This window comes from Nematolebias whitei, chromosome 14 (genome assembly GCF_014905685.2).
Source record: "Nematolebias whitei isolate Nwh7 chromosome 14, NemWhi1, whole genome shotgun sequence".
Classification (NCBI taxonomy): Eukaryota; Metazoa; Chordata; class Actinopteri; order Cyprinodontiformes; family Rivulidae; genus Nematolebias; species Nematolebias whitei.
In genome coordinates this window covers 9,400,544-9,513,177 of record NC_056511.1, presented here as the reverse complement: position 1 = coordinate 9,513,177, position 112,634 = coordinate 9,400,544, and the positions used below count along the sequence as shown (strand labels likewise).

General features: G+C 38.1%; 7 protein-coding genes across 10 annotated transcripts in view; 4 read left to right on the top strand and 3 right to left on the bottom strand.

The window, feature by feature from the left end:
• Positions 1–6,601, top strand: part of pitx1 (paired-like homeodomain 1) — a 9,177-nt gene extending 2,576 nt beyond the window's left edge. The window contains exons 1-4 of one of the 3 annotated variants that reach the window (XM_037687281.1): positions 2,740–2,926; positions 3,018–3,167; positions 3,865–4,067; positions 5,972–6,601. In XM_037687281.1, coding sequence (XP_037543209.1) covers positions 3,023–3,167; positions 3,865–4,067; positions 5,972–6,520 — 897 coding nt within the window. In that variant the 5' untranslated portion in view covers positions 2,740–2,926; positions 3,018–3,022 and the 3' untranslated portion in view covers positions 6,521–6,601. Of the gene's footprint in view, positions 1–2,739; positions 2,927–3,017; positions 3,168–3,864; positions 4,068–5,971 lie in introns of those variants that run through there. The other 2 variants (XM_037687280.1, XM_037687282.1) reach the window with 2 other exon arrangements.
• A 15,847-nt stretch (positions 6,602–22,448) lies between these two features.
• LOC119419910 (pterin-4-alpha-carbinolamine dehydratase 2) lies at positions 22,449–46,593 on the bottom strand. Its single transcript, XM_037687279.1, has 4 exons — positions 46,373–46,593; positions 44,526–44,657; positions 25,678–25,758; positions 22,449–22,629 (listed from the first exon to the last, which is right to left on the bottom strand). Exons 1-4 carry the CDS (start codon positions 46,463–46,465, stop codon positions 22,534–22,536), a joined length of 402 nt encoding a protein of 133 aa, XP_037543207.1. The 5' UTR covers positions 46,466–46,593; the 3' UTR covers positions 22,449–22,533.
• A 680-nt stretch (positions 46,594–47,273) lies between these two features.
• On the bottom strand, positions 47,274–51,800 carry txndc15 (thioredoxin domain containing 15). Its single transcript, XM_037687278.1, has 6 exons — positions 51,588–51,800; positions 50,563–50,867; positions 50,220–50,363; positions 48,945–49,108; positions 48,579–48,709; positions 47,274–47,512 (listed from the first exon to the last, which is right to left on the bottom strand). Exons 1-6 carry the CDS (start codon positions 51,679–51,681, stop codon positions 47,316–47,318), a joined length of 1,035 nt encoding a protein of 344 aa, XP_037543206.1. The 5' UTR covers positions 51,682–51,800; the 3' UTR covers positions 47,274–47,315.
• A 6,497-nt stretch (positions 51,801–58,297) lies between these two features.
• On the top strand, positions 58,298–60,788 carry LOC119419908 (zinc finger protein 664). Its single transcript, XM_037687277.1, has 2 exons — positions 58,298–58,642; positions 59,365–60,788. Coding segments are annotated over exons 1-2 (1,281 nt in total). The 5' UTR covers positions 58,298–58,641; the 3' UTR covers positions 60,645–60,788.
• A 3,393-nt stretch (positions 60,789–64,181) lies between these two features.
• On the top strand, positions 64,182–67,480 carry LOC119420822 (zinc finger protein OZF). Its single transcript, XM_037688249.1, has 3 exons — positions 64,182–64,417; positions 65,462–66,936; positions 67,475–67,480. Coding segments are annotated over exons 1-3 (1,482 nt in total). The 5' UTR covers positions 64,182–64,416.
• Positions 67,481–68,554: 1,074 nt separating this feature from the next.
• On the bottom strand, positions 68,555–77,684 carry zw10 (zw10 kinetochore protein). Its single transcript, XM_037687276.1, has 16 exons — positions 77,488–77,684; positions 75,899–76,033; positions 75,718–75,819; positions 75,568–75,645; positions 74,862–75,021; positions 74,584–74,736; positions 74,172–74,369; positions 73,946–74,082; positions 73,690–73,872; positions 71,577–71,803; positions 71,427–71,498; positions 71,167–71,333; positions 70,856–70,986; positions 69,267–69,398; positions 68,859–69,061; positions 68,555–68,688 (listed from the first exon to the last, which is right to left on the bottom strand). Exons 1-16 carry the CDS (start codon positions 77,590–77,592, stop codon positions 68,568–68,570), a joined length of 2,304 nt encoding a protein of 767 aa, XP_037543204.1. The 5' UTR covers positions 77,593–77,684; the 3' UTR covers positions 68,555–68,567.
• Positions 77,685–78,287: 603 nt separating this feature from the next.
• mks1 (MKS transition zone complex subunit 1) lies at positions 78,288–85,873 on the top strand. 2 transcript variants are annotated; one of them, XM_037687274.1, is made up of 18 exons: positions 78,288–78,364; positions 78,456–78,580; positions 78,677–78,729; positions 78,856–79,023; positions 79,788–79,882; positions 80,093–80,218; positions 80,475–80,579; positions 80,910–81,018; positions 81,144–81,200; positions 81,434–81,476; positions 81,564–81,626; positions 81,712–81,782; positions 81,875–81,944; positions 82,032–82,139; positions 82,241–82,374; positions 82,657–82,739; positions 84,749–84,846; positions 85,732–85,873. In XM_037687274.1, the coding sequence occupies exons 1-18, from the start codon at positions 78,288–78,290 to the stop codon at positions 85,830–85,832; spliced, it is 1,686 nt and encodes a 561-aa protein (XP_037543202.1). In that variant the 3' UTR covers positions 85,833–85,873. The 2 variants fall into 2 exon arrangements, with proteins under 2 accessions (XP_037543202.1, XP_037543203.1); XM_037687275.1 differs by having other exon boundaries at positions 79,785–79,882.
• Positions 85,874–112,634: the final 26,761 nt, after the last annotated feature.

Genomic DNA, 112,634 nt, shown 5'->3' with positions numbered 1-112,634 from the left:
TCTTATGTCAGAAGTCACACTTGTACAAAGGCTGAAAAAGCCAGAGACTGGCGCCGAGATCCAGACGCTCCGAGTGGATCAGAAAGTCTGCAGGTCAGCTGATCTCAGGTTGCAGAGAAGACTAAAACTATAAATCTGAAACTAACAAAAAGGAAAACAGACCAGGTGAGATCTTTTATATTTGCTCCTGAATCTGCTTGTTATTTTTAAATTAAAAAAAAAAAAAATTCTGAGCGCATTTTTTCCTCACGAGATCAAGAATGTTTGAGAAAGTTGTGCTTGTTTATTCTTTAATGCAATAAGCTCTTAGCTCAAATAAAAACCAGATCAGTTAAATGTTTCCAGTCACGCCAAACAGACTCGCGCACATCAGTAGCTGGTGCGTGCGCGTCTCCAGAACAGAGCCAAGCAGTTCTGAGCGCGGCTCCTATTGGCTCGAGTTGAATCAAATTCCTCCCTGATCGCACAAAATGAGTCAGGTTTGCTTATGCGGCCTCTCGGCTGACGTCAAACTCGCACACTGGACCGCGCGTTTTCACCAAACAAGTGCGCTGCGACCTGAGAGGAGCTTCGAAAACGGGCTGATTTCTTCTGCAGCTGTTGCGTGTCGCGAAACAGAACATCTGGATGAAGCTGTTCTGCGCACGAGTAGTGTTCTGAACAGTGGAGGCCAAAGAACTGCACAGTGCGTGCGCGTCTGGACGACAGATTATCTGCATGTTTTTCGACGAGTTTAAACGAATTTGTGCACTAAAAAAAAAAAAAAAAAAGTCAAAGACCTGAAGGTTTAAAACTGCAGCCTTGTTGCGCCATTTGGTTCAGAAACACCGAGTTCACCAACACCGAGGAAATATGATCACAAACTGTAACAGAACAAAAACTGGCAGCTTCACCATGAGTCAAACTCTTATTCCTAATTTCTAATTTCCACTATTCCAAGCTCAAATCCTGCACAGCCTTGATGCGCTTTCAGGAAGTCATAGGCGCAATAGAGGCGCATCAGGCCACCCTGCAGTGCGCGCATCAGCGCCAACACAACGGACTGAGGTTACACGTGTCAACATTAGTAGCCTCATTTAAATGTGACCAAGAGGACGTGCAGCGTTTCCATTACGCCAAGACTCAGAGCCGGAGTGCGTAAAGCTGGAGCGCAAATGTCTGATTATTTGGACAAACAGCGCCAACCGACCCGCAGCTGTCAAATATGAATATTCTCTGATTTATTTAGAAGCTGCGGTGTTGGTCACAGTCCAGGCACAAAAAATACAACATCCTGCGGAGGAATGTGAGCCGTGATGTGCCATTTATTAGTTCTGATTGCGCCTTTGTGCCAAGGATTCAACGCGCCTGTCAGTGCGCAGCGCTCATCAGTCATGGCCACAATGAAGTCATCTAGAGAGAGAACAGTAACAGGGCAGGCCGGTGGTGGATGGCAAATGTTTATTCAGCTCGGTGCATATCCGACATACATTGTGAGTGTGTGTGAGAGTGTGTGTATGTGTGTGTGGCAGCAGCCAGCTGCCGGATGGGTTTCCAGCGTGCCCGCATAAAGAGCCCGTTTTATCCAAAAGGCTCCACGTTGCGCGCTCCCCTATGAGCAGGAATTTGGTTCAGGAGTGTTCAACTCATTTACAAAGAGGGCAACATTTAAAACGCGTGGGTCATTTGATATAAAATATAAAATATATTTATCCAAGAATTATTGAATTTAGAACAAACAGCCGATTAAAACGTCAAAATGTTCTTACTCCTGTTTTTTTCTTTTTCATTTATTATTTGCAGTTTGGGACAATCCATTAAGTCAATTAAAATGTATCTCAAACTAACTGAAATAGACACACACAAATTTAACTATACCTTAACATGGATCCGTGTTGCTCGTCTAATGTCCAACATCTTTTTCTTGCTTCCAGTTCATCAGCAAGAGTTCGGGTTTTCTTTGCTGCTTTTTCCAAGTCTGAAAACAATGACAAGAAATTTCTAACCTAAATATCTTGGTTTCAAAGTTGGCTAATTGCCACAAGCTCATTGCTCTTGCAAAGTCATGAAGACACAGACCCAAAAAAAAAAAAAGATTTGACACAATAGTGCAGTTGATGTGCAGATTATGGTCTTTATGGCGCTCCACAATGGAGCTTGATCCTCAGTTTTTATTCTTGACAGTTATCTCACTTGTTCTTTCGCTTTTCTTTTGCATTCAGGAGCATTCTTATATTTCCACCTAAACGGCTTTTCTGAACTTCTACATTTTCAGCTTTGTGTACACTGAGTGTGCATGCATGGGTCCACGTTTGAGAATAGCACAAACTCTAGTGTAAACATTGTCAAACTACTTGGTAGTTCAGGACAAAATGCTTCATTTTGTAATTTGAAATGAGACAATAAGGACGCTATTTGTCAGATGGGCAGAATATTTAAATTATGATCAGGGACCAACCAAACTGCAGCAGGGGCCGTGGCAGAGCCGCGGGTCTTCAGTTTGTCGGCTAATGTTCTGTATCTGAGGCGCGTCTCCCCATTAATTAACTGCTTTGACCAAGGTTTCCAGGTAAACCCAACTTCTGGTTAACTAAAAGCACTTTCTTTTGGTTCGGCGTGACGTCACAGCATCTGGTCGGAGTGGAGGCTTTTCTGGCAGGTCTTAGTGGGAGGGACTCGCGCGCTCCTGGGGAGGCTGAGCGCAGCAGATGGGTGGGACTCTTGCTGTGAGACAGTCGGTCACAGAGGACACGAGCGTCTTCCTGCAGCGGAGGGAAGCTGAGCTGCGAGCTTCTTTTCCCACCTCCAAGTTGTTTAGTCGCGGAAGAAAATTTAAACAAACGAGGACGAAAGAAACATTGCTCTCGTGGAAAACCTCCGTGCATGCTTCAGCCGCTCATGTACTGGTGTGTTTGGATTTTTCCTCGCGGAGCTGTTGAGTAAAACTGTGAGTTTGTGTGTGCGCTCCTCCTCCCTGCTGCAAGGACGCATCCCGATTCTTCTTTTTAAATTTTTCCCATCGCATCCTTGTCTTTAAGGTGGGATGAGTTTGGACAGACTGGCAGAGGCAGTGAGAGCGCCGCCGCCCCGGGACGTGGCCCCCGCGTTTCACTTACAGAGAGCTCCGAACAGCAGCAGAGAAACTTTAGAGAACTCAAGCAGCGAGTCTTCAGAGGCAGAGCTGGCAGGTACACACAGTCAGAGCGCTTCCCGACCCCTTCTGACCCCCCCAGCAGGCATGCATGTGTCCGACTTGCAGAAGGGACACCGTTGTGGGCGCAGAAAGTCGGTTTTGCGACAAAAATGCACCGGATTTTTGCGCAAAAGCACAACAAGAGAAGAGCAGTTTGTGGCGTTTTTACTTTCTGTTTTTGTGTTTCTTGCGCTGTCGGAGTCGATCACTTGGCAGGACCCCGGAGTCTGTCACGGTGGAAAATGTGCAGAACAGGCTGGGCTGCGTTAAAACAAACTGTAGTATCCGGGTCCTGCCTCAGATCTTTTAAACTCCCGCTTGGAGAGCTTTAAATGTAAAAAAAAAAAAAACAATTATTCATTTCATCCTTTTGAAATGATTAAATAAATTCTATATTTAAGGTTAGTGCTTATTTTATTCTGGTCAAACAGCCAGAGTCTGGTTTTGTGACCTTTGCGCGTGCCCCTCTCAGCCCAATGGAGAGTTTAAGACATAAATATAAGGAGATTAATTGGTTTGGATAAATTAACGCAAGAACCTTCAAATGCGTATTTTGTATTTCTACTCGGGCCTTTTTTTTTCTTTCAGTTTTGGTTGACAAAGTTTTGGTTTTTAAACTGAAATACTTACCTCTAACAGAAGCAAGTTATACATTTTCTTCCTGTAATTCAGAGCATTGTTTTTTGCTGCAGAGAAGGAGAGGAGCGCGGAGCTCAGGAGCGATGACGGAAGCGCCGACGATCCCAAGAAGAAGAAGCAGCGACGGCAGAGGACTCACTTCACCAGCCAGCAGCTGCAGGAGCTGGAAGCCACCTTCCAGAGGAACCGCTACCCGGACATGAGCACCAGGGAGGAGATCGCCGTGTGGACCAACCTGACCGAGGCCAGAGTTCGGGTAAGAGCAGCGGGCGGGCCGGCGGCTGTGCGTAAAGAGCGCGCAGAGCCCCAAATCAGCCGTGAATTATTTAACAACCTTATAAATAACAAAAATAAATGACGCAGGAACCAAAGCTATAAAAATAAAATCTAATTAATACTCTTATTGATAAATCGAAAGAAAATAGTTTGGGAGGAAATTATTTAATATTTAACGCAAAACTTTGTGCATAATCATTATGGCTTTCTTTATTTAACATGAATTCTTGTTTGCGTCAACAGATTCATACCTGTTAGGTGTTTTATTTATTTTGCAGTTATTTCATTCATCAGACACGCACGGAAAACAACAGCTCCCAACCCCATTAATAATTATTGTGAGAGGTTTATTACTTTGGACCTTTTCTCGAGAAAACTATTCATGTCGTGATGAATGTGAAAATGATAATCAAGTTTCAGTTTGGTGATCCTTAAAGAGTGGATTTTTATTTATTTATTTATTTTAACATAAAACTATCGCAGTTGATTTTTATTCTCAGCCCGTTTAAAAATAAAACAATTTTAACAATCGTCTGGCTTAAATTGCATCAAAAATGTGTTCATAGTTTTCGGAAGTAAAAAAAAAATTATATATAAAAAAACGTTTCAGAACAAATTTAGGAGAGTAAAGAAATAAAGGGTATGTTTTTATTTTTTATTTTTATTTTTTTATAGGGAAGAGACCCTTTTTCCCGACATAGGTTAAATTAATTTAAAATAAGTTTTATTTTAACCAAAAATTGTAAGAACAAAACTCATCGGGCTCGTGCGGGTTTTGATCTTAACTGTTTGATCCTTTAAATAAAACGCAGCCTTCTCTGCAGCGCCGACCATAAATCTGTAAACTCACATTTTACTGTGAATTAAAATCGATTTGATAAATGTCGTTCAGAGATTTTTTTTTTTTTTTTAATGCGTGAAAATAAATGTAACAGTGCGTCATTGAAAAATAACATCTCTTTTAATAACTTTAATCTGCGCTTTAGGTCAAAATAAATGTAAAATGTGAACACCAACAAAGCTTCCTGGTGCTTTGCGCCCTGTGAGCCAAATTAAATTTAAATGTAAGTGTTGTTTAATAAATAAATAAATAGCTCTAATGTTTCAGAACCGAAAACCCCGACTCCAATACTGAAGTAAACCAAAAAAAAAAAAAAAAAAGTCTACCGCGATGCGTTCAAGTTCTGATGGATTGCCAGTACTTTCAGAGACAACAGCTGGAGGTAAAAATTACACCAAAACTCTTATTTCTAACATTTAAAAACAAACATATGGGTTGTTTAAAAAATGTGGTGCATTCAGTCATTTTCACGCAAGATTAACAAGAAAAATAAAATGTGTGCTTAATCAGATTTTAATACTCTTTTTGTCTTTTAGTATCAAATAATAACTGTATTAAATATTCATTAGGTCTCTGGTTGCTGATGCAGCTTGAAAAATATGAGTCCACTAAAATGTAAGAAAAACTCGTTATCTTTAAGATAACAAGTATTTTAAATTATGCATCAGCACCAAGTATAATTTATGATGTTTATTTCTTTTTATGGGAAGCCTGTTTTAAAATGTAACACATTAAGACTGAGTTTCTGATGGCATCACAGATTACATGTGAGATGTGTTTTAAAGATATTGCAAAGTCATAAAGACTTGTAAACAAAAATCATAAAGAAGGAAACAAAAGCAGGCGATGAGTAAAATGTGCAGATAAAAGTGCTTTGTTTACATTTAATGCAGACCCGCATTTCAGTTTTTATCGATAAACTCTTTATGTTTGATGCAATTCTTAATGAGAACCATTAAGACAAATAGACGGGAGTGTATGGTTCCCATGGCAACTTGCTCGGTAATTAAAGCCCGATGTGGCGCACGTGTGTGTCTCCACAGGTGTGGTTCAAAAACCGCCGGGCCAAGTGGAGGAAGCGGGAGCGGAACCAGCAGATGGACCTGTGTAAAAACAGCTACCTGCCGCAGTTCAGCGGCCTCATGCAGCCCTACGATGACATGTACCCGGCCTACACCTACAACAACTGGACCAACAAGGGCTTGGCCCCGGCGCCGCTCTCCACCAAGAACTTCACCTTCTTCAACTCCATGAGCCCCCTCACCTCCCAGTCCATGTTCTCCGCCCCCAACTCCATCTCCTCCATGAGCATGGCGTCCGGGATGGGCCACTCGGCAGTGCCGGGCATGGCGGCGCCGAGCCTCAACAACATCAGCAACCTGAACGGCATCGGCACATCGGGCATTAACTCGGCCATGTCGTCCTCCGCATGTCCCTACGGCCCCCCCGGCTCCCCGTACAGCGTGTACCGGGACACGTGCAACTCCAGCCTGGCCACCCTAAGACTCAAGTCCAAACAGCACCCGACGTTCGGGTACAGCAGCCTGCAGAGCCCCGGGTCCAGCCTGAACGCCTGTCAGTACAACAGCTGACCAGCCTGAACCTGGACCCGGACCCAAATCAGAACCGCGGAGGGAGAATCACAGATTATACACCTGGAAAGACAACTAAACTGGATCAGTTGCAATCATTGGTTCCTCCCCCTGAAAAAAAAAAAGGATCATGCGGGTTACATGTTTACTGATGAACTTGCACAACAATTCAAAGATCCAGCTTTTATGGATTGTGTTTGAAACAATGAAGACATGTTACATTGTACATATTTAAGTGTAAATACATAAACAGGTATAACATATGAAACAAACAAAAGGGACTTTTTTTTTTTTTAATTTCGCTTTATTTTGAAGACCCACTGGGACCAAAACAAGGATTAAAACCAACTAAACTGTTGAGTTTAATAAGAAAAAGCAAGAAAAAAAACTATTGTAAATATTTTATACTGCTTCTGTGTGCTTTTGGTTAAGAGTGCCACCGAGCAGGTCGCCTCCTCGTTTAAGATTATTTTTCATTTCTTGGCTTCAGAAAAACGCATGTTTAACTTGATTGTACAATAATGTAAGATTCTGCAGAAGTTCTTTAGCTTAAAGTGTATAAAAAAAATGGTGATTCAAGTCCGAGTGTGTTTATTGTAACATGTTTGTTTGAATAAATTCTGAGAAAAGAGGTTTTTATTTCAAGAAGACGTTTTAGAAGATTTTCATGAAACTAACTGCAGACTATTTAACTCTAAATATATTTTGATGTCGTTTGAAATTTCGGTGCAGTAATTAAGTTTAATTAGTTGCATTTATGCGCATGTTTGGCTCCTTTTAGAAGCTTTTTCCTGCATTGATTTGGATCATTTCTCTTATCTTGCACACCAGTGGATCATGTTTTTAGACTCATATTTGAAATCATTTTTCAGAAATGTTCATGGAGACAGATCATTTTAAAACCTGCAGTGTCTCTGTGGAAGTGTTTCCAAAAGACACTTTGCGTATTCCTTAATGAGCACGTGCAGAAGTCTCTGCTATAAAGCGGCTGTGGCGCATTTATGAATCATTTCTAACCATGTGTGTGTTTGCCAAATATTATGACTGCATCACAACTATCTTTAAAACTTACCTGCATGGAGTTTATTCAGTCACCGTATCTGATTCTCTGACACCTGCAGAAATCCTCATATCTATATGACTCCCCATTAGGCTGATATTAGCTCCCTGCACGAGAGCTGCAGCTGATAGGACAGGAAGAGGCAGCTCTTTGTTCAACTTTACAATAATAATAATAACAATAATAACAATAATAATAACAATAATAATAATAAACCAAAACAGGATCAGATTTTAACATGGCATCAAATATTCTGAGGCATGCTTTTATTAACCAACAACCTGTTTGACCTTTGACCTAGACAGACAGACAGACAGACAGACAGACAGACAGACAGACAGATAGACAGACAGACAGATAGACAGATAGACAGATAGATAGATAGATAGATAGATAGACAGATAGACAGATAGATAGATAGATAGATAGATAGATAGATAGATAGATAGATAGATAGATAGATAGATAGATAGATAGATAGATAGATAGATAGATAGATAGATAGATAGATAGATAGATAGTAAATTTCTTCATGTCCATAAGAGATTAAGCAAAGCAGTTCTTAAAGTTGGGGTCAGAAATGGAGGTGTCGAGATGATTTCCAGAAATGAAATAAAATTGCTAAAGGAATATTTGGACAAATAATAACAATAATAATAATAATAATAATAATAATAATAATAACAAACAGCAAAAATGTCTTAACTGTTAGGTTGTTTGTGCTCTTATTGTTAAGGGCTTGTTAACTGCAGCAGTTAATTTCTGCTGTTGGCTTGCGGGTCAGAATCAAACACATTTGGAAACCACTGCATTAATGTATTATTTAAAATAAAGTTAAAGTTCTAATAACTTACCTGGAAGAGGCTCATAAACGGACTTTAGTTTTAGTTACATGTGTCAGTTAAGATTTATTTGGGTAGTTGCGCATCAACATTTAAAAAAAGTGTTTTTCTAAGAAGGATCGGTGTGAAAGTCTTTCTGTTGACATAATCCAGAAAGCTTTTTGATATTCAACAGTCAAAGTGAGCTTTAGGGTCAAGGGTCAGATACCTATCCTCGTGCCACAATTCAGTTTCTCCCATATTTGAATCTGTAAACGGAGCAAGCCCTCGGACCCAGGTGCATTATGGGTATTTTATTTAGCAGGAACAGAACCTTCACTGTGGTTCGACCTTTTCTGCACAACAAGTCTCAACACCAGCAGCGCGCGCAGCTTCAAATTCTTTTCTTGGGCGCACCCCCTCTCTCTGTATGGCAAGCGCGCGCGCAAGCTAGGGCAGAGCGTTTACTTAAGGCGGGAGCGCGCTCCGGCTGTAATTGTCCGGATCAGATTTGATTTGGGGAAACATTTGACACGAGGACAAAACGCACGCGGAGTGATTCGCAACAAAAACACAACTGTCGTAAATGTTTCCTTTTAGGGCCTGATTGCGGTTATAAAGGACGCGTGAACGCGCCTGAGCCTGGAGGGCAAAGTTCAGCGCGTCGATTTGAAGCTGGTAAATATTTAAACTGATGTTTGGAAATCCCCACAAACCCAGACAATAGAATAGAAGCTTTTGGCTGTATTTAACTAAACTGAGCGCGTCCTGATATTCCTAACCCTGCACGTTCACCATTGCGCCAGTTTTAATTAGAGACTTGTGCACGCCCCTGAGTAAAAGATGCCAGTGAACAGATTGGAGCTACCAAACAGGCAGAACCAAAGAATCAGGCGCCATCAATTGTCATCAAAGGTTGTTATCTGATACAACAATCAGATGTTCAATGTAGCCTGAGATTTTCCATTTTTCTTCTTTCAGCTGCTCCCTTCTTCAGGGGTCGCCACAGCAAACAAACTCGCATGAAGACTTGGAACTTGCTTTTACGCCGGCTGCCCTTCCTGACACAACCACAGACCACGGAGCTACCACACCCTCTGTGTGGAGCAGAGAGCTGCTATCGGGCGCCAAGGAGAGCAGATGATAAGATAAATAAGGGCCTTGCTCAAGGGCCCAGAGTGGGGCAAATGAGGGTGTAGGCAGATGTGGGTGCTTCACTTTTCCCACACACATTTTGATGTTGTCAGTTCGGGGAGTTGAACCGGCAACCCTCCGATCACAGGCCCACCTTCTCTAACCTCTGCATCACCACTCTCCCTAGCCTGAGATATATAATAAATAAATGTGTGTGTGTGTGTGTGTGGCACAAAGTCTAAAGAAGGTGGGCCTGTGATCAGAAGGTCGCCGGTTCAACTCCCTGAACTGACAACATCAAAATGAATGTGCATGGGAAAGGTGAAGCACCCACACCTACCTCCACCCGTGTTTGCCCCAATCTGGGCACTTGAGCAAGGCCCTTAACCCCCACCATCTGCTCCCCCGGGCACCCTAGATAGCAGCTCTCTGCTCCACACAGAGGGCTGTGGTAGTTCGGTGGTCTGTGGTTCCATCAGATAGGGCATCCGGCGTAAAAACAATTGCCATTTCTTTATGCAAGTTAGTTCACTGTGGCAACTAAGAGGGGAGCAGATGATAAATAAACATTATATATATACTCCATCCATACATACATACATACATACACATAGATATGTGTGTGTGTGTGCTAAATTCTGGATTGTCAGTGTATGGGTCGACTTGCAGAATGAGTATTTTTGTATAACTTACTGACGAGTTGAAAAAGAGATCGTAAGGATTTTCCAGTATTTCCAACCTGTCTGTGGATCACTTTAGGCCACAGCGTCAAGAAGGAAAGCTGCAGGCCAAAGAGTTCACTTCCTTTGAAAGCATTTCAAAACGACGCAGGAGCTAAGAACGCGATCAAAGGCAACAGTTTTCAGTTTGCACAATTAAAGGATTTAAATTGCTCCACTCCACTTTTATGTTCTCTGAAAGTTGTTCACCCAAGGGGAGCCTGACTGATGTCCTAAAAGATTACCCCTGGATTGACATTGTGATACAGACTCATTTTTACTAAATAATTTACTGCCAGGCTACTAATGTCACAATGCTTTAATATTTATGATGGCCCGCTGGTTGGGACAGTCTCTCATAATGTCAAATTGGTTATAAAGCACTCTGCAAACAACAAAGGCTGCAACTATATGCAGCACATGACAATAGTAAAATAACAATAAAGGGATAATAGTAAATCTTTAAAAATGGACAGGAGTAAAAACAAAGTCATAACACGCAACAAAAGCCAAGATAAGCTCTACTTGAGTTCAGCTGCAGTGAGAAGTAGTGGGATTTTAGCAGCAGGTTTTCAAGCGGCTGAACCAATTTGTTTGACCATCGTTCATTTAAAACGTAATCATTCAAAAGACAAAGTGCACTTCAGAATGGTTTATTCTAATATACACATTGTAAATTAGGGCCAGGCCCTGTTCAACAAAACAATGCTAGCTCACTGTTTCGTGTTAAAACTGAGTTGTAACGTAAAAAATGCTGCAATATTTTTGATCAGAGAACAGAAGAACTTAATTCTGCCTAGGATGATAATGCAGCATGGCCACCATTAAAATGTTAAATCAGAGGAACAGTTCTGTTGTTGCTACTAGGGATGCACGATATTATTGGCATGGTATCGGTATCGGCCGATATTACAGTTAAAGCTAAATATCGGACATCGGCCATTCCATCAAAATAACTCACCGATATAAAAGGTGCTGTTTTTGTAAGACAACAAGGATGCCTGCAGCGGCACAACATGATGACGTTATGCACACCTACCTGATCTCACGGCGGAGAGGAAGAAGTCAAAATGTCGGCGGTGTGGAAGTTTTTTTTCCATTGAGGATGTCAGATTCCAAAGATGTTTGGATTACAATGAGCTTCGCTACATCGTCCCGTCAGAGATATTTTTCTGACGTAGCCTTACCAGAGTTACAAGCCGTCATTTCTGATGTCGTTGAGAAGTTAATAGCCAGTAGAATGGGTGAGTTTTACCACAGACATTTAATAATAATAATAATAATAATACTTTATTTATAAAGCCCTTTAAAACAACCGCAGCTGCCACAAAGTGCTGTACACATAAAATCAAGAACATTTAAAACACATAAAACACTTGTTAAAACATTAAGATCAATAAAAACAGTGCGGAGCAAAATTCAGTCTGTGCTAAAAGCCAGGGAGTAAAAATGTGTTTTTAAAAGAGTTTTAAAACTGGACAGTGAATGGGGTTCGTCTGATGGGAAGAGGAGATCGTTCCACAGTTTCGGAGCAGCAACATAAAAAGCTCTGTCCCCTCTGAGCCTCCGTTTAGACCTCGGCACCTCCAGGAGCAGCTGATCAGCTGATCTGAGGCACCGAGCAGGAGAGTATGGGTGAAGCAGCTCAGAGAGGTAGGATGGAGCAAGACCATTTAAACTTTTAAAAACAAATCAAATAATCTTAAAATGAACAGGCAGCCAGTGGAGTGAAGACAGAGTGGGGGTGATGTGCTCCCTCTTTTGAACGCTAGTTAGATGTCGTGTTAGCCCCGTTAGCATGATTAGTCTTACAGCACAATGGATAGACAAAAACCGTGAACTTAAAAAGTCTGTCCTTCATGCACAGGAGTGCAGAGGATCCCACGCTGCAGCTAGGAACCTGGAACAAGCCTCCACAAGTGAGAGCATCACAGGTGACTAATGCTAATAAATAACCTTTAACACTTTTCATTTACTATAAATTAAAGTGCTATGCATGCCATATGACTGTTACTGAATATATGTCACCAGCTCTTATAGCTGTTACACAATTTTTGTATCAACTAAGTCTAAATAAGAGGGCTATGTTCTGACAAAGGCAAGTATATAAAAGTTTCGGTTATCGGCCAAATACGTTTTAACATATCAGCATATCGGTCAAAAGTTCAATATCATGCATCCCTAGTGGCTACTCTTGCATTAAAATCAAGTAAAAAAAATGCAGAGTAGTTCCTGAGGAGGAGGTTCTCCATGCACTAAAAAAATAAAAAATAAATAAACACTTGGAGAAGTTTTCCTGCTCCACCAAAGCAATTTGGCTTTGGTGGAGCAGGAGCGAGTGTCCAAAAAAACAGAAATATTCTCCGGTTGACTTACAACAAAATTCCAAATAAAAAGATTATTTAGTGATAGAAAGATTGTTTCACTCCTCACTTCTTCCCCAAAAGACCAAAAAAAAAACAACCCAGCTGACATTTCTTCTCTAATCACAGTAGGCTGGGTTGACTAGGAGGAAGGCCATCAGCAAAAATCATAATATTCATCTACCATCTATAATCATTAGGGTTATTTTATACCAATAAGAATATATAATGTTTAATAATTAATTGAATTGTCAATTAAATAATCAGCAGGCTCCAGCAAGTCCAATTTTGCAGATAAACTGCAAGGTTGCATCATGTTGTTTTTCTCAGTTTGCCACAATTTAAAGTTTTTTTTTTAAGCATTGTGAAGGGCAATTCACCCCATTTAAACAGGAAGCCAACAGATGTTCTTGAATCTGGTGTAGAAATCTCTCATCTCTCTGGATGACATTTTTCAACTCTGCCCAGCAAGTAACAAAACACAACCTGCTAAAACAAGGGGCCTCTCGTCATGACTGCAGCGCCGCTCCGACGTCTGTTTGTTTTGTCCTGCAGCTCCTGCCAAATCCTCGCGGCTCACGTGATCCTGATAGCTAAACCACAGCTGCTGCATTTCTATAAACGCTGGCTCCACACTTTAGCCAACAACTGATCCCCCTCATAAAACACTGGCTAATAAATAATAAAACAGGAGAGGACGGTCAATCACAATGATCATATATGAGTCTATTATCAGTAGATTGTTGTCAATATGTCAGTTCATCTGCAGTTAAAGGTCTAATTCCTTGAAGGAATGAATATCGCCCACCTCCTTTCATTCCAAGGCAAACCTTAAAAATCATGTGCAAAATCCCATGCAATACTGATATAATAAGATGGGTTATTGTTAGGAGTATGTGTTGTGAATCACTCTCAGCTACTACCAAACTAAACATTAGCTCAGTATCTGTAAAATGCACGGATGTATGGACATTTTAGTTTAGGCTTAGACTGATGAGCTGAATCAGGTTGACTCCAAACGTTTGCAAGTTTCACCAACATTTATCCAGCGGTTGAATAAACATTGCAGGCGCACAGTGACATGGGCAAAAACCTTCTTGCCATTATGTATTTGATTGATAATGCAGATGCTCAGCCAGGGTCATGAAAACACTCAAACGCTTTGGACAGGGGTGACAAAGGAAAAGTGACTCGGCTGCTATATTTCATGGTTGTTTGGGAACAACTGGTAGAAGTGCTGAAGCTGGATGAATGGTGGGTGAATGATGGATGTCCACTGTGGTTAAATGTTTTAATTAACACTAAATCTACCATCAAGTGATAAAATGAACCAACATTCATGATCCGTATCAAACAACGTCCTGATCTATGATCTCGATGATCCAATTTAAAAATGTTGGAAGGCACTAACGAACATTTATCCAATGAAGGCATGCCTTTCCAAGCCCAAATACAACAACATGAATTACCATAATTATACGTGCCATGAGAAAATGATGTGATCACATCCATGACTGTCTCCATGACTGCAGTGATTCTGACAACGCTGACATATGACCGTCATTTAGGGATTAGTGCCTGCTGAGTCGAGCTGCTGAGACTTGGGAGACAGAAAGCAGTGGGTGGCTGAACAAAGACAACACCTCCAAGGATCTGACTCATCACAATATTAAGGTGATTTGGATGGCATAACTCGCCTATAACCAATTAACAGCGTTATACAAGTCTTCGGTTATCTTTTGAAATATCTGTCACAGAAAAAAGTCTTGAACCTTTAGTCATTGAAACGTCTCCTCATTGGGCGTTGTCTGAACACTGCAAGCATGTAGAAATCTAAAGGAAGTAGTTATATTTAGAGCAGGTAAAACAATACCTTGTGGAACAGTGTGCAACGCATTGTTCCAGAATGTGATTGGTAGAAATAAAGCTTTCGTAAGTAGATTAATTTTGGAAAAAGGGCTGCAGAAATTCTTTTTCATTCAACTTTAGGATCATTGATGAAATGAGACATTGATGCCGACACCCATCACCTGTTGAGGAGTTAGAAACTGGAAAAATAGAAAAACTGTATTATCTATAATGAAACTGGAATAATAGTTCCTTCAAACCAGATTCTAGCTTTCTAAACAGTTTTTAAATATAATTTTTCTGAGGTTTTACATTTTTTTTTTATATTTGAGAAATTTAAAATTTACAGATAATTTCCTTAATTTCTAATTCTTACACTGAACATACCACACAGGTACCTCACTCACTCTGTGCACTCTCTCCATCGCTAAAGAAGCCAAAGCACTCATAACCAGTGGTGATTTTGGCCTCTTTTTTTTGGGGGGGGTGCTCAAGCGCTACTAAATTTTAGCACAGCACCCCTGAAAAACAAAGAAACCATCATTATGATTTTGTAAAGAAACTCAGTTCTCAAACCTTAGATTCACCAAAATATTGAAAGAATTTGGAATAAATGATGACGGTCTTAAACAAGTCAGTAAAATCTATGATTTTTTTTTTGCACGTCAGATTTTTGCCGCCACCTGTCAATCCAATAAACTCGTCAGCAGCTGACCAATCAGCGATCTCAATTTGTCCCGAAATGAAACGCCCCTTACCTGCAGGAGCTGCCCTTCCTCTAACAACATTGTCAGGGTTTTGCATTATGAACACTTTGCAGTCAGAGGGATTTCATGAAAAATCATCAGAAAAAAATGGTTAAACATTGTCAGTGGGAACATGCAATTCAGACAGTGTTACCCTGAGTGTTTAATTTAATTCAATTCAGTTTATTTATATAGCGCCAAATCACAATAAAGTAGTTTCAGGCACTTTACAGTAACATTCACATACATAGAAAAGCCAATTGGTAAAGTTCTCTATCCAAGGAAGCCAGCAGACGAGTTGAATCTTCACTTCATCGCAGTTTCCCATCCCGAGCAAGCACAATGGCAACAGTGGAAAGGAAAAACTCCCATTTAACAGGAAGAAACCTCCAGCAGAACCAGGCTCAGAACAAGAGACCATCTGCTTTGACCGGCTGGGTTTGAGAGGACAGGAAGGAGAGACAAATTAACACAGAATGGCAGGTCCAGGTGCAGGTGAATCTGAAGAAAAAAAAAAAACACGTCAAGGATAGAAAAAAATAATTACAAATACAAAACAGGTTGAGCAGAGTAAGTAAAGACAGTAGCATAGTGAAGAAATGTGGTCAGTTTGTCCTCCAGCAGTCTAAGCCTATAGCAGCATAACTCAGGGATAGCCCAGGAAACCAAAGCTAACCCTAAGCCAACCCTAACTATAGGATTTAGCAAAAACGAAAGTCTCAAGTCTAGTCTTAAAACTAGACTGAGTGTGGAAGAGGGTGGAATATGGTTTATTACATTTCAAAACCTACAAACAGAGTCTGGAAAAATGTAAAAATTTGTTTAGGCTACGTTTCTTAGACTGTGGCTAGAAAGGACAAATTTAGTTAGGTGGGGTTAGGATGTGTGAGAGAAGTAGAGGGTGCTCTATTTACACAAGGAGAGCTGTTGGTCAGGCTACTTTTTGTTGCTCTCTAAAATAGTTATTGAATCAAGTGTTATTTATACTTATTTAGGTAAATGTAGTGTTTTACAACCCATTAAAATACACCAGAATGAAGGAAATGGCATCTACTTTTTTCACAATTTATGAGGGAGGACCCACAGACTCCCCCACCACTCACTAACCATGAGCCCATCCTGGATGAAGACTTCTGCCTCTCCACAATTCATGCTCTATGACTGACGCCTTGACTGAAACCCCAAGCGACCGAAGCAGATGGCCGCTCGTCCCGAGCCTGGTTCTTCTGGAGGTTTCTTCCTGTTAAAATGGAGTTTTTCCTTTCCACTGTTGCCAATGTGCTTGCTCAGCATAGGAGACTGTGACGAAGTGAAGATTCAACACAATCTGCTTGCTTCCTTAGATTGATCAACTTTTACTAATTGGCTTTTTTATGCAGTCAACACAATATTACAACTGTATGTCTAATAACTTTTATTTAACACAGCAAGTCTGTGTCTGTCCAGTTCCTGTTGACCACATGGGACATGAAAACAAACCAGGCTGCAGTGGATCGAGTAGCTAAGGCCATACAAGTGTTTTTGCAAATGTGAAGCTCCTGGCTGCCTTTCTGGCATCAAGTGCAAACACTGATTACTATCAGCAGAGTGTGTGTGCTCCAAATCCCTCAACAGGCTGACTCGTATGCTGAACACCAGCCTGCGTTCTCCTCCCTGGAGGCTCCCACAGCAGACTTCAGTCAAGATTGATTTTTGATTACCTTCTTATCTTTATTTGCCAGTATCAAATTGCAACTTGACTCCACGTCCTCACAGTCAGTGAGTGCAACTAATGTTTGCACACTAGTGGAGGAAATAGATGAGCCGCCAACAGGCAGACTTGGAAACAGCCCAGAAAGCCTCTCTGGTGCTTGTGGTTTCTATTTTCACTTATGTAAATAAGCAGATCCATCTCCATTTTTCTCCTCGTGTCGCACTCATGAGCGCTGGACATTTATGCAGAGGAGAATTATTTTTCCATCTAAAGGTCTGCAGAAGAAGAAACAAAGATGTTCCAAACCTGCCCCATCTCACTTATTGACATCCACTCTGCCTCTGGAATCTCTTATCCTCCCATCATCCTCCTTCCCCACTTTCTCACTCGTAACTTCTCCCTTTTTTCTTTCTCTGGTGTGTGTGTGTGTGGGGGCTGAACTGCTGGTGATGCAGAATTAGTAGGTGAAGCTGAAAACAGATTAAGGAGCCAAAAACTTGGCAGTTCACTAACAGAAGGGCTGACTTGGCTGCTTGCTGCTTCTGACCATCAGCTGAGGTTAATTACCTGAACGGCCCCATCTGGACCCTGCTGGCTCAGTTTGGCTTTGGAGGAAAGGCTTTCTGGTCAGAGAGCTTCTATTCTCCAGACTCATCAGGAACTTTGATGATTCAGTCGAGGAGCCTTACGGTCATGGCAAAAGAAGTTTCTTATCAAATACTGTATTTCACATTTTATTGTATCATATCATTAAAAATGCCAGCATTTCACTAAAAGATGTTCCAGCTTCTCACTTCAACCGGACTGTAAACTTAAAGTATTTACAATTCAGATTATTTACTTAAGAAAACACTGAAGTTGTTTTTTTTTCCTGTCTCATTGTGACCAGTCATGTTTCCTGAAGGGCACTTACCATATTTTCCTGCATATAAGTCCCTCCAGAGTATAAGTCACATCAGTCAAAAAAAAAAAAAGCATCATGAAGAGGAAAAAAAAAAAAAAACACATTTAAGTCGCTTCGGCGTATAAGTTGCATTTATTATGTGTCACCCCTGACCAGTCGCGTTTATTTAATGGTCAAAACAGCTTAATTTTTTCTGAGTGGTGCGGCGCCATCCATCCATCCACAGTAGCCAGAGTCACAAACTCTCCAGCATTCCTCCGCCTGCACCAGCTGAGTGAAGGGAGCGTGCACGGGAGGACTCGATGTTGCAGTTCTATGAAATTTAACAAGATTGACTCTTCAAAACAATTATTTGTTTGCTTGACATTATAGTAAATGTGTGTCTCAGTTTAACTTTTCCTTAATAAATGCACTTTAATGGTCAAAACAGCTTAATTTCGCCTGGGCAGCGTGGCGCCATCCATCCATCCATCCATCCATCCATCCATCCATCCAGCCAGCCATCCATCCATTCATCGTGGCCAAAGTCGCTAGCTCTGCAGTGTTCCTCTGCCTGCACCAGCTGAGTGAAGGGAGCGTGCACGGGAGGACTCACTATTGCAGTTCTTCAAAATTTAAAGCGTCAGTCAACCATTGCGTTATGAATATAGAAGAAAAAAAATTCAATCGTGCTATTCAAAAATTATTAAAGGATGTTTTACTGAAATCTCGCTCCTTTTCTCACTAATTTAATAATTACTGCCTGCTGCCTAAGCCAAGAGAGAAAACCCTACTAAAATCTATCAGAATAATTTTTGGGGGATTTTTTTTATATAATTTCATTGCTAAAATTGTTGCAGAATTTTGTAAATAAATAATAACAACTAGGCCCCTTACTAATGTTCCACAAGTGTTTCACAACCTTTGAAAAAACAACTGTTTTTACTGTCACATTAAATTAATGTCTTTTCCCTCATCGGCAGTGACAAAAAACATTTAACTTCAAAATAATAACTCTAAAGCAACATGCTGTAGATGTAAAAAGAAGAAAACTGCATATTTTGCATTTGTTTTGAATACTTTTAACTGGGTAAAATGTGCAAAAGTCCAAGGATTGCTCAGTAGAAATACTGTACTGGTTTCTACTCTATTCTCTGCATGGACAGCTTTCAGACTGGTAATAAACACACACATCAAAATAAAATAGTGACAAGTAAAATGCATGTTCACCTGAAAGAATACAGATCGGTAAAGTGCAAACAGATGCAACGTGGTTTGAAACATTAAAAACACTTGAATTCAATGGAATATTGTTTCCAGGCTTAAATTAACTGGAGGGGTGGTTTACAAACATGAAACATTGTCTAATTTTGTTCATAACTTGAGGTTATAACCAAATAAATGGTTAGTGTAGCTGCCTGCAGCTCATTTTTGAAACAAGTGTGCAAAGTTGAACCGTAACAATGTGTATTGGCCCCCCAAATAAAGCTTTTGAACATGCAACACATTGTCCAATCTACTGTAAAGGTAAAAAGTATAAGATTCAAGTTGGATGCTTCCTCAATGCCTCCATGTTACATTTAGTTGAGCTTACAGCGATGTGCAGCAGTCATAACTGTTTAGAGTCGAGTCAAAATACTGGAAATTATAATTCATCAGAGGCAAACGTTCTTCACTGCAGCACCAAACTGCTGGTTGGAATGTGTGCAGCAACCTTCTGTGCAGAAATCTCACCAATCAATATCATCCGTTGACTGGTTGAGATTAGAAGTTGATTTTACAACATCTGGATTGCGCTCTTCTGTATGTTTCCAGCTGCTTCCAATCTCTGCTTCAAGCTAACTGAAACAAACTGCCCACCGTGTGTCCACATCCACTGTAAAAGATGAAAGGGGAGGTGATTCTCTTGTGTACATTTTACCCCTCCTGATAACGAAAAGGTCAAAAAGACTGAATGTTAAGAAAGTAAACGGTTCTTAGGAGCACAGTACTTTCAGAGGTCTTTAGTTGAAGTATTACAAAGTTCTTTTCTCATCTTGAATAAGAGGATCGATGGAAGTCAAGGGTTTCTGTTACTTGCTTAAATGGCAAAATATGTTTGGGTCATGTTTACTACACGTTCCTGCGTCAGCCACATTTGAGCACAATAGAGGTGCAGTGTAGAGGTTCTGCATGTACCATTAACATCTTGAGGTTAAATAAGTGACAATGACCGTGGACTGCATGAGGAGATGAAAGCATAAAAGTATTAATTAAGTGGAAACGAGTTGTGCAGTCGACTGCACAAATGGTAAAAATTAGGTGCCATCTTTTTACATATATAAAAAAAGCACCTAAAATGTTGCTGCATTGTAGATTTACAATGACCTCTGTTTAAACATACAGATTTTATAATATTTTGTCAAATTACTCCCATTAATAGTTTGCATAACTGAACTCTTTTTGGTCTGCATTGTGGAAAAAGACAATACGCTGACCTCAGGACTGTTCCATGGGCTGTATATTGGGATTACAGTAGTCCCCGGATTATTGTGGGTGTTACGTTCCAGACACCCCCTGATATGTGAAAAACCACTAAGTATGAACGCTATATTTGTTTTAGTATTTATAATTATGTTAAGGCTTTATAAACTCTTCCCACACTCTTGCAATGTTCTAATCTCTTAAACCTATGTAATTTTAACAACATGCATATATGTACTGTACAGTACTGCAAAATTTTACTCACCAGCTCCGCAGACCAGCAGCTCGGTTACGGTTGCACTCGCTTCCAGTTCTGCAGACGTACCCTGCAGCGACGAAGTCCACCGCCCCATCCAGGTTGATTTGCACGTGGATAATTGAGCTTCAGGATTATTTGAGACTTTCCTGCCAGTTCTGTGAGTTTAATAGATATTGTAGATTTTCGTTGTAAAACTTTCCCTCCATTTTGGCAGAAAGGAGCAGCCGGAAGCACTGCTGGCTTCTGGGTAAAGTAGTTCTTTTGACAGGTGTAGGCTAGAAAGAAAACTACAAAATGGTGGCACCTGTCCGAATTATTTTTTTATCTCGTTAACTTTTTATCTAGTATCGTACCAGTCACGTGAGTAATATCAAAGTTGACAATTGCTGAAAAACCACAAAAGAGCGAGTTCGTGAAGTAGCGAGGGACTACTGTGTATTATAAAATGAATACAGGTCTCTCTTGAAAATGAGTTCTCGTGGCTCAATGAGACTAACCTGTATAAATAAAGGCTAAATAAAATTTGTGTATGTGTGGAAGACCAGCCGGAAACAAAAACCTAAACACTTTTCATGGCCACGTCCTTTTACAACCAAAACGTTCACTAAAGTTCTTATATTTGATGCGCTGACTTACAAGCCCAACTGGACCTTTAAGATTTGTTTTGAGAAATTTACCAGACTTTACAGATAAATACCAGAAGAAGTCCTGATTTCTGGTCAGGTAGTATTTGTTGGTTTAGTCCTTGTTAGGTTGCAAATATTCTTGTTGAGACGAACAGCCTTTAATTCATGATATCGTCATCCTCCCAATCCTACAAGCAGTGGGAGCCGTGTGTGGACGTTGTGCCCAACTTCTTGTTCTAATTCAGGATTGTTCCAGGACAATGTTCAGTAAACTGATGAAGAACATGACGAAAATGATGTTGTATATGGAGTACAAAAACACTGCATACCAACAGCCATGAAGTAAATAAATACATAATCATCCCAACTCTGGAGCATGAGCAAGAGAGCATCATTATCTGGGACTTGTTTTTAAATTTTACATTAGATGGTTCTGATTATTTTAAACTGAGGCTTTGAAAAGGTCCAACAACCTAAACTTTGAATAAATCCCATGTTTGAAAAAAATATGAAAACTTACATTAAAACCAGAGCCGAGCTGAAATCTTGAGGCACGGCCTGATGAGGTCTGTTCAGTCCAGCTGAATCACCGATGAACTGAACCGGTTTTGTGTCGACATTCCTCTCGTTGTTGTGCAAATCACAAAAACACAAACAAACATCTGACGGAAGATGCTGCTGCTAAAGGAGAAGATGAATTTAGGAACCTTCTTACACGCTGATGTAATCATAAAAGACTAACAAAGGGAGCTTCTTTTTGTTTGTGGAGTCAGATTTGTCCTGAGTAACCAGCAGAGAGCAGGAGATGTTCAACAGATGCTTTAAGGCTAGATAAATATTTAAGGAAAGCATCACAGGTTCAGCTTCCTTTAACAGACTAAAGAGAGAGAGAGGCTGCTTGTGGTGCTGCCCTTCTTTTAACATGTACTTGTTTTTACTCGCTGATCTTTTTCTAATGGCGTTCATTATCAAACTGTAAATCAAATAAACCCCCTTCCTACTGACTTTGACCCCCTTTTGCTCCCGTCGAGCCAAAACAAAAACATGTGGCCTCGGGGAGGACTGAGCGGGCAGAAGCAGATCCTGCAGATCCCTGGAAAGTCCTGCCTGGAATACTGAAGAGCAAAAATGCAATTTTAACACCACCTGGAGGGGAACACAAACAAACTAACTAAAAATGAGAGCATTACAACATAAAGTGAAGTTATGACCGTAATGGAAGCAAACATAAATACCAGAAGCAATACTCACAAAAATTAAAGATTTATTTGTATACAAATTTGTAACGCATGCTATAAAAATTAAAAATTACATGATATTTCACTTTTTTTTTTTTTTTATTAAAATCAAAGGATGATTGCAAAACAGTTTCTTGTTTTCTTTCGAGGACAAATAATGTTACATAGACAACGCGATTTTGTCAATAAACTTGGCCATTTTGATGTCCCGCTTGGACAGACCTCCACAGTCGTGTGTAGTCAGCGTGATTTGGACCTGAGAAGACACAAACGAAATGCTTTCAGGCACAAAGCTATAAAAAAAAATATATGAGGCGTTAGTGGATTAACTGCAAAATAGTCTTAATTTGTGTTTGTATGGTGCAGAATATTTTTAGTAAAATAAAATGTGAATGTTTATGAAACATTCACTCTAATGCGATCCATTTTTCTTCTGTCCATTTTTTCAGCATCTTTCTCGCTCCACAATTTTTGTGCCATTTCAACAAATCGTATATCGAAACGTTCAGCTTGGTCAGGTGAAGGGTGCTGTGACTTTTGGTGTTGATGCAACTTTTGTTTTTTGAAACATTTAGCCTTTTCTGCCACTTTATTTCTCATGGGAAATGAATTGAGCTCACTTTACATCCTTCATATCTTTAGATCTGTTTACAGCCTTTTACTGCTGCTTTTACAATTTGTTCTGCTTCAGCTTCTTTCAGCACCTTTTTGCAAATTTAAACTCTTTTCAGCTACTTTCAGCTAATTTCAGCTGTCTCGTTAGCTGTTTTGTACTCCTTTTAGATTTTTTTATGCCAACTACATTTTTGTCCTTCTAAATTCTTTCTGCTAATTTCAGCTTGTTATGCTCCTCAGCGCTTTTCTGCACGTTTCAGCTTTTACTGTTATTTCAGCTATTTATTTAGCTTTTTTATGCTAATTTTAGCCTTTTCAGCTAATTCCACAATTTTTGCACTCATTTAAACTTTTTTCAGTCAAATTTAGCAAGAATGTGCTCTCAACTTCCTTCTGGTAGTTTAAGCTTATTTCTGCCTTTTAAGCTACTTTTCAGCTGTGTTTTTGCCTATTTCTGCCTTTTTCAGATAATTTTCCCTTTTTATGCTCATTTCTGCTTCTTTCAGCCTATTTGGGCACAATTGTGCTCTCTCCACTTCCTTCTGGTAGTTTAAGCTGCTTTCTGCCTTTTCAGCTACCTTTAAGCTACATTTGACTAATTCCTGCTTTTTTGCTAATTTCTTATTTTTTGTGCTCATTTCTGCTTATTTAAACTTAATTCAGCAAATATGTGTTCTTTCTGCTTTCTTCTGCTAGCTTATGCTTGTTCTTCTATTTCAGCTACATTTCTTTTAGCTAATTTCAGCTTTTTTTCAGCAAGTTCTTCTGCAATAAGCATTCACGCTGCATTTTCGCAGGAAATGCAATTTCTCTAGTTGTGTTAAAAATAGATCCAGTCAATAAAAGTCTTGTTAGATGAACATGTGAATTAACATAGAAAAACATTTTTTTATTTGCAATATGAAATTTAATTGTACATGTAGTCAATTTAAGTGAACTTCACCATTTTTTTATCATTAAATATTCATTTATTTAGTTATTTAATCTTTGAAAGACAAATCTTAGAGATGAAATAATCCAACAGTTTATAGCCATGGCAGAATTTTTAATAGTCTGTGAGAATTTTGGGATTTAACTTGCCAAGATTTAAGTTTTTCTTTTGAATTCTCATGAAGAATATTCATTCTCCAGGAAAAAAAAGACAATTGATAAACTGAAAATCACTTTAAAGTAGGGGTCTCAAACTTTTTGGGTCCAGAGACCCCCTTATAACGCTCATGTTTATTAAATAATTTTCTTCAATTTGTCTCTTTAATGCAATGGAAATACAAAAATACTACATAAAGTAACAAATACTTAAAATATGTAATTTAATACTGCTAAATCGTTAAACTTTTAAACATGGGATATTTTTCATCGAAGAACAACGTTTTTAATTTCAACTTCCCAAAATTACGGTTTTGAGAAAATTAACAGAATCAAAAAACACTTTAAAACTTTACCTATTCACATAATGAACATAAATATAGCCACTTCTTCAAATTATTACAAAAAACTCTTTACATAAAACTGAACAGAATCATAACAGCATTAGTCTTATTACGTAACAAGGCTTCATTTGTAAACTCATCTGGTCTGGGGTCCTCCCCCAGAAAATTCTGAATAAAGTAGATGTGATATCCTGCATTTTGGTGTATCTTAACAGGTTTTTAAACATTTATGTGCTTGTAAAAAAAATAAAAAAGTAAATAAAACATTTGCAGACCCCCCAAGCACCAGCTCGCAGACCCCAAGGGGTCTGGGGACCCCAGTTTGAGAACCACTGCTTTAAAGCGACAACACTACCTTTAGTTAGTTTTGCTTTCTGCCTAAAACAGATTAATGTATAAGTTTAATCTTTATTCCAATCAGGGTAGCTCGTAAAATGTAATTTTATCTTGTTTTATGCTTTTGAAATAAAAAAAATAAATAAATAAATAAAACACCTGAAGTAGGCCTGAGACATCCAAAGTGTGTTTATGTGCTTGTAGAAGCATTGTTTTACATTCGCGGCTGTAACTTTTGCCTCACTTTTACTGATTTAAACCAGTGTTTTTACAACCCACAGGGCAGATTGATCCAAGAAAACACCGTCGAACCATAAAACCAAGAAAACAGAGCGGGGTTGGAGTTATTTTATAGAATATTAGCATGTGTTTGGTATAAACGAGCCGATCAGTGTGGGATTTATCTGTAAGTGTCTGTTGGGGTTCAGAGACCCGCAGCACCGTTCTGCAGCCACTTTAATAAAGAGTGGATTAGGAGCAGCATTCCTCCTAAAGCGGCCCGGTCCACCACACAGTAACTCAGAGGCTACGGTCTAATGCTGAGAGATTTTCACGGACTACCTTCGTCAAATTAACCACTTCTCCACCTCCGAGGCAAAGAGGGACGGACTGTGTGAGCGCTGGTGTTTTCACATCTAAAAACGACTATTTTCCCCTTACCCTGGCTGATGGAGCGAGTTTTAGTTTTCCAGAACCAACGATGATTGCTTGATTTAAAACAAAAAACAACGTCACCCTGGGCTGATTTACCTCAAGCTGTAATTTGTACCAAACCAAAGGGAGCAGCAGATCAAACTGGGAATGACCCTTTTGGTTCTGCGAGTTGTGACTTCTGTAACCGAGCCTAAATAAACTAAGCTCGGCGAACAAATCTTTCCATACACTGCTGCAAGGTTTTATTTGCACTGAGACAAAGTTGTTACCTTATTATAAACATTAAACCACTCGGGGTGGTGGTTCATCTTCTCTGCCTGCAGAGCCACTCGTGACATGAAGCCAAATGCCTGCAGGGAAACAAACAGTTCAGGTCTAAAGCCACACAGAGGAACAGCATTTCTCTTTGATTAAAAAAAGCACTGCTGAGATTGTCATTGTGTACATTGTTGTCTAGCCTAAATATAATTGGGAGTTGAAGATATATTGCTAACTAGAAGCGCTCGGCTACACATTTTATTTAAATTACCGTATTTGTCGGACTATGGCGCACCGGATTTTAAGGTGCAATATCAATGAACGGGTCTGTTTTCATACATAGGGCGCACCAGATTATAAGGCGCATTAAGCGAAACAAAACTGTCAGATAAGTCAAACTTTATTCAACTCGTTCACAATGACCACATACGATCATTTCTAGGTCAGTAAGCACAACCAGAATTAATACATAAAGGCGCACCTGATTATAAGGCTCAGTGTCGATTTTTGAGAAAATTAAAGGATTTTAAGTGCAACTTATAGTCTGAAAAATACTGTACTGAAAATGCATTTAGGCCAGAGGTGGGCAGCATTATTTTCCAAAGGGCCACATCAAGATGTTTAAAGCAATCAAAGGGCCGCATAGAGAATATGAAAATAAATGTTCTTTATGACAGATAATCTAAGACCTTTTTCTTACTGTAGCATAGTTAGTATGCTTCATAAAACAAGTCTTTCCAATATCCTTTAGGAATATAAAACCTATTCTGTAAACTGACTCTCGTGACATTATATTATACACGTTAGCTTTACATGTTGTACATGTTAGCAGAACTATACAAAACAAACTTATCTATTTGTGTTTCTGTCTTTAAAGTTCAGTCTAGTTCTGGAAACACAATGATTTAAATTTTTTATTTTTTTTTCAGTAAAACATTTAATTTATATGTCCTTAAGTCTCATTGATAAATTGCTGTTTTTGTTCTTTAATCAATCTTTATTTAAAACATTTTGGATTTTTTTTTTAACTAAGGATATCGGGGGCTTGATGGAGACTGTCCAAGGCCTTGGGCTTTAAGTAGCCCACATCTGATTCAGTTATCTGATTTGCATGAGTGCTGTTGAAATTAAACCGTATTTTACGAGCTTTAATGTAGTCGTGTACTTTGCTGGATCAACAGTTGTCAGCTCCAGTAAACTTTTAACATAATTTAATGTACTTTGTGAAGTTTTAAATTAGTTTTAAATGCTACAAAACAAAGTTTACTTTGTGCATCGCTTTAAAATAAAACTCCTCGACTCTATCCGTTCTCATGGTTCAGAGTTTGAGTTAGTGCCTGAATGCAAACACTTTGAAATTCTGACAGATGATTCCCTCTCCGAGTCCAACATCCAGCAGCTGACAGTGCTCCAGATCTTCTTCAGGATCAAGTCTTGTCTTTTATTTTATTTTAAATGGCAGTTAAACTTTTAGATGTAAAAGTTTGAGCATTTTGATCAGCGCTGATATGGCGACTGCTGCAAAACTTGACCAAGTTCACAGCCTGAGTTCGTTTTTATTTTTTTTAGAGTTGATCGTTTTATTAGCTTTGCTTTTGGTTTTATGTGACGCATAAAGCATGTTACATGTGTTGGATTATTATAATTTAATGCCTGTTTACTTGCTGGATGAAGCAAGGATTTTATTTCACTGTTTATTAAATGTCTATATGACTTGTTAATAAGGCTTATAATAATACTAAATAATAATAATAATAATAGTAATAATATTTTAAATAATAACAATAATAATACATTTTAGTCGTATATCACTTTTCTAAATACTCAAAGACACTTAAAACAAGGACATATTCAGTTATATATAACCTAACAAGCCAAACCTCCAAGCTTGACGAGTTTATTCAAATAATAAACTAATAAGGTCAGGCTCTAAACTACTGCCTTAGCTTTAAAACGATTAAGGTCAAATGCAGGTAAAGCAACAATTAGTGAAATATATCATAATAGGGTATTTTTTTGTATAATTTAATTTTTTTCTCAAAAGGCCTATGAATGCTAAAATCTTTGTGAAGCTGAAGCAAAAAAAACATGCAGGCTTTTCCTTAAAAAAAGATTTTCGAACAATGGACTGACAAATTTGTTATTGCAGTTGTACAATAGACGGCATGACAGTTTGCAGCAGTAAAAATAAAAAAAGCATTAAAAAGGCTACTTAAAACATACACAGCATAAAGAGCACTGCTGCCATCTCAGGCACAAAAAGCACAAGAGGTTGCCTCTTTGCATTGAGACAACCCTTCAGTGTGTATGAAGATCAAGAGCACTCTGAACTCCAGACCAGACAGAATACACATCGAGAAACATACACGCTCTTCATATTTCTGGTTTTGGCGTGCGGCTTTCTCCAATCACAGGTCATCCAGGGAGTGATTACGGTAATTCTAATTATCTACAAAGAGGAGAGTGAAATCCCTCGTCATGCTCGCTGTGAGGAGAGAGAGGAAAAAAATAATCAGGTAGACCTATTTCAGAGCAATTTCCCACTGCAATCTCAATTAAGCCCCTAAATGCTTCCTCTGTGGCTAATTAAATCAACTGAAATGCCATTGTTTACAGGCCGTGTCTGCGGCCCCCACCCACCACCTGACATGACGAAACAGAATTACTTTCACAAAAGGAAATAGCATTTTAGTGTGGCGACCCAATTTTTGAGAAGGCCTGCTCGGTTCCCCTGCAGCGCTATGCGTGTAACACGATCGTCAGCTTGATCAAATTGGTTATCGAGGAAACCGTCTCCTGATCAATTTAAGTAATTGACAGATTCCTGCAACTTGACCCCAGAGGCACCAATTTGGAGAGTGAGTCGGTCTGCTTTTTCTCAGTGTTCATTGGCTCTAATGGAGATGGTTAAGCAGCCTGTCATGTCAGGTGTTGTTCAAACTTGCCCTCCCTCTCTCAGGGCCGAGCTCAGGCTAACCTGCTGCGGGGAAACATTGAGTGACAGGTAAAAGGGTTCAGTGTTGACACTTCAGGGCTTCTGCATATTGCCTCAATTTGAAACATGCTTTTTCAGAAAATTCACTTTCCATCCTGCTATGAAACAAAAAATATATCCTGTAGTATTTAAAAACACTTCTGACTTGGTATAGGTATGGAGAAAAACACGTTATTTTTAAAATAATAATTTAACTGCCGCTCATGGACGTTAAAATCTATCATCAATATAAAATTCCATTCAGTTTAATTATATGGCACCAAGTCTAAACAGAAGTTGACTCAAGGCAATATACAAAAATATTCACATACATTATGAAAGCCAATTAGTAAAGGTTATCTATCTAAGGAATATAACTTTACCTAATGGAAGCATATTTAAAGTAAAGAGTACTGGTCCAAGCACTGAACCCTGAGGAACTCCATGAACATTGGTGTAGGAAGAAGATTCATTATTTACATTTACATACTAGAATCTGTCAAATTAACCTGTCTAAATAAAGACTGAATGAAAAATAAATATGATTTAAACCATTTTAGAGCCATTTCTGTAATCCCAATATCATATCCAAGCTTCTGTAGTAGAATATTGTGATCAACTGTATCAAATGCAGCACTGAGATCTAACAGGACCAGTATAGACACAAGTCCATTGTCAGAAGCCATGAGAATATCATTAGTGACTTTCACTAGTGCTGTCTCCATGCTATGATGAGCTCTAAACCCTGACTGAAACTCCTCAAACAGATTATTTCTTTGCAGATATTCATGCAACTGCCTGCAACTATTTTCTCTATAAATTTTTAGATGAAAATTAGATTAGATATAAGTCTGGCCAATGCCAGAGTTCCTGAATCAAAATCAGCTTTCTTAAGTAAAGGTTTAATTACAGCAACCTTAAAGTGCTGTGGTACATAACCATTCATTAAAGACAAATGAAGCAGATCCAAAATGTGGACATCAATTAGGGGAAATACCTCTTTAAACAGTCTGGTTGGGATGGGATCTATCAGACATGTGAATGGTTTGGATGAAGCTATTATTTTTGATAATTCAGAGAGCTCAACATGATAAAAACAGTCCAAACATAACTCAGGTTCTACTGACATTTATAAAGATGCCTCATCTGACAGGGAAGCAGAGGCAATAGTAGGAAGGATGGTTTGAATTTTCTCCCTAATTGAAATAATTGTATTACAAAGAATCTCATGAAGTCATCACTGCTTCTAGTTGTAGGAACATATTGCTCAACAGAGATATGACTTTTCATTAGTCTAGCTATAGTACTGAATAGAAACCTGAGGTTATCTTTATTCTCATCTATTAAAGATGACTAATATACAGTTCTAGCTTTATGGGGAGCTTTCTTATATGTTAGCAGGCTATCTATCCAAGCTAAATAAAATCATTCCATGTTAGTGGAGTGCCATTTTCTTTCCAGTTTTCTAAATGCTTGTACAGTAAGTAAAATAAATACAAACAACATTTTTCAAATAACATAATGGTTGTTGAATCTGTTTGCACTGTCATATGCCCTTGCTTATTTGGTTTATTAGCAGTGATGTTCCACTTATATTGTCAGGGTTGAAGAGCTCGGTCACTTTGATTTTATAGGTGAAAAGTTTTAACGACTGATTTAAGAATTATGGCTAATTCATGTACAATTTTGACATGGATTTTGCAAAAACACACTTGCATTTATCTATATATTTACATTAATCGTTTCGTATATTTACACATTGGCTACAGTGCAGGTGAATTTTGACGTTAGTATAACAACGTTGCTTTTTTTGAGACAAGCTAAACATGTTGCAGATCTCTTACTGAACAATAGATGTCTCTGTTGAAAATAATTATGTAGCAACACAGCAGGAATGGCACCATTGACGGAAATAAAAACGGACAGTGTGACTCTGTTAGCTTCCATTATCCAAAATTGAAGGAAATTTTTTCATTTTTTAAATTTGGACATTGCAATGTTGTGTCTTTCATGTGGGGCTGAACCCTCTCTACAAAAGTACTGCCTTTTATTCTTTCAACTCATGAATAGGAATGTGAATTTTAAGCAAAAACTCTCTTCAGATTTGTCTGGTAATATTTCAGTTTGTCTTTGAATAATTAGAATTTAATAAAAATGCACTGATTTTGTGCCATTTTGATTTACAAACGCAACAGACATGAAAAGCAATATTTAGCTCTTACAGTTCCTGGACTCACTAGCTGTATTTTTGCTGTTTCAGCATTGACAACTCTCTGACAGGGACTCTCTGTTAAAGTAAAACTGGATCTTTATTTTTTCATCAAACTATAATTATAAATCAACTATACGGTATATTTTCAGAAATGTATATACAGATTCAATATGGGAGCGTGCGGCACGGTGACTCAGCTGGTAGAGCTGTTGCCTCTCAGCGAGGTCGCCGGATCGAATCCCAGCCGGGGATCTTTCTGGGTGGAGTTTACATGTTCTCTCCATGCATGTGTGGGTTTTCTCCGGGTACTCCGGTTTCCTCCCACAGACCAAAAACATGCATGTTAGGCTGATTGATAACTCTAAATTTTGTCCCTAGTTGTGAGTGAGAGTGAATGGTTGTTTGTCTCGTTTGTCTCTATGTGTCCCTGTGATGGACTTGCGACCTGTCCAGGGTGTCCCCCGCCTCTTGCACAGCGACTGCTGCATATGGGTACCAGTGACACTCGTGACTCCAAAAAGGAAGAAGTGAGTAAAAGATGGATGGATTCAATTTGGTCCCATTATAAATTTAGAAACTGTCAAATGCAAACAAAATCCATATTCTCCTCAAAAACTAATAGACCAGAATTATAGCTTAAAAGAGTAAAAGCTAGATTTAGATTTTTCAGGTTAACTAAAAGTAACCCCAGTTTAACAAAAGTTTTTGATAATTGGATGTGTTGAGGCCAATTTATAGATTTAGATGCAGATTTAGGGTTTCCTTGAAATCAGCAACTCTGATAAGTTTAAGCAGTGATGTCAGTTTTACCCAACTTCTTTCTCCCCAGAGAGACTAAATAACTATTATTTCTGCAGCTTTATGTTTTTTAGGATTTTTAAAATGCTGTCTAAATGGACATACCGATTCTAACAGCATGTTATTTTGCGGGGTATGGGGGTGACGGAGTGTTTTACACATTTAAATCACTGCAATTCTACAAGACACAAACAGTTTTCAAGTTGTTGTTTTTACAGGCGCTCGTGACTAAAAGGTGCATTTACTTCTTAAATGCTGGGATGATTTTACACTTAATGTCTGCCAACTCGGTCAAAGCACTCAAAGCAGCACTGTAACAAGGCGGTTCCTTGTTGATGCAACATAGATCTGCAGCTGGAAACATCTGTGTGAATTCACACGTTTACAACCTCTGCAGTCTCTGGTCTGAACCAATAACTGGGCGCGTCAGTTCACCATGTAGCGGACTCTCAGATACCCAGCGGTATGTGGGTTCCAAAGGAAGACAGGTCCAATCTTTCCAAACTGAGCTGAACACGAGAAGGACAAAAACAAAAATGCGTAAATTGTATTTGTTTACATGTATATAAACCCCCTTAAACTAGAAGTGTCTCATTTATGCAGCATTTCATGAAAACAAAATTCCCTGAGTTTTCCGAGTCAATCCTGAAATTCCTGGAGATATTTTAGTCACATCAAATGCTCAGAACTACAGTAAGTATGCTGTAGCCTACAGTTTGTGCTTGCATTAGTGATTCCTAAAAAATTATTAAATTCTATCAGAAACTAAAAGTCACCACAGCCAGTCAGTAAGGATACATGTACCACTGGTACTGTAGAAGCAGAACATGGACTCAATGATACTAGAATACTAGTATTATTATGTGTACAGTAGTTCCTCGCTACTTTGTGGTTCATTTATCGCGGACTCGCTCTATCGCGGTTTTTCAAAACAACATTGGACATGACACACAATTGGCTAATTGATGGATGAGCCGCACGATCGGCATGGATTTTTTATTTAAAATTAATTATTTTAAATTATTTAGCGCCTCCTGCACCCCTGTGCAGCCCATACTGCAGGATAAGCTTGTCCTGCAGCTGTTCTCCGTGCAGAACGTAGAAGTGGGCGTGGCCAAGACCGCTTGCAGGTGGCTGAGAGCAGCAGAGAGCGGTAAATCATGACATTCTGCGCTCTTTTAGAGCGTTTAGATTTATAAACATTGTTTAGAATATTGAAAGAGTGTGGGAAGTGTTTTAAAAATGCCTTAATATATATATATAAATATAAAAACTAAAATAAACTACTACTTAATACTTTTACTTCTATTCCTACTTTGCGGTTTTTCACATATCGCAGGGCTTCAGGGTACGGATCCCCTGCGATCAACGAGGGACTACTGTACACATCAAAATCTTAGAAAGATCTTTATTCACCTGAACTTTCCCCGTTTGGAAAACGTGAGTCATTTTCCAGGTTTCCCCTGATTTCCAGAATTGCAGAGAACCTTGTAAATGTGATTTTAGGGCTTTAACAATCTTAGAAACTTAAGAGTGACAAGAATATACCAAACAAAAAGGCAAAACCAATTCAATTCTAGTGCAAACTCTTCTACAGGCTGGTCTTCTGCTTTTATCGTGAGTGTGTGACTTTCCAAACAAATAAGGAGATCTCAGTGATGTTTAAATGAACCGCAGAGCAGAATAAATCTCAGCGATGGCAACGTGAAACACAAGATGACATTTCTACAAACAAAACTGACAAATACTTCATATTTCATTAGAGAATGGATTTTTTTTTAAGTTGTAGTCTGCTGGTATAATGATTTGGAGTTAAAATCAAAGTAACTAAAATCCCCAAAAGGACTGAAGTTTTGTCTTCCAGCCTGCTCTCACAGGTAGAGTTCCCTTGGGGGCAGTAAACGGAGAGGCAGGACACAATACAGTCAAAGTTGTGGTGCAGAGTTCGTCTCTCCCCCGTGGGTCACCACAACGCTCTCCATTTGGGCTAAAAAGAAAATCAAGCCGCTCTTCTGCTCCCAGCCATCATGTCAACAGAGGTCAAGGGCTCTCCCTCTCCAAGTGCTTTGTTTACCCTATGTATCGTTTGGGCCACGCTCCTCCAAGAGTTTGTCCAACCAGCCGGCCATCCGTACGCCCAACCAGCCAGCCGCCGTCTCAAACAGCTCCAACAAGCCGTAGCTGTCAGAGTTAGATAATTTGACATGACATTACACAGGACCCCCATCCCAAATAATCAGAAACACCCATCAGCAAAGCCCCATTATGCTTCCTTCTCCCCCAACACACACACATATGTATTTTAGGAGCCATTTTGCTGCTATTACAGCATGATTGTCATACAACACTAGATGAGACAATTTGACGTCGGAGCAGTGTGGTGTTCTCGCCCTCGTTGCGGCTGCGGGCTGAAATACAGGACTCAGTTTCAAACACATGTGTCTGTTATTTACAGATCGGCTTTCCACCGCCGTGCTGTCCAAGGGCTTAGAAATGCCGCTCTGCCTTGCCAGGACTAAGTGCATGCAGATTGCACCTCCTCTAACTAGCCTCCGACAGACACATTTACACTCTACCAACGCAGAAACCTCCAAGTATTTGCCGAGACATAGAAGAGGACAAGCCGCTTTCCTCCGCTGCACACCGCCACTACTACCCGATGATTGCCCTGCGCGGCCCATCATCACCCACATGAAAACCTTCACTCCTCTGCAGCAAAATGGAAAGAACACTGCGATTTGAAAGATGATGGTTGTGGAGATGATGAAAACGATGATGACCACACCTCTTACGTCTCATTTTTCTTCTATCACAAACTTCCAGCTGGCTGGGCACGGCTGCCTCGCTACATGCAACTCAAAGCAAAACTTTGAGTAATGATGAGGACAAGCCGCTGACGTCAGAGTTCTTTCATGTAGCAGGAACTTTGACGGACAGGTGAAAAATTTATATTTTTGAATTTACGTTAGAGCTAAGAACCACAAACTGAAGCTTCACTTTGACACCATCAAGGAAGATAAATGTTCTTTCACATCATCAACACTCATTTAGGACTTGATATTATCTAGAATTAAAAAAATAATAATTCTAGCATTGTTTGAAATAGCGATGCACGATATTGGATTTTTGGCTGATATACCGATATGTTAAAAATTTATTTGGCCAATAACCGATACTGATAGGTTATTTTTTCTTAGATCTACTTACAGAGACAACATAAAGTTCTATGCTGTGGGATTAAAATACTACATTATTCTGCATGATCTTTGTCAGTTTGGCCTGCTGCCAAATGCAGATGCCAAAAAAGGGGCTGAAAATGATGCAACACTTCAACTTGAATTATGTTTAATATCAAATTTATTCGTGACATTTACTCTCACTAGCACAATGGCAACACTCAAACAGTGCAAATTTGTAAAGTTTCACAAATCTAAACTTAAAAGGCACACATGACATCATAACGTAGTGGTGGCGCTGCAGGCATCCTTTGACGGCCATCTTGAAATGGCTTGGCTTGGCTGTAAAAAAAATTGTTTTATAGGTTCATATAAGGATTATTTCATTAAAGTTTAATTTTACATTTTTTATTTCTCTGTTCAATGCTTCATGAGATATTTTGCTTACAGACACAGTTGACTCAAAATGTTAAAGACAACATGTAAAACAAAGATCTTGCACAATCTCTTATCACAAAAAAAAAAAAATGTGTTGGGGGGTCAATTTTAGCTACTGGCGCAAAATAGTTAAGCTCAAAATCTCTAAAAATGACAGTTTTATCCATTTTTGTGTTTTGTTGCGAAAAGTGCTTGCTTTGGCAGCAATTTTGAATTTTACTGACAAAAAATAAAATCCCTTGCACATTCAATGATTACTTTCTGTGCGTTTCATTAAGACCCATGAAATGTTTTGCTAACAGCACAGACGAACATATGCACACTCATCTAGAGACATAAACGTTATCACTCTGCTTTCGTTGGCGGGTGTTAACGATGATGGATGTTCTATCATCGTTAACGCTCATTTAGGACTCGAAATCATCTGCAACAGCTCAGCTCCTATTTATGCAACAGCTGTCATGTAATGCATGACGATAAAGCAATCTCATACAAACCCTTCATTAAATGGTTTGAAAAAAAACAGACTGCAGACGTAAGAGCCATCATCACTAAACCATGATCTGTTAGATTAAGTAGTCATCTCAAAGTTCGGTGCCACACCTCGCAACTGTACTCCAGCCACTTTAGAAGGTAAGACGATAACAGGGAGCTTCTCGTTCCATTTAGGACAGATATGGAAACCGAACACCGCCGAGCTGACTAACAGGCCGCTAACTCTGAGGAAAGAATGTGTTTAAGGCACTTGTCTGGGGTCAACAAATACAGGCATGCAAAATGTCGACATCGTGAAAGATCAGATTTAGCTGAAATTTTTGCAAAGTATCAACCATCCCTGGAAATTTTTTATACAATTTTCTCCAGCTAATATTTAAAAAAAATACACATTTTCCCTTATGTCACGCAAAAACACTTGTTTAACACGCAGCACTCAATACAAACCCACACAAACATGCATAAAACTGAACTGACCACATTTCAAGAGATTTTTTTATTAAATCAATTTTATTTTTATAGCTTTTTTTTTAGGTAGATGCACACATAAGTGATAAGTCAAGACTATTGTCCCATTGCAAACAAAAATGGCCCAAATTGGACTTTACTTATTTTTCTGAAATAGAGCTTATTCATTAAGTAATTATAAACTGTAGATTGGTTTACCCATAAGACCTGAAGAGGTACGGTATCTCTGCAGACAACAGGAACTTAGATCCTTTAGCGTACCGTTTGGCGTTTGTCTTGGTGTTTATCTTAGATAGCTTGTTTATCGTTTCTTTTAATACTTTGTATTTTTCTATTTTGGGGTGTAACTGGGACCCTGTGTACATAAGTTGGTTCCACCTCATGTACCACATGTGATGGAAACAACAAGTTAACTTGAACAACAGAAACAATGTGCATTTTAAAAGTTTTGTTAAATTTTGTGGCTGACCCACTTTCAGTCAGGCCCATCTTTAAATTCATTTCTGGCTACTCCACTACAAAACAAGAAAAATGTACAGTTTAGACAATTTGTTCAATTAAATAAAGGCTATATAAAAAAAAGCTTTCCTGTGGACTTTATAAAATAAAAAAAACATGAAAGCTACAAAAGTAAGGTGGTCGTGATAAGGAGGAAGTTGTAAACCAGATATTGTGCAAACAAACAAGCAAAAATGAAATTACACATCGACTATTAACTGCACTTGAGACATTATTGAACTCAGGACTGACTTGGACACAAGAAAAGAAAATGTTAAGCTTTAGCTTGAAGTTTAAATTTAAATTCAGAGGAAATGTCAGCGTCGCATTCCCTGACCGAGTTATATAAATGTAAAATGGTACAACTGATGATCAATAAGAAGCAAACCCGTTTTAGGCTGAACTGGGTTATAAATGGACCAATCAGAACAACCAATCAGATTCTCAGTTTCTAATTCTCTCTCAGATCGGAGACAATGTGTTCAACACAATGGTACTTCTTCCATTTATTTAGCTGTTTTGGTGTACCACAAGGCTCAGTCTTAGGGCCCACTCTCGTCACAATCTACATAACTGATGTAGGTCAGAACATTCCTGATGCACCCATACACTTCTATGCCGACGATACAGTCGTTTATTGTCGAGATAAAACAGCTGCTAAGGTTTTCCAGCTTCTACAATCTGCATTCATCATCATCCAGTCAGATTTGTTCCGTCTCAAACTGGTGCTAAATGCTGATAAAACCAAAGAGATGTTGTTTTCGAACAGAAAGTTGGTGCCAGTAGTCCTTCCTCCTATCTTATCTACGAATGGTGTTCCTATTGAGTTAGTCAATTCTTACAAATACTTAGGAATCTTGGTCGACGCACATCTGTCTTTTAAGCCTTATGTCAAAAACTTAATAAAGAAATTGAAATTAAAATTGGATTTCTTTTCAGAAATAGATCTTGTTTAACTCTGAATGCTAGGAAATGCCTTGTAGCTGCTTCTTTCCTTCCAGCCATTGACTATGGTGACATTATTCACATGAATGCTCCTGCAGGCTGCAGCACCCTGCAGATGTTGGACGCTGGTGCGCTAAGGTTCATAACTGGTTGTAACTACCGTACCCACCACTGCACCCTGTATTCACTGGTTAACTGGACATCATTAACTTCACGTAGACTCTCTCACTGGTACATTTTCATCTTTAAATCACTTCTTGGTCTGCTGCCTTCATACATCTCCTACATGTCACGTCGTCAGTGCGGTTACAGCGTGCGCTCTCAGGACATTATTACCTGCAGCATCCCCTCAGTGCAGACTGAGCTCGGCAAAAAGGCCTTTTCGTACTCTGCTCCTGTAAACTGGAACACCTTACTTTGACCTCTCGAAGGGATTTTAAACAACTGTTAAGTCCAATGTAAAAATCAATGCAGACATGTTCCTGTTTTTAGTCTTTGACCCAGTTTCATAACGTAGCTCGTTTGTATTTTGTTTTATATCACTATTTTTTTATTCTATATGCATTTTATGGCTGTTTATTGTTGTGTGTACCTCATCTGTGGTTTTATATAAAACAGGTCTCTCTTGAAAATGAGTCCTTGTGGCTCAGTGAGACTAACCTGTGTAAATAATGGTTGAATTAATCAGTTTCAGCTTTGTTCTGTAACGTGGACGTTTTGTTGTGAACTATTTAAAACGTAAATAAAATTAAATGTACAAGTTAAACAAATAAGAGTTGAATTTAATAGCAACCAGTCTTAAAAATGTCATCAGCTGTAAAACCTTTGTGGATATAGTGTGTGTATGTGTGTGTGTGGGGGGGGGGGCTCTGAAAGTTTGGTTTACCCAAAGGCTCAGTTTTAGTTGTAGGATAACTTATTCAACACAAGCAGACTGAAGTCTTTAACGAGAGGCAGAGGCTTGGAGGAGATTTGGAGGAGATGGGGGAGTGTCTGACTGAATATAAAAACGAAGGGGGGGAAGGGGGGGTGTCGGAGAACAGAGCCGTCTGAACACAGCTCGTCTTTAAAAGCTTTCTTGGCTGCTCGTAACGCGGTTATTGTCTGTGGTGAACTACCAGCTTTGGCACGTTGTTTGACTACTTGTATCGTGTTCTTTTTGCACAAACACGTCTTTAATTCAACAACCGTGACCTCGCAGAGAACGTCTGATGCGATGTCGTATATTTGTTACCTGCATTATGAACGCAACATGTAAAATTTATACGTTTTAGGGGTTTCGATTGCTCCATTTTATGCGTGGATATCAAAACGCTAGGCGTCAACAAAGCACATTGATACGTTGACTTCTTTAAGTGGTTTTTTTTTGTAAGGTGGAAAAAATACGCTGCTATAAGAAGTAAAGTGCATATTTTTAAAGTCGCACCCTGACTTGATTTTTATTGTGGTTGTGTGTTGTGTTTTATTGTTAACTTTCTTATGCTTGAGAGGCACTAGACGCATTTTTTACTCTTTTTATCTGCCTCAACTGTAAAGCACTTCTTTTGATGTTTTTATGTGCTATATAAATAAATTGACAGTGACATTATCTAAAAGGCTAGTATTCGTTGAAGGAATGCATATCACCACCACCTGAACTGCATTTTGGCCCAATCTTCCAAATCCCGCTGCACACACCACGCACGATCTCATGCACACTCAGACTGAGTTTCAACGAAATATGTCCAGTAGCTCATGAGATATTTTGCTAACATTACATTATTGACCATGACATGACAAACAGGATCATATTTTGAATTTCGGAGGCGGGCCATAATAACTGATCATGCAATAACTTTACCCTAAATCGCTGCTAAAAATGTTGCTGAGAACTACAGTAGTCCCTCGCTACGTCGCGGTTCGTTTATCGCGGTTTTTCAAAATGAGATTGGGCGTGACACACAACTGACTGACTGATGGATGAGCCGCATGATCGGCATGGAATTTTTATTTTAATAAAATTATTTTAAAATTATTTAGCACCTGCTGTACAGTTGTGCAGCCCTTACTGCAGGATAAGCTTGTCCTGCAGCTGAGCCGATGTTCACTGCGCAGAGCGGAGAAGTGGGCGTGGCCAAGAGCGCTTGCAGGTGGCAAAGAGCAGACGAGGCAACGTACGTACGTACGTCTATCGATCTATCTATATATCCATCTATATATCTATATCGATCTATCAAGAGAGATAATAAAATAAGTACTACTTACTACTTAGTAGTATTCATACTTCGCTGTTTTCCACTTATCGCGGGTCTTCAGGGTATGGATCCCCTGCGATAAATGAGGAACTACTGTAGTTTATTGACAGATCACATTATTCTGGTTTTGTATGACATCATCCTTCCAACTTTTGCACCTCCTCATGTTTGGCAGGTATAGAACTCAGCTGCACATCCTTTAAATATGAGCACATTCCTCCATGTTCACCTCCACTGGCTGCCTGTACATAAAGAATCTCTCCGTGGTCTTGCCTCGCCCTACCTCTCTGAGTTCATTTTTAAGTCCACGGGGGTCCGTGGTTTTACAGCTCCTAAAATGTGGAATGATTTTTTTTTTTTTTTTGGGCTCATCTTTGAAAATCTCACTGCTTCTTCTTGGTGTCCGACACCTCGCCAAATGCCGACTTCAATGTTTTTAAATCCTTTATTTTACCAGGAAGAAATCCATTGAGATCATCAATCTCTTTTACAAGGATGTCCTGGTTGAGTTTACGTTTTATTAGTTGTAATTATAGGGCTGTTTTACATCTTATTTATTTCATTCTTATTTTATGTTGTTGTTTTTGTACCTTTTATTATTTTTCTGAACAGTCCTGTGCGTTTCAAGTGCTTTATAAAAATACATTTTAAGTAAACTTGATTGGATCGATCCTTTTGTGAACACAACTGTTCATTTTGTGCTTGTGAGCTATTTCGCCTAAAATAATAGATAAAACTGTCGCTTATCAAACAGCTTTTTAAATATCAGAAATGTAATATTTCATTTAATAACAGCAATCAATTTAGTGTTTCAAAACATTTATGAATAAAAACCTAACACTTAAAAGTTTTGTGTGTTTTAATGCTTTATTGTTGAACATTTAAATACAATGTGCTCTAGAGAAATAATAATATCCAGTGTGTTCCTCTTGTTTTTCAATAGTTTTCCTCTCATCGCCACATGTCTGTATATTTGTGGCTAAAGAAGGAATGCCATCATTGTCAACCTCAGCTAACACAACACAACGGTTGAGCATGCACAGCTCACCTCCCCACCACAAGCCGCCTTTTAGACCGACTCGATTCACTCGTGTCACATGAATGTTTTCACTTCTTCCACTCAAATGCAGAGCAGATGTCATCTCCAAACAAACGGCACAGAGCCTCGCATCTAAACAAGGTCAGCGAACGCAACTTAAAATAAGACGATTCTGACCTGAAACCACCGCATTAAAGACATGCACACGTTTCCACGTGTAAATGAAGAGGTCGTCGCCGACCAAAATGAGTCCAGAAAAAAAAGAGTACTCTCAAATTTAATCAAATACTTGAAGTAGAAAATGATTCGCAGCAGATTCTCAGGCTGATGACTGAGCTCCAACAGATAAAAACTAAAATGAAAACTTAAAAAAACGAGCTATAACCTAAGAGTGACTAAAGTTTTGTTTTCTGAGAACATGCAGAGCGAACGCTGAGACGTGAACGACTCCTGAGAGTTACTACAGAAGCTGAAACTTAAGTTGCTAAAGCTAAAGAAGCAAAATGCTAATCAAAAGCCCAAAGTAGCAAAACACTAATTAAAAGCCAAAAGTAGTAAAAGGCTAAAAGTTAAAACTGGCAAACTGATAGCTACAAGTAGCAAAACACTAGCTAAAAGTAATAAAAGGCAAACTAAAAGTTAAAAACTGTAGCTAAAGGCTAAAGTAAAAGGCTAAAAGTTAAAACTAGCAAAATGGTAGCTAAAGGTCGCAAAAACACTAAATAAAAATTGCAATATACTAACTAAAAACCAAAAGTAGTAAAAGGCTAAATGTTACCGCTAGCAGAATGGTAGCTAAAAGTAGCCAAACACTAGCGAAAAGTAATAAAAGGCAAACTAAAAGTAAAATGTGTAGCTACAAGCTAAAAGTAGTAAAAAGCTAAAAGATAAAACTAGCAAAATGGTAGCTAAAAATAGCAAGACACTAACTACAAACCAAAAGTAGTAAAAGGCTAAATGTTAACGCTAGCAGAATGGTAGCTAAAAGTAGCTAAACACTAGCTAAAAATAAGAAAAGGCAAACTAAAAGTTAAAATGTAGTTAAAAGCTAAAAAAGGCTAACAAAATACTAAAATTTGCACAAAAAAACTAGCTAAAAGTTAAATAAGGTTAACTAGAACATAAAAGCAGCTAAAAGGCTGCTAAAAGTAAAAAGGGATAAACTCAGCTTAGCTGGGTTTTAAAAACTTAGTTAGAAGCTAAAAGTAGCAAAAGTGTGGCTAAAAGTAATAAAAAGCTAGCTAAAAGCTAAAATTATCAGAAGACAAAAACAGAGCAATGAACAGCCTTGAAGCATATTTTAAAAATATGTTTCAATGAATTGAAAAGGTTTCTATATTTATCTATGAAAATATTTGTAAATAAAATTAAATATGTATGTGTGTTTTGATAAATTAATGACTAAAAAAGGCACAAAGTTTGCAAAAGTAGTTAAATTGCAAAACAATGCATGACAAAAATTAAGTAAAACAAAAAAGTGACTGCTGAATCAGCGTTCACACAATAAAATAAAATAAATCAAGTGCAGGAGAGGTTTTCATTTGCAGCTCAGCTTGAAACCGTCACTCAGTCCTGGGAACGGCTCTACCGCCCCCTACTGGCCGCTACAGGAACTGTTTCCCAGCACAGAAGGGATTTGTTCTCATTTTAAACTCTGAGGGATCTGATTTCCTGCAGCCCATCACTTGGAGATAAGTGGAGAATGGAAATCAGCCAACATGTCGTTCGTTCCACGTAAAAGCCCTTTAAGATGAGCCGTGAAAAACGAGCTGGAGAGGTTGTGAGAATACATCAGAAGATGGAAAGAAAGAATAAAAGAGACGGTAAAGTAAAACAGGAACGACTTGAGCTCATTTCCCAATAATAGAGGACAGAATGAGAGACAAAGAAAAATAAGAGGGAGAGATAGGGACCAGAGGGGAGCAACAAGAAAGAAAACACAGAACGCTCATCTGCCAGAGGGAATGATGAGGTTGTTAGTGGTTTGCAAACCAGATGAGACATTTTAACTAATTTGATTGTTTGTGAAAGAAATCATTCTGATCAAAACCACAATTGCTGCCAACTGCTTGCCTGGCATGTCTCTGCGTAATGCAGCCTGACGTGTTGGGAAAAATTGGAGAGGCTGCAGAGGGTGGGGGGGAGGCACACACGGGGGATGTCGGCACTCACCCCGCTGACTTCAAACGCGTGGAAGTGTAAAAACGGACCGTTTTACCGGCTAAAACGACCAACGGCGAGATTAGAGGAAGTCCGCAAAGCGGCCTTCAGCTGCCGCGGCCGACTTCCACGGAAACACTGACGCTAAAGCAGAAAGCTGCTTAAAAGCGACGCGATTCAAAACACCGAAAGCATTTACGCTGAAGTTTCGGTGTTTATTTGAACCCGAGAGAAGTGGCAGAGCCTGCGCAAGCCGCCGCTGACTTAAGAAGTAAAGTAGTGCAGAACCAGCGTCAAAAGACATTTTCTTAATACGCTTTAAGACAAATGGAGATTAAACGTGGCACTTACAGCAGAGAGGGTGAGCCCAGTGAAGGACTCTTTGTAGAACTAAAACACAATTCTGATTTAGTGCATTTAAAAGGTCATCTCACTTTCTGTGCATAAAAACAGTTTCGATTTAAGGATCTTAACCCTTCGCTTTCATAAAATAACCAGAATAAGCTCCGTTTAATGGCAAATAATTGGAGATACAATCACAAGTTCTGGAAAAAAAAAACTATAACTACTTTTAAAACTTGTTTTTTCAAACACTAGTGCAGGTAGAAAAGTTAATTTCCAAGTTGTTCAGTTTTTAATTACTCCTAATCTGCAGGACACAAACTATAAAGCCAGCAAAAGCATACAATAAGTATATTCCTGTGCTTATAATTCATGCATATTGCCTAATTGATGATAATTGATTGATGCCTAAATGATTTTCAGGCCTTTTGACTCGAGGTAAAGACAGTTATTGACATGCCATGGCGACCGGACATATAATATTGACTTTCAATGCGTCTTTGCATAAAAATATTCTAAGCTAAATTTGTGACTGGCTTCCAAATATCACTTCCGTTTGTTTACCTACAGAAACAGCCGAAGAGTCGTTTGGGATCCAACAATTTATATTGGTTCATGTATACGCTCAGATTTGCTGAGAAAAGTGACTTTACACCTGCAAGAGTTTCCCTTTAACAAGAACTAATTTGGTTACAGTTCTGGGTGCTTGAAATAACAATTTTTCTTCCCAGTAAGAGTAAAACACGCTCGCAGTAAGCAGCTGTGGCACTTCTGGCTGATGTGGTTATGATCACTGCAAGTCACCAACCACCGATTCAAACAACTCCTGAGTCACATGTTGATGCAAAACGATGACGTTCTGTGTATTTATCGTCCTTAACGTGCTGGAAATGGACTGTTTGTCTCCAACTCTGTGGGAAAAACACTTTGGAGTTGTTCAGCTATTCACACAAACACGACAGAGTTGCTGCCGTGCAAGACGACGAAGGGTGACAGGCGGACCACTTTATACAACAGATTTAAATATTAGCATTTAAAAAAGCTACATGTGATGAAATCAATTCATAAACCAACACCTGCCTGATTAAAGGTTTTAAAGTGAAGCTCCTTGAAGAGGGCGTCCCGTTCCTCCACCTCCATCCACCCTGTGGCCCTGAGCTCCATCACCAGCTGATCCCGGTCTGCAGGGCTGAGCCAGTGGGAGTCCGACGACTGGAAACAACAAAAAAATACCCCAACACTTCACATTTTTTACTGTCATGGTAACTGTCGGACTCAGAAATAAATGTTGGTTTGTAAACATGGGAATGTCGTCCTCGTCTCTCCTTGAAATCATTTATATCGCCCAGAGGTTTAGACTAAAATCGTCCATATTTGCAGAGACATTGTGCGATACTGCAAGGTGTCACGCTCAGTACATGAGATGTGAATGACTCTCAGCTGATGCTAAACCAAACTTTAGCTCCTTATTTGTAAAACTGACGGAGTTACAGCTATTTTGGAGTTGGCTGATCTTGATCAACTGTGATGGCCACTTTATTCAAATGTGCATCACATGGTTACGTTCTTAAAAGGTTAATTTAAAAAAATCGATCCAGTGGAGCTCGAGATATTTTGCCAACAGACAGAAAATCACGCACAGAAACTAGGGGAGGAGCAAAATATTAATATAAACCAAACCTTGAAGATTCCACAAAAGTTCAAGCGAAGGCTTTATTATCACTTTTGTTGTTTGAATGTCTAATAAAATTTCTGAGGTTTGACCAGTTTTAGTTTTTCTTGCTTTCTGCTCCAAGTAAGACGTCACTCCTCAGAGCAACCAACTTCAAACCGTATCCTATTAAATCTGTCATGGTGAGCAACTGTTTACATGTCGGAGCAGCTGACTGAGCTTTTTAAAGTTCAACTAACGCCCACGACAAAACTCTAAACCCCTGAGAAGTAGAACAGAAGATGTCAAGGCAGTAAGAAGCAACTTGAACAGAAAAAAAGTGAGTTTACTTTTTCTTTAGCATATTCAATTAAAGTAAAAAGAAAAACAGATCGTCTTGATGATAAAGACAGTGGAAATATCAAAAAGCAGGAGGCAATATATTATAAATTATTTATTATTGTAAACAGGCAAATCCCATTGAGATCACACATTTCTGTTGCAAAGGGCCTGAACATGCATGTTTTGGACTGTATGTCCAAAATGTGCGTTTAACTAAAACATAAATGGAAGAACAATAATTTGAACCTCACTGCAAATATTTTATGACTTTGCAAAAACAGACTACAAGTTAAAGGTAAAGCGTGAAGAATACTGAAGTGCTGAAAATAAGAATTTCATAACTCCACACGTCCCTGTAAATAAGCACATCATCCATGAATACCAAGCTGTTGATTGTTTTTTAAATGTTTACTGAGAGATAAATGGTTAACTTTGTGCAATGTATGATGCGTCCACGAGGGGGCAGTGCAGCACTAAAAATACTCACGTCATTGTTAAGTCGACCTAACAAAACATTTATTTGTTTTTAAGCAACATCGATTTTATTTCGTTAAAATTTTTTCCAATTCATTTTGTTACAACTCCAAACTCATACATTAACTGAAATTACCTAAAGTTTCACCTAATAGATTGAAATTTAAGGCAAAGCCTGTCTAAATGAATAAGTAAATAAAAGACAAATGTAACTTATATTGCGACTGGTTTTAAAAACAAAGAAGCGTTGAATTTTAAATTTGGACGAACTGGTGTAGTTTGTCTAAAATGACACAAACTGAATGCGACAGCCACCAGGCTGGGTGCTGGATTTTCGTAATACTTTTTGCGATACAACACCGTCGGAGTAACATTCGCGTGAAACGCGTATTTAATTTAACACGTCTGTGTTCAAACAGCCTAAAAAGGCTAATGCTAATAGCCCTGCAGCAGCACTCACCATTTTAGACGTGTTGTTCCTGAGAAGTGGAGGTTTCCTCAGGTTGCAGAGGTATGAGCTGCTTGTTCTCCGGATAAACATTAACCCAAACATACCCCCAGTTTAACAGGCTGTCTTTATTCTCCACAACCTGCTCCGCTTTTGTCCTTTGGCCTAGTCGGACTTCTCCATAGGTGTTTATTTCATTGCCTGATTTAAAAAAATTAAACCGTTTAAAGCTCAACTTAAAAAAAAAAAAAAGTACTGTAATCTATTGACATGCATTAAGATCTGTTCAAGTCTTTTAAAATTCTTGTCTTAACATACTTGCTACTTTATTTTTGTTTTATAGCTGTATTACAATTGGCTATTTTGCTTCATTCATGTATTAGCCTTTTGCTTTTTAGCTAGCATTCTGTTACTATCAGCTAGCCTTCTGCTTCACTTGTTTTGCCAATTTTGTTTTTACCTACCATTTGGTTCATTTTAACTTGTAGTTACAGTCTTGCTAAACTTGATAATTGTAGAGTTTAAATGTGGTTTTGCTAAATTTACTTTGTAGCAACTGTTTTGCTAATATTAGCTTTAGGATAGGGTTTAGAACATTTTTACTTTAAGCAACAATTTTGCTAGTTTTGGCTGGTTTAATATGACCTTTTAGTTAAATTGAGCTGTTGAGCTTGTGTTGTGATCGAGTGCATGTTCTGATTGTTTCACTTTATATTTTATTCATTTTAACTTCTGCTTGCTTTAACTTAAAAAAAAATAATCATCAGCTTAAACAACTTTCAGCATCATTTAGCTCTCAACATTCACACTGCACTTTTGCTGAATTTTTTTTTCTTTAATTTAAATCACAACATTTCAAATATTTTATTCCATTCAAACACCTAAAAACATAAGTAGATTCAACATAAAAAAAAAAAAATATTCACATCCTTCTTGACATTTGACCCAAGAGTTCTCAGTCCTGATGCTCATGTTCCTGTCCAGGTATGAGCCAACGAATGTTGTCAGCTTTCAGGATGGCGTAGAGCGTGAACCCAGTGATGAAGAGGATGGAGAAGACCAGGAGCCAGTCGATGCCCTTTACTGGGGTGCTAGGGAGAGGTCCCAGGTGGTCTGCGTCTGTCACATTTTTATATGGATCCACTTCAAACCCTGAAAACAAGCAGGGACTTTTAAGTGATACAGTATACAGTACTTTATAAGCCTTCGTTGAGTGGCATGTTTAGTTTTATAGTACTGTATATAAAATTAGCTGGATTTTAGCTTTAGCACAGCTATAACATTTTATATGACGTTAAAACAAAAGGTCAAGTGAGAGGCGTTTAAATGTTGCATCTGTCAGCCACTTTTAACAGCTTCAATTAAAACGTCACTTTTTATGATAAACCTACTGAACATTTTTGTATTCATGCTCAAAGTTTATTCCAGCAACTCAAGAGATAAAGAGCACAAACGTCAGAAAACTAACGCAAAAGGTGACCCAACTAAGAGAATCGTTATTTCTTGAAATGTGTGAATTTAAAACTTGGCACCACAGTGGTGCAGTTAGAGCTGCTGCCGCTCAACGAGAAGGTTGCTGGATTGAATCCTGACCCAGGGACCCTTCGGTTTGCAAGTTTTCTCCACTCCAGATTCCTCCCACAGACTAAAAACATGCATGCTAAGCTAAATGGTAACTAAATTGTTCCTAGGTGTGAGTGAGAGAGTGAATGGTTGTCTCTATAGCTGCTTTGCCATTGATAAAGCGACTCCACTCAGCTCTTCTCGGTTCTTCTCAGGTGGAGGTGATTTACCACCGTGACTTGTTTCCTCGCTCTGTGGGTGGGATTGTAACAGGTTATGGTGTTGGAGCCGCTCTGCCCATTGTGGACTTAATCGCCCTATAATTGGACTTCACTTTCTTTAGCTTATTCCGACACTACTTGTGGGCAGGCCCTTAACTGGTGCGACGTGGTACGGAACAGATGAAAGTTGAGACAGTGGCAAAGTGCAATTTATGTCCCTGTGATGAACTTGCGACCTGTCCAGGATGTACCCCGCCACTCACACAGTGACTGCTGGACATGGGCACCAGCAACAACCACGACCCAGAAAGGAAGAAGCGGGTAAAGATGATGGATGGAATTAAAACTATATTAGCAGAAAATAACCATTCCCTGAGAAAAAAAAGTTAATATACAGTATGTAACAAAGAGTTGTGAGAGAGCTGTTTCCACACCTGTCTGGTTAGTGATGAAGGAGGTGAGCGTCTCCAGAGTTCTGTCTGTGTGGTTGAAGCGAGCCATGGGTTTGACCCCCTGGAACAGCAGGATGTTAGGAACTGCCACTGTCCCAAACCTTGTGGAGAGACTGGGGAAAGAGGCAGAAGAATGACAAACACGTCACTCTCCACTGCACAAGTCTTTTCAGCATCAAGTGTATAGAGAAGCAAGACAAAAATTATTCAAAAGACTTATTAATGAATATGGTATAGTAATCTTGACAAAATAAACTATAATAAACTCTTCAGAATAGTTTTTTTTTTTTTTGCAGTCAGCAAAGTGCAATAAAACCTAACAGTTGTGAGGATGATGTTTGCATGTACCTGCTGTGCTGTGAAGCATCCAGTGCCAGGAAATGCATGCTGGGAAAAACACGAGGCAGGGCATTGAAGTGAGGCGCCAGGTTGGCTGAGAACTGACACCAGGCTGTGAAGAACAACACCATGGAGCACTCTGTGCTGTTAGCATTAAGGAACTCCATCAGGTCCTGAAAGAAGAGAGAAAAAGACGAGCAACTTGTTTAATTCTCGGAATATGAAACAAGAAAGTGTCTTGATTAACGTTTTATTTATATATCTAATAAAATGCCTACAATTCAACTATGTGCTAAACCATATGTAGCAGATTACTGTAAATATTATAATCTCAAGTATGATGGCTTTGTGCAATTAGAAATTAAGGACACCTCATACAGTGCATATTTAACAACCTGTATTTACTCACAGAAACCAGATCCATCTGACTGTGATTGATCCTAAATCAAAAATTATGCACATGCAAAAAAAAAATAAACAATTTAGAACAGTAACAAACAGAACTGAACTCAAAGAAGCTTACTTTGCCCCCTTTCCAACACCCGAGTCTCATTCATATTTTCTTATCATGTTGTAAACTCAAGTTTCATCAAAGACACAATCACTTGTGCTAAAGAAACTGTTCCTAAACATCTAAGTTTTACCATTTTATTTCCATGAAATCTGATGAACTGCGAGGAAGTAATGGCTAACTTTTGAACTGGTCAGTAACGCGAGTTCACAAGTCTAGAAGAATGCGACAAGAAAGTTGATAAAGAAATAAAGTAAATTAAATTGCACTGGGTTTGAACAGAAGGAAAATGTCCAGGTTGTCCAGCAGCCCACGTCTCGACAGAATCTGGTTGTCCACCAAGATGTTTGGTTGTCTGCAACTTTACAATAAAGGCAAAAAATCTCAAGAAAATATAATTTAATAAGTAGATTGCACTATATACAAATGTGCTCAGTCAGCCATCTTGTGGACTGCATGGACTTTCTAAGCTACTGAGTAGCAGAATCTTTCAGGAGCTGCTTGAGTGGATCTTCCTTGTTTTCTTCATCCTCTTCCTTGTCACCAGACTTTGCAAGAGAGGCACTTGCAGCGTATTTAAGGCAGGGATTAAAGCAGAAAATAATATTTTGACTTTTTCTGGAACTAGAGGTTAGCCCAACACAACTCCTCCCCAATACCAAACGAGAGCTTTTTCCTGCATACAGGTCACTTCTCAAAAATAGGTTATCTAAAATGACATAGATCAAGGGGTGCATATTCTCAATAAACAGCTCTGAAGGAAGCACAGGTACCTGCGAAGCATTGAGGACCTGCACAGTGTAGTTCTCCAGTCCTGTGATGTTCCTCTTGTCACAGTTCACCTTGTAAGTCTTGGCAGTTTCTGTGGTATTCTGCTCCCCAGCTGCTGTGTCTACAGGCACCACCTCAAGACTGACCTGTAGGTAAACAAAGAAATCACTGTTTGAGAATACTTCAAATCACAAAACGTTAAACTGCAAAAAAAAAAAAAAAACATACAGCAAATGAAGAAAATGGAAAACTATAGTGGAAGGCCTGAATCAGAATTTCAGTTATCAACAGCATCACTGTGTGTTTTTATGTTTCCGCTTCTAATTATGTTGTTGAGTGAATAACCTGTTGTACTGTTTGTTCCTGCTCCTCCAGAAATGCTTCGTCAGCAGCCGGAGCAGGTGACCCACACTGAGCGCTGCTCTCATCACAAGGAGGGGAGAAGCTGGACTGGAAGTCTTTCACGTCTTTTGGAAACAGGGAAGCGATCTCAAATGGATCAATCGAAGTTTCAGTCCCCATCACAGCATCTGCAATTTCAGCTGTTTTAAACTGCCTTTTTGGTAGAAGGTCCAGATCTTCTGACTCCACAAACTTGGGGGTGTTTTCCAAGTCTGACACTGTGTCCTCCAGTTGCTCATCTGTATTATCTGATCATAAGTAAAGAAAGAAAGAAAAAAAACAAACATCTCAGTAGATCCATCCAGATTTATGGTCGTTCTTGTAACTATTTGACCGACTGCAATCCAGTAAGTGTTTACTTCTTCTGGTACACTTTATGTAAAGCCATCATACCCAGTATTTCAGCTGAGCATGACCATTATGTGAATGTATAGTTTTTTTCTTCATTCGTATAGAAAAGCAGATGAAATTACAAGAAACCTTTTTTTCCCCAGGTGTCCATATTTGTTATTTTGCTATGACATAATGTCATTGACCTTGGAATTTGTTGTGCAAACATTACAACTAAACTGAATAGGTCTTTTATTTCTGCAAAAACTTTGAGCCTTAAAAACAACTTATTTATAATAATGATAGTTTCCACACAAGATAAATGTTAGCTGGGCATTAGTAAACAACAACTGGCCCAGATCACGCGCATTACATTTAATGACGGAAATGTTTCAGCTTATGCTTGTGTACATTTTCCGATTTAAGTAGTTTAAAACGCCAAATCCATGTTGTTGTTTAACATTAGCTGAGCTAATTTGTAAAAAAAGTACTTGGTAAATATTAAATGTTAAATAACATCACGGTGACCTAACCATACATTAAAAACTTTAACTGTAACGTTGGACTCTAAGTCTAAATCCTAATCTTAAAAGTAGCTAAATTTAACTAATAACGCAAGATATGACGTTGTTTCATACCTTCTGTCGCAGACGAGAGACTAAACACAGCAGAACGATGCAAAACAAACAGTAACACAAACAATAGGTGAATTGAACGATTAATTCTTAACATTTTTCCACTAAGACAACCAATCTAACAGAAAACAGTCAACTGAGTATCACGCCATGTAGGAAAATGATGCTATCGTCCCGAAAAAAATGATTGCAGCACCGGGGGAAGATAATAAACAGTACACCGCAAATGTAGCTTCCGGTGACGTAGTTTCCGTTTCCGTTTAGCCCACGCTCTCTAAAAAAGAGCGTAGATGGATACACACAAACATACATAGTGAATACATGTAAAAAGACTTACTTGGGGTAAATTCCAAATTTGACAGACGCTTCAAATGACTAGGAACATATTGGCATTTATTATCTTGGAATTCAATACAATATTGAACTCGTCAGAGCTTTTGTGTTTATCCGTTGATGCTGAAGATGTAAGGGTAATTCATTTTGCTTTAAAATTATTTGAAGACACAAGATCAATAGGCATTTTAATATGTTCACTGGTACAGTTAAACTGAAACAATTTACAAAGTCGATTGAATTTTTTAATGGAAATTCAGCAATATTTGTATGTAATTCAAAGGATGTGTCTTGATACTTTTTACAAATTCCTTAGGAATAAACAGGAAATTAATTTTCATTCATTCAACTTTTATTTAGGCAGGTTAATCCCATTGAGCCTCGAGGACTCATTTACAAGAGAGACCTGATTTCAACAAAGAATAATGGACAATCATAAAAGAGGCATATATATATATATATATATATATATATACTTTTTATTTTTTTAAACAAATTAAAATAAGAGGGCAAATATAACTAGATCATAAGGCGAAGGTAGAAAACTAAAAACAGGAACATGTCTGCATTGGTCTTTGCCAGGAGTCCAACAGATTCTTCAGGTCAAAAGGTCAAGGTCGAGAGCTTCAGATCTTTTTGCAAGATATTCCAGGAAACAGGAGCGGAGTAGGAGAAGGCCCTGTTGTAATTGTAAATTAACAAAAGTTTTAGAGAAAATCTCACACGATTTTTTTAATTTAAATATATTATATAGACAAAATTACTAAATGAATTATAGCTTGTTTTGCATAATTTTATTGTTGTTTTCAAACATTTACACTCCATTCCGGTTGGGGGCGGTAATTTTATATTTTTGCCTCTTTTCCACGAGAAAATTTCCTGGTAAAAGAAAAAAAGAGATTTTTCTCTTCAGGAAAGAAATTCGTGTGAATCTTTTCGTGACCAGAAACGGAGTGAACAACTCGTGATTCATTAAGAAGCGAGAGCACTTAGCCTGGAGGCTAACTTTGGAACAAGACGCGACCAAATCTTCCTTGACACGATGAATGTTGAACAGAAAATATTGAACATTTTCTACACAAACGAAACAAGTAAGTAAAACCAAAGGGCCGTTCTTTTTTAAATTTGGTACGAGCATTAGCGTTTTACGCACATGCTAACACTTTTTAAACTGTAGTTTGTTTTTTTGTTCGTTTGTTTTTTACCTGTTCGAACCAGAACAGGACCGTGAGACATTTAAATATCCCGCTTTTCATTTCCACTTGAACCAGAGAAACACTGAAATGGCCACTGACGCGGCCAGGCGAGAATTTTAGCAGCCATATTGAGAAGTCCTTTGTGTCACTGTACTGTTTACATCTGGAAGCTGCACGTTATTAACTTCCTTTTCTAGCTGTATGCTGCCCTTAAACGCTCGGAACAACACCTGTTATACTTAAGTAAGCACATAAGATGGATAATGTAAAAATAGAAGACACCAGAATATTGTAATGAGCCTCCAAACAAGCCTCAGCAAAACACAGACTTGATCTCCCATTGCTGTAAAAATTAAATTCAGTTCATGTACTACGACAGAGCTTTAGGGCCACGCTAAGAAAAAAAAATTACATTACGAGAAAAAAGTAATGAAATTATGAGAATAAAGTTGTAATATTACAAGAATTAAGTTGTATGAGAATAAAGTCATAATATTATGAGAATAAACTCATAATACATCCTGGGTCTGCTCGCACCTGCTATGGACAGCCTCCAATGCGAGTCACTGTGTTTATGAAGTAGTCCGCAATCACTTTTGGGTCACTGAAATATGCCTCCATCCACATTATGGGACGACTAAAGCTGTCAATGCAGGCTTCAGTTTATCATAAGAATCCATATGCCACAGTGCGTTGAGCACCCTGATATTGTACTGCCCGCATCAACATTCATAATTTTACTGCAGTTGTAAGACTGCGTTTTCGTCTGATAATATTACAACTTTATTCTGGTAATATTATGAGTTTATTCTCATAATATTATGACTTTATTCTTGTATTGTTTCTACTTTATTCTTGTAATACTACAAATTTATGCTTGTATTATTTCAAATTTATTGTGAACAGTAATAGGATCTAAGATATAAACCTAGAAATACGCTAAGAATACACTAAGCACAAATAGTACAAAAACAATACGCCGAACAATAGCAGCATGGCTGCTTCTGTTTGGCTGCAATTCAAGCACTAATTCTGTATGGATAGGTCTCAATCAGTTTTGCACATTGGTACACTGGAACTTTAATTTTGAAAAATGAGTGAAGCAGTAAATCCAGTTTACTCAGTGCCACAACAATATATGATGTGTGTGTAAATGTTAATATTGTCCTTTATTAACATGTGTTTCAGTGTTCCCTGGACAAGATCAACAGATGGTGCTGATAAAAGTAGCTCGTGAAGAATGGAGGCCAGGTGTGGACCAGCAGAACACAGAGTCACCCACCACAAGAGATGAAGAGGAGATACCATGGACTAGTGTGGAGGGAGACCAACTAATCGATCAATCTTTGAGCTGTTCTGAGTGCAGTGAGCAGGAAGTTAACTGGTCTCCTCAGAGTCCTTCAGAAGGAACATCTTCAAGCTGTTTGGGTAAAAGGAAATTTGTTAACGTAAAGAAAAATCGGGAGTCACAGAGGAAAGTCCAGACAAAACCAAAATCTTTCAGTTGTGAACACTGTGGCAAAAAATTTACGGGCAAAGCAAATCTAAACAAGCACAAGAGAGTCCACACCAGAGACAAGTCCTGTGAAACTTGTGGCCAAAGGTTTAGTACAACCTTAAACGCACACCTGAGAATCCACTCTGAGCACAAAAAGTTTCCTTGTGATGTTTGTGGACAAAGTTTTAAGCAAAAGGCACATTTAAACGCACACGTGAGAATCCACACGGGAGAAAAACCATTTCCCTGTGATGTGTGTGGCCAAAGGTTTAGTCATAGTACAACATTAAAAGCACACATAAGAATCCACACAGGAGACAAACCATATCCTTGTAATGTTTGTGGACAAAGATTTGGCCATATGACAAATTTAAATGCCCATGTGAGAATCCACACAGGAGACAAACCATTCTCATGTGAAGTTTGTGGACAAAGGTTTAGCCAAAAGGCGCATTTAAACTCGCACACAAAAATCCACACAGGAGACAAACCATTCTCATGTGAGGTTTGTGGACAAAAGTTTAGACAAAAATCATATTTAAAGTCACACATGAGAATCCACACAGGAGACAAACCGTTTTCCTGTGATGTTTGTGGTCAAAGGTTTAGCCAGAAGTCAAATTTAAACAAACACATGAGAATCCACGCAAAGCAGTCTAGCTGTAAAAATGTTTAAACAGTTCCTGGAGACCCACTTGAGAGGTCACAGGACTGAAAGTGCTCAATTCCAAGGTTTGTAGCGTGGGAATTTGTGGTCAGTTACCACAAATACTGTCCTAATCTGTATGTGGTGTGTTCTGAATGTTGTGTACAATTTTTTTTATTTATTTATACTTTTCTGTGTTCAAAATTGCCTTTCTGGGATAATGATTGACTTTTTTTACAGTTTTTATGTGTACACTTTTATTTCTCATATCTTTTGTTTTACTATTCACATTTTGTTCTTAAAAACGTCTCAAATAAACAAACCTCTTCAGTTGTGTGAGACAGTAGTTCCAGTTTTTTTATGAATTAATACAAACTGAAAGGTCCAACTGTGTTGCTGCTGCTTGAAACTACACATTGAAAAGATTTAGTATATAAAAACATTGTCATCCAAATAAACATAAAATTTGAAAAATAAAGTAAATGTCTATCAATACTTTTGAGTGCACTGATGATTTTGAAGACATTAAATTTAGTTGTTTCAATATTTTCAAGGAAATCAACAAATTTCCTTAAAAAATACAAAACTGGCTTCAGTGATGTAAAGGTACTGAGCTAGAATTTATTAGCTGAGAGGCATTCACAACATGTACTTCAAGCCTCAACAGATTACGTGAAACCAAATGATTTATTTGTCATAAAATTGTGCATAATGTCATTTTCAAGTTTTAGCCAAACCAACTACAACGTGTTTTCAGCATAGTCTAAATGTTTGGTGGGTAAAATGCATTCCTTCAAAGACTGCTAGGCTTTTATGAAATATTTTTTAATTTAAAAAAATTATACATTTAGGCATTTTTATGTCTTACACTACCTGTATATCCAGATAAATTTATTTAAAAAAAAGAAGTATTTTTACATTTTATTTTTCTCTTAACTTTCTGAAATGAGATTAGTGTTTTTATCCCATATTGGAGCTTACCCTTAATTCAAAAAGAAAAGAGGTTTAAGTTCAAAGTCCCAACAACAAACAAACTTCAAGTGATGATGTGGGAATCCATAGGTGTCACATCAACTACATATATGTATATGTAAAGGGCACATGTCCTCCTCACATTTAAAAAATATTTGTTTGGATGTTTGACTGAGTTACAGCTGCTTCTGTGCAAGTTGATTGGCAGTGGTCGCCATGTTGATTGGGGCCGACTTCAAAAGATGAATGAACAAATTGCACTTTGTGAACAAAGTTTCATAACTTCTCCCCCACCATAACTCTCAGTACTGGCTCCCCTCAGGGCTGTGTGTTGAGCCCACTCCTATTCACTCTTCACGACTGTGCACCTACCCATCCAGGCTGTCATACTGTAACGTTTGCAGACAATGCGGTGGTTGGATGCATCACAAACGATGACGAGTCCAGATACAGGCAGGAGGTGGAACACCTCGAGAGCTGGTGCATGAAGAACAACCTCCACATCAATGTGAATAAGATGAAGGAGATGATTGTGGATTTCAGAAAGAGCAAACAGAGTTACCTTCGTCCCCAAACAGGAGGATCTGCGGTGGAAGTACTTGGGTGAGCACCTGAATGACAACCTCAGCTGGAGCAACAACACTAACATTCTGATCAAGAAAGCACAGCAAAGATTTCCTCAGACGGCTGAGGTGAGCTGGACTGGGAAGCTTAGTCCTCACTTCCTTCTACAGGTGTGCAGTGGAGAGCATCCTGTGCTCCAGCATCAACGTGTGGCTCAGGGGCTGCACAGCTGGAGAAAGAAGCTCTGCAGAGAGTGGTGAAGGCTGCACAGAAGGCTGTCAGAGTCAGTCTCTCCACCAGACATCTACACTTCCAGATGCAGGAATAGGGCCACCTGCATCGTGCAAAATGCTAACAAAAACAGGAACCTGCTAGCTAAGACCCAGAAGAAGCAAAATGTTAGAAAACAGCAGGAAAATCAAGGTTAGAGTCCGAAGTAACTGTTGAACAAATTCAACAAAAAAATCCATCAAATTGTTAATTGCCCACCAAAATTTAACACAAGAAGAGGATGAATATAAAAATCTGTTCTGCATCAAATTACAAAATAATTCAAAAGAGCATAATATAAGGAAATGTGAACATGATGGGAGAGCTAATAAATAAATGGTATTATCAGAGTCAGAGTTTCTTTATTGTCATTCGCACCTCATGTGGTACATGTGGTGGAGCGAAATTATGTACACAGGGTCCCAGTTACATCCAACAATAAAATGTATAAGAAAAACAGTAATAACATCTAAGATATGAACTAAGAAAAACATCAACTAAATATACACTAAGCACTCATAACATAAAACATTGAACATCAGCACAAACATGAACATGAGTCTGTGTGAGCAGATGTGCACGCATGAACACATCAACATTAAAACAGATCAGCAGCAACATGAAACAGATCAGCAGCAACATGATATGGTTTTTCACAGTGATTATTCTAGTTAGAGATTCATAAGTCTAACAGCCTCAGGGTAGAAGCTGTTCCTCAGTCTAGTGGTTCTACACTTAATGCTCCTTAACCTCCTTCCTGAGGGGAGTGGGGCAAAAAGTGTGTGTGCTGGGTGAGTGGGGTCCTTCATGATGCAGCTGGAGACCACTTCCACCGCAGATCCTCTTATGTTCAGGGGGGTGTAGGTGTTTTTGTTCCTTCTGAAGTCCACAATCATCTCCTTTGTCTTCTTCACATTGATGTGAAGGTTATTCTCTCTGCACCAGCTCTCCAGGTGTTCCAATTATGACAGAAATATTAGAGAAGTCTGAAGAGAATTTAAAAAGATTAAAGAAAACTTTAGCATGTTAGACACACAACAGAAGAATACTGGATAAAACATACAAATGATAACTACTTTTTAAACAAAACTGATTAATAGAATTTGACTTTCTATTTTATAAATACACAAAGTTTAGATAAGAAACCATAAGACACACTCCGTACCACGTGGTGGCGGTGTAGCACCAAACAGTTGTTTACAAACCGGAAATAAATACAGAAATAACTACACGAAGAAGAGTCTGAGCTGGAAAAAATTCAGAAAAGAAGTAGCCATGAAAGCTAACAACAACAAATATTAAATCATGTCATCTGGACAAGTTTCTTTAGGGGAGAAACGTCTCATCTTTCATCGGAAAGACTTCTTCAGTCTGAGGCCTGCTAACCCATGAAAGCTAACCTTTAGGTGGCCAGGAACGAGCGGACATATCGTGATTTGACACCCGCTGTTAGCCTGTTAGCGTATTAGCCTGTTAGCCCTAATTTTTGAAGAAACAGGACTGATCCTCTCATTTGTACCACAGGCTGAGTGGACATCACTCAACCCTGAGCATTTTCAACACTTTTCAGCTCACACAAGTAAGTAAAACCAAAAAGTCGTTATTCTTGGAGGTTTCTAAGCAGACCACTGCTAAGAGCTCAACTACTGTACATCGATACATGTAGAAGTCTGCTTTTAAGCTGTTTAGGTGGCCCCCACTTTCCGACTGCGGTCAAGTCCATTGTCTCCTTTTATAGTACAGTTTTTGCCAATATAATAATTTCAGCTATCCTAAAGACCATTAGTCTTGTCAATCAGCAATGTAGCTGTTACCTCAAGCATAATTCGTGCAATGCAATTTTTTTATTAACGTGTTTTATAATTTTCGCTCTACATGACAAGTACTTTTAAATCTAGATTTTTTTTTAAAGTAGCTTAAAGGAATACACTTGAGACATTTGCTCGCTTAACAGTCATAACATTACATTTAGATGTTTCAAATTTGCAAATATCTTTTAAATGTTTTATCTGCGTGATAAAGATGTTATGAAAATCCAGCATTCATGTTCAGACAAGTTCAGTTGAATTACAATTTCAGACACAACAATAACCAGCGAAACATATAAACACAAATATCTGTGAAGACATTTTGTCCATCAATGAATGAAGAACAAAATGGGATACGATTTTATCTTAAAACGAGTAAAATGAAAATAACTAGTACAAAATGCAGTCATATATTTTTTTTTTCTTTACAGGAAAATATACCACAATTAACATAATAAAAATCGATTTATTGTATTATTTACATGTGTTTCAGTGTTCCCTGCACAAGTTCAACAGTTGGTTCTGATTAAAGTAGAAACTCCTGATGTGGACCAGCAGGACCCGGCGTTACTCAACATAAAAGAGGAAGATGATGAACCCTGGACCAGTCTGGAGGAAGGGGATCAACTCAGTGTGAAAGAGGAAACTGATGTCCCCATATTTTCAGTCACTCCGTTTCCTTTGAAAAGTGAGGATGATGAAGAGAAGCCTTCATTCTCACACCTTCATCAGCACCAAGTAGAAGACAAAAATATTCCAACCAGCAGCTCGGCTAATTGGATGGATGCAGCAGCTGTTGGAGAGGATTGTGGAGGTGGAGAAACTCCCTGGAACTCAAATGTAAAGATTCACAAAGATGATTTCAGTCCTTCAGAAACTGACGTCAGTGAGGATGATGAGGATGGGGACTTGTCAGACTCTGGGCCAAAAGTTGAAGACACTAACAAAGACTGGAAGGAGAGCAGATCTGCTTCTGGCATAGATACCGTCAGCAAATCTTTGAGCTGTTCTGTGCGCAGAGAGCAGTATGTCAACAACCAGTCTCTTCAGAGTCACATGACATGTCATTCAGACGTAAGGCCTTCAAGCTTTAATAAGAAATGTGTTGAAATTAATAAAAATGTGGAGTCGCACAGAAAAGTGCAGGCAAAACCAAGAATGTTTAGTTGTGATGTCTGTGGGAAAAGTTTTGCTTATAAATCAAAAATAAATGCACATGTGAGAAGCCACACGGGAGATAAACCATTTCCTTGTGATGTGTGTGGCCAAAGGTTTAGTTATAGTACAAGTTTAAAGGCACACATGAGAATCCACACAGGAGACAAACCATATCTCTGTAACGTTTGTGGACAAAGATTTAGCCATATGACAAATTTAAATGCCCATGTGAGAATCCACACAGGAGACAAACCATTCTCATGTGAATTTTGTGGACAAAGATTTAGCCAAAAGGGACAATTAAACTTGCACACAAAAATCCACACAGGAGACAAACCATTTTCATGTGAGGTTTGTGGACAAACGTTTAGACAAAAATCATATTTAAACTCACACATGAGAATCCACACAGGAGACAAACCGTTTTCCTGTGATGTTTGTGGTCAAAGGTTTAGCCAGAAGTCAAATTTAAATAAACACATGAGAATCCACACAGGAGACAAACTCTTTTCCTGTGATGATTGTGGACAAAGCTTTAGCCAGAAGTCAAATTTAAGCAAACACATGAGAATCCACACAAAGGAAAAAAATGAGTCTAGCTGTAAAAATGTTTAAACAGTTCCTGGAGACCCACTTTTCATTCAACCTTTATACACGTTAGCCTCATTGAGCCATGAGGAATCATTTACATGAGACCTGTTGGACCACTTGAGAGGTCACAGGACTGAAAGTTCACGGTTAGTTCCAAGGTTTGTAGCGTGGAAATTTGTGATCATTTACCACAAATACTGTACTAATTTTTATGTGTTGTGTTCTGAATGTTGTGTACAATTTTTTTATTTATTTATACTTGTCTGTATACAAAATTTCCTTTCAGGGATAATGATTTACTTTTGCTGTTACAGTTTTTATGTACACATTTATTTTTCTCATATCTTTTGTTTTACAATTCACATTTTGTTCTTAAAAACGTCTCAAATAAACAAACCTCTTCAGTTGTGTTAGACAGTAGTTCCAGCTTTTTATGAACAAATACAAACTGAAAGGTCCAACTGTGTTGCTGCTGCTTGAAACTACACATTGAAAAGATTTAGAGTACTTTACATTAAGGCTCCCCTTATAGATGGCTAATAAATAGTTTATAGATACATTAATTCCTCTATAAACACTTTATAAATCATTAATAACTGTTTATTATGCATTAATTAAGGGTGACAGTGAGACAAAACTGACCAGTTTGTTGCCAAATAGTGAGCCAAATCTTTTCACCTATATATTTCATCTAGAGTTGTTATATTAAACATTTCAGACTAAGTTACTACCTTAAGCACAATAAGCATTTGTAAACCTATTTCTTTTGCATATAGTACTTTTTATCACTGCATTATAAGTATCTACAACTCATGTCCTAAAAAAAAACTACAAATGCTTATTGTGCTTACAAAGTAGTAACTTGGTCTGAAATGTTTAATATATACAGTAGGTGGCATATTTGGTTCACTATTTGGCAAGAAACTGGTCAGTTTTGTCTTCTGTCACCTCTAATTAACGCGTAATAAACAATTATTAATGATTTATAAAGTGTTTATAGAATAATTAATTAATAATGTATCTATAAACTATTAGCCATCTATAAGGGAAAACTTATTGTAAAGTGGTGCAAGATTTGGTATATTAAAACATTTTCATCCAACTACAGCAAATTTGAAAAATAAAGTGAATGTGTATCAATACTTTTGAGTGCAAGGATGATTTTGAAGTCATTAAATTTAGTTATATTAATAGATTTTCAAGGAAATCAGCAAATTTCCTTAGAAAATACATAACTGGCTATACTTCAGAGACTTGACGTAAAGTTAAAATTTGTTAGCTGAAAGGCATTCACAACATATACTTCAAGCCTCAACAGATTATGTGAGATCAAATGATTTATTTGTCATAAAATTGTGCATAATGTCATTTTCAAGGTTTAGCCAAAATGGCTGCAACTCCAGTTTTCAACAGTCTAAACATGTTTGGCCAGTGAAATGCATTCCTTAAAGGATTGCCAAACTTTTATAAAAAAAAGGTTTTATTTTGTTAAAAAAAAAAAATGGAGTAATTTTTATGTCTTGCACTATATCCAGATAAATTTATTTAAAAAAAAGAAAGTATTTTTACATTTTATTCTTTCTCTTAACTTGCTGAAACAAGAGGTTAGTGTTTTTATCTCATATTTGAGCTTAACATGAACTCAAAAAGAAGAGGTTTAAGTTCAAAGTCCCCAATATCAAACAGATTTCATGTGATGATGTAGGAATCCATAGGCGTAGCGTCAATTATATGTGATGGGGGCGTGTCCCCCTCACATTAAAAAAATATTTGTTTGGATATTTGACGGAGTTACAGCTGTTTTTGTGCAAGATGATTGGCAGTGGCCTCCATGTTGACTGGGGCTGGCTTCAAAAGTTAAATCAGATGTAGATGTAAAAGGAGCATGTTTAAATTGTAACATTAGCAAAAATACCTAAAAATGAAGAATAAGTTTGAACTTGGGTTACAAAAGTTCAAATGTGCAGAAAAGCAGTAATTAGCTAAAATAAAGTTAAAAGTAGTGTGAATAATAGGAGGGCGTGGTGGTACAGAGGTTAGAGAAGGTGTGCCTGTGATTGGAAGGTTGCCGGTTTGACTCCACGGATCGACAACATCCAAATGTGGGTGGAAAAGGCCTCCACCCTCATTTTCCCCACTCTGGGCCCTTGAGCAAGGCCCTTAACCCCCACCATCTTCAAAATGAGTCCTTGACTCAATGAGACTACCTATATAAACAAAGTTTAAATACATTTAACAAAAGGCACAAGTAGAAAACAAGCTAGTGTAAAGCAAAAATACAAATGTTAGCTAAGAGCCAGAAGTAGGGCAGCTGTGGCTGAGTGGTGAGAGCAGTCGTCCTCAAATGCAAGAGTTGGGGGTTTGATTCCTGCAACAGTCACATACCGACTTGTCCCTGGCCAAGATACTAAACCCCTCATTGCCTCCGATGTGTGTCCCATCATTGTATGAATGTGATGAATGATTATTCTTGTATAGATATAGTAGAGTGTTGTATGAATGGGTGAGGGCACAGATTGTGTTGTAAAGCACTTTGAGTATCTTAATAAGATAGGTGCTATATTACAGTGGCCGACAGGTGCAAAGGCCACAGTAATGTACAAGTATAGTCCATTTACCATTTAGGAAAATATTAGCAAGTACTGTAACAGGAAAAAACTACATTACAACGATAAGTAGTGAATATATATAAGAAATAAAGAAAAGACAATTCATAAGTAGCAAAATGCTAACAAAAAAGCAAGAAAATTAGCAGTGTAACCCTTTCACCACCTAGCAGGACAATGCTCGCTAAGACCCAGAAGAAGAAGAAGAAGAAGAAGAATGTTGGTCAGAAGTAGCTGATGAACAACTTAGCTGCCTTTTTATTGTTTTAAACATTAACATTGTTAAAAATCCCTTATTATATGTAGGAAATGAGAAAGACAAATGTTCTAAAGTTATTTTGGGATGTTTTGGGGAAGAAAACTTAGCAGAAAGAATATACTTTGTTTTAGCAAATAGTTAGAAATTGTCATTCACATCAAATTCACCACAATGGTGATGCCAACCACAAATTAGCACAAGAAGAGGATGAATAAAAAAACTGTTCTGCATCAAAATAGCAAAAAATATAAAAAGAGCATAACACGACGGGGGAACTGAAACATAAATAAATGGTATATGAAATATTAGGACGAGAAATCTGAAGAAGAGAATTTGAAAAAATAAAGAAAAGTTTAGCATGGTAGACACACTACAGAAGAACTTATGGATCAAACACATACAAATAATAACTAGATTTTTTTTAAAGCAAAACTGATTATTAGAATTTGCCTCTGTATTTTATAAATACTGTACACGAAGTTTAGATAAGAACTCATCAGCCACACTCCGTACCACCTGGTGGCAGTGTTGCATCAAACAGTTGTTTGCTAACCGCAAATAAATACCACACGAAGAAGAGTGAGCAGCGAAGGCTTCCATGAAAGCTAACAACAACAAAGCTTAAATCATGTCATCTGGACAAGTTTCTTTAAGAGAGAAACGTTTCGTCTTTCATCCGAAAGACTTCTTCAGTCTGAGAACTAACTCATGAACGCTAACCTTTTGGTAGCCAGGAACAAGCGGACAACTCATGTTATCCCAGACCCGCTGTGTTAGCCTATTAGCAAGTTAGCACATTAACCTATTAGCATATTAGCCTGTTAGCCCTTATTTTGAAGAAACAAGACCAAATCCTTTCACCTGCACCACAGAATGAGTGAACATCACCGAACCCTGAGCATTTTCAGCATTTTCTACAGCAACTAACACAAGTAGGTAAAACTAAAGAGTCGTTCTTGGAAAGATTAAACACATTTCTAAGCAGACAACTGCTAAAATTATCTCAACTACATCGATATAAACATGTAGAAGTCTGCTTTTGCGCTGTTTAGGGGGCCGCCATAAAAAATAATCCATTGTCATTCTTTTATGGTACTTTTTTGCCAATATAATAATTACAGCTATCCTAAAGACTTAATCTTGTCAACCATAAATTTATCTGTTACCTCAAGCATAAATCTTGCTGTGTATTTTTTTTTATAATGTGTATTATAATTTTAGCTCTATGACAAGTGCTTTTTTAAAATCTAGATTGGTTTTTAAAAGTAGCTTTAATTAGAAGAAATAAACTGTGAGTAGTAAACAGCCATCAGTGTGCTAATGATCCATTGTTAGGCTGATGGTCCTTCTTGAGCATGTGATCAGCTGGTTTTGGTTGTCAGCAGCAAACTGGTTGATCCACTCTAAGAAGGTGCTATTTAAGAGACTGAGCTGAAAACAGCACCTCAGACTGAGGAAGTCTCTCGGATGAGAGACAAAACGTTTCTAGATTTTTTTGCTTTGTTTTGTTTTTTGTTTTTTTGAATGTCCAGAGGACCAGATTGAACTTTTTTGGATTTTTCTACCTGGATTATTGAGCATGCATCAGGATAAGAAATAAACTTCAGACATTTACACTCTTAACAGTCATAACTTTACTTTTAGATGTTTAAAATAAATATTTTTGAAAGTATCTCATAAATGTTTTATCTGTGTGAAAATATGTTATAAAAATCCAGCATTGGTGTTCAGACAAGTTCAGCTGAATTACAATTTTGGACACAATTAAATCAATAACCATCGAAACATAAATATCTGTAAAGATATTTTGTGCATCAATGAAGAACAAAATGGGATGCCATTTTATCTTAAAACAGGTGAAATGAAAATAACTAGTACAAAATGCAGTCATATATTTTTTTGTTTTCTTTACAGGAAAATATACCACAATTAACATAATAAAAATTGATTTAATGTATTATTTACATGTGTTTCAGTGTTCCCTGCACAAGTTCAACAGTTGGTTCTGATTAAAGTAAAATCTCCTGACGAGTGGAGGCCTGATGTGGACCAGCAGGACCCGGGGTTACTCAACATAAAAGAGGAAGATGATGAACCCTGGACCAGTCTGGAGGAAGGGGATCAACTCAGTGTGAAAGAGGAAACTGATGTCCCCATATTTCCAGTCACTCCATTTCCTTTGAAAATTGAGGATGATGAAGAGAAGCCTTCATTCTCACACCTTCATCAGCACCAAGTAGAAGACAAAAGTATTCCAACCAGTAGCTCAGCTGATGGAGAGAATTGTGGAGGAGAAACTCCACTGAACCCAAATCTAAAGACACGCAAAGATGATTCCATTTCTTCAGAAACTGAAGTCAGTGAGGATGATGAGGACTTGTCAGATTCCGGACCAAATGTTGAAGACACTAACAAAGACTGGAAGGAGAGCAGATTTCCTGATTCTGGTATAGATACTGTCAACAAATATTTGAGCTGCTCTGTGCGCAGAGACCAGTTGATCAACAACCAGTCTTTTCAGAGTCAAATGACATGTCATTCAGACGTAAGGCCTTCAAGCTGTTTATTTAATAAGAAATGCGTTGAAATGAAAAAAAATGTGGAGTCACACGGAAAAGTGCGGACAAAACCAAGATTTAGTTGTGATAACTGTGAAAAAAGTTTTGCTTACAAGTCACAAATAAATAGACACATGAGAACCCACACTGGAGATAAACCATTTCCCTGTGATGTTTGTGCGGAAACGTTTAGGCAAAAGGCACATTTAAAGTCACACATGAAAATCCATACTGAAGAAAAAACATTTCCTTGTGATGATTGTGGCCAAAGATTTACCCGAATAATACAATTAAAAAGACACATGAAAATCCACACAGGTGACAAACCATTTGTTTGTGGTGTTTGTGGACAAAGATGTATCCAAATGTCTCATTTAACCATACACTTGAGGATTCACACCGGAGACAAACCCTTTCATTGTGATGTTTGTGGACAAAGATTTAACAAAAAGGTAGCTTTATACACACACACAAGAATTCACACAGGAGACAAACCGTTTCTGTGTGATGTTTGTGGGAAAAAATTTAATGAAAAGTCATCTTTAATCAAACACATAAGAGTTCACACGGGAGACAAACCGTTTATGTGTGATGTTTGTGGAAAAAAATTTCACGACAAGGCATCTTTAAACAAACACGCAAAATTTCACACTGGAGTCAGATCGTTTCTTTGTGATGTTTGTGGACGAAAATTCAGCACAAAGTCAAATTTAAAAAGTCACAAGAGATTCCACACAAGAGACCAGCCGTTTTCATGCGACATTTGTGGACGAAAATTTAGCAATAAATCAAATTTAAACAAACACATAAGAATTCACACTGGAGACAAACCGTTTATTTGTGATGTTTGTGGAAAGAATTTTCACGAAAAGGCATCTTTGAACAAACACACAGTAATTCACACTGGAGACAAATCGTTTCTTTGTGATGTTTGTGGGCTAAAATTCAGCAAAAAGGCTAGTTTAAATAATCACAGGAGAATCCACAAAAGAGACCGGCTGTTATCATGTGACATTTGTGGACGAAAATATAGCAGTAAGTCAAATTTAAACAAACACATAAAGCTGCACAAGAGCTGAACCATTTCCTTGTGATATTTGTGGAAAAAGGTCAAGCAAAAGGCACATTTACTGTATACTCGCATGAAAATCCACACGGGAGAAAAAACGCTTTGACGTTTGTAGACAAAATGCTTATAAAAAAATCAGATTTACGCAAACATGTCAGCATTCTCAGAGAAAAAAACAGATTCACTGTAAAAATATTGAAACAATTTAGAGACCCACGTAAGAGGTTACAGACCTGAAAGTGCATTCCCAAGGTTTGTTGTGTGGAAGTTCATGGTGTTTCCACATTTATTGACTTCATTTGTTTGATGTATTTATTGTACAAGTTTTTCATTCATTCTTAATGTCTTCCTCTGCCTTTAAGGGATAACGGTTGACGTTGACTTGGATTTGACTGAGTTTGTGTATATATCAGATTTTTCTCATCTTTTGCAAAACAATTCAGTTTTATGTTTAAAAACACAACTCATAATAAACCACAGACCTCTTTAGTTGTAATAACAGGTAGTTCCAGCTGTTATATGAAAAATTACTGATTACACTATAACCCATATTGTGTCAAAAAAAAAAAAACCTTGTTACTCAGACTAAAACTGAAAGTGTAATCACAAGACTCAGAATGTGTTTGTAGAATAAATGTTTGGATGAAAATGTCTTATTTTATTAACATTTCTTCTCCCCTTCTTTAGTGTCCAGCCTCTTGTACAACTCATGCACCCATTTTACCTTTACTTCCTCCCTTATGCTGCATTATTTAAATATTCCTAACTATTCACTACTGACTGATCACAACAATTAGGTGCAAAGTCTAGTGTGGCTGTTGACAGTAAATGTAAATGGACTGTACTCAAAGCGCTTTACACAACAATCTGTGTGCTCATCTACCCATTCATACAGCACTTTACTAAATCTCTACAAAGCTAATTGAACAAATCATTCTAGAGACTAATCAGAGCTTTTATCACATTCATACACCGATGGGACACACATCGGAGGCGATGAGGGGTTCAGAGTCTTGCCCAGGGACACTTCGGCATGTGACTGCTGGTGGATTTGAACCCCCAACTCTTGCATTGGAAGACGACTGCTCTAACCACTCAGCCACAGATGTATGTATGTATGTATGTACCCCCATTTGTTCAGAAAGAATCACTGATTTTAGTAAGCATTTAAAAAAGGTAAGTTTATTTGAACAAATCATAAACGCACTGTGGAAGAGTTCAGCTTAAAGTATTTTACAAGAAACATTTTAAGAAAGACGTTTTTCTCACCACTTTAGTTTTTTTAGCCTCAAACAAACTTGTGTGAAATATCAGAACAGAAAAGGCAGAACATCTGAAATAAATTGGAAGTTGAGTTTCAATTAAACTCTGAAACAGTCTTATTTGCCAACAAGCAAAAAAACAAAACAAAAAAAAAAAACAAAAGTTCTTTGTCTTCTTTTTTTGTTCAAAAATCTATTTGATTTTGGTCAAAGCTGCAGCTCTCCTCTCTGTGTTCTGAAACAAAGCTCGGATCAGACTCTTCACCTCCGAACTGGAGAACTCCACCGCCAGCGGACCCTTCCCATCAGCCCACCTGCAGAGAACAAAGCGCGAGAGCTGAAACCGCTGTATTCAAGTTGTTTTAAAATACTAAAATGCCTTTTAATAAAACAAAATCTATTTTTGTCAGTTCTTCAGGTCAAATAATTCCTCTTTTCATGTTTTTACTCATTCAACATAAATCCTGAAAATTCTGCTCCGTACCGATCAACAATCTCCTGCAGGTTTGCCCGCAGCACGATGACAAGCTCTTTGAAAGTGCCCCACTTCTTCACATAGAGGGCCACTTCCTCCTGATATTTCCTATTTTTGTTCTCTTCAGCCAGAGGGATGAAGACCAGCGGACCTTCCTCAATGACGCTTTGGCACAAGGTGTGGAGGTGCTCCCCATCCTCAGAGGAAATATCCTGGAGGCAATAATACCAAAATATAAATTAATCGTTTTTTTCTGGATTCTATAAACAAAAAATGAAATCAGGAAAAACCACAACACCTGCATAAAGATATCTTGTTTTTAGGTTATTGTTATATTCAAAATATCTCAAGAGCGCCTCTGTATTTTTTAAAACTGGGCCTACAGTACATTATTGTAGAAGAGTAATAAAAACCAACCTCAAGCATCATGATTTTGGCAATAATCTCTGAAACAGCCGTGTTGAGGAGGTTGCCCATGGCTTTACAATAGATGCTGACAGGGAGGACGTCCTGCCACACCGTCCCCAGCTGCTTCAGCTGATGATTGACCTGTGATCAGATAGAGAGAAATCTGTACAGCGATAATCTGCGTAGAAATGAAAATAAGCTGGGTTTTCAAACATTAAAAAATATATATTTTTCTGACGAGAAAAATGCACGAAGGAGGTGGGGTCACCACAGACAATTATTGCCAGATCAGTTGGACGGCCATGGCTTTGTTGTTTTAGATCAAACCTTAATGCAAGAATAACAGTGAAGAAAATGGGGATGTTAATGGATTACGCCTCTATGATCTGTGCCACATGATGAGGTAATTGTAGACGTGAGCTACGCCATAATTAAAACAGAGATTTATTGAATTTGTCTGAGAGTTTAACAGCGGTTAGACTGTGCTGAATAACAGCTGATCTGTGACAAGAAACCCCACAGTGACTCTTCATTTTGTCTATTTCTGATTGTCAAATGAAACCAGAGTTCATATTTCAAAATTAGAACCAATAAGTTTTTTTTTTTTGGTTTGCTTTACACAACTAACACTGACTTCGACTTGTGATTTATCTTAAAATAAATATTTATTTTACAATATATTTTAACCGTACCATGTCTTTTCTTATTATAAGCTTGTAGTTTTGATAATTTGAACAAATAACTCAGAATTTTTTTTGTTTTGATGGGCAATAAAATGACGACGCTGACCTGCGTTGGCCAACCTGTTGTCGAGTGCTCAACATATTTGTCCATTCGTCCAACCCATTCTCTTTAACAAATGTAGCACTCTTGCAGTAAACTTTTTTCACATTTTACGTGCATGGGTAGTGGTTATAAAACTGTTAGTTAAAACCAGGATAGAAAAAAAAAAAACATTAAGAAAATTCATGGGAATAAGATGCACTGTTATTACTGATCTAGCGATCTATGATTGATTTTTCTGGTCTTGCAGTTCAAAGGTCACAGAATGATGCTGTAGAATAATACATTTTAAATGCATTTACTTTAATGTTACTTTTCTGACTACAAGTGTTTATAGACTTTAGAGAGTGGTACCGTTTTAAAGTTTATGTTTTGAGAGTTTATTTACCGATCGTGTCTCGATTAGTCATGTCTGAACTAGCACAGGTGGAACGTGTCGCTTCTGCTCACCCGTTACAACACTGGACGTTTCCCCTTTACAGGTAAAAAATTCTGACCGTTACCAGTTTTATAACTATATTTATGGTCATGAGTTTAGAAAACAAGTAGGGAATGCCTGCAGTAACCTTAACAGCTGGAGTAAATGTGGCTTTGCTAAGAGTTTTACTCAACATAGTTTTCTTGCCAACTGTGTCCCTTGGCACAGACATTGCCGTGCAGGCATACCCACAATGTTTGTGTGCAATGTTCAGAACTCAGGGAAGATATATTTTGTTGTTAAAATGTTGTTATATTGTTTTATTTCTGACTCCCCGACGGCCTCGGAACAGGTCGACTATCAAATTTCTCCTATCGCTTTTCATCTATCCTCTCACCTGTCTTACTGCTTTGCTGGCTGCGGTGTAGTTCTTTTCATCATCCAGGTTGCAGAAGTTGTGAGCGGTGGACAGTCTCTCCAGCAGATCAGCTCTCTGAATGTTCAGCTGCGCTAAGAAGCACTGAGCACCTACAAATGTGAGAGAAAACGGAAACTTGTGTCGACTTGAATATGCTCCATTTAAAAGAAATACGAACCAACGTTTGTTCAGATCAGTAGCTCTGCAGATACTTTTGTTTCTCAAAACGATGGAGGACATTTATTAACTCGCGACAACGTTGGTTAACTGATGTCGAACTATGTGCCTACCGAGCTTCCTGAATCCAGGCACCATGTCAACAAAAGTCGCAACACCTTCACTGAGGGGCTGTGGAAGATGGGCTCTGAAGTGGTGACCCAGAGTGAGCAGGTGGTGCGCAAGGTACATGCAGTTGTTGTGCTGAATGGCAGCTAGTTGAGGTAACTTGAGGTTTTCCCTAAATGAAGTAAAAAAAAGGAACAGAAGACAATTAATGTCCACAAGGTATTCATTAGGAACGCTGTATGTCGTGTGATGGAAGCATTCTTACTTATGGTATGTAGGCACGACGTCATAGAACAGCTGGAAAATGTTCCTCACTGTGAAGAAGAGCTGCAAGGCACTGAACAGACGAGAAACACCGATCAGTAGGTTGATGTATTCATTCATAAAACGAGGGTTTCTGAGTGATTAAACGTACCACTGCATGGAGCTTCCAACAGCTTCACACAGGGTGTTGAGCGCCAGCTCCATCAGCTGCTGCACCGACTCGCTGATGCGACAGGCGGGCAGACGCAGGCTGGAAGCAGACAACTGCTTCGAGTTCTCCAACGTCATCTCCTCCTTCACGGCCTCCTGCTGCTTCACCTTCGCCTCAGAACTTGGAGCAGGGAGCTTGGGCAAACGCAGCTTTGAATCTGGAGTGATCTAACAAGACATGTGGAAAACCAATGCAGCTTTAATCAAAACTCTGGAAGGTACAATGTAGGGTTAAAATCAAGAGTCATATCTTATTCTGCTTTTTTGTTTTGTTGTTTAATTTTTGCTTTCAAGCAGCCAGACATTTATGATCTTGATCAAGATTTTCCAAAGGCTTTCAGAAAGTTTTAATACATTTATTTAAATTTAACATTTGGCAAACTTTTTTGAAACTGATATTTTAGTCTAGTCCCTGATCATTTTCAAAAGAGTGTTTTAAAGCTTCTGAATTCAGGTGTAAAGACTCCTGAACTAGAAATGACCGAGTGTCATGTCAACATGTTCCAGACGCCTGAGCAAGAAGGAAAAAAAAGATCTTTAGGCATTTTAAGTCAAAACTCAAACCTTCCAGCAAAAGATCTTCTTCATAATATAAAATCGTATTTAAGCAGAGGCTGCTCATTTCTGACCGTCCCCAAATTATGTTACTCACAGAAAATGGCAATTTAGAGCTTAAAAAAAAAACGTAAAAATATAACAAAAGAAAATATTTTGGAGTGTTTTCAGCAGCATTACAAAGAATTGCACAAATGCAAGATTTAAACATTTGTTTAAACGTATATTCCACCCAAACAGGCAGATTTTCTATAACACTGTTTTGCAGGTGAAAAGGTATTAAAGTTTAAAATACAAGAACGTTTTTATGTGTGTATAAAGTAGGAAAGTGAAACATGTTTGGGATGGGTACTCTTTAAAAGCTGTAGGCAGCAGAGCTCTATAAGCAAAAAAAGAGTTGGAGCTGAGATGGTAAAAAAATAATAAATAAAAAAAGATGGTAGCCTAAGGCCAAGTTCACAATAACTGAAAGTTTTAGACAAGATCTGAGTGTCTCTACTAAATTATGACAATTTATTTCTGTACTACAACTGCAGTGAAAATGAACAAAACGCTCCAATGTATTTGAATGTACGTACTGAAATACTGCAAAAACACTGAGTATGAATGCATTAATGTACATAAACACTTAATAAAAATTCTTCCTTCTTCTTTCGGCTGCTCTTCTTCAGGGGTTGCCACAGCGAACTAACTCGCACGAAGACTTGGTGACTGGTCTTATGCCAGATGTCCTTCTTGACACAACCACAGACCACTGAGCTACCACAGCCCTCTGTGTGAGCAGGGAGCTGCTATCTAGGGCAACCAGGGAGCAGATGATGGGGGTTAAGGGCCTTGCTTAAGGGCCCAGAGTGGGGCAAATGAGGGTGGAGGAAGGTGTGGGTGTTTCACCTTTCCCACCCACATTTTGATGTTGTCGGTCCAGGGAGTAGAACCGGCGACTTTCTCAGATCCACCTTCTCTAACCTCTGTCATCGCTCCCACTTAAAAGTCTTAAAACACTTTTTAAACATTGCTTAAAAAAATCAACTAGAATAATTTAAGTGTTTGATTTACAAAGGAAAAACTCTCTGGCTGCCAGCAAAAGGATTCACGGTGGAAAGTCTCTACAAGATGGCCTAACCCTGTGGGCGGGTGAAGATGTCTGAAGGAGGAGAGTTTAGAAGCTTTGTGATATGCTGCTCTTAGATCGTTAGCCCTCGTCTCTGTGAGGCTCACTGGTGTTCGATTGTGTTGTTTGCATGAGAGCAGAATAAAAAAACCTATTCAACTTGCATCTGACGCCTTGGCTACACTTTCCATCTGTTATTTAAGATAATCCAAGTAAATGAATTTTAAATTTTTTTTCCTAAGTGTTCACTAAACAATTAAATTGGAAAAAAGTTTGTTTAATCATTTTATATGACGGTGAATACTCAGTTATTTCTCAGTTCTATTCAAGTTGAGGCGATGTTACCAAAGTGTTTATATTCCGACATTCCGTTCGAACTCAGACGTACTTTAATGGTGTTGTGCATCTTGGAGGTCATCAGTTTGCGCGCTGCCACAATAACATCTCTGCACTTCTTGCTGGCGAAGTGACAGTTGACGTCTCTGGCATATCTGAGCAGGTCTGTGGAATCACCCTGCAGATACTCCATCTGCTTCAGGGCCTTCTCAAACTCCTCCGTTTCTTTAATTACCTTGAGCAAAAAGAAATGATTCAATTTAAATCTAACTTTGATTAACACGAAGTAGTGTCATTTTTATACATACGGTGATGTATTTCTCCAGCTCATTGCTGTTGGTTGGGATGGAGTACACGAGACACTCGTGGATGATACACTGCGACATTTCTTCCCAAATCAACTCTCCCAGGATGGCCGAGAGCTTTTTATTGCCGATGGACACGTCTGAAATAAACATGATTTCAGCCTCATTGTATTTTGACACACAGAAGAAAAGTGCGTCCTGAAAGCTTCTTCAGATTTAACCTCTTTACCCAGCAGGTGAGAGTGCAGTGTCTTGAGCACTAGAAGTAGTTTACTGTACACTTGTGAAGGAGTGGATTGCTCCTCATGGCTCTCTTCAAAACGTTGCAAAGCCAGCATGGTTCCCTCGCCCTGCTGCTCTGATACTCTCACTGACAGAGACGCATGCATCACCAACGGCTTCAACATGTACTTCATAAGCACCTGACCTGAACAACAGGAGATGCAAATAAAGAAAAAGCTCTCAACTTGGAGACAATGTACATTAGACAAAATCTGACAATATTACTTTAATGTATTTGTATTGTTATAAGTGTAAACACCTTTTAAAGCAAGAATGATATACGTATTTGAGGACAATGTGTCTAGATTAGATACTCTAATAAACAAAAGAACAATCAGTTTAGTTTTGGCCAACATTACTGAAGAGTTTGATTTTGTGCTGAAGGTCTCCTTGGATGGCTAGAGCTTGCAGAACGGAGCACAACAGAGCAGAAGGTTTGGATTCATCGTCTTTCCTGGAGGCATCATTCAGGATCAGATGAGCGTTCAGGAAGGACTTCTGGTCAGCAGAATCTGAGGAAAGATTATAATTGCAACCACATAGATCGACATGTTTTAAAAATATAGCAAAAAATAAATAAACCGTCTAAAGTTTTAATAACAAATGTGACAAAGAAATCGGTTTCTCGGGACCTCACCCTTCGAGGGTGGTAATTTCCAGATGACGAGGCGCTTCCATTCGTCTCCCAGGTGGTAAATTAGGTTCTCTCTCTGCACAGTCAGCTCGGAGCTCAGAGCACTGAGAAGAGACAGCTGAGCTGTTTTCCAGTCCTTCAGTAAATCCACACTCTTCCTTGCCTGAAAAAACATGTATTTAGTAGCATTACGGCTTCTGCATATTCTTTGTTAGAGTTGCCTGTTACACTCTGCTGTTTCAGTTGCACTGGCCTCCTATCGATTAAAGTCCAACTTAAGACTCTGGTTTTGACGTTAAGAGCTTTACAAGAACAAGTAGCAAGGGACACCATAGTTTTGCGTTCATGCGTTCCCAGCTGGTTCCTGTTTTCAAGTGAACAGGACCTGCCAAGGCTGGAAACTAAAAGAGAAAGATGTTGCAGCAGTGACACCCCCAGACCCTTGAACTCTCACCCTCAGAGACTCTGTGTGGACTTGGAGGTCTTTATTAAAAAAAAAGCAGATAAACGTTCATTGTTGTTGTTTTTTTTAACTAGAGCACTTTTATGTGGTTTGTTACCATTTGCGCTTCAAGTTTACATTCTAATTGCCTCCTAGTTTTTGCTTTTGGGTGCCACTGATGGCTTGTTGAATGCAAGAACAATAACTTCCCTTTTTGGTTTCATGCCAAGTTTTAGTTTAGAGTTCCTTAATATAATCATTTCTCACCCTTTCTAGATGATTGGCAGCATCAACATAGTTCTTCTCCTGTAATGCTTTATTGAACTCCTCCATCGCACTGTGAAACTGAGTCACACACAACAAAGATCAAACACAGAAACATACAAACGCATGTTTGCTAAAATCATCTTAATTTACCTCTTTAAGGTGTTCAAGCATTTTTATGATATTAGTGTTTTTCTCCAGCTGCTGCTTAAGCTTTGTGTATTCATTCACAGCGACATGGATGTTCTGCTGCACCTGAGTCCACAGACAGAAAAATAAAACATTCACTCTTCTGCAAAGATAACATTTTACTTGTGAACAATTTCATACATACTTCAGTCTCAATGTGGATTTTAAGAGCCTCCATTTCTTTGGAAACTACATTAACCTGCAGCATTAGGTCCTCAGATGTTTGAAGGCTTGGTTGAAATTCACTGTACTTCTTATTCATCATGTCACATACTTCCTCCTGTAGAAAATACACAAGGAACAATGTGCAATTCAATCAGCGGTAAAACATATTTGTACCTAAACTTGTAAAGATTTATTTTAGCTCAGGCAATAATTGTCATGCAGGTATGAAACACAATGCTGAAAATGGATTTTTATTTGACTGCGAGAAAGGAGCCTTTTCACTGCCTTTTTTTTTTTTGTGTGTGGTTGCATGTAGATCATGTTACATCAAGTTAAAATGGGGAAAAGGCTCTTTTTTAAATGATCAATTCAATTCAGTTCAATTTAGTTTATTTATATAGTGCCAAGTCACAACCCAAGTTATCTCAGGGCATTAAACAAAAACATACACATACATTATAAATGCCAGTTAGTAAAGTTATCTACATATCTAAGGAAGGAAGGAAGCCAGCAGACTGATCAAATAGGACTGCATTATTTCAAAGACAACAGAAAAAGTTAAGAAATTAAATGTAAAAAAGAAGTATTTTTCCCCCCACAATAAAAATAGGTTTCACGATCTGTAACACAAATGGATTCTGATTTACTAATCTCAAGTATTGATTTAGAACTGAACTAGTTGCAAAAAAGGCTTGCATGCCAGAAAAGAAGTTGTGAAACTGGGATTTTTAGTCCTTCACAAATACATTTTTCACAAATTATAAACTATATAGTATAGTGTTGATTCTTTGTTAATTAGGGGACACTTTATCCAGATTTGTCAAGTCTAATTTGCTCCAGTTTTAGAGGGTTTGCATGTAGTAAAATCAGTGAAAAAGCAAACAGCATGGTTGAAATTACAGATGAATAATGCAAAATCCTATTTATCAGCCAGCTGTACAAGGTTTAGTAACAATAATAAACTGAGTGTCTAAATATTATGACACATACATTAACTGCTCATCCACATGGACTTTTCACCAGCTATTCACTAGTATTTTTAGCTGAAGCATGGTAGAGATGGTTTGACAATGCTCACATAGAAAAACCTCACAAGGATAACAATACAAGAAAAAAAAGTCCTGATGCATCACAGTAATCCAGGTAGAGAAATCTAACAGGTTAAGTTAGGTCCTCTGGACGGATTCTTCTTCAAGAAAGAATGTTCAGTTTTACAATAAGTAGTCAGCATACGACCGGATGTTGCTCCATTAATTGCAAAAAGATACCCACATACTTCTGACTTATCTCCTCCAGTTACATTAAGTTTATGCATTCTGACGAACGTTGCACAGTAATTTAGTGCACCAGAGGAAAATACTGTACTGTCTGCACAAGTGGGTCTAAGTTCTGCTAGCATAAACATACTAAAATTGCATTTAATTTGCTTCAAGATACTCTGTAATCGTTAAAATTCAGGCCACAGATTCGTCCAAGCCAGTGTTTATAGTTTATCTGACATACGCAAACTGCTAGCTGCTAACAGCTGGTCAAAACTTTACTTAGCTAATGCTATGCTAGTAAGATTACCTTCGTGTCCTCCACTTTTCGAGAGATTTTGCTTATTTTGCTGGACAAGTCCTCCTTCTCCAGTTTGCCAGAGCTGGCGAGCACTTCAGTCACAAAGGAAGACATGTTGTACAAAAGAGTTTTGATATTTTAACAACACTCTGACACATCAGCACAACAACATCTTTGACCCGCGCCTACGAAGTCCCGCCTCTTTTTTCTTCTTCGTCGTTTTTTTTCATGCAGCATTTACTGCCATCAACAGTTGGATCATTTTACGCCTGAATCTCAAAACAACGTATGTTTTTGAAATACTTTTTTCAAAATTAGAAGAAAAAAAAATAGTATATCAATCAGATTGTAAAGTCGTTTTATGAAACAAACAATTGAACAGTAAATTACTAAGTCTTAGTTTATAAATCCTTCTCATTGTTTATAAGCTATATTACGAGATTATATTTTTCAATGGAAAAAAAAAAACTTGTTTACAGTAAATTCGTTGTTTCTTGTTAATTAATTTTTTCTTGTAACTGCACCTATTACCACTAGGTGAGGGTAACGCTCTAGCATGAGAGTTTAAATCATCAATTTCTTACCACGAAGAAGAACGAACAGGAAACAGGAAGGGTTTCTATAGAAACGACAACTATTCAACGTAGTCTTTTTTTTATCATCTCGTAGCTGTTACTTACCGCATCCACTACTTGGTCAATTTATCTTCCACTTACAGACATTAGGATAGTCCTGTTAACAAGTCTAAAGTTTACTTGGGAGTGTAGAATCTGCTTGTAAACCAGCCGTCGTGGATGTTGGCTTGAATCATGGCTGACTGTTGGAACACAGATACCGGAGACTCCGTGTATCGGTCCAGGGATGCTGTCAAGAACTTGAAAATAAAGTAAGCAGCGAAACGTATAAATAGCTTGTTTTTGCTAGTGTGTCGTGTTGGGTGATTTATGTGTGAGATCTCTGTTGTGTTTTTACTTTAGAGTGCGTGTAGAGAGGGTGACCTCTTCAGCAGCATTCTCTCAGCATCTCCAGCACCAGGTTCTGTCCCAGCAAGAAGACAGGATGGGCATTGAACTGCAGACCCTCATATCACAAGTTCAGACAGGTACATAAATTAATGAATGGACTAATAGTGACTGGAAGTAATACATTTTACAAGTGTTTTAGTTACTGTAGATTTATATTGTTCTTCTGCTGACAGGTGATAATGAAGAGGAGGTTGTTGTAGGCTGGCAGGAGAAACTGTTCAGTCAGGTAGACTTTTAAGTGTTTATTATCTAATTTCACTGCTTATTATGATTTAAATAACCAAAAGTTCAAAAGTCATAAATTATATTTCCTTTATAATTTCACGCGTGCTGTTACTAATTTTTGTTCCAGTATGAAATGGAGCTGTTTCAAAATGAGGCAGCATGTCAGACACCTTTAGACCGCCAGTACCACGCAGAAATCAAGGCCCTTCTTAAGGCCAAGGGGCAGCGTAATCGCAGGATCTTCACATACACGGATCATGACCGCTACACCCACTGTCTTCCACTCCAACAAATGGTATGTCGATGATGTCAATGGATTCAAAGCTGTCACGTAACAATACAAAGTAAAGCATTCCATTTGCATACAAAAGTCGAGCTTAAATACATTTTATTAGAAACATGAGATTATAAATGTGTATTATTTTTGTGTCTTTAGTAGATTATCATGCTTGCTGTTGAATATTTTAATAACTAATTGAAAATCTGGATATGGTACATATTGAAAGTTCAAAAACAGATTGCTGTATGTGTTATGTCTCATTACTTTAATCTAGTAGATAGTTATTATTGACATTTTTCAGTGTGTACAGTGTCAGACAGTTATTGAATTAAAATTGTAGTTTTTCCTGGATGCTTGTCAAAAGAATAAAAGTAGAATAAGATTAATTGTAATTTCTTTATTTTGGCCACCTTATGCTCTAATTCAATCCCTCACCATTTTTGCTTATCTTTGCTATGTTTCGTTTTGCAAATGTTATGCGCATGTTTTAAATATTTATAAAGATGTCACAAGTAATTATGTTTGCCTCTGATGCAAAAAAGACCAAAACTCATGTCTGAGATTGCCCAGTCCAAGGTGATTGTTACCCAGTTTCTGTTCTTTCCTTTTAATTTGTAGCTTTACTTGTAATTTCTTTAATTGAATCGTTCTGTCATGGTACTGAAACAAGGTATCTCAACATCAAAGCAAATGTCTCAGACTTAAGCAATCATTGTTTGTGATGTTTTAAAGCTAACTGTTTTATTGTAAACGCTGATTGCTTTTAATCTTGAAAGCAGGATGCTGACTTACTGTTCACATCAAAATCGGGTCCCACCTTCCTGGCCGAGAGGATGGCCAGCGTGAGACACAGACGACCAGAAAGACGCACCACGTACGTGAAGGACCGTCTTGTTTTATCAGATCATATTGTTTGTCTTTTTTTTTTAATTCTCAGAGTTACCTGTGGGACTTGCTATACATACATTTGTAAAGTTAAGACCAATTTATTTACAGACACTCGTCAAATTAAAGTTTTCTTTTTTTTTTTAATAAATGTAAAGTTCAACAGGGGATAAAATACATTATCTGCTATGTTTTGCAGGGATAGTATCCCTAAGTCAAGAATCATCAACTGGGAACCCACAGAGGAGTTTGTGAAGAGAAGTCATGTGGTGAATAACGCCATGCAGACCATGCACATCATGGGAGACCTGGGCCCAACTGGGAGGTAAATTCCTAAACCGTATTTCTGCCCCCTAAATATATTGTATTGTTTGGTGTGGAAACTGATAAGTAAACACTCATAAGTGGACCTCATTTGTTTAGATTTATCTGGTATTAATGTAGGATGATGCTGCATCTTGGTCAAATAAAACAGTTTTGCTAGATTTGATGAATGATTATTTTTTGTCTAGTACCAAGTTTCATTGGATGTTGACTGTAATCATCTTTCTGTCTCATCGTCTCTGTTCTTATTGTTAAAGCCTCGGCCAGAAAGAGAACGAGTGTCTGCTGGTCACTGTACGAACAGATGGCAGTGGAACAGTTATTGTAAAACCAGATTTCAACAAAGGCAGAGCGCCTTACAGGCAAGTTCACGACACATCATCATGTAAATATTATAGTACTTTTTCATCCATCCATCTATTTTCTTTACCTGCTTTTTCCTTTCTGGGTCATGGGGAGCGAGAGGTGGGGGACGTGCTGGAGAGGGTGCAAGTCCATCACAGGGACACAGAGACGAACAATTATTCACACCTTTCACTCAAAACTTTCTGAATTTTTAGAGCCACCAGCTGCTCAATTGATCCAATTTAAAATATGACAAAAAATAAATTAAAAAAGGGGAGGGGGGGCAAAACTTTTACAACAATAAAAGATATTCAGCAAACATAAAGTGATATTTATGTGCTTTGCAGGATTATAACAGAGGGTGAGAAGAGAGAAGTATGGCGTCTAACTTTGGAGAATGTATCCGCAGCCATGAAACCAGAGGAGAAAGGAAGGGAGCAGAACATGTACAAAGATGTCAGTAAACATCTCCTTTGTTTTACAAAAAGAAGAACAGTAGCTGTTTTTGCTTAACTGCAAGCAACTGTGAAGTCAGTTTACAGATAAAATGAGACGAACTTGTTCACCTTGTATGTTTGCAGCTGTATGTGAGGCACAAGGAGTACCTCAGTAGTCTTGTTGGACAGGACTTTGAAATGGTAGGCTATTAAATAAAATAAACAAAATGCTCAAGATGGCTCAAGGTTACATATTCAGACTGTTTTTTTTTCCTCAAATCTTTGCAAAATTGTAACCACTTTATTTATTATAATGTACGACTCTTTTGGCATTGATGGTTTTAAATTATTCTGATTGATTAATGACACTAGATCAAATTGGTTCGTTGTGGCATTGCAAACATTTCTGCACTAACAAGATGTTTGTCCTTCAGCCTCCTGTTGGTACTCTGCGTTACGTGATGAATGGAGAGATTGGTGAGCAAGACAGCAGGGATCGTTATGACAAATATCTATTAAAACTAACAGTTGAAAATTGACACTTTTTTTTCTTCTTCTTTCTAGTTTCAGCTAAAGGTTTTGAGTATGATAACCTATATATCCACTTCTTCATGGATCTTCCCAATAGTGAGTCATTAATCAGTATTTTGGTTTTTGTTTTGTGTTCCTGCTCTCAGTTTGCTGCATTAACTTGTGTAATTTTTTTTAAAAGATTGGTCCAGCTTGCCTTTTTATACTCTGTCAGGCGTTACCCAAACCTGCCGAACCAAATCAATGGGAAAGGTTTGTATTTTATGTAACAAACTGCCTTGTTATTAGCTTCAGAGGATGGCGATTGAAAGTTGTTAAACCCAGAATTTGATTTCTGCCGACAGGAAAATGTAGCTTTCTTCAGTTACCCATTCAACCTTGAGGCTTTTTACATGAGTGAAAAAGAAAGTGACGGTTAGTAAAAGCCTTTAAATGTTACACTGAAATGGTTCAATGCATAAAAAACTAGACTGATATGTGAGTTTCTTTTTGTATTTTCAGAGTTAATTCCCCAGTGGCCAGTGCTTTACTTCAAGGTTCTTTCTCTTGACTCCTGGCAACGCTATCGAACTGAGGGTTATGGCTACCTGCTTTTTCCTGCCCTACCTGGTACACTGCATCCAGAAATTATTGTCAAATGCTCTACAGTTCATTAAACTAATTGGTCTTAATCTCTTGCATCGCACATTCTGTTTCTGTATGCACACCAGGTAAACACACAGTGACGTGTCAAACATGGCGACCTCTTCAGACCGGGACGGTTTCTGCACTGAGGCGCTTCTTTATCGGCGGTTCTGCAGAGCTTGAAGATCTCAGCTACGTCAGAACACCTGGAACCTTCAAGGTGGGCTCAAAATTTATAAACAACACATAAAGTCCAACAATGTTATAAAAATATAATATTATATACCGGTAATATAATAATAATTTTTATTAGAAAATTGTTGAAATGTATTATTTAATATACACAATTATGGTTGTAAAATACATTTTTCATTTCCAAATGCATGCATGCTGAGCTATAACAAACCCAGTGGATTAGAAAGGAAATTATTTGAAGAATGAAGGTCCTGATTATTTACATATTAATGGTTATGCACTGTAATATATTTGTGTCTGGCTTCAGGGGGAGAGGTTGAGTCGTTTTGGCTTTTGCACCCAAGCCACAGGAAGTGTCTCCTTTAATCTGCACTGCATGCAGCAAGCCAGGTGAGCAGGTAGTGGGATAAACCATGTCATGTCATGCATCCAGCAAACTATAAAATAATATACGAGTAATACAACTAGAGAAATTGCATTTCCTGCAAAAATGCAGTGTGAATGCTTATTGCAGAAGAACTTTCTGAAAAACATCTGAAATAAGCTAAAAGAAAAAACATCTGAAATTAGCTAAAAGAAAAAACATCTGAAATAAGCTAAAAGAAAAAACATCTGAAATTAGCTAAAAGAAAAAGCATCTGAAATTAGCTAAAAGAAAAAAAACATCTGAAATTAGCTAAAAGAAAAAACATCTGAAATTAGCTAAAAGAAAAAAAACATCTGAAATTAGCTAAAAGGATTAACAAGCCTAATTTAGCAGAATAAAGCAGAAAGAACACAAATTTGCTGAATTAGCTTTAAATAAGCAGAAATGTGCACAAAAATTATGAGAATTAGCTAAAAAAAAAAAAAAGCTCAAATTAGCAAAAATAGCTAAAAGTAGCTGAAAAGGCAGAAATAAACTTAAACTACCAGAAGGAAGTGAAATGAGTTGAAATGAGCTATATATAAAAAAGTGAAATTAACTAAAAAAAAAAAATCTAAATTTAGCATAAAAACCGCTAAACAGAAGCTGAAATAGCAGAAAAAGCTGAAAGGAGCATAACGTCTTCATATCCGCTGTAAGACAGACTGCTACAAAAGATCCTTCCTGCCCGCAGCCATCAGCATCTATAACAAGTCTTTAATGAAACCAGGATGATGAGTTACAACAACATTTAATTTCCCTCTGGGATTAATAAAGTATTTTTTAATTGAATTGAATTGAGTTGAACAAGCTGAAATAAGCTAATTAGGTTGAAAGTAGCAGAAATTACCATGAAAAACTTGACTTTATCTGAAAGCAGCTAAAATTAGCACAAAAAAAAAAAAAAAAGCTAAAAACATAGCTGAAAAGGTAGAACAAGCTTAACTTAGCAGAAGAAAGCAGAAAAAACACGTTTGCCCAATTAGGCTGAAAGAAGCAGAAATGAGCACAAAAAGTGGAACTTATCTGAAAAAGCTGAAATTAGCTAATAACAGCTAAATAGTAGTTGAAATAGCAGAAAAGCTGAAACTTGCAGAAATAAGCTGAAAGGAGCATTACAAGTGACATTAGCAGAAATAAGTTAGAAGAAGCACAAAAATGTTGTAGTTAGCAGAAACAATTTGAAAGGAGCACAAATCAACTAAAAAAAACAGCTGAAAATAGCTGAAAAAAAGTTTAAATTTGCACAAGGAAGTTGAAAAAAGCTGAACCAGAAAAAAAAAAGGAGCAGTGAAAGGTTGTAAACAGATTTAAAGATTTTAAGGACATAAAATGAGCTCAATTCACTTTCTAGGAGAAAAAAAGTGTCAGAAAAGGCTAAAATATGTCAAAAAGCTAAAGTTGCACCAACACCAGCAGTTATAGCAGGATTGTCCTGAAAGAGCTGAATGTTTTGATTAATGATTTGTTGACATAGCTTGAAAACTGCGGAACAAGAATCACATCAGAAAAGGTGCGGACGAACAATGGATCACAATAGTGTGAATGCTTCATGAACATTCACACAATTACATTTTGTTGTTATCAGCTTATCGTACACATATTGTATTTGTTTGATGAGAGCAAGCGTTTTGAAATAAGTCACCTGTTTCTGCCAATATGCCACCAACACAATATGCTCTGATAATTTTTTTAAATGGAAAAAGATGCAGAAAGCTTCAAACAGAAAATTCACGTTATTTCCTTTTTTCTTGACTCTGTTAAATACAGCTCTAGCAATATTTCTGAGCAAACTTACAGATTGCATGCATGACACGTCACCTGTTTACATAGAATGACTGAAATATCAGAAGTCTTATTAAACTCCTACACTGGCAACGTGAAATGAAATGATTATTTATCTGCTTTATTCGAGGTTTTTCAATTGCTTGTGTCTAGTGTTCTGTGAGACAATAAAGTGTAGTTTAATGTCTCCATGTTTGGTTTGTTTCAGAGCCTTTGTTGACGCCACCTTACTGAAAAAGAGGAGACAGAAAGTTGTGGATCAGCTGGGAGGATTCAGTCAGCAAGGAGACGTTTGCAATGTGTTGGGTAAACATACTGACACAGAACTGGACTGTTCAGTTTTCAGTGAAATTACATTTTTGTTAAATGCTACAAAGTTTTAACTAAATATATTAAATTGTTAGTGAAGGGAACAGAGATGAGGGAATAGATGTGAATAATGACTTGTGAAATGAAAATTCATCTTCAGTGTTTAGCAAGTATTAAATTAACAGTGCATAAAATATACACAACACAAAATACATATTAGCGTACATATATATGTATGCTTACATCTATAAATAAACCCCTGTATTGGGAAATCAGCAACCTTTATTAAACTTGTTATTCATGAAGTCTTCAGCTGTGAATTCAGTGTCAAAGTGGCAATGAGGTCAGCTTTGTAAAAAAAATAATTATTTATATGAAATATATATATATTCTCTCTATAAAATCAAATATTATTTTGGGAAACAATGTAGCGTATGTCCAAGAAAACTCACAGCTGACGTCACATTATCAACTTGGTCTTTTTGCCATTGAACCACATTACTTTACATTTATTTATTTATTTATGTGGAGCTGACAATTTATTTATCACATCATATAGTGGTTCTATAATTTGCTACAGTCTCTCTAATCAGATTCTCAGTACAGTTTATGTATAAACCTCTAACAGTTTAAAATAATAATAATGCAATTCTGTTTAAGAATTCTAAATAAGTTTAAAGTCTGAATTAGGTGGAATTTGTTAGGTCATAGCTTGTCTTCAGTGCTTTTTCATAAATTGTGCATTCTTGCACTCTAGTTTGATTGGGCACTTGCAGAAATAAAAAGGATCCACAACTACCGGTAATTTTTTACAGCGCCGCTTAGGAAATGAAAAAGTTTAATCATGCTTGTGTTTTTGTTTGTCTGCTTTTCTTCTGTCAGAGGCCTTCCAAAGAGCCTACAGAAAGCTGCAGCAAGCCCGAGATAGCCTTCCACAAGACCTCATCCACTCCACCCAGCTCCAACAGGAATCTTCTGCATAGGTGTTGAAAATAAAGTTAAAAGAAGAAGCTATATCATTATAATATTGTAATTAGTGAATTTCACTCAAAAAGCAAAGCGCTGTCCTGATAATTTGGCCAGTGCATATATAGATATTAAGCTTTATGCCAATGGTGTAATGTAATATCTTGTTTTACTGGGATGTAACTTTTGTTTCAGATTTAAGAAGTCGCATTTGTAAAATTACAGGAAAATTTATACTTTTTTAAAGAAAGTTTGTAATAAATATTTTAATGTTACGTTTATATTTACTGTCACATAAAAAAGTATGATACAAAGGGTCATATTTTTAGAGTGTGTGTACTTTTTTACATGTGAATCAGCTACCAGTAATGAAGTGCCATACAATATGAGACTGGTTTTATACATTTTAATAGACAACTCACAAATAGTAATTAGAGAAATGGGTTATAAACGTTCACGATAGATCTAAAATTGACTTTTCTATGCGACATCGTAGTGTTTTTCATGCAGTTTACCATTGAAAACCAAATATATTCTTTAAATGGACAAACAAGAAAAGCCGCTTTGCATCTGCTTTGAGAAGTAGTGTTTAAATTGAATGATTTAAAGTGTAACAATGTCCATTTACATAACACAGTATGACAGTGTTTAACTCTAAAGAGTGCTGTCGTGATGGATTGAAGGATTCAAGGAAATTATGTATACAAGGTCCCAGTTACATCCAACAAAAGTATTAAAATGTAAAAGAAAAACAGTTCATATTTTAGATCTTATTACTAAGAAAAACGTTAATAAAAATACTCTAAGCACTAGTAGCATAAAATAGATGGGAGAACTACATGGGAACAAGATAGAAATTTGCCATCTTTGTATTTAGTTCATTCATTCAACCTTTATTTATACATGTTAATCCCATTGAGCCTTGGGGACTCATTTACAAGAGAGACCTGATTTCTTAACAGAGTGATGACAACAGTGAGCAACAACAACAATATACAGTCATAAAAGAGGCATACAAAATTTAAATTTCTTTTTTATTTTTTACATATCAAAACAATAGCAACCAAATGGACAGTCAGATGGAAAAGTAGCAAAAAAAAAAAAAGAACAGCTAGATTATAAGGCGGAGTAGAAAACTAAAAACAGGAACATGTCTGCATTGTTTGTTTGCCAGGAACTTAACAGATGTTTAAAGCCACTGTAGCGAGGTCAAGGTCGAGAGCTTCAGATCAGCCGTGGCTGCAGCACGGTTGCAGCGATGGGCTTTCCTCGGTGCGCACACCTACACTGTTGAATTTAAAGGGACAAAGCTACAAACGCAGATGGACATTCACGCCTTCCACAAATGCAAACCACTGATCCAGCAACTGTGTTTCACGTTGCACAAGTGGAACCCCTGCCTGTCACACGTGCTCAGGTGAAAAAGAAAAATTCAAGAGATAGAAGTATTTTACCCTGATGCATGCTCAATAATCCAGGTAGAAAAATCTAAAAAAGTTAAATCTGGTCCTCTGGACATTCAAAAAAACAAAACAAAGCAAATCAACAAAAAAAATGTAGAAACGTTTCGTCTCTCATCCGAGAGACTTCCTCAGTCTGAGGAGCTGTATTCAGCTCAGTCTCTTAAATAGCACCGTCTCAGGGTGGATCAACCAGTTTTGCTGCTGACAACCAAAACCAGCTGATCACATGCTCAAGAAGGACCATCAGCATAACAATGGATCATTAGCACACTGATGGCTGTTTACTGTTCACAGAGGGCTGAGTGATACTAGCAATCACAGCATTGTAAGAGGGGGACAGTTGAACCCGGAGGCCTCCACCCCTGTTTAATGATGGACGGTTTCTTTTCACAAAGATGGCCTCCTTTACTCCTCTCTCAAACCATTGTTCCTCTCTGTCCAGGATGTGAACATCTTCATCCCTGAAGTATTTTACGTTTCACAAATCATCTTGGGGGGCCAGAAAAGATGTCAACAAAGGCCACATTTGGCCCCTGGGCCTTGAGTTTGACACATATGCAGTAGACACATGCACTGATGACAATTCATAGCACTTTCACTTTCATAAGTTGGTTGGACTCTGCTGGGATGACTAAAAAGACTAGAGTGAGAGGAGTTTTTACGACATTTTATGCAGAATTGGTCACAAAACCACCTCATTCCATGCACCAGTATAATTGTTGCTGACCTCCGAATGCTATTATGGTCATTTGCAGAAAGGTGATGCCATTTCACCTTCAGTTGCTGGATAAAATATTTTCTCTTATCATCATTATTCATCCTTTGTAGCAAAAATGTACAAGTTTAAAATAGGATGGCCTGGGAATTTATCAAGTATTAAAATCACTGTTGGGTTGTTGTAATAGATGACACTAATTCTGATGGGCGAAAAGCAGCAGTCAGAAAAAATGAACTAAAAAAAGGAAATTATTCAAATGGATTTGAAAAAATAACAGAAAATAAATTAGCCACACAGCTATTAACGTATGTGCATTACACAGACTGAAATAAAACAATTTACAGCATGTTATTTGCGTATTGTGTTGACACAGTTACCTAGGATGAGTACGGTGAAAACAAAACAATAATCAAGCAAAAATAAATTGAATTTATTTATTTAAACTGATGCATCTATTTGTTTTCCGGTTACCATGACAGCAGCTTTTGTTATCATCATTAATATCTTTTAAAATGTTGTTCGGTTTTAAAAATAGAGTTCCACAGTTTATCTTGTAGTTCAGATTAATACTCTGGACAGCGATCGACATCTGTGAGCTGAGCTCGGTAGAAATTACTTTTAAAACTTTTTTTGAAGAAGAAATTCAAAACTTTCAACTCTTCAAGGACACTTGTGAAGATCCAGAGAGAAAGCCTTGATTTCTTTGGTAAGTAAGAAAAGAGAAACTTGATTTAAATAACCTTTTTGCCAAGATTATATTTACAACACTTGCAATTTCAACTGATAGGCAAATATTAGTAAGGCTAACAAGCTAAAAAGCTAACGTTAAGTCAGTTAAAAAGCTAATCTTAGGTTAGCTAACAAGCTAACGTTAGATTTTGCTCACATATTGAATTAAACAAACATTTATATGTCAAACAAATCATATTGAGTGAGTTTTAGTCTTCTGAACATGCATTTGTTTTGCACTTGGTTTTAAGTGCTGTCACATCATGACTTTTTATGTGATTGTTTGTTGATTCCGTTGTTTTAAATTTGTTTTTGTAAGGCTTTGTATATTTTTTAAATTCTGTGCATTTACTCATTTTAATGGAAAAAAAAATGGCTTTCGTATTTTTCTTTTCTTTCAATCACATGTTTATTTTTCATTTTTAGTTCGTGGCTGCCAGCCAATCAGATTCCGGCCTGTCATGGTTGCTAAGATACGCAAAAACAGGAAGTTATACTCAAATAGAATTAGCGCGCTGCATGGAGTGCCCTCTAGCGACAGTTGTGGGAATTTATCGGTTTTCCGTGGCGTAAATTTTAGTACAAATTGTCATATTTTAAGTTATAGTCACGAGATACTGTAATGTGTTAGATTAAATAGCATGAACATCTTTTCAAGTGAGCCTTAATAATGTTTGTGTTTCATACTGTACATTTTTATTTTGCCAACATGTATTTTACAAAACAGGAGCATCAGTATAATTCTTCTAGTCAAACATAAATGTCAAATTGTTGTCATATGATGCACAACAAATTCATTGTGCATTTTTATGTTATCTGTAATGTCTCATGTTGTTTCGTAGGTAATAATGGTTGTTTAATTATTGAATTGAGGAGCTGTTTTATGCTTGAATGAATCAAAACAAATGTAAAGAGAAATAATTATTTGAAAATGAGACACAAAGCAACTGAAGTCCAAATGAAAGCTTTAAAAGTGGTCAGAACGATTGTAAGAACATCCACCTTAATAAAACTACAAAGAAATGATGGACGACAAAATACTTTTACACAGAATTGTGTTTTATTGTGTTGTCAAGAAATGTGGGAGTTGCTAATTTAATTCCTAAATAAAACTGGATTAATTTTCTTACACTGAAGCCATTGCTTTGTGTTTCTGCCAGTGAGTCGTCAGTAATGGCGGACAACATTAAACTCAGGAAGGTGGTGAGAAGGTCTGAGACCATCAGTGACCAGGATGAGACTCCGTCTCCAGCCTCGACCCCTGTGGGTATTTCAGATGTGGACTCTGAACAAAGTGACATGGCGAGAAGGTCTGAGACCATCAGAGACGGGGATGAGACTCCGTCTCCAGCCTCGACCCCTGTGGATATTCCAGATGTGGACTCTGAAAAAAGTGACATCTTTGAGGCCTTGAATAGACCTAATCCTTCATGGATAAAAAAATGTACGGCTAGTAGGTTCAAATATTTCTAAAACTAACCTTTAGCCTGATGTGTCAGTGCAGAATGAGAATTTTTTTTTAAGGTATATAATTATCATAAGTGTGTTGTGCTGTGTATTAATTTTTTCCGGGTTTTAACCTTAACAGCCCGTACTTATTTGGAATACGTTTCCGTCGTGGTCATCATGGCCGATGGCATGACGAAGATCTGGCAGAATCCATGTGAGGAGCCGACCCTCGAAATGAGAGTTAGAGACCTTTCTAATTTGGCTGATTATGCATTTTAATATTTGAATAAATCAATGTTGGGTGTTTTTAGGCTTTATGTGAGGTTGTGACTTTTTATCCTAACCATCCAGGTGTCTGAAAGATTCCTCTTTGTGTACTTTGTGTGCGAAATGATGTTAAAGATTTTAGACCAGGGTTTTTGTAGGCGAGGATGTTTCCTGAGAAACCCCTGGAACAAGTTGGATGCCCTGATCATTGTTGCAGAGTGAGCATTCCCAATCATTTGTCGCAAAGATGAACGTGCAGCCACGTCAGAGCTGCTCGTGTCAAAAGAAATAAAGTTCTGTTCTTAAAGTGATGCTAAATTAAAACGGCGTTTGTCTTCGTTAGGATTCTGGATTACATTCTGAAAATATATGGCATTGACTGGCGTATCTCTCAGCCGATGAAGCCACTACGAGTGATCAGCAGAGTGACATGTAAGTGGATTTTAGAACCAAGATAAAGCAAGGAATTGTATTTTTAACGTTATAAGAGTGATTTTCTATCAAAAGGTGCCAACCATTGTTCAGTACCTATGTTCTTGACATTTAATGTAAAGGTTAATTGATGTTATAGGATTTTAATTATCTAAATATATTTATTTATGTTTCTTGCCACTTTGTTGCCATGATTTACTTGCATGTTAGTACTAATGTTTGACCAGCAAACAACAATATGTAACAGCGTATGATTAAATCGACTGATCAGAAAATCTCGTCCCTTAACAGACTTTCAAAATGTCCTGAAGGAAAACGAAAAACTGAATTTAGACACTTGCACATGGGAAAAAAAAAGTGTTTCATTAAAAGACAAAACAAAAGAAATCCTGGTTGTTACTGCAGTGATCCAGTCACAAAGACTTGAAAAGTTATAAGAAAATTATAAGAAAGTTTGGCTCTTTGGAAGGTAAATGTGAAGAAATCCAAACTGCACATCAAAACATTTGCACAGATTTTGGAGAACACTGGACTACATCCCATGAATGTGTGGATTATTAGTTATTTATTTATTTGCTTGTTTTTTGCAATATTTTAAATGAGCGTCACTTGTCGTCTTGTCGATGCTTCTTTTAGGGCCTGAAATGGCGAAAAATAATCAGTCAGTCGTCTCCAGCATCCCACGCAAATCACTAGATTTTTATTATTAAAAACAGATGTGCAAGGAGAAAAGTTGACCTCCCTGAGCCCATTTACTCCATCTGATACATCTTTAAGATTTGATCAGAAGAAATAATCAAAACTATTTTTATTGCCAAAATTGACATGAAATTTATTTTAGTTTATATCTAAAACCTTTGTTTTATATATGTTAGTGGCAAAACTCTGTTTCTTTGGGATTTCTTAGGAAATTTTAAGAGACTTTTGCAAAATTATCCTAAAAAGTCCCAAACTTAGATTTAATTATTCATCTGTGGTTTTAGTGGCTTCAAATGTTATCAGCCCATTAAATGGCTGTTATTATTAGTTGTTATCATCCCCATAGGTTGTGTTCAGACTGTCCCTCCTACCTTCTGGTAGGTTTAACGGTACGCTCTTAATGCAGATAATATGCAGCTTCGCCCACGTGTAAAACCACAAGTTGTTTTTTTTTTTAGCTTTTATTTAACCCTTTTCCTAAACCTAACCTTACACCTGACCCAGAGCACTGACCCTAAACTTAACCCCCGGACTGTATTATCAGCGATAAGAACGTACCTTTAAACCTACTAGGAAGTACCGGAAGAACAGTCTGAACGCAACCTATGGGGATGATAACAACTAATAATGGCCATTTAATGCCTGATAACAGTCAAAGGGTGTTTTGTTTTCCTATAAACAGGTCACTAACAACAATCAGCTGAGATTTGTAAAGGCCTCAGATTAGGATAAAAAGTCTTATAATATCTGAAACATTGTTCTTGAGCTCATTGCCTCATTGCCCGTTTTCCTACAGGCTTTCTAAAGGCCGGCCTTTCCTCTCATGTTCAGTCTGACCACTTTTAGAAGAATGTGTTTTAGTTTAACTCTGACTGAATCATTCCAGAGGAAAGGCTCCTAAACTGAACCAGTGTTGTAACAGAAACCAATGCCCACCTTTAAACTGGATCTTTAATCACTTTGTTACCAGCAGCCTGCCACAGAGACACTATTTGTTACCTTGTCTTGAAAAATATCAACGGCAACCTATTTGACAAACAGAAAATAGTATTTTAGCACCAAGAGTTGTTTGTTGATGATCAAGGATGTGTCTCAGATCCTGTGTCAGCTGGATTCTAATTATTTTCTAAAAAATATAAATGCACGTGCACTTCATTTTTTTTTAAGTGTTCATTGTTCAAAATGTTGTAAAGGGAGAAAAAAAATTGTAAAAGAAAAACATAATATAAGTCAAAAGAAAGTCCAAAGAAACTCCGAAGGACCTGCGGAAATGATTCTGTGCAGTTGTGCCGTAACAAAAGTTAAGCTTTTATTTTGGATTGAGCCTGTTTCAAAGAATAAAGTTTTTTTTTTTGAAAGGCTCCTTTCAATGGGATATTGACTGCAGCACGATCCCCCACATCGCACCTCCTAACCTGAAGACTGTCAGATTCAGAACACGAGGATGGGAGTTCAAATCCCAGAAACATTGACAATACTGGTTTAGTGCTGAAAGGAATATTTCACCTATTGGTCGCTAATCTAAATGAAAAAAAAAAAAAAAAAAACAGAGAAACAGCATTTCCTGCAAAAATGCAGAGTGAATGCTTATTGCAGAAGAACTAGCTGAAAAACGGCTGAAATTAGCTATTAAAAAAAGCATGCTGAAATGGAAGAACAAGCCTAATTCAGCAGAAGAGAGCAGAAAGAACGCATACTTAGGTTTAAATGAGAAGAAATTAGCACAAAAAATAGCTTAAAAAGCTGAAATTTGCAAAAAAAAGTAGCTGAAAAGACAGAAAGAAGCTTGTGTGTTCATAAACAGGGATTTTTGCACATGAAATGCATATAAATAATGGTTTATGTATAGAGAGACAGGGGTAAAAATATCCATTTATATTTAATTTTTATTCATCTGTACATTGAACTCTTTGGTAAATCAACGTTTGCGTTTTTGTGTTGGATCCTGTAGCTCTGAAGAACTTGGTCATTGGCGTCATGGAAATCCTCTTTCAGACCATGAACATTTTCTTATTCTTCATCATCATCATCTGCGTCTTCAGCATTGTTGGGGTTCAGCTGTGGGCCGGTCAGCTCCGTAACCGCTGCTTCCTCGGAGAGAACGTCTCCTCGTAAGTCAGCCGTTTGCTCGGCCTTCCTGGTCCATGGGATGCACTCGACAAACGACTAAAATGTTTTATTTTCTTTGGTTACATTTTTGAAAACAGCACATTGAGACATTAAAAAAAAAAAGAAAATGAATTTGGAAATAAAAAAACTAATTTGAAGAAGTTCATTCATTCAACCTTTATTTAGACATTACAATTTGAAGAAGTTAAGTAATTAACTAGGTTTGTTGGTGTCACCATAAGGATTAATCAAGGATTAATTCTGTTATTTAAAACAAAAATTATTATTTGAGCAGAATTTATATTGGTTTTTATACACACAAGAATTTAGATGAAGTTTAACCACCTAACAAATATGAGAAATTTGGCATAATTTTAGCCCTTTTGCTACATAACTGGCATAGTTTTTTTTTTTAAACTTGGCACAGCCAAAGTGAAACAGGAAGTGACATCAAAATCTTTAAACTCCCTGGTCGTGTCTTTTTCGGAACAATATTACTCTGACTCTTCTTCATCTCCCTCTCTCTCTGATGGTGTTTTAAAATAATCTAAAAAAACCATCAGATTCTTCTCTACTGTCTGCGTTGTGAGCCGTTGTAGCGATTGTTTACATGAAGGCGTTCCCCTTTGTCATCACTTCCTGTTGCTGTGCATTAGAATATCTCAACAACTGTTCTTCTCAGCCGAGTGATTTAAAAATATAATATATATACATTTTGCAATAAGTTATCAATGTTATCTTTCCAAAAATGCATTCATATTTATAATGAAAATTTGACGTCATGGGCACTTTAAACACTTCCGTATAAGAAATGACAAAATTGTGGTCAAACCTTGAAATCAATGTTATATACAGGAAGTCACACACACAACAAGCTTGGTACCACTTTACAATAAGGCTCCCCTTATAGATGGCTAATAAATAGTTTATAGATGGATTATTAATTGCTCTAAACACTTTATAAATCATTAATAATTGTTTATTATGCATTAAGGGTGACAGAGAGACAATACTGACCAGTTTGTTGCCAAATAGTGAGCCAAATCTGTTCACCTATATATTTCATCTAGAGTTGTTATATTAAACATTTCAGACTAAGTTACTAACTTGTAAGCACAATAAGCATTTGTAAACCTCTTTTTTAGGATATAATATTAGTTGTACTGTAGTTGTATTAGTTGATACTTATAATGCAGTGATAAAATACAATATTATAGGTACAGTTATAGTACAATATTACATTATTATATTATATTATTATAGGTGAACTGATTTGGCTCACTATTTGGCAACAAACTGGTCAGTATTGTCTTTCTGTCACCCTTAATTAATGCATAATAAGCAGTTATTAATGATTTATAAAGTGTTTATAGAGGAATTAAATACATATCTATTGATTAGCTATCTATAAGGGGAGCCTTATTGTAAAGTGGTACCAAAAGCTCCAATATCTGCACGACTGACAACCCATTTGAGAAGACTTCATTGTTCATCAAATAAATTCTTAATACATCCAGTCTGTGAGGCACTGTTTATTGATGCAATCTAAATGTTTTTTTTTATTTTTTTATTATAGGTGTGCAGCTTTTGTTCAAATTTTCCTCAAATCCAAAGATTATATTCTCTAATTCCCCCTCCAATGCAGAATCTACAACGTGTCACTCAACCCGTACTATGTGTCGGAGTCCGGGGAGATCGACCCGTTTATTTGTTCGGCCTATGGCTTTGGAACCCAACACTGCTCAGATGTGCCTCGACTCAGAGAAGACGGAAAGGTCTGCCTGCTCGACCCGCCAGGCTTACCTCAGAACCTAACATCACCAACGTCGGCCAGGATGAACCACGGTGACTGCGTCAACTGGAACACCTTTTACAACGTGTGTCGTCCAGACGGCCCAAACCCATACCTGGGAGTCATCAACTTTGACAACCTCGGCTCCGCCTGGATAACCATTTTCCAGGTGGGAGATCAGTCTGTGTCTGTAAATCGATCAACAACATGGAGTTATTCAACTTAATGTTCAGTTGTTGGCTGTTTTTGTAAAATTTATTGTTAATTTAGAATTTCCCCCAGTATATTGTCTGATGTTAAAAACGATAAAAACATTAAAAACATTACCAGAACCACTTTTTTCCATGTGCGTAACATCGTTAAAACTAGAAACATCTTATCTAAAAATGATGCAGAAAATCTGGTTCATGCATTTGTCATATCTAGACTGGACTATTGCAATGTTTTATTATCTGGGTGTCCAAATACTTCTTTAAAAAGTCTTCAGTTAATCCAAAATGCTGCTGCCAGAGTCTTAACTGGAGTTAGTAGGAGAGATCATATCTGTCCAGTTTTTGCTTCTCTCCATTGGCTCCCTGTCAAATTCAGAATTGAATTCAAAATCTTACTTCTAACCTACAAAGCCCTCAACAACCTAGCTCCATCTTATATTACAGATCTTATTGTCCCATATTTTCCTAACAGAGCACTTCACTCTCCGACTGCAGGTTTACTTGTGGTTCCTAGAGTTTCCAAAAGCAGAATGGGATGAAGATCTTCCAGTTATCAGGCTCCTCTCTTGTGGAACCAACTTCCAGTTTCTGTCCATGAGGCTGACACATTGTCCAGTTTACAGACTGGACTTAAGACTTTACTTTTTATAAATCCTATAGCTTTGGCTTGTTATGCTGCTATAGGCTTAGACTACTCCAGGACAAAATGAACACATTTCCTTAAATGAATTGTTAAAATTGAATAGTTTTCATTTCATATTATTTCTATCTTAACGTGATTTTCGACCTGCCATTGTGTATCTGTTCCTTCTCCCTGTTCCTCTCAAACCCAGCCGGTCGAAGCAGATGGCCGCTTGTCCTGAGCCTGGTCCTGCTAAAGGTTTCTTCCTCTTGAGGGAGTTTTTCATTTCCACTGTCGCCTTCATGTTGCTCAAGATGAGAGTCTGCAATGAAGTTAAACTCACAGCAGTCTGCTCCTCAGATAAATAATGTTATTAACTTACTTTTTTATATATGAATATTTCTGTTCAGTGCCGAGATGACTTCTGTTGTGACTTGGCGCTATAGAAATAAACTGAACTGAACTGAATTGAATTGATGTCTTCTTTTCTGTCTCCCCTCAGGTTATCAGTTTCGAAGGTTGGACGGACATCATGTACTTAGTCATGGCTCCCTCCTCCTTCTGGATTTTTCCGTTTTTCATTATTGTCACGAGTGTAAGTATCAACTTGTCTTTCTTTTTTACATTTTGTGTTCAGATGTTTTACATAAACTCAACTTACACTGCACCTTGGAAGTCATTTCATGTAAAAACTTCAACGTAGAAACGTTTCAGTTCATTTATTGTCGCTGTTGCCTGCACAGTTTACTTAGGGGAATTTTTGCTTTTATTTCCTGAGTAGTTTGGGTCCTTGGTCTTCTTGAATATATGCACCATGGTCATCGCCACCTGTTACAGTGAGTCGTTGGCGAAGAACGAAGAGGACAGTCTGGTCGTAGCGCTCTTCAGAAAATTCCAGCATTATATAAATGAATGGCTGGATGATCTGTGGAGCAGGTCAGATGTTGGACTGGTGTCTGCACAACATAAAACATCTTGTACAATTATTTACAGATTGATTGTTTTGTTTTTATATCAGCGATTTGGCGCAAACAGAGGGCAGACAACTAGAGAGAGGGGTGAGGCTACAACACCTTTAGGTGCAGTTTCATCTGTAGATGGTTTTGAAGAAACACTTCTTTGTTGCATTTCCAGGCGTTCTTCTGGTTCCACCATTATGACAGACTGCGGAACTTTGTAAAAGGCCCCTTAGTTTGGATCATGATGGTCATGGTCATCCTCAACACAATCATCATGGTCATGTATCATAACAATCAGGTGGGAAGATTTTCTGTTTAGTTACTCTATTTTTTTATAAGGCGCATTAAGCAAAACAAAGCCGTCACATAAGTCAAACTTTATTCAACTCATTCACAATAACTCTCAACATTGTTCAGTTGTACCACATAAAATCGGGTCGAGGTCAGTAAGCACAACCAGAATTAATACAGAAGGCTCACTGTCGATTTTTGAGAAAATTAAAGGATTTTAAATGCCACTTATAGTCCGAAAAATACATTATTACGGTTTGTCTGCTGCAGGCCTCAAGACCACTTTTTGATGGTCTTGGTCTCGTCTCGGACATTGAGGACTCGGGATTTTATTTCAAGACCAGTCAAGACCACAACTGTGGAAAATCACTTAATTGTCAGAACATTGTCCAGTTCATTTGTCAACATCTTTGTTTTTATTGGATGTAAAACGTACTGGTTCAAATCCAAGCGATAACGTGACTCATTGCTAAATACATGTTTTTTTTAACCACCGTCACTCCCACCCCCTTTCATTCGCACGTGGTTCTGTACCAACAGAACAATACAGACAACAGAACGTAACGTGGAAACCAGGGGTGAAGGTAAGCCGGTCCGGTACTGCGTACCACTAAAAGATTCTGCACCGGTACGCAGTACCTGGAAGAGAGGGGAGCAGCTGTCTGCTGTAAAGCCTCAATCAGAACCAGTCACGGCTGCACTTTGGGTCAGAACAGATCCACCAGCAATAAGCAGTCTAAAACACGACTTAATGAGTTAATAAACAGCTTTAATTTCTCATTTCAAATTGTTTCTGAACTGTTCGTGCTCTGCTGGAGTCTCACTTCTCTACCACGGTGAAGTTAGTTTTACGTTGGACGTTGGAGCTCCGTGGCTCCAGCGGTGTGTTCCTCTCGTTCGATCCGAAGCAGACAGTCTGAGTTCAGCCGAGCTCAGTCTGCCCCTCCTCCGAGACGCAATGGTTCATTAGGGACCGTCAACAAATTACCAAACCAAACACAAAAATTAATATATTTTACATCATTTGACCCACTGACACAAACTAATGTTAAACTGCTCTGACACACAAGACACCATCATTTAGTTCTCATTTTTAAACATTTTCTAATTAGTTATTCAGCGAAAACCATGATTTTTGAACAAATAAATTGTGTAAAGTTAGAAAATGCTTTAAAATGAGAAATAAATGAGGGTGCCTCATCTGTCAGGTCTAGTAGAGAAGTTTAACGTAAGTTTTGTGTCAGTGGGTCACATGACGTGAAAATTATTGTGCAAAAAAACACTGAATGTCTGATTTCTTGAAATTTTATAAAAGCTCATACATTCATTCAAAAGCAAACTTAAAGTTTTTAATATGGAGCTCCAAGACTTGAAGGTCTTGGTCTCGACTTGGTCTCAAACCCTAAAAGTTTTGGTCTTGTCTCGGTCTCGGTACACTCTGGTCTGGGTCTTGACTTGGTCTCGGGTTAGGTGGTCTTGACGACAACACTGCTGTATCGTTATTTGATTTGATCCTTTCTTCCTGCAGTCTGCGACGTGGACACAGGTGCTGGGCGTTGGCGACGCCATTTTCACATTCGTGTTTGTGTTGGAGTTTATCCTGAACGTCCTGGTCTACCAGGCGTCATACTTTATGGATCTGGAGAACCTCTTTGACTTGAGCGTCATGTTCATCAGGTATAACGACCGTTTTCAAGTTTTGGTTTTATGTATCATCTCTTTTTTTGTTCCTTGTAGCAACATTCATTCAATCTTTAATTTGTTGTGGGTCTCAGTTTGTACGAGTTAGGTCCAAGCAAGGGCAGAAAGCTCTCAGTCTTGCGTTCCTTCCGTGTCCTGCGATTCATGAAAATTTTCCAATCCATGCCGCACCTGAAGAGACAGATGCGTGTGCTGAAGAGGTCCGTGACGACGGCAGCTAGCCTCGGCGGTCTCGCCTTTCTGTTCATTTACATCTTCAGGCATGTCCACACACCCTTTAAACAAGTTTATTATGTCACAAGGAATCCCAAATGAGGCAATTGTTATAATGTAGGTTAGACTTTGTCTCATTGTTGTGTGGATTCTGTTTGCAGCATTATAGGCACGAATCTCTTCGGTTGCAAGTTTAAGTCGGCAGGAGGTGAATTAATCAACGACAGGAAGAACTTTGATTCACCCGTCTGGGCCATGGTCACGATTTTCCAGGTGAGATGTGTATTTTTTCCTCTAACAGTTGCATTTCCTGCGAAAATGCATGTGTGAATGCCTTTTGCTCAATAATTATCTTAAAACAGCTGAATAGTAGCTAAAGAAGAATAACAAAGCTTAAATTAACAGAAGGAAGTAGAAAGAGCAACAAGTTTGCCCAATTAGGCTGAAAGAAGAAAAATGAGCGCAAAAAGTTGAAAAAAGCTGAAATTGGACAAAAACAGCTAAATAGTCGCTAAATCAAGCAGAAAGAAGCTAAAGAACAAAGTGGGTAAATCATGATTTTGCTGAATTAGGCTGAAAAAAGTTTAAATAGTTGCAATAAATGTGGAGTTAGCTGAAAAAGCTAAAATTAGCATAAAACAGCTAAATTCTAGCTGAAATAGCAGAAATAGCTGATATTTTCAGAAATAAGCTGAAGGGGGCAGAGCAAGCTGAAATTAGCAGAAAGGAATAAGTAAAAGCACAAAAAAATTGAAGTTCATTGAATAAAGCTGAAAAGAGCACAAAACAGCTGAAAAAACAGCTAAAATGACCTGAAAGTAGCTGATTTTTTTAAAATTTTCATTCAGAGCCTATTAGGGATTCTTGTCAGCTACCATTACGCCAAGTTTCAGATGAATAACTCTAAAAATGGCTGAGTAATCCTATTTTTTCTATAAAACAGCTGAATAGAAGCTAAAGAAAATTTGAAAGAAGCTTAAATTTCCAAAAGGAAGTTGGGGGACCTTAATTGTGCACACTTAGGCTGAAAATGTCAGAAACTAGCACAATAGATTTCAAATTGTCTGAGAACAGATGAAATTAGCTAAAAACAGCTGAATAGTAGCTAAAACAAGAAGAAATCAGCTTAAATTTCCTGAAGCAAGTAGTGAGAGCACATTTTTGCTGAATTAGGCTGAAAAAAGTTGTGTAACTCAGTAGACTGTGTTCCACAGCTATGGCTTATTAATAGCTGTATGCTTTTTAATGCAGCTTCTGACTCAAGACGACTGGAACTTTGTTCTGTACAACGCCACGGCAACAACCTCTCAGTTTGCTGCCGTGTATTTTGTGGTGCTCATTCTCTTTGGGAAAGATATTCTGCTCAACATCCTGGTGGGGATCGTGGTGGATAGTTTTCAGGCTGAGGTGAACATCTGATGTAGTTTTATTCCAGGAACTGCAACATGTTTCCAGTGCATCATTAGAAACTCCAGTAAAAATGTTGTTGTTTCCCCTTTTCTCCACTAGCCACAAGACGAGGACGAGGACGAAGACGAGGACGAAGACGATGACGATGACGATGATCCAGCTCCTCTGGATGAAAGTGTAAATTATTCTAAGACAACAAGACTTTTTTTTTTATTCTACTCTCACCTTTTTAAACACACCATTTTTTCCTCACGCACACGCTTTTGTTCATCGTATTTTAGCCCCCCGTGAGCAGCGAATCCACCACGGTTCCAATTCAGCAGGAAGAGGATGAGCAATCGAACCCGCAGGAGGATTCAGAGGTCACAGCCACCATCCTGTACGACGTAAGTTTTTGAGAAGACGTTTGATCAGGTCCGGTGTTGCAGTAAAAGAGCAACCACACTTATGGAAAGTTTTAGTTTAAAGTCCTCGACAGCCTTTTAGCACAACAGAGGGTTTCTGAACGCTTTTCATGAAGGAACCAAGTGGAGCTGCTTGAGATGTTGAAATAATTTCCTTCAAGCTTTTCAATAAAGTGATGGGATGTTTGTCTGCTGAACTCCACAGATATTCATAAGGAGGATCTACGCAATGATGCAATGGTTCAAAGATCATAAGGACTGGTCGCTCTTTTTGTTTTCACCCACTGACAAGTAAGTCTCACCCATGAGAGGTGAAAGGCACCGCTGACTTCAAGTCCCACTGTGACTCCATACAGACAAAACAATTCAAAACTTGCTTTTCACCCAAAACTTTGGTTTACTGAAGAAGATCAATGGTTTTCAGGAGGTCATTCAATGCTCTAATCCATTTTTATTCATTTCCATCATTTCTGTTAATTGCAGGCTGGAAAATGTAATCAAACTTAATTTGACTGTTTTTAAATATCGGTAAAATATTCTACCACTCTTACTAGTCAAAATTGAAATTAGGGCTAAAAATGGGCACTTATACAAGTTAAAACTATATTTCAAAGTCTGAAACTGAGATTGTAGTGAGAATAAGTAACGCTAAGATCTTTAAAAGGCTTAATAAATTTTATGTTGCTGTTGTGACATTTATTGATTAGCTTTATTATGATTTACAGAGTGCAGCACGGTGGCGCAACTGGTAGAGCTGCTGCCTCTCAGCGAGCAGGTCCCTGGTTCAAACCCCGGTCCAGGGGCCTTCTGGGTGGAGTTTGCATGTTCTCTCCGTGCATGCGTGGGTTTTCTCCGGGTACTCCGGTTTCCTCCCACAGTCCAAAAACATGCATGTTAGGCTGATTGGTAACTCTAAATTGTCCCTAAGTGTGAGTGAGAGAGTGAATGTTTGTTTGTCTCGTTTGTCTCTATGTGGCCCTGTGATGGACTTGCGACCCGTCCAGGGTGTACCCCGCCCCTCGCACAGTGATTGCTGGACATGGGCACCAGCGACCCCCGTGACCCAAAATGGAATAAGCGGGTAAAGAAAATGGATGGATGGATGGATGATTTACAGATTAGAACAGGACCGTTATGGTCAAGGTTCACACACCGATTAACAACACTTGTGAACATGTTTAAACGTGACAGTGCTGTTTAAAAGCACCACGACGCTGCAAATTTTGTAGAGGTGCATTTAGCCAAGAAAAAGTAGTTTTTCCAGAAGTACCCATAATCATCTCGTCAGGGTCCACATATTTACCAGCAACAGAGAGACGGGAGATTCGCCTGAAAAGATTTTTTAATTTGTTTACAAAAACTCAAATTACAGTAGTCCCTCGTTTATTGCGAGGGTTGTGTTCCGGCCCCCCCGCAATAAGTGCAAATCCACGAAGTAGCGACATTATACTTATTTTAGTATTTATATATATTTTAAGGCTTTAGAAACCCTTCCCACTCTCTTGCAATGTTCCAAACTCTTAAACCTACTCATTTAAACAACATAATTATATGTAGCTACTAAATTTTACTCACCAGCTGGTTGAACAGCAGCGGATCGGTTCCACTCCAACTTGGTTCTGTTTTGGCGGACCTACCCTGCTGGTTCTGGTCGGCTCTCTGGCTCAGGGTGGTGGGCTCCAGAGAGAATGCTGGACCTACGGTTGTGCGTCCCTGCTTGGAAGTGGGCTGGCTAACAGCTCTCAGGTTCGCCAATGGGTCTGGGGGTCCGATTCTGTTGGTCCGGTTCTGGTCATGTTCCGTGCGGCTCTCTGAATCCGCTGGGCGCCGAAGTCACTGTAAATGACCAATCTTTTTCAGATCAGATCAAAACTGTCCTACATATTTCAAAAGAAGGCAAAAGGGCTTCGGGGTGAGGCACTGTTGGCTTCTGGGAAATGTAGTCCTTATGAGTAGTGATACAGTATAGGCATATAGAGACAAAACTACAAAATGGCCACGCCTGTCCAAAGCATTTTGCTTTTTCATTAACTTTCTACTGTAAAGTTTCCCGTACTGTCCCAATCACGCGAGTAATATTAAAGTTGACAATACGTGTCGTGTACAATTTTTTTTCTCCTTGTGTTCAATCTTACTTTGAAAAACCGCGAAAGAGCGAGTCCGCGAAAGACGAACCGCAAAGATGCGAGGGACTATTGTACTGCAGTTCTAGGTCCATAAAAGAGGTTAACATAACAACATGTAACTAAGGCACCAACATAGGAAACTAAAGCACTAACTGACGAGAGGGAAACTTATAAAGTGGCTGATCAGACCATTCTGACACAACAAGTGGGGGAACTAAATTAAACTAAATTACATGTAGTTTAAGCAATAACTGCTCAAAGTAGTGCTAAATGGTAACCGAAGAAATAAAAAAAATTGTTACAACATCAATTTTTACCTAGTCAAAGATGTAAAAAATAAATAAATAAATAAATAAAACAAACTACAATCTTTAACTTCTCCCTCTGCCACCGTGCAACATGGTATAACCCAATTAGACTGGTTTGTAGATGTGATGCAGCTGGGGCTGTTTACAGGGAGTGGCAGGACAACTTCAGCAGCATCTCCACAGGAACCGGCAGCTCAAATAAACAAAAGCTAAATCCTTGCAAATGACAAACAGCAGCAAGACTTGACAAAAGAAGTTAACTAAATGTGCACTCCAGATATTAAAATACTATATCAAATTTTGCTAAAATGTGAAAATAAACTACACAAATATATAAACGCTCAGTTACTGAACTTGGGTTATTTAAACTTGTTAGAGTTAGAGTAAGAGTTTCTTTATTTGTCATTCGCACCACATGTGGTACATGTAGTGGAATGAAATTGTGTACACAGCGTCCCAGTTACATCCAACAATAAAATGTAACAGAAAAACAGTAATAAGATCTAAGATATGAACTAAGAAAAACATTAACCAAAAATACGCTAAGCACGAGTAGTACAAAAACAATACGCCGACCAGCAGCACGAACATGAGTCTGTGTGAGCAGATGAACACGAATGAACACAGCAACATGAAATAGATATTGTGCATATCATCAAAAACATTAGATACCAAATTTATTACCCCACCTCCCACTATCATGCTCAGCTTCTTTAACTATTATTTGTGTGTGTTTGCACTAGGGGCCGCCATTTTTGCCATTCCATTGTCGCTCACGAGGTGTTTAAATATGGGATATTGGCTTTGATCGCAATAAGCTGTATCACCATCACTTTCGAGCGGCCAGGACTTGGACCAAACAGCACGGTGAGACAGATCCACTGAACGTTACACACTGTTGCTGTAAATCTGCACAAATCTGAGACCACAAGCACACACACACAAGCGCAAACACACACACACACACACACACACGTTATTTGTGATGCAAACTGTAAAAAAAATCAACATGAATTTTGATGTTAGGAGCGACTTGTCCTGGACATCTTCTCCCACGTAATAACTGCTGGCTTCATGACGGAGATGTTCTTCAAGGTGCGATTAGTTTGCATCATTCAGTTTTTATTTTTAAAACAAAACATTATTAAATGGTTTTACCATGTACGTTTAGAACAAATTATATAATGCCGGTTGTTTCTTCAATGCTAGATCATTGCAAAGGGGCTCGTATTGGGAAAGGACGCATACTGCAGGAGTCTGTTGAACCTGCTTGATGGCGGGCTGGTGATGATTTCCATCTTCGGCATCTTTTTGATGAGCTCAAGGAAAAAGACCGCTTTGAGTTTCTTCAAAATTTTACGGCTGCTGCGGATTTTACGGATTCTCAGGTCTGTGAGGGCATATGCCTAATTGGTGTTTGTGTAACACTGCTACTATTTATTCACACAATGGGGCTATTACCATTAGCCATTCCAACCAGACTTTTTAAAGAGGTATTTCCCTTAATTAATAACCACATTTTGGATCTGCTTAATTTGTCTCTAATAAACGGTTACATACCACAGAGCTTTAAGATTGCTATAATTAAACCTTTACTTAAGAAACATAAACTTGACTCAGAAATCTTAGCCAACTATAGTCCTATATCTAACCTAACTTTAATCTCATAAATTCTAGAGAAAATAGTTGCAGGTCAGTTGCATAATCATCTGCAAAGAAATAATCTGTTTGAGGAGTTTCAGTCAGGGTTTAGAGCTCATCATGGCACAGAAACAGCACTGGTGAAAGCCACTAATGATATTCTCATGGCCTCTGACAATGGACAGGCGTCTACACTGGTCCTGTTAGACCCCAGTGCTTCATTTGATACAGTTGATCATAATAGTCTGTTACAGAGGCTTGAATATGATATTGGGATTACAGGAACAGCTCTAAACTGGTTTAAATCATATTTATCTGATAGATTCCAATTTGTAAATGTAAATAATGAATCTTCTTTGTACACAAAAGTTAGTCATGGAGTTCCACAGGATTCAGTGCTTGGACCAATACTCTTTACCTTATACTGTATATGCTTCCATTAGGTAAAGTTATTAAACAGCATGGCATAAATTTTCATTGTTATGCTGATGATACACAATTATATTTTTTCATGAAACCCAATGAATCCAATCAGCTACTTAGACTACAAGAATGTCTTAAGGACATAGAAACCTGGATGACCCAAAATTTTCTGCTTTTGAACACAGACAAGACTGAGGTTTTGATTTTTTGGACCTGAGCATCTTAGGAATTAATTTTTCAATCTTTCACCCTCCTTCGATGGTATTAATCTGGCTCCAGCTCTGTTAAAAATCTTGGTGTTATTTTCGATCAGGACATGTCTTTTATCCCCCACATTAAAACCGTTACTAGAACCATGTTCTTCCACCTGCGTAATATCACTAAAATGAGAAACATCTTATTTAAAAATGATGCAGAACATATGGTTCATGTATTTGTCACGTCTAGACTGGACTATTGCAATGGTTTGTTATCTGGGTGTCCAAATATTTCTTTAAGAAGTCTTCAGGTAATCCAAATTGCTGCTGCCAGAGTCTTAACTGGAGTTAGTGGGAGAGATCATATCTCTCCAGTTTCTCTTCACTGGCGCCCTGTCAAGTTCAGAATAGAGTTCAAAATCTTACTTCAAACCTACAAAGCTCTCAACAACCTAGCTCCATCTTATATTTGGGATCTTATTGTCCCATAGTTTCCTAACAGAGCACTTTGCTCTCAGACTTCAGGTTTACTTGTGGTTCCTAGAGTTTCCAAAAGCAGAATGGGAGGAAGATCTTCCATTTATCAGGCTCCTCTCTTGTGGAACCAACTTCCAGATTCTGTCCATGAGGCTGACACATTGTCCAGTTTTAAGATTTTGATTACAATTTTCCTTTTTGATCAATCCTATAGTTAGGGTTGGCTTGTTATGCTGCCTTAAACTTAAACTAACAAATTGGCCTCATTTCCTTAAATGAACTGTTAAAAATGAATAGTTTTACATTTGATACTATTTCTATCTTAACATGGGATTCTTGACCTGCCATTGTGTATCTGTTCCTATCAAACCCAGCCGGTCGAAGCACATGGCCACTTGTGGAGCCTGGTTCTGCTAAAGGCTTCCTCCTCATGAGGGTTTTTCCTTTCCGCTGTCGCCTCCATGCTTGCTCAAGATGAGAGTTCTGCGATCAAGTTAAACTCAAAGCAGTCTGCTCCTCAGATAAACAGTGTTAAATTAGTATTTTTATATATGAATGTTTCTGTTCCCTGAGATAACTTCTGTTGTGATGTGGCGCTATAGAAATAAATGGGGTTGAATTATTACACAGCTGTTTGTTCATGTTTGTGTGAGCCAGGATGGCACAAGAAGCACAAAGGCTGAACTTGGTTATCGACACTTTGATCGCTTCAGTCAAACCCATGGCCAGCACTGTTCTGATCTGCAGCCAGTTTATTTTGGTCTTTGCCATCTTGGGAGTCCAGGTTAGTTGGTTTCCACACAAACTTTATTGTAACAACATTAAAACAGGTCTAAGTGTCTATCCAGCAGCTAATCTATATGTTTTACTCTTCAACAAGAATGCATGACAATTTTGATGAAGTAGCAATAGAGACACTTAAAAAGCACTCATACAGTGTTTGTCTTTTGCTCAAACTCAGCTGTTCAAGGGCAAATTCTTTTACTGTGTGGGTGAGGACTTGTCCAACATCAAGAACAAGACGGACTGCCTGGAAGCCGGATACCAGTGGGTGCTCAAAGACTACAACTTTGACAACTTGGTGCAGGTACTGTCAGGTCAATCTGCAACCTCAAGTTAAAAAAAGAGTTTGCAATCAGTCCATCAAGGAGTCAACATGAATGTATTTAAAAATGCATTTTAATGTGCCTCTTTTATTACTGATTTCTGGTGTTTTACACAAGCTAAACAATAATCTATTTTAATGGAGAGAACTGGTCAGTGCCTCCAGTAATTCAAACACATTTTTAACCAAATATAATCAATTTGAAAACTTAAAACAATGACTTTTGTGCAAAAAGACTTTTTGTTTCTGTGAAGTGTGCATTTTCAGATTTAGTCTTTTCCCATCCAGGCCATCAAGACTCTGTTGGTGATGTTTACAAAGGACGGGTGGATCAGGATCATGTACGATGGGCTGGATGGAGTGGAGGTCGACCAGCAGGTAATTTTACATCAATAAATGTCTGCTTTAACTGTACTCACACATATCGATGCTTTTCATTTTAAGTGGACAGCGAACGGCATCTTTTTATGGGTTTAATTTCTCGATAAACACAATAAAAATAGTTGTTGACTTTTTTAATAGGGTGGGGTGGTGTGCGTATTTTGAAATGCTGTGTTATGTTTTAATTGACACATCTGATTGAGCTTGTATAGAATGTAATGTATCTCTGGAGGTGTTGCAGCAGAACACACTGTAAAGGTCAAAGGCTGAAGAAGACGATGCTGAATGCACAAGAAACAACAGTGTGATAACTTTTTCCTGTTCACTTTTCAGCCTGTGCAGAACTACGATATGTGGATGCTGCTTTACTTCATCTCCTACATGGTGTTGGGTTATTTCCTAGCGGACATGTTTATTGGCGTAATGGTGGAAACCTATGATGACTGCCGACATCATCTTGGCAAAGAGGATGTATCGTCGCCTCCTGTCCAGGACAATGGTAAGAGAACGGACGGTCCGGAGGGCTCACCTGTCCCGAAAAGAATTTCTTTTAATATTAAAGTACCGTTTGTGTTTCAGAGCTTGAAGTGACAGACTTCTTGGGCCACAGTGCTTTTCGAAGAATGCTTTTATCTGTGTGTAAAAGCAAATGTCTAGAAATCACCACGACCACCATCGTCATCATTAACATTGCCCTAATGGGTGTCGAGCACTACAACCAGCCCAAGGTAACACACAAACACACAATTGCACTCACCTTCGATAGCTGCAGCTTTGAATTTTCGAGACACTTCAGTCCTGTGAGTGACAGCTCTGTTTGCATCTGTGTGGTCAGTACATCGACCAGCTCATAGAGTACAACTTCATTATCTCCACTATCATCATCTTCATTGAGGCTGTGATGAAGGTCATCGCGTTCGGCCCTAAGAGATACTTCAAGAACTGGTAAGGTGCCAAAATGAGAGAATTTTTAAACTGTGGCGTGTTTCCTTTGTAATTCATAGCATGTGCGTGTGTTTAGCTGGAACCTGCTGGACATTGTTTTGCTCTTAAGCTCCATCATCGGCATCATTTTCATTGAGCTCAAAATGCCCCGCAACGTCCCTTTCAACCCAAGCATCATGAGAATCTTTAAAGTTTCTCGGCTCACACAAGGTACAAACCCCAAACAAATGTGTTCAGATTTAAACGTGCATGCGCTCCGTATGTGTATAAAATACTAATTTTGTGTTGACATGTGTGTTTCCTCTAAGTGCTGAAGGCAAATGGCATGAAGTTCTTCCTGAAGACCATTGTGAAGACCATTATAGAGGTAAACAAAAACACTCTCAAGGTAAAAGTGCATACGGTTGGTTTTGTTTTAGCTGAAAATTCAACAGAAAGGTGAGAAAAAAAGGTTAAAACATGTTCTTGTGACACTATGCGACACTTCAAATGACATTAATAGTGCAGTTGTTTAAACCTGTGTCGCAGTTTTCTGTTTTTTTTTTGTAGTTTAAATTATTAACGAGGGCAAAACAGTTTGAAACATTTCCAATATTGTGTTTCTGTACACAATGAATCAGACACTGTTTAAAACAAATCCTCAAAGTGCTCAACTTATAGTCTTACTGCACAATTATTGTTTGCAAAATCTGCATTTAAAGGTTAAAATGTGAAGGAGACTGCCGCCATTTGAAGGTCTGAGCTGACAACCAGATGTCTTCAATCAAATTATTTTGTTTATTTATTCAGCCTTTACTTACAGGTTAGTTCCCATTGAGCCTCGAGGACTCATTTATGTTGTTCTTTTGATAACAACACGGTTTGTGTTACTTGTCAGGTAATGTCTTTATGTGACACTTCGTTTCCAGGCTCAGATGTTTTATTGTAGAGCATGAAAAAAAAATTGACCCAGGCGTAAAAGTACAATTTGATTTACTCGAGGCTCAGCAGGATTTGAGGATTCTGAGCGTCTGCCCTGTTCGGTTTGATACGCAGGAGATCTAACGTGTGCTTTGGTTACAGATTGTGAACGTCTGCATCCTGTTATCGTTCTTTTTCTTCGTTTACGCAGCACTCGGGGTGCAGCTGTTCGGCAACTTAGGTCAGTCGCACCATCAACACTCCCAGTAGCATGAAAGCCAGATTTTATAGAACAGTCAAATTCCAAACAGCTGAATTAATTTACGTTCAGCTGTGAGTCGTAGTGCAGCTGAAAGTTGCTCAGATCAAGTTAAAGTTTTGATTAAAATGCTTTTTTCTTTCTTTTCTGTTGCTAAATAACTCTTTGATATTGATTTATAGCCTAGAATAAGTCCGTGTGCCAGAAAAATCATCATCTGTGCATTTATTTTGTCTTTGTGTCGATCAGACTGCTCTGTGGAAAACCCGTGCTCTGGGCTGCACCATTACAGTAACTTCAAAAACTTCCCTATGGCTCTCCTCACCTTGTACAAGATCTGGACAGGCGACAACTGGAGCGGGATCCTGAAGGTGCGAGTGCAGCCACGCAAACACAAACTGTGGGTGTTTTATTTTGTGCTTGCACCCTGAGATCCTGCTTGATGCCACGGTTGAAACCTGGAGATGTTTATCCAGGTTCCTTCATGCCTGCCAGCCAGTGAGTGAACATCTTCCTCTGTGCCTTGCAGGACTGTTTACGACCATGCAGTCCAGATGATTCCACCTGCTCCTACAACAATGCCTGGGTCGGTCCTATCTACGTTTTCTCCTTTGTGATCCTGGTGCAGGTTTTCCTCATGAACATGATAGTGGCGACCATCACTCGGGCTGTGGAGGAGAGCCAGAAGGTACCTAACTTCTTCTTCTTCTTCTTTCGGCTTTTCCCTCATCAGGGGTCACCACATCAAGTCATCCTCCTCCATATCTGCCCTCTGCATCTTCTGTCCTCACTCCAACTACCTCCATGTCCTCTCTAACTGCATCCATAGATCTCCTCTTTGTCTTTTGCCATGGCAGCTGCATTTCTAACATTCTTCTACCAGTATATCCACTGTCCCTCCTCTGGACATGTCCAAACCATCCCAGTCTTGTCGGGATTTTCAGGCTGAGCTGAACAAGAACAAACCCATGTGCAGATAGGACACAGAGGCCAGGACGTAAAATAATAATCACTTTAATAATCAAAATAAATAGCTGACGTGGCAGCAAAAAAACTCACAGACAGGATCTGGACAGAATAATACACAGAACACAGGAGACAAACCAGGGGCTGTACCAGACGATGCACCGACAATGACTGAGACACAGACCAGAGCTTATATACACACAGACTAGATGAGACAAAATACAAACACCTGGAGGACACGCGGGTGGAGCTGATTGGGGTAATTACTGAGAGACACTAGGGAGTACAGACAGTGAGACTGACAGAGGGATACCATCCTTACAAGTCTGGTTTCTCTAACTTTATCTCCCAGTTGTTCAACCTGTGCTCTACCTCTGATGATCTCATTCCTGATCTTATCCATCCTTGTCACTCCTAAGGAGAACCTCAACATCTTAATTTCTGCCACTTCCAGTTCTTTCTCCTGTCTTTTTGTCCATGTCTCTGTCTCCAGACCATACAACATAGATGCTCTCGCACTGTCTTGTAAACGTTCCTTTGACCTTTGCCGACACCCTTTTGTCACAAATCACTCCTGAAGCTTTTCTCCATCCACTCCATCCTGCCTGAACTCGCTTCCTCACCTCTTTACCACACTCAGGCAGGTAAATTCATTTCACCATCCCAGATTATTATTTTTATTCTGTGATTATTAAAACAGAACAAAACAATTATTTTCATATATAAAACACATTTACTATCATTACAGCAAATGATTATTATTTGTGTTTTAATTTGTTCAGGAACCGTTTTTCAAATAATTGTTAGACGCTGATTCTAACTGATAGAAGAAATATTTAGTAATTCCCAGTTAAACCTGGCTGCGTTGGTAACATTTGCTTTAGTTGCTAACTTTAAAAATGAAAGAGAACAAGTTCTCTAACTTTGCTTTCTGTCTGATGAAGGCAGTGCAGCCATTGCAGATTCTGGGTGTAAGTTGCCCCGAAGCCGTCGGCCCCAAAGAGGAAGGAGCCGTAAAGAGGGAGCCAGGAGGGACAACCCTGGAGAGGACACTCTAATGAAAGAGGGCATCTCCAAAGAGGACAAGTCCAAAGAGACTGCTTCGAAGTCATTAGCCTTGATGGAGACTGTCCTTAAAATGCCCGGACTGAGTCCTCACCATCATTTTAAAGACTTTTTCATGTGTTTGTTTGTGTTTTGATGTGATTTTATAATAACTATCCTTTTTTCCTAAATTTCTAATCTAATCTTTTATTGTTTTTAACCAAATTTTGTAACTGAATTTTGTAAATAGTTTTGAGTGTCTTTTGAGGATATTTTTTTTTAATCAAACCGTAACGGTGTTCATTTTCAAGTTTTTGTTATTATTTTATGAGTTTAAATTTGAAATACAGAAAATAGATGTTTGAATTTAAATATGAACTGTTTATTTATTTCATAATAAAAATGGTATATTTTGCATATTTTATTCACTTGTGCTTTTTTTAAATGTTTTTCCAACTTTATTGATCATCACTTTATTGTAAAATATATTTAAAAAAATTTTAGTCCTTTGGTTTAGCTGGTTTTGCAGCAATTTCTGCTTTTCGGGCCTTTAAATATCCCTGCATTCCTGACTAAC

What these genes read in the sequence shown, in the direction of transcription:
- LOC119419910 (XM_037687279.1), bottom strand. Translation starts at nt 46,465, where the DNA reads ATGTTTGGGTTAATGTTTATCCGGAGAACAAGCAGCTCATACCTCTGC. An exon ending in GGAACAACACGTCTAAAATG is followed by an intron (nt 44,658 to 46,372) that starts GTGAGTGCTGCT and finishes TGTTGTTTCCAG; the next exon opens with TCGTCGGACTCCCACTGGCT. An exon ending in GGTTTAATGTTTATAATAAG is followed by an intron (nt 22,630 to 25,677) that starts GTAACAACTTTG and finishes GTGTCTTCTCAG; the next exon opens with GTCCAAATCACGCTGACTAC.
- txndc15 (XM_037687278.1), bottom strand. Translation starts at nt 51,681, where the DNA reads ATGTTAAGAATTAATCGTTCAATTCACCTATTGTTTGTGTTACTGTTT. An exon ending in TCTCTCGTCTGCGACAGAAG is followed by an intron (nt 50,868 to 51,587) that starts GTATGAAACAAC and finishes ACTTATGATCAG; the next exon opens with ATAATACAGATGAGCAACTG. An exon ending in AGGAACAAACAGTACAACAG is followed by an intron (nt 50,364 to 50,562) that starts GTTATTCACTCA and finishes GTTTACCTACAG; the next exon opens with GTCAGTCTTGAGGTGGTGCC.
- zw10 (XM_037687276.1), bottom strand. Translation starts at nt 77,592, where the DNA reads ATGTCTTCCTTTGTGACTGAAGTGCTCGCCAGCTCTGGCAAACTGGAG. An exon ending in GTCGTGCCTACATACCATAA is followed by an intron (nt 71,334 to 71,426) that starts GTAAGAATGCTT and finishes TACTTCATTTAG; the next exon opens with GGAAAACCTCAAGTTACCTC. An exon ending in CTGCAGGAGATTGTTGATCG is followed by an intron (nt 68,689 to 68,858) that starts GTACGGAGCAGA and finishes TGTTCTCTGCAG; the next exon opens with GTGGGCTGATGGGAAGGGTC.
- mks1 (XM_037687275.1), top strand. Translation starts at nt 78,288, where the DNA reads ATGGCTGACTGTTGGAACACAGATACCGGAGACTCCGTGTATCGGTCC. An exon ending in GAACCAAATCAATGGGAAAG is followed by an intron (nt 81,783 to 81,874) that starts GTTTGTATTTTA and finishes TTCTGCCGACAG; the next exon opens with GAAAATGTAGCTTTCTTCAG. An exon ending in GAACACCTGGAACCTTCAAG is followed by an intron (nt 82,375 to 82,656) that starts GTGGGCTCAAAA and finishes GTCTGGCTTCAG; the next exon opens with GGGGAGAGGTTGAGTCGTTT.